Source organism: Heterocephalus glaber, unplaced genomic scaffold (genome assembly GCF_053883595.1).
Source record: "Heterocephalus glaber isolate CG9 unplaced genomic scaffold, H.glaber_assembly_v1.0 deba00001188, whole genome shotgun sequence".
Taxonomy (NCBI): Eukaryota; Metazoa; Chordata; class Mammalia; order Rodentia; family Bathyergidae; genus Heterocephalus; species Heterocephalus glaber.
Window position 1 is genome coordinate 1 of NW_028258210.1, and position 144,179 is coordinate 144,179.

Consider the following 144,179-nt stretch of genomic DNA (forward strand, 5'->3'; position numbering starts at 1 on the left):
AGTCCATAAGCATTTCTGTGCCAAGAAAACTCTGATGAACACTAAGAACCTACCTGTATACTGAGAGATTGCCAAGGAAACATTACTGTCCCCAGAGTTCAAAACTCTCCTAGGTGGACAAACTTCAAACTCACCTATCTTACTCCTGCAACCAACCAGAACAAGGGCCAAAACCTGCACAGAAGTAACATTTTCATGCTCACTGTGTTTTGGTATCCATTGTGACGACCTATCCAAGCCCCGAGTGTACCCTTGTACTCAGTGGACTGGCTGAGGATTCCCTCATGTGACCTGAAATCCTCCAAATCAACACAGTGGACAGGAAGAATGAGGGACACTTTTGTCACATGTGCATGTAGAATTTCAAAGCATCCTTGTTGGTGGCCTGGACATAAGTCCACACTTCCATGGAGGTGTGTAGAGATCACTGTACTTTGTGTGTCTCACTCTGACAACAGGAGCCCTGTGAAAAAAACACAAGAGGGAAAACACAAGAGGGATTTAGTCCACATCGCCTCACACCGGCACAGATGAGAACTGCAAAGGTTACTGTGCTTGTTTTCAGGAACTGCTGGGTTCATGACATGCATCCTTGCAGAAGTCGACAGACAACACCTGGTAAAAATTATCTCTCCTTATACAGGAATCTAAGGGAGTTCCAAGGATCAATACTGGTAAAAAGCAGGATATGAACAAGTATCCATGCATCTTGTTCAAGGATGGAGAACTTGAAAACTGTATGTAGGCCAGCCATCCTACATGAAAACTGAATGCTTACCCATAGCCATTGGGGAAAGCCTCTTATTTTACCTTCAGTAGCACAAATGTCCAAAAAATGTAGAAATGACCAAGATGCTCAGGTCTCCTCTCCAATGTTTAGCAGAAAAGAAAGGTGTTCTACAGACAATGGGAGCAACATCTCACAAAACCTGATCACCAGCTAGGTCCTTGGCAGGACGGCTGGTGATAAAATATGGCAGGACCAGATTAGGCACAGATTCCTTTTGACCTCTCTGATGAATAACAAGCCTTGTGAAACAGGCTATGTCCACATTAGGAGTTACCTGACAATCTGCAATCTTTCCTCAACAAACTTTTCTTAACTGCTGCATTTTACCAGCTACACTGTGATAACACCATGTAATTCAGCATGCAGTTTGCTCTGCAAGAGTATTCGGCCCTCACATTGGACATCACTACTTGAAGAGAAGGCTTTTGTTTCACCCACATACCAGAACCAATCTGAGGAGAACACTATCATCCCATGAAACTAATCATTATCAACTAGTCCTATAAAGATTCTTTTCATTCTGGTCTGCACACTGGCCCACCACAGTGTCACTAGATGAGGGTATGGGCAATCTCAGGACACACAGGCCCTCAACATTCATTTTCCTTCACCATATACGAAGCACAAACTCCTGGTCACTAGACTGGCAAAGTTCCATATTCATTGCTTCCCTGGGTACCTGTACTCAAAATAAGACCAAAACAAACCTCATTGTCCCCATCACTTACCAAGTTTCATGGAGATTCTCTGTCCTGTACCGAGATGCAGGCCCATACCTACCCTTACCTGGATCCTGGCACTACTCAAAGGTTTGGCTTCTCCTGGGTCACCATCTCTTCAGAACTGTTCAGTGGGAAAGATGCCCAAGAACTCCTACTCTTTACCAGTCCCTTCTTCCATATGTACCTGCACAATCTCCACGACTTCCTCTCATTCAGAGTATATCACCTCCACTGTGCTCCTCCTATGGGCCCATGGACGAGCTGTCAACAGTTAATGGACACTCTCCAGAAGATACCTGCCCAACTGCCCCAGTTCCTACCAAAGGACCCCCCCCCCCGTAACAATGATGTGTTGCCCCATTTATTCCCCTGCTGGGACAAGTATAAAGTGGATGAGACTTGCAGGCAGGGAAGCAATAGCACCTAATGCTTCCTTACAAAAACCAGGAAGGCTTGTTCACAGAGATAGTCCCAGGAAACATGAGACCATCTCAGTATATGTTCCCTTCTGACATTCATCTGGATCCAGATGATGTATTCCCTAAAGTGATATGAGGACCCTGATTGCTACCTTCGCATGATTTATGGCCACAGCTTTTAGACTTCAGGATCCTCTCTTCAAGGGGAACTGGAGAAAGTATGAGGGAGAAGGTTTCAACATAGAGCTGAATGAGCATCTCAATGCACAAGAAAACCACTGAGTGACAAAGAAACCAACTTCAATGTTGGGATTCTTGCCAGGAACACAGTCCAATCCCCAGAATTAAACCTCTCCTAAGGGGACACCTGCAAACTCTCCTATGCTGATTGCTACATGGGCAGTGCTCCAGCAAGTACAAACCCTGGATAGAATCACACATTCAGGGCCAGGAATTTAGCTCAGTGGTTTCACTGCCTGCTGCACAAGAGCAAGGACCCAAGTTCGATCCCCGGTACCAAAAAAAAAAAAAAAAGAATCACACATTCAATCCTCACCAGTTGGGCAACCATTTGTCCCTGTTCATGCCAAGGATCCCCTGAAATAGTAGCATGGCTAAAGACTCCATCCCTTCTGATCTAAGTACCTGAATTTCAAGGTAGGGGCCTGGAATGCCCAGGGACACCTCTGTTATCTTCTCACCTGGCAGGTGTGCTGGACCTAAACACACACTTACCATCTATCTTTAAGGATCCTTCTGCATATTTTCTGTGGCTCACTCTGACATGCATAGGTAGCCCTGTCAACACCACATCGAGGAATACTGACTTAGTACACATCTCCTTGCAGCACTAATTGTGAGAATGAATGGCAGAGGTCACTGCATTAGTTTGCAGAACCCACTTGTTGGACTATCTGGGTCCTTGTAGAACAGAAAGGACAAAGCTGTTAAAGTGAAGCCTGAAGATGTTCTGAGGGTCAGTATTCCCAGTGATTGGCATTTGGATACAATCAGCAATCTCTGGCTGTGAACACAAAAAATACATTAAGGCCTAATCATTCTACATGAAATGAGGTTCTTACTTGTAACCACCACAAAGGCTCTCTCCTTCTACCCTGAGTCATACATACACCAAACAGTGGTACAAACAGAAGGTTGCCCATGTGCCCTCCTCCAACACTCCTGAGAAACAAAAGGTGGGCATGGTGGCACATGCCTGTAATCCCAGCATTCAAGAGGCTGAGCCAAGAGGATCGCTTTGAGTTTGATCCCAGCCTGGGCTACATAGTGAGTTCAAGGACAGGCTGAACTACATATTAAGACCTTGTCTCAAACAAACAAAGATAAATGATGACCCATGGCTGAAGTTGGCCACATGCAAGATCTGATCTTGACTCAGGCATTTTTGAGATAACTTGGCATAAAACACCACAATACCAGGTTTGGCAGAAGCTCATTTTTGACCTCCTTAGGGAAGCATGACTCATGCTATGTCCACATTAGTAATTAACTTACCATCAGCAATCTCACCTCAAGAAACTGACTTTCATCCTTATATATACATATATATATACATATTATATATATATACACACACAGACACACAAACACACACACACACACATATATACACCCCTGAAGAGAAGGCCAAACAAACCATTTTAAAGCCATGTAATTCAGCATACCTTGCAAGAGCACATGGCTTTCCCATCATTCATCACCACTTGCACAAATGTTTTCTCCCCACCTGGATGCCACAACCAATCTGAGGGGAAAACTATCATCCCAAGTTACTAATCCTCATCAACCGGTCACCTGCACTGATTCCAGTGCCTCTTTGCTGGGCAGGTTGTTCTGCCGCAATGTCACTGGATCATGAAAAAAACACTCCCAGAAACTCAGCTGGTCCCAGCACCCAGAAGGAAGCTCCCCCACTGCCATCCCAGGCTCCTAGGGTACTGAAGCTCAGCCAGTCCCAGCACTCAGAAGGAAGCTCCCCACCTCCATCCCAGGATTCTAGGGCAGAGAGGGTGAGCCGGTCCCAGCACCTGGAAGGAAGCTCCCCCCCCGCTATCCCAGGCTCCTAGGGCAGTGAAGCTCAACTCAGCTGGTCCCAGCACCGGGAAGAAAGCTCCGAACCTGCATCCCAGGCTTCTAGGGCAGAGAGGGTGAGCCGGTCCCAGCAGCCAGAAAGAAGCTCCCCGCCTCCATCCCAGGCTCCTAGGGCCAAGAAGGTGAGCCAGTCCCAGCACCCAGAAGGAAGCTCCCCCACCACCATCCCAAGCTCCTAGGGCAGAGGAGCTGAGCCGGTCCCAGCACCTGGAAGGAAGCTCCCCTGCTGCCATCCCAAGCTCCTAGGGCAGAGAAAGTGAACCGGACGGGCGCCAGAAGCACCCCCCATGGAAATGAGAAGACACATAAACAAGCCTCAAAAACAGACTTCTGGATCACCTACAGAAACCCCAAAGGGAAACAAGATGGAACCATCTGACACTCAACCACCTGGACTCTGAGCTGGCAACAAAAGAGGATCTGGGAAAAACGAAATCAGAAATAATTACTCAGATAACAGCAAAGATTTTGTTTTTGTTTTTGTTTTTTTGTTTTTTGTTTTTGGTACTGGGGATCGAACTCGGGTCCTTGTGCTTGCACAGCAGGAGGTGAAACCACTGAGCTAAATTCCCCGTCCAACAGCAAAGATTTTGCTCATGGTGCAAGACATGATTAATAAATCTAGAGAGGACACAGATAAAAAAATAGAGGATCTGAGGAATATGATGGAATCCCAACATAGGAAACAAATTTAATCTATAAAATAGATACAAACAGATTTCCAAGAGATTAAAAACTCCATCGAAAGTCTGCGAAGTAGAATGAACCAGTGTGAAGATAGAATTTCACATATAGAAGATAAGATTGCAATTAGTGACCAGGAAAAGAAAAATTGCTTTAAAATTGTAAGGGAACATGAGAAATCAACCCAGCAGCTGCTAGACAATGCAAAGAAGAATAACATAAGACTGATCGGAGTCAATGAAGAAACAGGAGAGAGTGCAGATGACATAAAAAAAAACTCTTTGCAGCAGTAATGGTAGAAAACTTCCCAAGCTGGGGAAAAGAACTTGACATACAGATAAGTGAGGAATATAGGACTCCAAATAGCCTTGATCAAAAAAAATCTACACATAGGCATATAATTGTTAAGATTCCACAAACTCAACAAAGAACAAAGTTCTATAAGCAGTTGGAGAAAAGAAACAAATCACATACAAAGGAAAGCCCATCAGAATCACAGCAGACTTCTCAACACAAACCATCAAGGCAAGAAGAGCTTGGAGTGACATATTCCAAGCCCTAAAAGAAAACAGCCTCCAACCCAGATTGATGTACCCTGCAAAACTATCTTTCAAAATGGATGGAGAAATAAGATACTTTCATGACAAAGAGCACCTTAGCAACTTCATGAATACCAAACCAGCACTCCAAAGAATTTTACACAATATCCTAGGAACAGACATTGAGGATCACAACCCCAGGAAGCAAAGCAGAATGAACCCATCTGGCATGACAAGGAATTAAATGTAAAGGGGGAGAACCCAACAAAAAGAAAAAGTCATGGCAATGACAAGTCAGAATGTTTCAGTTATAACCATCAATGATAATGGTCTCAATTCACCAATCAAAAGAAATAGACTGGCAGAATGGCTCAAGAAGCAAAATCCAACAACATGCTGCATACAAGAAACACACTTCATTCAAAAGGAAACTCATAGACTGAAAGTTAAAGGGTGGAAAACAATACTGCATGTGACAGGAACCCGAAAAAAAGCAGGACTAGATATCCTCTTGGCAGATCAAGTAGATTTCAAACCAACACTGGTTAAGAGAGACAAAGAAGGACACTACATCCTTGTAAAGGGCAGAATCCAAGAGGAAGAGATGACAATCATAAATATCTATGCACCAAACACTAGTGCACCCAACTATATAAAACAAATACTAACGGACATGAAAAGTCATCTATGCACTAATACAATTGTAGTGGGGGACCTCAACACCCCACTGTCACAAATAGATCAACTAGACAAAAAATAAGTAATGAAATACTAGAACTCAAACTCTTGAACAAACAGATGTTTACAGAGTCTTCCACCCCACAAAATCAGAATACACATTCTTCTCAGCTGCACATGGGTCATTCTCCAAAATAGACCACATACTCACACATAGAACATGTTTAAGTAAGTGCAAAGAAATTGAAGTTATCCCCTGCATATTATTGGACCATAGTGTGATGAAATTGGAGATCTATAGTAAAACAAACTTGAAAATTTTCATAAGTATGTGGAAATTGAACAACACACTTCTAAATAACCAATGGGTCATAGACAAAATTAAAGAAGAAATCAGACAGTTTCTTCAATTAAAGGACAGTGACAATACAACATATCAGAATCTATGGGACACAATGAAAGCAGTCTTACAAGGAAAATTCATAGCAGTGAATATACATATTAGGAAAACAGAATAAGCCCAATTAAACAACCTGATGCTGAACCTCAAGCTTCTAAAAAAAGAAGAGCAGGACAAACCCAAAGCTCATACAAGGGAGGAAATTATAAAGATCAGAGGAGACATCAATGCAATGGAGTCTAAAAGAATGATACAAAAAATCAATGAAGCCCAGAGTTGGTTCTTTGAACGAATCAACAAAATTGACAAACCCTTAGACAATTTTATCAGAAAAAGGAAAGAAAAGGCCCAAATCCATGCAATTAGGAATGAAAATTGTGAAATTACAACAGACCCAGCAGAAATCCAGAGGACCATCAATACCTACTTCCAGAACCTATAGACCAATAAGATGGACAACAAAGAAGAAATGGACAGATTCCTACATACATATGAATTACCAAAGTTGAATGAAGAAGACCTAAAAATTCTAAACAACCCATTATTAACCAATGAAATTGAAAACGTAATTAAAAACTTAACAACTAAGAAAAGCCCGGGCCCTGATAGCTTCACTGCTGAATTCTACAAGACATTTGGAGAGGAACTACTGCCACTGCTGTTTAAACTCTTCAATGAAATTGAAAGGGAAGCAATACTCCCAAATTCATTCCTGGAAGCAAGCATCACTTTGATCCCCAAAGAAGAGAAAGACCCAACCAAAAAGGACAACTATAGGCCAATCTCACTAATGAACATAGATGCAAAAATCCTTAATAAGAGACTGGCAAACAGAATGCAGAAGATCATGAAGAAGATCATACACCCTGATCAAGTGGGACTCATCCTAGCGATTCAGGGATGGTTCAACATACGCAAATCAATCAGTGTAATACATTATATCAATAGAGCCAAGGACAAAAACCATATGATTATCTCCATAGATGCAGAAAATGCATTTGACAAAATCCAACACATATTTATGATAAAAACCCTACAAAAAATTGCAATAGATGGTATCTACCTCAAACTTATAAAAGCCATCTATGAAAAACCAACAGCCAACATCATATTAAATGGTCAAAAACTGAAATCCTTCACACGAAAATTAGGAACAGGACAAGGATGTCCATTATCACCACTCTTGTTCAATATAGTTCTGGAAACATTAGCCACGACAATCGGACAAGAGAAAGAAATAAAAGGAATAAACATAGGTAATGAAGAAGTCAAATTGGCATTATTTGCAGATGACATGATACTCTATGTAGAAGACCCCAAGAACTCCACCAAAAGTCTTCTAGACTTAATAACCAAATTCAGTCAAGTAGCTGGTTACAAAGTCAACACACAAAAATCAAAAGCTTTCCTCTACACCAATGACAGACTCACTGAGAGAGAAATAGGGCAAATAATTCCTTTCACAAGAGCATCCAAAAAATTGAAATACCTAGGAATCATCCTAAGGAAAGAAATCAAGGACCTCTTCTCTGAACACTATGGCACTCTGAAAAAAGAGATTGAAGATGATATCAGAAAATGGACAGACATCCCCTGCTCCTGGGTAGGAAGGAGTAATATAGTGAAAATGGCCATACTTCCAAAACTGCGGTATAGATTTAATGCAATTCCAATTGAGATCCCAGGAGCATACTTCATAGACCTTCAGAAAACAATCCACAAATTCATTTGGAGCAAGAAGAGATCCAGAATAGCAAAAGCAATTCTAGGTAACAGAGACATGGCAGGGGGATCACAATCCGCAACCTGCAACTACACTACAAAGCTACTGTGATAAAAACAGCACGGGACTGGCAAAGAAACAGACCTGAGCACCAGTGGAACAGATCAGAAGATGCAGAAACAACACCAGACACACTGAGCCATCTCATCTTCGACAAAGGAGCCAAACACCCTCACTGGAGGAAAGATAGTCTCTTTAATAAATGGTGCTCGAAAAATTGGGCTTCAACTTGCCAAAGATTAAAACTAGATCTATATCTCTCACCATGCACTAAACTAAAATCAAAATGGATTAAAGATCTAAATATTAAAATAGAAACTCTGAACCAGTTGGAACAGAGGTTAGGTAGAACCCTTGAAGACATCAGTGTAGGAAAAGATTTTATGAACAAAACCTCAGTTGCCCGTGAACTAGCACAAACAATCAACAAGTGGGATCTCTCCTTATTAAAAGGCTTCTGCACAGCAAGAGAAACCACCAGCAGTGTGAAGACACAACACACAATGTGGAAAAAAATCTTCACCTGCTCTTCCTCAGACAAAGGTCTACTATCTCGAATCTATAAAGAACTTAAAAAGATCAGATCTCCCAAATTTAAAGACCCAACCAAGAATGGGCATCTGAAATGAGCAGACATTTCTCAGACAAACAAGTAGAAATAGCAAATAAATACATGAAAAAATGTTCAACATCACTGGTCATTCGAGAGATGCAAATGAAAACAGTGCTGAGATTCCACTTCACTCCAGAAAGAATGGCTGCTATCATGACATCAACCAATAACAAATGCTGGCGGGGCTGTGGGGAAAGAGGAACCCTGCTCCACTGCTGGTGGGAGTGTAGACTGGTGGGACCACTGTGCAAATCAGTGTGGAGATACCTCAAAGAACTAGGACTGGAAGTCCCATTTGACTCTGCTATTCCCCTGCTGGGTATCTTCCTCAAAGAATTAAAAGAATCATACCACAGTGATATATGTGCACCCATGTTCATAGCAGCACAGTTTGTAATAGCTAACACATGGAAACAGCCCAAATGCCCATCAACTGGAGACTGGAAAAAGAAAATGTGGTTTTTTACTAAAATGGAGTACTACTCATCCATAAAAAATGAGAAATTAGAGACATGTATAGCTAAGTGGATGCACATTGAGGTGATACTCTTAAGTGAAATAAATAGGACACACGTGTAAATACCGAATAGTTTCTCAGGTGTGAGAAACTGAAAGTGTAAATAAGGACTAAATGTATAATAGGTAATGTGACATAGGAAGAGAAGGGGCAAAGGGGAAGAAAGTGGGAGGGCTAGGGGAAAGGATAGAAGGGAATGGGATTAATATGAGAAAATGGAAAAATAGGAACAAAATCTTCTGGAGGGGTTGAAGGGAGGGCCGGGCAAGGGTGAAAATTAAGAACCAAGAGAGACTATGTAAAGGGGCAAATTTCCAATGATGAATGTCATTATATTGTATACCTAAAATGTACCAATGATTAGAATGAATAATCGATAATGTAAAATAGGAAGAAAAGGTCCAAAGGGGTAGTGGTAGTGGGAGGGGCAGGGGAAAGGAAAGAAGGGAAAGGAAAAAAGATGAGAAATGGAAAAAATGGAAATAAAGTCTTTGTAAATAGGGAAGGGTGGAGGGTGTGAAGGGAGGGCTAGGAATGGGGAAAAAATAAGAACCAAGATGCATTATGTCAAGGTACAACTCCCAATGAGAAATGTAATTGTGTTGTATACCTACAATGTACCAATAAAAGAATTTAATACAAAAAAGAAGAGTATATGAACAGTAAATTTTCAGAAATTTACTTAATCACTCTGGATTCTCTTACTCCACATCTATCACAGAGGGGATAACACCTGGGTGACTGAATGTCAGTTTCAGTATATTTTTCCTTCCTACCACAGGGACAAACAAGATGGGAAATATAGTTACTATATTTTCAAATATGAAGTCTTTTAGATGAACTGTTTTACCTTTTCAGAATATACAATTTGGTGTGTAAAAAACTGTTATGCCCTGAACAGCACAGCATGAAGATGCCATTTAATTTTTTTAAATATTCTTACTATTTTTTTTGGAAAGGCCTGGAGCAAAAGGGAGGAAAGCCATTGGAATAGAAAAGACAATGTTTACAGAAGAAATGCAGCACTGGAGTCTTGAAAGGGGAGATTTTGCAATTAAATGAACTGAAGCCCATCCTGGCTTTGATATTTCAAAGCCTGTCCACAGGTCATGGTCCCCTGGGGTGGACAGAATGATGACAATACCTGCTCCATGCCAGCAACTGCTGCCCTACCACCTCCTGGGTGTTCACAGTGCAAAACCGTGCTCATAAAAGTCAGCATATTGTGTTAACCTACCATATTCTCACACTTGGTCTTCATGTTTTCACAGCTACTGGAGCGGTGGTGTTCCACAGCCTTCCCAGACTTCGCCACACTGACCAGACCCCAGTCACTTCACAACCTGCTTGGAGCTGCACTCTCTCTCCCGCTGGTCCACAGTTGTATAAGACAGGTCCAATGGAATCGGGACCTGTATCTGTTTGACAAAATCATGAGAACACTTGTAAAAATAAACAAAGTAGATTTAAAATTTTTGCTGAAATGAAGAGTTCAGGTATTATTTGGGGGAAATACTGCTTTTAAAAAGAAAGTACTGTAAATTATATTCTAACTACTTTAAAATGGAAAACATTTCTGGGAGACTCAGCTCTGCTAACACATTATGTGATTCCTCTCCCAATCAAGTGCCTTGCTGTCTGTCCCATTCTGTACCCAATGCCACCCACATACAGTTCTGCATTGACTTCTCTCTGCTGACCTTGGCCAAGCCCCACCCCAACTTCCAGACCCAGCTGAAGTGCCACTCACAAGTCCTCCTCAAATGTATTATATGCATCATATTATTTTTGTAAAATAAAATTTTGTCAAATTTATTTTTTCATTTCATTCATTCATTCACACCTTCTTTAGTAAGTATTTAAGCATCAATATGGTGTCATTAAGTGTACCAAAAGGCAAGGCACTTGCCTTCCTAGAGCATAGAGGCAAGTTTACAATCTGCCATACTGTCTGTGTTACAACTGCTAAACCCCACTGTGAGGGCCCCCAAACCAGCCAAACACAGTTAATAACACTGTAATTAACCGAACACACAGTTATTAACCAAACACAGTTAATAAACACAGTATGTCTCTTTCAGTAAAATTCTTATGAAAAACTGAATATGGGACAGTACTGGTCCACAAGCCATAGGTGAGCATTTCCACTTTAAATCAAATGAAAACTTTTTTTTTTCCTTAACTGACATTACATGGCAAATAGATATTCGAAAGGAAAAGTTAACTTCCAGATATGTGAACACAGTTTGGATACAGCTCACATGTATCGCATGGTTTTCCTAGCCTGACACAGGCCATTGCTTATCTTAGTGTAAGAGCTCACAATCTATTCAAAGCTCAAAATGTTTTTCATTGGGTAAAAAATGACCCCTTCATCGACCTACCCATTCTGTGGTGTTCACAATTTCTTTGTCTAAAACTTAAACCCAAATAAATGCTGTTAATAAACTTCTTGCCAAAGCCAAGCAGATTTACTGATTTTGTGGTGATTTTCCAATCCATGGAGTGAAATTTTCACAAAATTATCTCTCTCTATGTATATATCTCTCCAGTTTTTCTCACAAAAGGTTTAAGGAAGTTTATAAAAGATACATAGTCCAAAAGGATAAAGAAAAAGCAATTGGACAACTGCACTGAAGGAAATGTAAAGTACCAATAAAAGAGTGCGGTTAGCACTAAAAACTTGCCATGCTTGGAAGCCAGGTAGACTTGATTAAGACAAGCTGTCAAACTGTTTCTGTCACTCTAGCAAGGCAAGGAAGGGCACCTTATCCATTTCAGAAGTCACTGTGTTTACAAAGTGAAATTGAAAAGGTATTTGGAAACAGTGTGACTCTTCCTGGTGTTTTTGCCCATGGCATCCTATGACACAGAGACTGAACTAGAGTGGTGTCCTCAGTACTATCTTCCAACAGCAGCAGGCATTACTCAGGGTCTCTCAGTACACTGCCTTTCACTGCGGCACGATAACACAGCATCCTACCAAGTTCAACACAAGCAGGTCCATGGGCCTAAAATGCTGCAGTTCTCCTGTGCCACTTTTGTGCAGGACTGCTTAACCCAGAGGGGAGATCGTGCAGCATCAGAAGGAATAAACAGACTGCATCCATTTTAGGTAGGCTGATTTATAGGGGAATCTTTGTTAACTTTGGTCTGCCACCAACGGTTGTCCCTCTGTTAACAGGACTCCTGTTTTCCTCAGAGGGTCACTGCTCCATCCTGGGTAAGAGCACGGGATGTACAGGGACCTAGCACCCACCTGGAGCTGAGCAAAGCACAAACACGGCAATCTCAGCCAGGAAGCCTCCAGGGAGTCCCAGGCAGACAGGGAGAGTTTTGCTGCTCCTGTGGTTTTGGGCTTTTTTTTTTTTTAAATTAAGTTCTTTTATTGGTACATTGTAGGTATACAACACAATTACATTTCTCATTGGGAACTGTACCTTTACATAATGCATCTTGGTTCTTATTGTTTCCCCATTCCTAGCCCTCCCTTCACACCCTCCACCCTTCCCTATTTACAAAGACTTTATTTCCATTTTTTCCATTTCTCATCTTTTTTCCTTTCCCTTCTTTCCTTTCCCCTGCCCCTCCCACTACCCCTACCCCTTTGGACCTTTTCTTCCTATTTTGCATTATCGATTATTCATTCTAATCATTGGTACATTTTAGGTATACAATACAATGACATTCATCATTGGAAATCTGCATCTTTACATAGTCTCTCTTGGTTCTTAATTTTCACCCTTGCCCGGCCCTCCCTTCAACCCCTCCAGTCCTCCCTATTTACAAAGATTTTGTTCCTATTTTTCCATTTTCTCATATTAATCCCATTCCCTTCTATCCTTTCCCCTAGCCCTCCCACTTCCTTCCCCTTTGCCCCTTCTCTTCCTATGTCACATTACCTATTATACATTTAGTCCTTATTTACACTTTCAGTTTCTCACACCTGAGAAACTATTCAGTATTTGTTCATGTGTGTCCTATTTATTTCACTTAAGAGTATCACCTCAATGTGCATCCACTTAGCTATACAAGTCTGTAATTTCTCACTTTTTATGGCTGAGTAGTACTCCATTTTATAAAAAAAACCACGTTTTCTTTATCCAGTCTCCAGTTGATGGGCATTTGGGCTGTTTCCAAGTGTTAGCTATTACAAACTGTGCTGCTATGAACATGAGTGCACATATATCACTGTGGTATGATTCTTTTAATTCTTTGAGGAAGATACCCAGCAGGGGAATAGCAGGGTCAAATGGGACTTCCAGTCCTAGTTCTTTGAGGTATCTCCATACTGATTTGCACAGTGGTCCCACCAGTCTACACTCCCACCAGCAGTGGAGCAGGGTTCCTCTTTCCCCACAGCCCCGCCAGCATTTGTTATTGGTTGATGTCATGATAGCAGCCATTCTTTCTGGAGTGAAGTGGAATCTCAGCACTGTTTTCATTTGCATCTCTCGAATGACCAGTGATGTTGAACATTTTTACATGTATTTATTTGCTATTTCTACTTGTTTGTCTGAGAAATGTCTGCTCATTTCAGATGCCCATTCTTGGATTGGGTCTTTAAATTTGGGAGATCTGATCTTTTTAAGTTCTTTATAGATTCGAGATAATAGACCTTTGTCTGAGGAAGAGCAGGTGAAGATTTTTTCCCACATTGTGTGTTGTGTCTTCACACTGCTGGTGGTTTCTCTTGCTGTGCAGAAGCCTTTTAATAAGGAGAGATCCCACTTGTTGATTGTTTGTGCTAGTTCATGGGCAACTGAGGTTTTGTTCATAAAATCTTTTCCTACACTGATGTCTTCAAGGGTTCTACCTAACCTCTGTTCCAACTGGTTCAGAGTTTCTATTTTAATATTTAGATCTTTAATCCATTTTGATTTTAGTTTAGTGCATGGCGAGAGATATAAGTCTAGTTTTAATCTTTGGCAAGTTGAAGCCCAATTTTTCGAGCACCATTTATTAAAGAGACTATCTTTCCTCCAGTGAGGGTGTTTGGCTCCTTTGTCGAAGATGAGATGGCTCAGTGTGTCTGGTGTTGTTTCTGCATCTTCTGATCTGTTCCACTGGTGCTCAGGTCTGTTTCTTTGCCAGTCCCGTGCTGTTTTTATCACAGTAGCTTTGTAGTGTAGTTGCAGGTTGGGGATTGTGATACTCCCTGCTATGTCTCTGTTACCTAGAATTGCTTCTGCTATTCTGGGTCTCTTCTTGTTCCAAATGAATTTGTGGATTGTTTTCTGAAGGTCTATGAAGTATGCTGCTGGAATCTCAATTGGAATTGCATTAAATCTATATAGCAGTTTTGGAAGTATGGCCATTTGCACTATATTAATCCTTCCTACCCAGGAGCAGGGGATGCCTGTCCATTTTCTGATATCTTCAATCTCTTTTTTCAGAGTGCCTTAGTTTTCAGAGAAGAGGTCTTTGATTTCTTTCCTTAGGATGATACCTAGGTATTTCAATTTTTTGGATGCTATTGTGAAAGGAATTATTTGCCCTATTTCTCTCTCAGTGAGTCTGTCATTGGTGTAGAGGAAAGCTATTGATTTTCTTGTGTTGACCTTGTAACCAGCTACTTGACTGAATTTGGTTATTAAGTCTAGAAGACTTTTGGTGGAGTTCTTGGGGTCTTCTACATAGAGTATCATTGTCATCTGCAAATAATGCCAATTTGACTTCTTCATTACCTATGTTTATTCCTTTTATTTCTTTCTCTTGTCTAATTGTCATGGCTAATGTTTCCAGAACTATATTGAATAAGAATGGGGATAGTGGGCATCCTTGTCTTGATCCTGATTTTAGTGGGAAGGATTTCAGTTTTTGACCATTTAGTATGACATTGGCTGTTGGTTTTTCATAGATGGCTTTTATCAGTTTGAGGTGGAGACCATCTATTCCAATTCTTTGTAGTGCTTTTATCATAAATGCATGTTGGATTTTGTCAAATGCTTTATCTGCATCTATGGAGATAATCATATGGTTTTTGTCCTTGGCTCTATTGATATAGTGTATTACATTGATTGATTTGTGTATGCTGAAGCATCCCTGCATCCCTGGGCTGAATCCCACTTGATCAGGGTGTATGATCTTCTTGATGATCTTCTGCATTCTGTTTGCCAGTCTCTTATTAAGGATTTTTGCATCTATGTTCATTAGTGAGATTGGCCTACAGTTCTCTTTTTCAGTTGGGTCTTTCTCTGCTTTGGGGATCAAAGTGATGCTTGCTTCCAGGAATGAATGTGGGAGTATTCCTTCCCTTTCAATTTCAGTGAAGAGTTTAAACAGTAGTGGCAGCAGTTCCTCTCTAAATGTCTTGTAGAATTCAGCAGTGAAGCCATCAGGCCTGGGGTTTTCTTAGTTGATAAGTTTTTAATTACATTTTCTATTTCATTGGTTGATATTGGGTTGTTCAGAATTTTTAGGTCTTCTTCCTTCAACTTTGGTAATTCACATGTATCTAGGAATCTGTCCATTTCTGCTGTGTTGTCCATCTTATTGGCGTATAGGTTCTGGAAGTAGGTATTGATGATCCTCTGGATTTGTGCTGGGTCTGTTGTAATTTCACAATTTTCATTCCGAATTGCATGGATTTGGGCATTTTCTTTCCTTTTTCTGACAAGGTTGGCTAAAGGTTGGTCAATTTTGTTGATTCTTTCGAAGAACCAACTCTTGGCTTCATTGATTTTTTGTATCGTTGTCTTAGTCTCCGTTGCATCGATTTCTCCTCTGATCTTTAGAATTTACTCCCTTGTATGAGCTCTGGGGTTGTCCTGCTCTTCTTTTTCTAGAAGCTTGAGGTTCAGCATCAGATTGTTTAATTGGGCTCCTTCTGTTTTCCTAATATGCATATTCAGTGCTATGAATTTCCCTCGTAAGACTGCTTTCATTGTGTCCCATAGATTCTGATATGTTGTATTGTCATTGTCATTTAATTGAAAGAACTGTCTGATTTCTTTAATTTCCTCTGTGACCCATTGGTTATTCAGAAGTGTGTTGTTCAATTTCCATGTGTTTATGAAATCTTTTGAGTTTCTTTTGTTATGGATCTCCAATTTCACTGCACTATGATTGGATAATATACAGGGGATAACTTCAATTCCTTTGCACTTAAACATGTTCTATGTGTGAGTATGTGGTCTATTTTGAAGAATGAGTCATGTGCAGCTGAGAAGAATGTGTATTCTGATTTTGTGGGGTGGAAGACTCTGTAAACATCTGTTAAGTTCATTTGTTCAAGAGTTCGAGTTTTAGTATTTCATTACTTATTTTGAGTCTAGTTGATCTATTTATTTGTGACAGTGGGATGCTGAGGTCCCCCACTACAATTGTATTAGTGCATATATGACTTTTCATGTCAGTTAGTATTTGTTTTATATAGTTGGGTCCACTAGTGTTTGGTGCATATTTATAATTGTCATCTCTTCCTCTTGGTTTCTTCCCTTTACAAGGATGTAGTGTCCTTCTTCATCTCTCAATCAGTGTTGGTTTGAAATCTACTTGATTTGCAAAGAGTATAGCTACTCCTGCTTTTTTTGGGTTCCTGTCGCATGGAGTATTGTTTTCCCCCTTTAACTTTCAGTCTATGAGTTTCCTTTTGAATTAAGTGTTTCTTGTATGGAGCATATTGTTGGATTTTGCTTCTTGAGCCATTCTGCCAGTCTATTTCTTTTGCTTGGTGAATTGAGACCATTAACATTGATAGTTATGACTGAAATGTATTGACTTGTCATTGCCATGACTTTTTCTTTTTGTTGGCTTCTCCCCCTTTACATTTAATTTCTTGTCATGCCAGATGGGTTCATTTTGCTTTGCTTCCTGGGGTTGTGAACCTCAATGTCTGTTCCTAGGATATTGTGTAAAATTCTTTGGAGTGCTGGTTTGGTATTTAAGAAGTTCCTAAGGAGCTCTTTTTCATGAAAGTATCTTATTTCTCCATCCATTTTGAAAGATAGTTTTGCCGGGTACATCAATCTGGGTTGGAGGCTGTTTTCTTTTAGGGCTTGGAATATGTCACTCCAAGCTCTTCTTGTCTTGATGGTTTGTGTTGAGAAGTCTGTTGTGATTCTGATGGGCTTTCCTTTGTATGTGATTTGTTTCTTTTCTCTGATTGCTTGGAGAACTTTGTTCTTCTGTTGTGTTTCTGGAATCTTAACAATTATATGCCTATGTGTAGATTTTTTTTGATCAAGGCTATTTGGAGTCCTATATGCCTTACTTATCTGTATGTCTAGCTCTTTCCCCCTGCTTGGGAAGTTTTCTGCCATTATTTCTGTGAAGAGATTTTTTTATGTCATCTGCACTCTCTCCTGTGTCTTCATTGAGCCCAGTCAGTCTTATGTTATTCTTCTTTGCATCATCTAGCAGCTGCTGGATTGATTTCTAATGTTCCCTTATAATTTTGAAGCAATTTTTCTTTTCCTGGTCACTAACTGCAATCTTATCTTCTATATCTGAAATTCTGTCCTCACATTGGCTCATTCTGCTGTGTAGACTTTCAATGGAGTTTTTCATGTCCTGGAAATCTATTTACATCTGTTTTATGGATTCCATTTGTTTCCTATGTTGGGATTCCATCATGTTCCTCAGATCCTCTCTAGATTTATTAATCATGTCTTGCACTAGGGGCACAATTTCTCCTGTTATCTGAGAAATTATTTCTGACTTCATTTTTTCCAGATCCCCTTTTGTTGCCAGTTCAGTGGGTCCAGGTGGTTGAGTATCAGAGTGTTCCATCTCGTTTCCCTTTGGGGTTGCTGTAGGTGATCAGGAAGTCTGGTTTTGAGACTTATTTACGTGTTTTCTCATTTCGACTTGGGCGGGGGGCTGTTAGCACCTGCACGGATTACCTCCTCTGAGCTGGGAGAGGCGGGAGAGTGGCCAGGAGCAGCAGTAGGGATGGTGACCCAAAAGCCCTTTCCTGTGGGCTGGGAGCAGCGGGAGGGATGGCGGCTGGGAAGCCCCTTCCTCTGGACCAGGAGCAGTGGGACGGTGGCTAAGAAGCCCCTACCTCTGGGCCGGGAGCAGCAGGACTCAGTACCTTGGTCTGGTGTTCTGGTGTCCTCTGCATCTTTGTAGTGTGGTACCAGGTGGCTGCCTGTCTGCAGCGGGATGATTCTGCATCTTCCGCGTGACCCGGGACCTCGGTAGGGCATGCACAGACCTGCCTGTCTGCAGTGGGCCGATCCTGTGGTTTTGTGTTTTGTTTTCCTTTCCATTTTTACTGCTGGGAGTTGGGAACTATTGTTCGGGTCCTTTTCCCCAGCTTGTAGAAAGCTCACTTAAGAGGAGAAGCAGCCCAGTGCAAGTAGTCATGATTTTAAAAGTAGAGCATAGTGCCTGTATCCAGGAAAACATGGCTTCCCAATGACAGGACTGGATTACTTTTTGCTGAAATTAGTTTGAATTGGGGTTCCAGCATTTTCACCTAACCTAGTGATGAATACAATGTGTACTCTTTATTCACTTAGTATAGTTATCAGTACCTATTCAATAGCATTTACTACAAATATAACATTTTAGTCACTTTTCTGATACTGCAAAACAATACCTGACACTCACAACGTAAAGGAGGACAGATTTATTTTGGCTCATAGTCTCAGAAGCTTTAGTCCATGGTTCGCTGACACTGAAAAGGCATGGTGGAAGGGGTTGCCAGGAAGGAAAGCTGCTCCAATCATCCACTGTGGCCCAGAAGCCGAGAGGGAAGGGAGGAGCCAGAGAGGAAGATACAGCCCCAGGGAACCACTTCCCTGACCAAGCCCCACCTCCTAACAACACATTGAGCTATGAATTCTTCTGTGAATTGATTCACATGAGGCTTTTTGGAGACACTGCAGATCTAACCATATGGCTATTCTGAGTTCCCTCTGAATAGGAAACCACCTGCTTCAATAGCCAGTCAAGCTGGAGCAATGGGCTCATGAAAAGAAACGACTGAGTAAAAGGTAACCAGCCCCAGCAGGGAGGTAAACTGAAGGCCTCACAAAGACTGTACCTTGCAGTCACCACCTGCTGTCCCCTCACACTAGGTCGCAGCACTGAACACTGCACTTTGTGATTGAGATCACTGTCCGAGGCTGAATAACTATCCATGTGGACCTGAAAGTTACAACCTGCTATGGATCCTCCACTCTGGGCCATCCAGGGGATATAAACTAAAACTGTTTTATTCATTAAGGAAAACTGCTATGGACATTTGTGGAAGAACTCCGTGGTCCCTATTGAAACTGAAATGAAACTGAAGGCAACCCAGGAAAGAAAATCCTCCTCAAAATAAACAGATCTCTCAGTGAGGACCCTGATCACAGCGTCTTGACAGAGAATGAACTCTTGGGATGGAAAATCACACCTCCTACTGTGCCTGCTACATACGAAGCATCTATCTGTTCCTGACATTAAACTTGAAGTTCTTGAAACTGAAACCATAGGCAGATTTCCTAGTTTTTCATTGCTGTTTTTAAAGAGCATACAAACTTCTTCCACTATGAAAAGGATGGGAAGTATCTCCCCAAAATCATTAAAAGCGTTATATCACAGCAATATATACACAACCATGTTATCACAGCACAATATGTAATAGGGAAATCTTGGAAACAAGATGGCCAAATTCCCTTCAATGGATGAATACACAAGATGTGGTGGTTTTTTTATACAATGGAGTACTTACTGCTCAAACTAAAAAAAAGTTAACCAAGGGCTGGGGATTTAGCTCAGTAGTTCAGGCACCTGCCTTGCAAGCACAAGGTCCCGAGTTCGATCCCCAGTACAAAAAAAAAAAAACCTTTCCAGGTAAACGGACGCACCTTGACACTATATGCTTCATCAATGAGACACAGGTTTGAGTATTGCATTGTTTCTCTGGTGTGAGAAACCAAAAGGGTAAATAAGGTCCAAAATGTATAACAGATATTGGAAAATAGGAAGAAAATGTTTAAGTGGGAAGGGGAAAGAGGGAGGTGGGAGGGGGAAACAACAAGATAAAATAGAATAGAAGGAAAAAATGGAAACAAAGCTTTTACACATACAAAGAAAAAAGAGTTGAAGGGAGGGACGGGAATGGGGCAAACACAAATGGAGATATATCTCATACAGGTCACACAACTGAAAAGATTATGGGAAAATTAGTAATCTGATAAAATGGTAGTGGAAATTGAAAGCGACATACTCCCTTGCTGCAGAAGTTTTCCAAAACATCTACCTTTTCGTGGGACAGAAGGACTGCTTTGTGTCTTGCTGTATCCAAGTAGCTACAGGAAAAGAACCTAAGCAGGGGATCCCTGAAAACAGTCCATGAATCTTGCACCACAGTCTGCAGTATCATGGGTACCACCAGTACCATATTTACCAGTTGTACCATATGTAGACACTAGGGGGTGCGCCAGCACCACGACTCTGTATAGCACCAAAGAGGCTGCAGAAGGGAGGCCTGAGTAGAAACCCCCAAACTCAGGAGATAAGGGGAACTCACTACTGGGATGCAAGTTTGTTAACCATATGAAAATCGATTACCTTATAACAAGATAAAGAACAGAAAGCAAGTGATCACCTTGATCCATACAGAAAAATGATTTAATACAACCAAACATGCAGTTCTAATTAAAAAAAATCAATCTGAGAACATAGAAAACGGTAGGAAATGCTATATAATTGAAAACGGTATATACGAAAATCTCACACTGCAGATCATACTGACAGGAAGGAACTAAAAGCTTTTGCTCTGATATCAGGAAAAAGGCAAGGAGATCCAGTCTCAACACCACTATTCACAAGTTGAATTACTCCGACTAGTGAGTAAGCTCTAACTAGAACAATCAGACAAGAAATAGGCATACAAATGGAAAAAACCCATAAAATTAGTTCTGTTCACAGGTAAAACAAGCTTATCTCCAGAAACACCTAAAGATAGTAATAAAAAAGTATTACAACCAAAGTAAAATTGCAGAATAAAAATACAGAATCAGCTGTATTTTATACACTCACAATGACAAACATGAGAAGAAAATTCAGAAATCGATATATAGCATGAACAATACATACCATGAAAAAGAATAGGAATGAAAGTAACCAAAGAAGTGAATGACTTCTACAATAAAAACAACAAAATATCGCTTAACTAAATCAAAGATATGAACAAATGAAGATATATTGTAGATTGGAAGTCGTAATACTGATAAAATGTCCACGCTACACAAAGCAATTTACAGATGCAAGGAAATCTCTCCCAAAACCGTAATGGCGTTCTTTGCAGAAACAGAAAAAAGTGATCCTCAAAGCTGCATGAAACCACAAAGGACTCCAGGTAGCCAACCCAATCCTGAAACAACACAACTGGAGGCCTCACACATCCTGTCTTCAAACATACTACAAAACAACAATAATTAAGACAATGGGGCGCTGGCCATTCAGTGGATCTGAATAGAGAGCCCAGAAATAAACTCTTCAATATCTGGCCAAATTATTTGGCAGTGATGCCAAGACCACACGATGGCAAAAAATAACCTCAACAAATGGTGTGGGGAACACTAGATACCCACCTGCAAAAGAATGAAGTTGGGCCCTTATCTTATACGTCATTCAAAAATTGACTCAATATGGACTCAAGATCGAAACACAAGATCTAAAATTATGAAACTCTCAAAAGAATCAGGAATCCAAACACTGAACTGAACAATGACTTCCTGAATAAAAAATGTCAGAAAGAAAATTAAAAAAAAGATAAATGGAACCATATCAAACTTTAAAACTTCTGTGAGTGTAAGGAAACAATTTACAGAATGGGAGAAAATATGTACAAATAATATTATCTAATACGAGGTTAACATCCAAAATGCAGTGTTGCCTTGGTTTATGAACTTAATTTGTTTTACATTTTGGAGAACATGGATGGCTGAGTTTGTGTTTGTGTTTGTGTGGGGAAGATGGCCGTGGTCATGTTTGTCACTTGATAAGCAGTTTGCAAATGCAAGCAAAATTTTTTGAATGCTTTTGTTTAGAAAACGAATTGTTTGCAAACAGAAGTGTTCATGAATCAAGGCATTATTTTATACAAGGAATTTCAACTTAACAAAACTGATTTTAAAGTAAGCAAATAATTTTAATACTTATTTCTCCAAAGAAAATTAAAGGTGGCAAATAAGTACACAAAAGATGTTTCGTGAAAATGAAAATCAGAACCACACCATCTCAGGGCCAGCAATTTAGCACAGTGGTGCCCCACCTGCCTCACAAGCACAAGGTCTGGAGATTGATCGCTGGTACCAAAATCTAAACAAAACAAAACAAAACAAAAAAACACACTATCACCTTGTACCTCATAAAATCAACTTATATGCCATTTATAAGAAATAAACCTAAATAACATTAGAAAGATTGAAAAGGGAAAAGATTTACACGTTAACATGGAAAATAGTAACAGTCATATCAGAAAAGTATGCAAAGGCATGAAACAGAACAAAATGAAGAGTGAAATGAAGACAATCCAGAATTATGAAAGAAAGGAGGGACAGAGTCTACGTAAATGGAAAACAGAAATACTACAGAAAAGGTGACAGACACACAAGAGCTGGCAATTGCAACATAATTTAGTGAATCTTTGACAGGTAGCTGAGGGCAAGGAAAAATAGGTATGTTATTTAAACAGTATTATGAATGAAGTTGCATATATGCATTCATTACAAAGTCTAAACTCTGAACCTTATAGAAAAATAGTGTACCTATTTTTCCAGTAAAAGTAGAAGACTTAACTGAAAGTCTAAATAATCAGTTTCAACCAATCAAAAAAGCCTCGTAAGGATTTCAAAAAGGAAAAAGATCGTATCGTTTTTAAATCAGTGCGAATTACTAAAACTAGGCAAAATATTAGGTCGTTTAAAAAATAATGCCTGGAAGTAAGGAAATGCAGGAAGGCAAACAAATATGGTAATAGCAGTTCTTCATTTCTGGGAAACAGGATTATGGTGAATTTTATTTTCTTCCTCTTGTCTGACTCTACTTTTAAAGCTTCCATAATTATTACATTATATTTATGATGTGAACTTATTTTAAAATACCAAAACATAAATATTACATTTAAAAATACAAATACAAATGTCGTACTTCAAGAAAAGTTCACCCTTCTAAATGCCTATGTTAAGAATAAAGAAAACTAGCGCGCTCCCCATGCACCGCGCCCCCGCAGGAGCGGCCCCAGCTCCAGGCCGCCCCGCCCCCGCCTTGCCCACCTCTGCCCAATGCTGCTCAGGCGCTGCCTGGCTTCCTCCGCGCCAGTGATGCCACAGCGCAGCCTCGCGGTCCCTGTCCCCAGGCCCTCTGGAGCCGCGGCGACCCAGCCCACTGCCATGTCCAGGAGCCTGAGGAACAAGAGCCACTGGAAGAGCAAAGTCCACAAGGGGGGCGCAGAGAACGGCCAGTTCCCCTACCTTGGTGACGCGCGGCTGGGCAAGGTGGCTTCGGAGAGCGGCAGAAGGCTGGTGTCGGAGGAGCTGCTCCTGGAGGTGCACTAGACTCAGGTGGCCGGGCTCACCAACGGGGACTTGCTGCGGTCATCAGGAACTACCAAGGCCCGCTGAGGCTCAAGTGCTTCTGCCGACGCGGACACGTAACACCTACCCCCGCGTCCCGACCCCGCACGTGTGCGCCGCACACCTACGCCACATGCCTACGCCGCACGCTGACCCCAAAAGCTACCCCGCACGCTGACGCAGCATGCCGAACTCGACGCCGTCGATGCCAGCCAACCCCGCACTCCTACCCCAAATGCCAACGCCACACGCAGACTCCATTCGCTGACTCCGCACGCTGATGCCACACGCCTAACCCCACGCCGACGCCACAGGCAGACGACGCACGCCGCTCACCTCACCGGAAGCACTTGAGCCTCAGCGGGCCTTGGCAGTTCCTGATGACCGCAGCAAGTCCCCGTTGGTGAGCCCGGCCACCTGAGTCTAGTGCACCTCCAGGAGCAGCTCCTCCGACACCAGCCTGCTGCCGCTCTCCGAGGCCACCTTGCCCAGCCGCGCGTCACCAAGGTAGGGGAACTGGCCGTTCTCTGCGCCCCCCTTGTGGACTTTGCTCTTCCAGTGGCTCTTGTTCCTCAGGCTCCTGGACATGGCAGTGGGCTGGGTCGCCGCGGCTCCGGAGGGCCTGGGGACAGGGACCGCGAGGCTGCGCTGTGGCGTCACTGGCGCGGAGGAAGCCAGGCAGCGCCTGAGCAGCATTGGGCAGAGGTGGGCAAGGCGGGGGCGGGGCGGCCTGGCGCTGAGGCCGCTCCTGCGGGGGCGCGGTGCATGGGGAGCGCGCTAGTTTTCTTTATTCTTAACATAGGCATTTAGAAGGGTGAACTTTTCTTGAAGTACAACATTTGTATTTGTATTTTTAAATGTAATATTTATGTTTTGATATTTTAAAATAAGTTCACATCATAAATATAATGTAATAATTAAGGAAAGCTTTAAAAGTAGAGTCAGACAAGAGGAAGAAAATAAAATTCACCGTAATCCTGTTTCCCAGAAATGAAGAACTGCTATTACCATATTTGTTTGCCTTCCTGCATTTCCTTACTTCCAGGCATTATTTTTTTAAACGACCTAATATTCTGCCTAGTTTTAGTAATTAACACCGATTTAAAAACGATACGATCTTTTTCCTTTTTGAAATCCTTACGAGGCTTTTTTGATTGGTTGAAACTGATTATTTAGACTTTCAGTTAAGTCTTCTACTTTTACTGGAAAAATAGGTACACTATTTTTCTATAAGGTTCAGAGTTTAGAACTTGCAATGAATGCATATATGCAACTTCATTCATAATACTGTTTAAATAACATACCTATTTTTCCTTGCCCTCAGCTACCTGTCAAAGAGTCACTAAATTATGTTGCAATTGCCAGCTCTTGTGTGTCTGTCACCTTTTCTGTAGTATTTCTGTTTTCCATTTACGTAGACTCTGTCCCTCCTTTCTCTCATAATTCTGGATTGTCTTACTTTCATTTTATCCTTCATTTTGTTCTGTTTCATGCCTTTGCATACTTTTCTGATATGACTGTTACTATTTTCCATGTTAACGTGTAAATCTTTTGCCTTTTCAATCTTTCTAATGTTATTTAGGTTTATTTCTTATAAATGGCATATAAGTTGATTTTATGAGGTACAAGGTGATAGTGTGTTTTTTTGTTTTGTTTGGTTTCATTTAGTTTTTGGTAGCAGTGATCAAACTCCGGACCAGGTCTTTGTGAGGCAAGTGGCGGCACCACTAAGCTCAATTCCTGGCCAGGAGACGGTGTGGTTTTCATTTTCATTTTCCCAATAATTAGTGGTATTAAAAATCTTTTGTGTGCTTATTTCCAAATTTCTTTGGAGAAATGAATGTTTAACTTATTTGCTTACTTTAAAATCAGTTTTGTTTAGATGAATTTCCTTGGATAAAGTAATGCCTCAATTCAAGAACACTTCTCTTTGCAAACGACTTGGTTCCCAAACAAAAGCATTCACAAATTTTGCTTCCGTTTACAAACTCCGCATCAGGTGACAAACATGACCAGGACCATGTTCCTCAAACAGAAACGCAAATGCAGCTGTCTTCTCCAAAATGGAAAACAAATTAAGTTGAAAAACCAAGGCACCACTGCATTTTGGATATTAACCTCATATTAGATATTATTATTTGCAAATATTTTCTCCCATCCTGTAAATTGTTTCCTTACACTCACAGAAATTAGTTTTTTCCTTAAATTCTTTTATTGGTACATCTTAGGTATACAGTAAGTTTACATTTATCATTGGGTGCTTGTACCTGAAAATGATGTATCTTGGTTCTTATTTTTTCCCCACTACCTGTGCACCCTTCACCCCCTCCAGCCTTCCCTATTTACATAGATTTCATTTCCATTTTTTTTTTCTTTTCTCATAATTTTTCCTTTCCCTTCTTTCTTTTGCCCTGCACCTCCCACTACCCCCTACCCCTTTGGACCTTTTCCTATTTCAAATTAACAGTTATTCATTTTAAACATTTAAATCCTTAATTACACTTTAGTCACACCTACTTGTTTATTTTTGTTAGAGATTGTATTCATACTTGCTGTAGCAGAGTTGAGTCTGTGAAAGAGATCATCTGGCTTATGAAGCCAGGGATATTCACCATCAGGACTTATACAGAAATGTTTGCTGACTATTCCATTCAAACAAGTTTACAAACTGAGAACTGTATTTTGATGGTGCAAGAATGTTTGTGCACATATGAGTAAGGGTTCTGAGGTCAAAGTTGTTTGGCAGCTGATCTGGATGCTAGATATAGTCTCCCACAGGTTCTGATCCTGAATTCGTGCAACTTGTGATTATGTCACCTCCCTTTCATCCAAGGGAAGTTTGTAGATGTGATGAAATTAAGAGTCCTACGAGGGAAGATTGTAAGATATTAACTTGGCGGGCTTGATGTATTTACCAGAATCCTTATTAGCAAGTGTAAAGACATCCTGTAGCAGAGGAGATGCTGTATAACAGATTTTGAAGATAGAGAAAAGCGACCTGTCTCCTAGAAGGTAATCAGACTCAAAAATTCAGAAAAGCCAAGAGAACATGTTCACTCCAGCCTTTACACAGAGATGGGGGGATAACTATTTCACCCTCATTCTTTTATTTAAAGGGTGAGGATAAATGTGAAAGGAGTCATCACATAAGACTTGAAGTGAATTTAGGATTTTGTAACTTGCTCTGGCCAAAACAATATGAGACTGATAATGTCAAAGGATTTCAATGAGCAATTGTCCTGCTCTGTGTTGGAATTCTGCCTCACCACATGACATCACAGGCCACCTAGCTGTAAGAAAAAGGGTCATGTTGATAAGAAGCCAGTTTCGTTATCCAATCTCCAGTTGATGGCAATTGGGCTCTTTCCAAGTATTAGCTATCACAAACTGTGGTGCTATGAACATGGGTACAGACATATTGCTGTGGTATGACTCATTTAATTATTTGGGAAGATAACCAGCACAGGAATAGCTGGGTCAAATGGGTCTTCCAATCCTACATCTTTGATGTATCTCCACAATGATTTCCACAGTGGTTGCACCAGTTTACACTCTCACCAGCAGTGGAGCAGTATTCCAAATTCCCCACAGCCCTGCCAGCATTTGCTATTTGTTGATTTCATGATAGCAGCCATTACTTCTGGGGTGAGATGTAATCTCAGTGTTGTTTTCCTCTGCATCTCTCCAATGATCAGTGATGTTAAATACTTTTTCACATGTTTATTTGCTATTTCTACTTCTTTGTCTGAGAATTATCTGTTCATTTTACTTGCCCAGTTTTGGATTGGGTCTCTAAGTTTAGGAGGTCTGACTTTTTTAAAGTTCTTTTTATATGGTAGATAATAGACCTTTGTCTGAGGAACAGCAGGTAAAATTTTTTCCCACATTGCGAGTTGTCTCTTTCCATTGTTGGTGGTTTCTCTTGCTGTGCAGAAACTTTTAATAAGAAGAGATCCCATTTGTTGATTGTTTTTGCTAGTTAATTTGCAGCTGATATTTCGTTCATAAAATCTTTTCCTGCACCAGTGTCTTCCAGAGTTCTACCTGAGGTCTATTCCAGCCCTTTTAGTTTTTCAGTTTTAATACTTAGATCTTGAATCCATTTTGATTTCAGTTGAGTGCATGGTGAGAAATATAGGTCTACTTGTAATCTTTGGCAAGTTGAAACCCAATTTTTCCAGCACCATTTGTTAAATAGGCTGTCTTTCCTCCACTGAGTGTGTTTGGCTCCTTTGTCGAAGATGAGTTGGCTGAGTGTGTCTGGTTTTGCTCTGCCTCTTCTAATCTGTTGCACTGGTCCTCAGGTCTGTTTCTTTGCCAGTACCATGCTGTTTTAATCACAGTAGCTTTGGGATATAATTTCAAGTTGGGGGCTGTGATGCCTCCTGTCATGTCTCTGTTACCTAGAATTGCTTTTGCTATACTTGGTCTGTTCTTGTTCTCAATAAATTTTTAGATTGTTTTCTCAAGGTCCATGAAGTATGGTGATGGGATTTCAATTGGGATTGCATTTAATCTATATAGCAGTTTTGGAAGTATGGCCATTTTCAATATGTTGATCCTTCCTTTCCAGTAGCAGTGTATGTCTTTCCATTTTCAGTTATAATCTTAAATCTCTCTTTTCAGGGTGCTATAATTTCTACATTAGCAAAGAAACTTGTTTGTTTTAAGTTGCTTTGAATCTATATGTCATCTTGGTAATATGGCCATTTGACAACATTATTTCTGCTTTTTCAGGTCAAGGTCATGTCTGTCAATTTCCTGATGTACTCTTTAGTCTCTTTTTCATAGTATACTTTTCATTATAGAGGTCTTTTATTTCCTTTTTTAGGTTAATTGCAAGGATTGAATACATTTTAGATGTCATTGCAAATGGAATTGTTTTCCTGATTTGTTTCGTTGGGGGTTCATGTTAAGTGGACAGGGCCACTTTTTAATTTTATGTGTTTATTTCTATTCTGCCACATTGAAAATCTTGTGTCTTAGGTCTAAGAGTGATCTAGTGAAATTTCTTCATCTGCTATGTACACAGTATGTCATCTACAACTGAGTGTAGTTTGACTTCTTACTTTCTTATTCCTGTCTTTTTTGTACCTTCCTTTTATCTGATTACTGTGCTCAACATTTCATGTGAACTACTTTTTTCAGATCTTTTTATTTATTAGTGTATTTGTAGTACATAATGTTTACATTCCTTGTGAAGTTTTGGCATACCTATGTAAAACACCTTGATTCCATATTTCATTCACTTTTCTTTCACTCCTTACAGCTCCACTCACCCCTTGACCCCTTCTTGTGTTTTGTTTCACATGTGCTTGAGGTTCATAATGTTCATATTAGTTATGTGGAGTACCTACATGTACATAACCTATCTGAATTCCTTTTTATTCCCTTTCTCTTCTCCTTCTGTCTCCTCCCTCCATCTCTTGATTTTCTTTTCCTTTCAGAAAGATATTCCTTCCCACTTTCTGTTATCTATCTCTTATTTTGCTCTTTGTTTATAATTTGGGTTTGTCATATAAGAGAAACCATGTAATATTTAAGTTTGTGTGTCTAAATTCTTTTAATATTATGGTCTCAAGGTGCATCCCTTTTCTGACATATGTCTCAAGTTTATCCTTCTTTATGGCAGAGCAGTACTCCCTTGTATATAAATACCACATTTTCTTTATACATTCATCTGTTGATGGATGTACTGGCCACTTCCAAGATGTAGCTATGATAAATTTTGCTGCTATAAAATAGGTATGTATATATCATTGAAAGACATTATCTTTAAATCTTTCAGGAACATTCCTAGAAAGCTAATAGCAGGTTCAAGTGAAAATTATAGTTTCATTTTTTGAGGACTCTCTATACTCATATTTGTCATGGTTGTGCTAGTTCGCATTCCAAACCAACATCATAGAATCTATCAATCTGGAGTGGTGAAAGTGGACATTTAGTATGATATTGGCAGTGGGTTGTTAAAAAAATGGCATGTATTGGATTGGGATAAGGTCTTTCTATGCCTGTTCTCATCATGGATATTTTTATTATGAATGAATTTTGCATTTTGTTAAAGGATTTGTCTATATGTATTGAGATTATCATGTTATTTTTTTCATTAAGGTTATTGGTACATTTGAGGTATACAATATGGCATTCAACATGGGGAATTTGTACCTTTACATGATATATATTGGTTCTTATTTTCTCCCATTCTACTGCCCTGCATTTAACTCCTGGACCCCTCCTAATTTAAAATAATTGGTATCTATTTTCTCCTTTTCTCATATATTTTCATTTCCCTTCTTTCTTTTCCCCTACAAACCCTACCCCAATTCCCCTTACCCTTTGTAACTTTTCTTCATATTTCACATTATCTATTATATATTTGGGTCCTTATTTGCACTTTCATTTTCTCACACCAGAGAAACTATTTGTAATTTACAAAAGTGTGTCCTGTTTATTTCACTTAAGACCATGGCCTCAATGTGCATCCATTTGGCTGTAAATAACTCTAGTTTCACATTCTTTATGGCTGTGTAGTATTTGATTTTATTTAAAATTATGCAGTCATCATTTGATCCGTATTTGGTGTTATTTCCATGATTTATGTATTACAAACTGTGTTTTGCTATAAACATTGGTGTCCATATATTACTGTTGTATGATGCTTTTAATTCTTTTGGAAGATACCCAATGAGAGATTAGCTGGGTCAAATGGGACTTCTAATCCTAGTTTTTTGAAGTATCTTCACATTGATTTCAATAGCAGTTGCACCAGTCAGCACTCACAGCAACAGTGCAGTAAGGTTTCTTTTTCCCCACAGCCCTGCTAGCATTTGTTGTTGGTTGACGTCTTGCTAGCAGCCATTCTTTCTGGAATGACGTGGAATCTCAGTGTTGTCTTCATTTACAAATCTTGGATAACCAGTGAAGTTGAACATTTTTTCGTATGTTTATTTGCTGTTTCTACATCTTTTTTCTGAGAAATATCTGTTCATTTCAGATGCCCATTTTTGGATTTGGTCTTTAAATTTGGAAGTCTGGATCTTTAAAGGTCTTTATATATTTTAGATAGTAGACCTTTGTCTGAGAAGAACTAGTAAAAATTTTTTGCAAATTATGAGTTGTCTCTTCACTCTATGGGTAGTTTCTCTTCCCGTGAAGCTTTTTAATAGGATGAGATCCCAGTTGTTGACTTTTTGTGCTACTCCACGTATGACTGAGGTTTTGTTCATGACATCTTTTCCTATTCCAATGTTTTCATGAGTTCTAACTAACCTCTCTTCCAGCCAATTTAGTGTTTCTGTTTTAATATTTAGAGTTTTGATGCATTTTTATTTTAGTTTGCTGCATGCTGGGAGATATAGGCCTAGTTTTAATCTTTGGCAGGTTGAAGCTCAATTTTTCCAGGAGCATTTATCAAACAGGCTATCTTTCCTGCAATGAGGGTATTTGAGTGCATCAAAGTTGAGGTGGCTGAGTGTATCTGGAGTTGTTTCTGCATCTTCTAATGTGTTCCACTGGTCCTCAGGTCTTTTCCAGTACCATGCTATTTTTACCACAATAGCTTGGTAGTATAGTTCCAAGTTGGGAATTGTGGTACCACCTGACTTGTCTGTTGCCTAGAAAGTCTGCTACTCTAGGTCTTTTCTTGTTGCAAATGAATTTTTGGATTGCTTTCTATAGTTTTCTGAAGTTGGGATTTAAATTGAGATTTCATTGTATCATTATAAAAGTTTTGGAAGTATGGACATTTTCACTGTATTGGTTCTTCCTATCCAGGAGCAAGGGATGTCTTTCCATTTTCTGATATCATCTTCAATCTCTTTTTTTCAGAGTGCTGTAGTTTTCAGAGGAGAGGACTTTGATTTATTTCATTAGATTGATTCCTAGGTATTTCACTTTTTTGCATGCTATTTTGAAACAGTTTTTTCTCAGTTTCTCTCTCTGTGAGTCTGTCATGCCTGTACAGTAAGGCTACTGATTTTTGTGTGTTGACCTTGTATCCAGCTAAACTACTGAATTTGGTGATTAAATCTGGAAGACTTTTGGTGGAGTTCTTGCAGTCTTCTATATACAGTATCATGTCATCTGTAATAATTATAATTTAACTTCTTTGTTTTCTATGTTTATTTCTATTATTTCTTCCTGTTGTCTAATTGCTGTAGGTGTTTCCACAACTATACTGAACAGGATTGGTGATAGTGGGCATCCTTGGTTTTTTCCTGATTTTAGCATGAAATATTTCGCTTTTTAACCATTTAGTATGATGTTGGCTATTGGTTTTTTGTGGACCAGTTTTATGAGGTTGAGATAAAGACTATCCCAATTTTCCATAGGCTTTTTTTTTTTTATCACGAATGGTATTGGAGTTTGTCAAAAACTTTTTCTGCATCAACTGAAATGATCATATGTCTTTTGTACTTCACTCTGTCCATATAATGTATTATGTTTATTGATTTACGTATGTTCAACCATTCTTGCATGTCTGGGATCAATCCCACGTTGCCAGGGTTTATGATCTTGATGATCTGCATTCTGTTTGCCAGCATCTTATTGAGGATTTTTGCATCTATGTTCATTAGTGAGATTGGCCTATAGTTCTCTTATTCAGTTGGGTCTTTCTCTGCTTTTGGCATCAAGGTGATGGTTGCTTTCATGAATGAATTTGAGACTGTTGCTTCCCTTTCAATTTCATTGAAGAGTTTAAACAATAGTGGCAATAGTTCTTCTCTAAATGTCTTGTAGAATTCAATAGTGAAGCCATCAGTGCCTGAGGTTTTCTTTGTTGGTAAGTTTTTAATTACATTCTCAGTTTTATTGATTGATATTGTGTTGCTTCGAATTTTTATATCTTCTTGGTTCAACTTTGGTAATTCATATGTATTTAGGACTCTGTCCATTTCTTTTGTGCTTTCCATGTTATTGGAATACAGGTTCTCAAAGTAGGTATTGATGGTCCTCTAGATTTCTGCTAAGTCTGTTGTAATTTCATCCTTTTCATTCATAATTGCATGGACTTGAGCCTTTTATTTCCCCTTCTTTTTATAAAGTCAGCTAAGAATTTGTCAATTTTATGAATTTTTTGATGAACAACCTCTTCAATTTGGTGATTTTTTTTTTGTATTGTTCTCTTATTCTACATTGCCTTGATTTCTATAATTTCCTCCTTTACAAGCTTTGGATTTGTCTTGCCCTTTTGTATCTGAAAGCTTGAGATTCAGCATCCGGTTGTTTAATTGAGCTCTCTCTGTTTTCGTATGAGTATTCACTGCTATGAATTTGTCTCATAAGATTGCTTTCATTTTGTCCTATAAATTCCAGTATATTGTATTGGCATTTCCATTTATTTGTAGAAACCATCTAATTTTTTCTTTAACTTTCTCTGTGACCCATTGGTTGTTCAGGAGGGTGTTATTCAATTGCATGAGAGTTGTATAAAGAAGGCTTCATTCTATACAAATTACATGAAGAACTTACTGGATTTTCAGATATCAAAGTTAAATATGAGAAAAGGAAAAAATGAAAACAAAGTATTTATAAATAGGGAGGGGTGAAGGCATTGGAGGGAGGGTAGGGAAATGGGGAAAATAAGAATCAAGACATATTATGTAAAGTTACAAATCCCCAATGATGAATGTCACCATATTGTATACCTAAAATGTACCAATAAACTTAATAAAACGTTACATATTATTTTCTTTGACTGGGGGTCAAATTTTATAAGATCCCTACAACTTGGATGTGAGAAGAAAGATCTAAGTTGAGGCTCCCTCTGATACAAGATGGGCAAGATCCTTTTAAGTAATTCACTTTTCTTGTTTTCTTTATCTGTCAACATTAGCAAGTCCTTAGGGATTGGGATACTATGGATGGATTAGGCTAATTATAAATTCTGCATTAAATCCCCAGTGTCAGACAATTATAAAGAACCACCTTGGCCTTCCAGCTCTACAGTTGGGCCATTCCAGTCCAGCAGTTCCATCCCCGTCTCTTCTTCCCAGGTTTGCCATCTGCACCAGGAGGCTCATGTCTGACTCTTGTCCTTTTACCACTCCTGAAGATGGAGGCTGAATATCCTCACACATCAAGCAGAGGAGGAGCAGCAGATCAGTCCTCTTTGGGAATGCCCCAGCAGAGACACAGCATGGCCCTGTAAATGCTAAGGGAGATACTGGATGAAAGATTGGCTGGAGAACATTGTTTCTTCATCACCAGGGCCAGCAGGACAGTTGGTAGCCAGGTGGGAGAGTATCAACATGCAGAATTTTAGTTCCCAGGCTAATGAAGTTTATGATCTTAGTTATTGAGAAGGTATGGAAACTTTCATATGCAGCTTATTTTCCTCAACACTGGTTCCAGCTTCTGTAAGCACTGTTTCCACCAGAGCAGGAAATATATCCCTCTGAACTCTCCCTGCAAAATTTTTACCTAGAGCTTCCCAGTGCCAGTCTCTGAGGAAAGCTTTTTCACGGAGCTTGTTATCTTTATTCTGAGTAATTACACATTGTCTTTTCCATAAATCAGGAGAACAACATGCATTATCATTATTTTATATCTGAGGGTATTTGAACAGTTTTTATGTCTTCTCTTCGCATTCATTTTCTTTGTTTCTTTCCTTACTTCTTCCTTTCTTTTCTTTTCCTTTCCTTCCCTTCCCTTCCCTTTCCTTTCCTTTCCTTTATTCTCCCTCCTCCCTCCATTCCTGCCTCCCTCCTCTTCCCTCCTCTGCCTCTCCCTCTCTCTCTCTCTTTCTTCCTTCCTTCCTTCCTTCCTTCCTTCCTTCCTTCCTTCCTTTCTTTCTTTTGTCTTACTCATTTCTGGAGATTGAATCCAAAGCCTTGTTCATGCTAGGCAAAAGCTCTACCACTGAGCTACTTTCCTATCATTGTTTACATAGGCTCTTCCTAATTTCAGGCTGGGCTCAATCTAGAAATCCTTCTGGCTTAGCCTCCTAAGTAGCTGGGATTGGACTTGTACATCACTGCACCAGACATTGTGAAGTCAGCTTTGAATCTAGACAGTGAGATCTCATCTATAGGGCATATTCACGGGCTTCTCTCCTCTTGACCCAATGTGATATTTCTCTCACTTGTCACTCCAAGGCAGAGTCCTTCCAATCACTGTGCTCTCCCCTTTGGGCTTTTGGACTACAGAGAAGAGCAGTGTGTTCACTTTCTGCATCAGTTATAGGAAGGTTGGCTGTGATCACAGGCAGGAATCACAGTACATTTTGACATAAAAATTCAGGCAGCTCTCTTTCTTGGGCTTATTCTTTGATTCTACTTCCACCTTCCCACTGCTTCTTTCAGCCCTGTGATTTATTCTCTCTCCATTAGCAAGGGAGACATAAGTCATAATGTTGTGTTTCATTTTTAGGTTTGAAACAGAAAACTGCTAAAACCATATGTAAGGAGGTTGAGAACAGACCTCTGGACTTGTGCTTAAACCTCCTGAAGTGTAGGAAGCAGTGAACAAGTTCTGTGCCTGGACCTCAGAGACCAATAGCTTAATTTTAATTTTCTGTGTTCTATGTTGCCTATGTGACACTGGGAAACTTCCTAGTATCCCTGAGCCTCACAGTTGTCAGCTGAATTGACTTCAGTTGCTACAAATGCAGTGAGTAAGAATTAGAACTCATATAAATATGACTAAATATGTGAGAGATTTATAGAATGGGGAAAATAAATTTCAGGCATTGTTGTTATCATTATTACATTAACAAGGGTAAATGCCATATCAATCCAATAAAATATGTTTTTATCTGAACTTCAATTTCCTGAATTCCTGAGAGACAATTTTAAATTTACTATGATTGTCACTTTTATTTGTAGTACTGTGGATTTAACTCAGGGCCATATCAATACTAGAAAACCACTCTACAATTAGCTACACCCCAACCCAGACCATTTTATTTTTGTCTTCATAGAAGTAGCTTCTGAGGGCCAGGGATTTAGCTCAGTGGTTCTGCTGCCTGCCTCACAATCACAAGGTCCTGAGCTCAATCCCCAGGAGCAAAAAAATGGGGGTTCTGAATGCCTGGAGGGAACCAATTGGTCTTCATATGTTTTGGATTTCCCAGAACGTCTTCCTTACTTGGTACAGAGGAGGTTACAAGAACAACAATTCCTATCATATATTGGACAGATTCTTCTGGTTCACAGAAACAGAATAGGTGGTATGGATTGGACACATTGGGGCCTTCTGGGGTTTCATTCCTTCTGAGTCTGGACCTAGCACTAGACGAGACAGAAAAGAGTGCTTGTGTGTTTCTGTGGCACAGACTTTCCGTGGAACCATCATTTTCCATGAAATAGAATCTATGACATTTGAGTTTTAAAAGTTGTGGTAAATTTTTAAAAGGGGGAGTGAGGAAGGGAAAGGGAGGTGAATCTTGTTTGCATGGTTACATTTTAGGATATTTCAGTCCTTTCATGAAGTTCCCTGGACTGTGAAGAGTTTCTTCCTCTCTGCCACTTAATAGATTGAAAGACCATTAAACCATTTTTAGGATTAAGATTCATAAATATATCTGCAATTTCAATACCGATTTAGAATAGGCATGGTGACATGCTCATGGAGGCATAGCTAATTGGGAGGCTGTGGCAGGAAGACTGCTTTAGCTTAGGAGTTCAAGACTAGTTTGGGCATCATAGTGAGATCCCATATTAAAAAAAAAACAGTGGTTCAAATGCTTATTTAAAATATGCAACAGATGGGCATTTTGGCACATCCTTGAAATCCCAGCTACTTGACAGGCTGAAGCAGGAGGATCACAAGTTTGAGGCCAGTCTGGGTAACTTAGTGAGACTTTGGCTCAAAATAAATTTAAACAAGTTTGGGAATTTGGCTCAGCATTCCTTATTTCTTTCTCTGTTACCTCTAAGAGAGAGAGAGAGAGAGAGAGAGAGAGAGAGATTTAGTAAGTGTAAAGCCTCTATAATGTGCCAGATATACCCATGAATATAGTGGATCATAGGGTTGTCTATGAGTGATGTATATATTGGTATATTCTCTGTATAAGATGAGAATATGCACATAGATCAATTATGGAAACAGCATTAGTTTACAGACCTCAAGGACATTTTTGATCCTCCGCCTTTCAATAAGATTGTGTCAGATCTTTCTGCTGAAAAGCAAATGTAGAAAATTAAAATAAAAATATAGCCAGGTGTGGTGGTGCATGCCTGTAGTTCCAGCTCACTGGGAGGCTGATGCAAAAGGATCAAAAATTCAAGCCAAGCTGAACAAATTAGCTATTTTTCAAAGTCCTGTTGAAAAATATAAAAGAGCAGAGGATATATCTCAGTGAGAAGGCCCTGCAGTCAATCCCCAGTAATGTAAAAAATGTTAGCATCTATCAGTTTTAACAAATCAAAACATGATCTCTCCTGAAGATATCTTATATGGACTAGCAGAGAGGCACAAAAATTTTCTTAGGAGTGTCATAATAAAGAAGTAAAATGAAGCTCATTCTCTAGATAATAGTACATTTCATTTAGTGTTTGAAATAATCACATGTACTTCACTGAAAAATGTAAAATAATACTGTAGCAAATGAAGCTTTCCAGGACACAATATGCAAAATATGATAGCATTTTGGTAATTTTTCAGTAAAATTATTCATGGCCATAAATTAATTCTATCATTATGAAAGATTGATCTGAAAGTGCATCCAGTAGCTTCATGACACTGTTTGTTTTTCGCCAATAAAAGGGCAGGAGAATGGAATTATGCACAAATCCCAAAAAGACCCTCACATTTTATTTATAGTGAGTTCAGGAGCGAATGTTATTAAATATTTATTATTTTAATACAAGTGTTTGGTTTTAGTTGTAATAATAATTATTATCAATTAAAATATATATTTTAATAATAATAATATTATATGTAATAGGTTACATGAATGGATAATTTACCTAGTCCTTGGGAATGGCTTTCTTCCTGGCTATGTTACTATGTCCAAAGCATGTTTGTTTATGAGATTCTGATTTAATTAGTTCACATCGGTGTCCATCTTATCAGCACATTTAGAACGATCAGCAGGTGATTATAATGACCAACTACTACTGAGAACGACTAAGCACGTTGCATTTATTATTCAATTTACTATCTTACAGCAACACTTTAAGGTTGAATTCTGAAGGGAAAAATCCTTTTCCCCTTGCATATCTCAAGGTATTCAGTTGGTCCCCTCAAAATTAGGCTGACAAATGGCAGATTCACAAGCAAAAAACTAATAGTTTATTGAAATGCACACCAAATCAGAGCAGTGGTGCACACCTGTAACTACAGCTTCTTAAGATGTTGAGATGGGAGGATCACAAGTTTGAGGCAGTCTGGGCAACTCAGTGAGATACTGTCTCAAAAAAAGAAAAATAATAATGCACATCCTTGTAGGAATAACGAGCAATGAGTGAGACAAAGAGGTGGCTGGTTAAAACTTGCAGTTGTATAGCATCTTAAGAAAAAAAGGACAAGTTTTGACGAAAATTTATTAGACCAAGAAAAGCTTCTAGGTATGGCAAATTGAGGGTAGGCAAGTCTGTAGAAAGGCTGATATTCCCTAAGGGCTACTTTGGTTTTTGGTACCAGGGATCAAACTCGGGTCATTGCACTTGTGAGTCAGGTGGTGGAACCACTGAGCTAAATCCCCGGCCCATAAGGGCTACTTTTAACAAAGTTATTTGTAAATCACTGTAGAGCATGAGAAGTGCGTATAATTACCTCCAGTGATTAAAAATCCTTTCGCCCTTCCCAGAAAAAACCCGAAGGGACACATTTACAAATTCATGTGCTGCTTTTAGGTAAATACAGGGAGATGTTTTGTATGTTTTTTCTCAACACCTTCAGCTCAAGTAATTTGTCTCACGATTAGACATATTTTGGGGAGGCATATTCTGCTACAATTCAGTAGATTCAATCAATTATAACCATTTTAAAGATGAGCAAACTACACATGCATTTGTAATACCGTTTTTCTGTTCTAAAAAAAAAAATTTGCTTTTTTCCCTAAAATTTAATGATGATTTGATCTACCAGGAGAAATGAAAGTTTGTGCCAAAATTTAGTTCACTTTAGTAGAAATCCAATCCCCCTATGAGAAAGGACTGACTTGAAAGGATCTTCTTTTTAAAGAAAATGTTTAAAATTAATTTTATTGGTACATTTTCAGTATACAATATGATGACATTCATCACTGGGAATTTACCTTTATATAATATATCTTGGTTCTTATTTTTCCCCATTCCCCTGACCTCCCTTCAACTCTTCCAACCCTCCGTATTTACAAAGACTTTGTTTTCATTTTTTCCCTTTCTCATATTTATTCCCTTCTTTCTTTCGTTCCTTTCCCCTACTCCTCCCAATTCCCCTACTCCTTTAGAAATTTTCTTCCTATTTCACAATATCAATTATACATTTTGATCCTTATTTATACTTTTAGTTTTTCACACCAGAGAAATGATTCAGTATTTACATATATGTGTGCTATTTATTTCATTTAAGAGTATGGCCTCAATGTGCACCCACTTAGGTATAAATGTCTCTAATTTCTCATTCTTTATGGCTGAGTCATACTCCATTTTATGAAAAAAACACATTTTCTATTACAGTCTCCATTTGGTGGGCAAGTGAACTGTTTCCAAGTTTTAGCTATTGCAAACTGTGCTGCTATGAACATGGGTGAACATATATCCCTGTGGTATGATTCTTTTAATTCTTTTGAGAATCTCTGAAGCAGCTGTATGTAGAAACAAGCAAATGACACAGAAACAAAAGAAGTAAGGCTTAAAAGTTTGCCACAACTCTGAAATACTGTTAATGGTGTTTTGTCTTTGTATTAGTTAGTTTTGGATTACTATAATGAAATACCTTGGGCAAAAAACTTTTAAAATTTAAATCATTTTTTATTTTCAAAAATTTGTGTATGTTTGCAATACATAATGATTACATTTGTTTGGGGGGAATAGGTAGATGTATGTATCATGTCTTGATTAGTTTTGATCCCTTTATTCCTGTTCCCTCCCCTTGTTGTTCCCCCAAATCTCTAACCCATCTCTAGAAAGCCTAACTTTTTTACCATCTCTGCTGGTAAAAAAGAAGTTTATTTATCTCACAATTCACAGTTCAAAAATCCACATAGTATATAGCACTAGCTCTAGGGAGAGATTCACTTTGGATCTCAGCAGTGTGAGTGTGTGTGTGTGTGTGTGTGTGTGTGTGTGTGTGTGTGTTTGTAAGAGATTCACATTGGAACAGGAAATCTGAAAGGCTGGGGCACACTATTATGGACTATTCCCTGGACTCCACCTACTTTTCTGTTATTTTTTTTTTTTTGACAGATCCTATTTTGTTCAGGCTGGCCTTGAACTGTGTAACCCAGCCTGGCTTCAAACTTACTGTGATCCTCCTGCTTCAGCCTCCTGAGTGCTGGAATTACAGGCCTGCACCAATATAACTGGCTTATAGTTTACTTGTTGAAGGTTCCACCCCACCTCTACACTGTCAAACTGAGGACCAAGCTCCCAAAACAAGAACTTTTGTAGCATACAGTTAAATCAAACACAAAGAGTAGTAATCCTCCAGTATACACACTTTAATTTGAACTGCTTCCACCCAAAATATAAACACGTGGTTGATTGCCTTTATTCTGCTTTATGTATTCCAATAATCTCTTCTTTTTCAACAGGTATCCTAGATCTATGGAACCACAGAATTTAACTTCTGTGTTGGAATTTCTTCTCCTTTGATTCTCAGAAGATCCAGGCCTACAGCCTGTTCTCTTTGGACTGTTTCTATTCATGTGCCTGGTCACAGTGTTTGGGGACCTCATCATCCTGGTTGTCATTGACAGCTCCCTCCTCCACACGCCCATGTACTTCTTCCTGTCCAACGTGTCCTTTTCTGATACTGGCTTTAGCACCACTACAATCCCCAATATGCTGGTGAACACACACACACACACACACACACACACACACACACACACACATGCACAGCAAATTCATCCCCTTGGGCTGCCTAATTCATGTGTCCTTTTTTGTACTTTTTGGATATTTGGACAGGATATTTGGCTGTGATGGCCCTATAACTGCTTAGTGGCCATCTGTCACCCTCTGCACTACCCATTCTGCATGAGCCCCTGTCTTTGTGGATCTTGATCCTGATGGCATTTTCCATCAATCTTTTGAACTTCCAGATGCACTGCATAATGGTGTCACACCTTACTTTCTGCACAGATGTAGAAATCCCTCATTTCTCTTGTGACTTTCTGCGACCTCTCAAATTTACCTGTTCTGACATCTTCACTAATAACATAGTAATAGTTATTATTAGTATCAACTCAAGTTTTCTTGCTATTACAGGGATCTACTTCACTTAGTATAAAATTGTTCCTCCTTTCTGAGAGTCTCCCTGTTGAGTGGCAGGTGTAAAGCGTTCTCCATCCATGGCTCTCACCTCATGGTGGTTTTCTTGTTTTATGGAACAGGACTTGGGGTGCACTTCAGTTCATCTGTCTCAGTTTCCTCCAGGGTCAGTTTGGTGGCCTCAGTGATGTATATCATGGTCACTCCCATGCTGAATCTCTTCATCTACAGCCTGAGGAACAAGGACATCAAGAGAGTCCTCTGGGAAATTGTCAGAAGGAGAACACTTAATGCCACTGCCTATGCCATCCTTTCATAGAACTGGAGACAGCCACAAAATCAAACTGAACATGCAATCATAGTGTTTATATTCATATTTATCGTATATCCCTCTGGTTTATGTTAGGACAACTATTCCCCTTAGGAGAGCTTTAATGGAGCTGAGGAAATATTTCACATAACAACTTAAATCATAGTCACTAAGATTATGTGTAATTATGTGTAAGAACATCAATATATCCTTCTCAATTTTCTTACCCATTACTCAGGTCTCTTAATCTATGTCTTCTTTCCTCTCATTGAAAAACAATCATACCTTCTTCTTTCTTTTTCTTGATATTTATTGCTTCTTTAATTTTCTAATTGTTAATGGGGATTAAATCCTATGTTTATAATTGTTTGAGTCACTTTTCTCATCACTGGGACACAACACCTGCCATCTGCAACTTAAAGGAGGAGAGGTTGATTTTGGCTCATAGTTTGTAGAAGTTTCAGTTCACGGTCAGCTGGCTCCAGGGCAGAATCAGCATGGTGGAAGAGCCTGGGCAGAGGAAAGCTGCTCACCTCATGGCGACTGGGAAGCAGAGAGTGAAGGGAGGAACCAGAAAGGGAGATAAACCCTTCAGGTCATACCCCCAAGTGACCCACCTCTTTTGAGCGAACCCCCACCTCCTAACAGCAAGTCAAGTATAAGCCCCCATACACCAGTCACCTTCCGAAGCCCCACCTATGACCAAATGAGGCTTGTGAGAGATGAAAGATACAAACTATAACAATAATCAAGTCATTGATTTAGTTCTCACTTCTTAATGGTCTTGAGCACGTTGGGTGATTTAATTTCCTGTCCAAATTGAGATAATTTGCCATTGAAGTGGAACTATTGATTCTAAGTTTGAATGAACAGTTAGCAAATATGACTTTCCTAGTTTGGGAGTGAAAAATCAAGCAATAGAGGTGCAATGAGGTATCTCAAAAATACTAGGTCTAGAAGGTATGAAAAGCCAGGCTTCAGTTATATAGACCTCCAAGTAACTTTTGATCTTGTGTTTGCTGTGTCCTCTAAAATTATATGCTCTGATCCATAATTTTCATTCGAGCAGACCATTCTGATCCCACAAGCTGTTGCCAGTGTCTTCTCACCCTAACACTTTTCCCCAATTATTTCTTTGTTGTCTCATAACATTATTTAATGTGACTGGATCTGCTTCTCTTGAAACAAGGCTTTCTCTAGCTCCACAGCCTGTTTACTGCCATACAGCCAATCCAGCCCCGAGGGATCCCTCTGTTTGCTTCTGTTACTTGGAGACCCTACATGCTGTGGCTACAGGGGCATGGGGCATTACCTCAGAAATTCATTCCTGGGGGAGAATCTCTTTATACCAAAGCTACATAATCCTGAAATCTTCAAGAAGGAGGGGATTTCAAGGGGTAGAGGCAAAGTGTTCCTCCCATTTGCTCTTTAGCGCTGTGAGATGTCCCCCTACATCACAGTGATGATTTATTTAATGAGGCATGATGACTCAGCCTCTTGGGGCCTGATGAACATCAGTATTTCCCCTGTGCCCCGCAGCCGTAGTTCAGTGATGGGTGGCCAAAAGGAGACCACACTGATGCCTTTTACTGACCGGAGATAGGACGACTTCATGACAGACTCCATCTCTCTGACTATTCCCTGGTAGAATTTGCCTTCAGGATTGACTGTCAGAGGAGAAAGAGGTTGTACTTTATTTTTATGGATTCCCAGCTAAGGGAGTCACAACACTGGAGAGTATTATGTGTGAAAAGAAGAATTTAAAAAACAGTGCAGTGGGAGAGGAGACTGAGAGAGTAAGAGAGAGTAGTAGGGAGATTTGGATACAATCAGAGCAATATATATGTATATTAATAATATATATATTAAAATATATATATATATGTGTGTGTGTATGAAAATGCCACAAGGAAGCCCATTAATTTGAACAACTACTATGTGTTAATTTCTATAATACTTTAAAATAAGAAAACACAAGAAGGAGCAGAGATGTGAGCAGCATAATATTACATCCCAAGATAATTTTTATTAAGTGGTGCATTTTAGGTCTATACTATGATGACATTCATTATTGGGAATTTTTACCATTGCAAAACATTTCCTGGTTCTTATTTTTTTCCCATTCCCCTGCCCTTCCTTGAACCCCTCCACTCCTCCCTATTTACAAAGATTTTTTTCCTTATTTCATATTTATTACTTTCCCTTCTTTCCTTCCCCCTCCTGTTCACAGTTCCCCTTCTGTTTTGAACCTTTTCTATTTCACACTATCCATTATACACTTTGATCATTACTTACACTTTTAGTATCTCACACCAGAGGATCTATTCAATATTTACACATTTGTCCTATTTATTTCGTTGAGTATTGCCTCAATATGCATCCATTTAGCTGTAAATATCTCTAGTTTCTCATTTTTTTTATTGCTGAGCAATACCCACTTTCATAACAAAACAAAACAAAGCAAAACCAAACAAAACAAAACCACATCTTTTTCCTGTCTCTGGGTGATGGGCAATTGGGCTGTTTCCAAGCTTTAGCTATTACAAACTGTGCTGCTATGAATATGGGTGCACATATATCACTGTGGTATGATTCTTTTCATTCTTTGGGGAAAATACCTAGCAGAGCAATAGCTGGGTTGAATGGAACCTATAATCTTAGTTTTTTGAGGTATCTCCATACTAATTTCCACAGTGCTTGCAACAGTCTACACTTCCACAAACGGTGGAGCAGGGTTCCTTCATAACCCAGCCACCATTTGTTATTGGTTGATTTCTTGATAGCAGCCATTCTTTCCGCGGTAAGGTGGAATGTCAGTGTTGTTTTCATTTGGATCTGTTCAGTGACCAGTAATGTTGAACAATTTTTCATAGATTTATTTGCCATTTATACCTCTTTGTTTGAGAAATGTCTGTGCATTTCAGATTCCCATTTTATGATTGAGTCTTTATATTTGTGGGGTCTGATTTTTAAAATTTCATTATATAATGTAGATAGTAGACCTTTTTCTGAGGAACAGCTAGTGAAAACTTTTTCCCCCAGTGTAGGTTGTGTCTTCACTCTGTTGGTAGTTTCCCTTGCTGTGCAGAAGCTTTTTAATGAGATGAGATCCTACTTGTTGATTCTTTGTGCCAGTTCATGTGTGACTATGCTTTGTTCATGAAATCTTTCCTACACCAATACAAGACTTTTTTTTGAAATCTCTGGAGTTTATTTCACTTCTTTCTTCTTAGATTTCATTGCAACTGTATTTTTCTGTCAGCTCTGATGGCCTTTTATTCTGGAAACTAGTAACTTTTTCAATGTCAGTTGAAATTGGCACTCTTTCAACCATATTCCTCCTTCAAGTGTGTTCCTTTTGTTAGAATTTCCAATCTGGATATGGCGGGGCACACCTATACTTACAGCGACTTGGGAGGCTGAGGCTGCAGGATCATATATTTGAAGTCAGCCTGGGAAATGTAGCAAGATACTAAGTGATACATGTGTTCAAAATGGGAGGGAATGCTTTCAGGGGGAATAATGGCAATGTGTCTCACCATAGTAAATATTATTTATTTAAACACTTTCAGTATATGTTTACAATACACTAAAAGTATGTTCATTATGAGGCATTGCTACATATGTGCAGAGGACTGTAGTACTGATTATGCCCAAGGTAGGCGGTAGTTAACCCCACAATTGGCTTATTTATAGAAGTGAGTCTGGCTGAAGCCTACGTGGTGAGGTCTGAGTAACTCAACCCGAATTCCATTCCCACAACTAAAACCTTCAGACTAGAAAGACAATGTTTTAATTACAATCACACATTTTGTCTATTCTGTTCCTAACTTGAGAATGCTTTGTCTTGCCTTTTATGAGCCTTGTTTACCTTAGTTTCCATAGAAACCCTACGTCCACTTTACCGCAATTGATTGCCAATAAAAGTCAGTGCCTGGGACAGTCCAGCAACTTTGTGGGTTGCACAGACATTGGTCACCTTGGCAGCCCACTTTCTCTGTCTCGGTTCTGTCTCCTGTTGTATTCTTTTTGCCCGGCCTGCATCCTATACTGACTGGGCCGGTGGGGACTGGAACCTGACTACAGGGTCTCCAGTACATACGCACATTGCATCTTGATTCTTTATACTTTCTTTTTGCCTACTCTCCCTCCCATCGTCCTCCTCCCAAGGTTCCCTTCCCATCTCCACAAACACTAAGCATATTTTTCTTTTCTTTTTTTTTTTAATAATTAAGGTTCACTTTTTTTTTGTCTTTTTTCGGGCAGGGGATCGAACTCAGGACCTTGCGCTTGTGAGGCCGGTGCTGGAACCACTGAGCTAAATCCTCGGGCCCTAAGCATATTTTTCAATCTCCCCTTGTAGTTCTCTAAATGAGGTTCCTAGCTCCACTTGGTTGAGAATTGAAGACTTACCAGGCTCAATCCAAACTGACAAACTCAGGTCCTGGCCCCAAAGGACCTGGTTTAGCACGTCTTCTGGGTGATTCTGATGCAATGGGCAGCTTTCCTTCCTAATAGTTATTTTCTGGTACACAAGAAATCTCATGACATTGGTTCTGATTGTCTGTAACTTGGCATTCTTCAGTGTTTTGAGCAATCAAATGAGCCCCTGATACTGACCAGTTTTGTCTTTTATATTATTTTTACAGTGCTGGAAATTGAACTCAGACCCTCACTCGGTCTAGGCAAGGGCTCTACCACAAAGCTAAATCTTCAGCTTTCATTTTCTAGATTATATCTCATTTATTTTTTCTGTGATGGAACTTCTTCTAAATGATCAGAAATACTACTAAAAATAATGAAATATGCACAGTTCCCTTTTTCTGCCTTTTTGGTTTAAAAAAATTTTTAGGTTTTCATGAAGTATTTGGTGATTCTTGGTTGAACATAGCTCTTTTTAATCATATTTAGGTGACAGCCTCTTGCTGCACATAACTAAAATATTATTCTGCTATATTCTAATCACTGATTATTAAATTTTATGAAATGAAATTTGTTCATGTTAAGACCGATTTTATACATTTATCTATTCCTGAAAATATTTTATTATCTGACTTTCTACTATTAAATACTTTTGCGCTCATCCAATGAACACCAACTAGAGATGGAGTGCGCTATTTTGTCAAACTGAAAACTTTTGTACTTCCCTTTCAGATATTTGCATCTATCATCTCTGAGAGATTAGCTTGTAGATTTTTTAGTGCTTTATATTATCCTTTTTGGATTCAACCTTTATTCAATTTAGGGTGCTCTTTGAATATAAAACATGGGGATATTGGGAGAAAGCGATTAAAAATATGGCCTGAACTTGTATTCTTTAGGGTTCAGTGTTGAGGATCAAAGATACTGATCAAATATAGTGATTTTATAATTTCAAAATGTAACAGTGATTGTCGAGAGGGACAGGGTGCATGAATATGGGGACAGTACTCGGTAGGTAGGGGCACGGGATGGTTTCCTCTGAGGAAGTCAGCTGAAAGTGAGGGACAGGAATCTTCATGGGAAAGAGTGAAGGAGCAGCCCAGAGGGATGCAGAGGCATAGCATTTTTAGGATTCCTGAAGTGAGACATTTTGGCGCTTTTGGAGTAAGAGGCCAGTTAGAAACCAGCCTCTGCAGGTCCTTGTCATCCCCACATCAGAGGGAATGTCCTTTCAAAAGGGGCAAAGGACTTACGTTGGGCAACCTTCCTGGGGTTGGTGGTAATTCATTCAACCTAACTTCTAGTTATGAATAGGGGGCATAGTTCTCCCCCCAAAACATGTATTTCCATGAGGTTGACATCTCAGCATCCACTTGTATGCAATACTATTATTGTATAGCATTTCCTCTGTCTATCAGAAGGGTTCTTTTCTCATTTATTTAATTAATTCATTGGGGTTTTTGTTGTGTTTTTGAGGTAGAATCTTGCTTTGTATCCCAGGCTGGCCTTGAACTCATGATCTTCCTGCCTCTGGCTGCCAGTTGCTGGAATTACAGGTGTGCAATACCATGCCTGGTTCTTTTATTTCTGGCTTCTTTTCTCATTTTCTAGAAGAATATTGGTGCTTTATATCTCTCCATCTCCTTCCCCCCTTCCTTTCTTTCTTCTTCATTTACCTCCCTCTCTTTCATTTCCCTCTTTTTCTTTTTTATTTCCTGCTTTCTTTTTTCCTGTCCTTCTTTCTTTTGCCATGAGCTGAACAGATGTTTGCATGTTTTACTGCCCTTAATTCTAGAAGTATGCTCTTGACTTTATGGCTCAATCTGTTTGCATCTGTATTTACTTCATTTACACTTTAGGATTCTATTTTCTTTAACAGAATATGAGATTGTGTTTCTCCCTCAACATAGCAAGGCAATATTGTTTTCTTTGATGCTAGAGATCAAATGCAGGGCTTTGCACATGCTAGGCAAGATCTCTGACACTGAGCTATAGTCCCAGCTCCTGCAAACTATTAGTATTGAAAAATAGAATTTACATGTGTAGTTTTTGAACATGACACATTCATCTTGATTCAGTTTCAATTTATGTGGCTATTAACAAAAGTGAGCAATTTTGTGGTTATCAGAAAGGGTGTTATTGACTGTTTTTAATCCCTTGAGGCTGTTTTGCTGTTTGATATTGGGTTAGTCCCTGGTTTACTATTGGTTTTATTTATTTATTTTTACCAAATAAATAAGAAGAAAAATATTCATGATTAAAGTTGAGGTTAATTAAATAGAAAACAAAATGAAATAGAAAGGTCCATAAAGACCAATGATGGTTCTTGAAAAAGATGAATAAAACTAGTGAACTTGTGGTGATCACAAAAGCAGATATGTTCATGTTGATTTATTTGAAAATTTATATGACATAAATTGCAAGAACAAGACCCCTTACTATAACCAACCGAAGAGCAAGCAAGCTACCTGGTCATTGATAGTTTATTTTAAAATGATAAATTCATAATTTAAAGGCTTACAAAGAAATTTCAAGTGTATCAGGGTTCACAGTGCATTTTTCCAAATATTTAAGTGAGAGACAATGGGAACCACACACTATATCCTTGAAATGATATGAGAATATGGAACAAGTCCCAACTTAATGTATAAAACTTCCATTACATAAATCTGGAAAGGATGTTTAAAAAGGAAAGAAAAATCACAGAACATGTTTAGGATGAAAGCACCTTCTAAGCATTTGACTTCTTGCTTCAGCTTGAGGATAAGGGTACAAGGCCACTGTGCATAAAATTCTCCTGGATTAAGGCTTCACGGTAAGAAGGAATGTGAGACCCAAATATGTGAGTAGTGGCTACTCATATCCGATCCATTCTGTCAGCATCTTGTAGATGGGGTTTTCCTCCCTTATTTTCCATACCCAGTACTATTTATTATTGTGTAAGAGACTTTTACTTTGACATAATCAGTATTTACAGAAAACTTGCAAGAACAATACACATGCCTATGTTTTTCCTCACCTAGATTCCCAATGTTAATGTTTTAGTACATTTAGTTTTCTTTTATTTTTCCTTTTCAGCTTTCTCTTCCTCTTTCTCATTCTCTTTCTCCTTCTCCCCCTCCTCTCCCCTCCTTCTTCTCTTCGTCTCACAATTTTTGGAACATGTTTAGAGGAAATGCATTGGAAGTATGATACATTTTTATCTGTAATTTTTTGTTGTTTTTGCTTATATATTCAGTTCAAATTTAAATATTCATTACCATATGTTTATGACATGTACTAAATGGCTATACATAGGGCTGCTACATACGCCTCACTCAATTGGATACTTTTTCCATTCCCTTTTCCTCTCTTCCTTCCCCTTCCCCCCTCCCTTGATCCCCTTCCCATCTCCACAGAGTCTCTCCCACTAATTCCTAACATCTGCCTTTTATTTTGCTCTTTAAAATCTTTATCTACTTTTTCAATTTTTATTTGTTTATAATTTTATAAGAACATGTTTGCAGTATATATGAATTACATTTACTGTGGAGAGTTGGCGCATGTACGTAATACCCTGTCATTCTTTTTTATTCCCTTCCTCTCTATCCTCACTCCCTCTCCCTTGGGCCCCTTCTCTTTTGCCAAAGAGCTATCTCCATCTTTCTTAGTATCTTTCCTTTTGCTCTTTACATATATTTTGGATTTCTCATACAAGAGAAATCATGCAATATTTAACCTTCAGTGTCTGCCTTATTTCACTCAACATTATGGACTCCAAGTGTATTCATTAGTAGACAAATGTCTTTCCTAAACACATGGACATTGTTTCATATAATCATAATACAATGATCACAATCAGGAAGTTAATGTTAATGTAATACTCCTATTAAATTTATAGAACTCACTGGTATTTGAATGATTGTCCCATAGTGTCATCCATGGCAAAATAAAATCCCAAGTCATTCACTACATCAGATCACCACACTTTTTAGCCTTGTTTAGTCTTAGCCCCCCACTTCTCTCTCTGTTTTTCTCCATCACTCTCTCCGCAGTGATAGGTACTGAATCCAGTCTTCTGCATGCCAAGCAAGTACTCTACCAATAAGCTACACTCCAGCCTCATTTCCATTTCCTACACTTTGCATTGACAGCTGTGAATTTCTAAGGGTACAAGTCAAAAAATGTGTAGAATGCCCCTCACTTTTAGTTCGTCTGAAATCTTCTCCACTTTATTTCTTTATTTCTATTATTTTTATGAGTCCATGTTTGCAGTATGTCATCATCACATTATTTGTGGGGGGTATATACATGTAAACAACACAGCTTAATTCATTTCTGTCCCTTTACTCTCCCAATTCCTGCCGCTCCCTTCAAATCTTGTTCCCCTTGCAAATGCAACAGAGCATTGCAAAAGTTCCATTTCAATTGTTTTCTTCAAGTCTTTATTTCATGCCTTTTCCCTTTCTTCTTTCGCTCCTCCCTCAATCTCATGCTTTACTTCTCATTTGAAAAAAACCCCACCTCTTTACTTCCTAGTATCTATCTTTTATTTTGCTCTTTATTTATATTTTGGGTTTCTCATATGAGAGAAATCATGCATTATTTAAACTTGTGCATGTGACTCATTTCATTTAACATTATGGTTTCCAGGTATATCCATTTACCTATAAATGCCTCAAGTTCATTGTTCTTTATGGCCGAGTAGTAATCCATTGCGTATACATTTTATTTATATATTATTCTTCACTTTAGAGTGAACTCCTTTATCTTTGACAGGAATCCCAGAGAAATTATACTTTGACCATTTCAGTGAATCCTACCAGAAAGAACAAGATGTTAAATTGTCCTATCACTGAATCTCTATGTCAGCCAAATTTTTTAAAAACTGGATGCTTCAGATAGGAGTTGGAAATAGCCAGTCCATTTTCAAGGATTCCCTCTTGTTTTGACTGTTATAAAATTGGTTAACAAGCTGAGCTGTTGGGATGAGGAGACTGCTTCTTAAGAATTCAATTTATGAGTGAAAGGCAGTCTACCACTTAAGCAAGGTAACTGACTTCATAAGCAACTTGAGCGACAAGTGTGGACACTTCTGTTATATGGAGGACATTCATTTATTGTGATTGATTATCTGGTCTCTTCTTTTATAGATACATCTGTTATATGGAAGCAGGAAACCAAACACGACTTTTGGAATTCATCCTCCTCAGACTTTCAGAGGATCCAGAGCTGCAGCCCATTCTCTTTGCTCTCTTCCTGTCCATGTACCTGGTCACAGTGCTTGGGAACCTGCTCATCATCCTGGCCATCAGCTCTGACTCCCACCTCCACACCCCCATGTACTTCTTCCTCTCCCACCTGTCCTTGGCTGACATCTGCTTCAGCTCCACTACAGTGCCCAAGATGCTGGTGAACATCCATACAAAGAACAAAACCATCTCCTAATTGGACTGTCTCATTCAGGTATATTTTTCCATGAATTTCCTATCCTGCAAACTCTACTCCTAACTGAGATGGCCTATGACCATTTTGTGGCTATCTGTCACCCACTGCATTACATGCTCATAATGAATCCCCGCCTTTGTGGCCTGCTGATTTTAATTACCCGGTTTATTGGCATCATGATATCTCTCCTCCATGTTTCTCTGATGATGGATCTCACTTTCTGTAAAGATCTTGAAATTCCACATTTGTTCTGTGAGCTGAGCCATATTCTCAAGTTGGCCTGCTCTGACATTTTCTTGAATAATACATTGATCTACATCATGACTGGTGTGCTGGGTGTTTACCCATCATTGGGATCCTTTCCTCCTACTCACAAATTCTCTCATCCTTAAGGAAGATGTCTTCATCTACAGGAAAGCAAAAGGCATTTTCCACCTGTGAGTCTCACTTATTGGTCGTGTCTTTATTTTATGGTACTGGTGTTGGGGTCCACTTCACTTCTGCAGTCACCTGCTCCTCCCAGCAAGTCTCAGTGGTCTCTGTGATGTATACCATGGTTACCCCCATGCTGAACCCCTTCATTTACAGCCTGAGGAACAAGGATGTGAAGGAGGCCCTGGGCAGACTCCTGGGCAGAGCATCCTCTTGTCTGTGATGTGTCCATTGGCCTTATAGCAAGAAATCTTATGTTTATTAAAGGCAGGCAGTAAGAGGAAAGAAAGAAAGAAAGAAAGAAAAAGAAAGAAAGAAAGAAGAGTATTCTGAAATTTTTATCTCTGAATCTCTTAAGCCATTTTGTTCTTTCACTTAATGCTGGAGGATGTACAATTTTGCCCTTCTGAATTTTATATACTGTTCAGGAACTCATTTCCTAGTAATGCCTCTGATGGCATCTCAACCCTAGCCCTATTCAAAATTTGCACCTTTTATCATCTGTTTAACTTCCACACTGGTGAAATTTAAACTTTAACTTGAAGCATTTACTATTGCATTGTTACCTCCAGTGTTGGCATGGGGATCTTAGATTTTCTTCCTTCCCTCTTCTTTCCTGCCCCTATCTCTTTTTCTTCCTTTCTTTTTCTTTCCCTCCCTTCCTCTCTTCCTTCATTTTTCCCATCCTTTTACTTGCAATACTTGAACCCAGGGCCTCACAGATTTGTGCCCTATAGCTGAGATATGGTCTTGCCATCGGGTTGGTAAATTATGGATTGTGTTCTCTTATTTCTATGTGTTTCCATGTGATTTTGTATTTTTAATTAAGATTTTTGCTGCATTTTAGTTATACAATATGCTGACATTCATCATTGAGAATTTGTACCTTTACATAATATATCTTGATTCTTATTTTTTCCCTCATGCTGTTGCCATCCCTTCAACCCCTCTACTCCTCCCCATTTAGAAAGACTTTGTTTCTGATTTTTCCTTTTCTCATATGTATTCCTGTTCCTTCTTTCCTTTTGCCTACAGCTCCTCTTTCCCTTTGGGCCTTACCCATAGAACATGTTTAAGTAAGTGGAAAGGAATTGCAGTTATCCTCTGTATATTATCAGACCATAGTGTGATGAAAATGGAGATCAATAACAAAAGAAACCACAAGAATTTCATGAACACATGGAAATTGAACAACACCTTCTGACCAACCAATGAGTCACAGAGAAAATTAAATAATAAATCAAACTGTTTCTACAATTAAATGCCAATGGCAATACAGCATATCGTAAGCTATGGAACACTGTGAAAGCAGTCTTAGGAGGGAAATTCATAGCAGTGAATACTTATGTTAGGAAAACAGAGTGAGCTCAAATAAAAAAGCTAATGCTGAAACTCAAGCTACTAGAAAAAGAAGAGCAGGAAAAACCCAAAGCTTATACAAGGGAGGATATTATAAAGATCAGAGCAGAAATCAATGCAATGGAGACTAGGAGAATGGTGCAAAAGATTAATGATTCAAAGACTTCGTTCTTTGAAAGAAATAAAAATTGAAAATCTTTTAGCCACCCTTATCAAAAAAGGAAAGAAAAGGCTCAAATCCATGCAATTAGGAATGAATGGGTGAAAGTACAATGGACCCAGTGGAAATCCAGAGGATCATCAATACCTATTTTGGGAAATTATACACCAATAAGACGGAAAACACAGAAGAAATGGACAGATTCCTAGATACATATGAATTATCAAAGTTGAATGAAGAAGACCTAAAATTTATAAATGAGCCAATATCAATCAACATATTTAAAAACGTAATTAAAAATATACCAAGTAAGAAAAGCTCAGTTCCTAATGGCTTCACTGCTGAATTCTACAAGACATTTAGAGAAGTATTGACACTACTGTTGAAACTCTTCAATTTTGTGTTGTTTCTATGTATTATCAACAGTGTTTTCTAGAACTGAGTAAAGCATGATTAAAGTATGTGTTAAAGTATAACTGACATTTTAGTGTTTATTATGTATTAGTTGTGCTAAATACAATCTCCTCATTATCTTCGGCAGGTTTCCCAGTGGCAGGCATTACCATCACTCTTATAGGTGAGGATATTGATGTTCTAGTAGAAAACATGTACACACACAAACACACAACACAAAGCAAAATAATAAAAACTTTCTCAAACTCACAGAGGGACCAAGCAGAAAAAGCAGTGTTCAAACTTAAAACTCAAATCTAAGCCCATAGTTTTGCCTAATAGAATGCATGGCGTTTCATGGATTCTGATGTTGCATGTGCCACTGTAGTGGAGTTTACTGGTGATTAATGATATTTCTGGTTATCCTCACTTATGGAACACCCAAGGACATTGCATTTTCTTTTTTACTTTTAAGTTACGCATGAAAAATATTTTGGTCTGTCCAATGAAATACTGGTGAAACTGATGTGTTACTTTTAAACCAATACATTTAAGAGCTGCCACAATATTTTTAATATTAATTCTTCCCCAAATTAAAAAAAAACCTTCTGCATAGCAAAGGAAAGAACAAAGCAAAGAGACAGTTTACAGAATGGCAGAAAACCTCCACCTATTATCCTTTGAATAGGGGACAAATAGCAACAACATATAAAGAACCACAAACAAATAGCTGAATCAATAAATAGACAAATTAACTAACTGACAGTTCTCAAGAGAAGAAGTACAAATGTTCAATAAGTATAATATACATGTTCAATTTCTTTGCCTATATGGAAATGCAAATCAAAACTACAGTGAGATTACATCTCACTCGAGTCAGAATGGCTGTCACTAAAAATAAAAGAAACAAATGCTCATGAGGATGTGAAGATAAATGAAATCTTCCATATGGTTGGCGGGAATGTAAATGTGTATAGGCACATGGAAAATAATATGTAAGTTTCTGAAGGAAAAAAAAATCAAAAATTGAGATAGTAGTTAATCTATCAGTACCAATTCTCAGTATATCTCCGAATAAATTTAGCATACTACAGACCTATCTACATATCCATAGGCCATGGGGCCCTGTTCACAATAACTAGGCTATAGAATCAGCCTAGATGCCCATCCATTGACGAATAAATAAAGAAAAATTGTGTAAATACACACAGTGGAATATTATTCAGCCATAAAGAAGTATAGAATCATGTTATTTGCAAGAAAATGAATGAAACTGGAGATTATCATGTTAAACAAAATGAACCAGGCTAAAAATCTCAAATGTGTTTTCTTTCATATGTAAAAAAAATAATACAAAAAACACTCATAAAGAGATGACATGAAAGTAGACAAGGGCTATTAGAGGACAGGAAAGAAGCAATGCTAGGGGAGAGAAGAGGAAGGGAAGTCATAAGGGTAAAATTATCAAAGTATATTACATATATATATACACACAAATGTGACAAAATCCATTAATCTGCATGACTAATATTCATTAATAAAACCACAGTTTTCCAATTTATATGGCATTGTGGAGGTATAAGTTTATATGGATATATTACAATACCTAAATTGCCTAGAAATCTAACCTTATACATGGAGAACTCTCTTTTTTAGTTGCCCAAGTTGGTAGATAATTTAGAAGGAAAAGAAGTAAACTTGTTTTGTTAAGTCAGTAACATTTTGGAGATGTTAGAGCTACATAGCTGTACTCTGGTTATTACAAATTCCATGCCTTGAAAGTTGAATGCATATCTACCCCCATGATTTTTACCACTATGCTACCAGAAATTTTGAGATTTCCTTTTCATTCATTTGGAATCTTTCCATTCTTTCATGAGAATTGTAATTCAATTTCATGTTAATATGTAAATAAACTGTTGTAGTCAAGGTTTGCAAGTGAACAGATATACTAGATAGATAGATAGATAGATGATAGATAGATGATAGATAGATAGATGATAGATTAAAGTCAAATACAGAAGAGTGCAAGACCTCTGTCCATGAACTAGAGACCTTAAGAATCCAGCCAAGGGCCTGGATCGCATGGCAATGTCCTGCATGAGTCCAGCTGAAGGCTTAGAGGCCACAGTAGCATCTCATGCAAGTTCATATCAAGGGTCTGACATGCAAAGGTCCAAGGGCCAATGGTATAAGCTAGAAAGTCTGCACCAGAATGGTGAAAGATTTGTGCCACCAGGCTGAGGGATCTACACTGGAGCTAGAAAGCAAAAATCAAGAAAATGGTGAAGACTAGATCTCCTCTGAAAAGAACAGCAGGCATCCTGGTGACAGTGAGGACCTGCACTCCAACACCAGGAACAGCCAAGTTTGTACCAGGAAATCCAGTCACATAAAAGCTTATCCTGGGAGATCAGCAGCATGCAATCTTTCCCTCCCATTCTCCTTCTGTGTCACTGGGAACAATCCGCAGGTGCACCTTACATGGCCAGAACCGTGCTGACTCCGTTCAGCTGGGTGTTCCCATTAATTAATCTACTGCATACACATATGCATGTAGATGATGCATGCATACATAAATACATATCATAATCTGGTGTGTGTGTATGTGTGTGTGTTACTGGAAATTGAACTTGGGATCTCATGCATGCTAGGCATGTGGTCTACCATTGAGCTACATCTCCATCCCATGTCTTAATTTGTTTTATCCTGTTCAACAAAATGCATGAGACTGAATATATTATAGGAATAGAAATTCAGTTCTGGAGGCTGAAAATTCCAAAATAATGGCATTGGCAGGTTTATCTGATGAGGGTGGTGTCCTCTGTAGGTACAGAATACAACGTCTCCTCACATGATAGAAGACAGAAGGGCAATGGAGACAAAAGCTATCTTTCATGAAACTCAATATCATTCAAGGAGGAACACTACTTTAGTAGTATTATGTGGTTGAGATACATGACAATTACATTTATTTTGTGGAATACACACACACACACACACACACATATATAGGTTCTTGGTTTTGGAAGTTCAAAGCCGTGGAGCTAATAGCCTGTTGCTCAATTGTGTCATGCTTTTTCAGAGGTATGTGTAGGTAAAGGATTGTGTCACCAAGGAAAGAGAGAGCATCTCAGAGAGAAAGAGAGAGAAGAGGGAGGATGAAGGAGAAAGAGAAAAGCAGACAAACGTATGCACAATCCCCTCTGATGGTATGACCCCAATGATCCAAGCACAAACCCTATCACCCATAATTCCACAGCACTTCTCAATATAACCACCCTTCAGATCAAGCCTTCAATCACAGGAAACTTTGGGAAGCACAAATCCTATTCAAGCCATAACACAACAATTTTTCAAAAGGAAAATAAAGGTTCAAGTAAAATTTACAACATTATTTTGTCTTAGTCTATTTTTGACCCTAAAAATTTGTTGTTTAATGAAGTACTGGAAAATGCCTCATTCCCTGATTTTAGCCTCGGATACTTACGTGATTCTGAGCTCTTCTCTTTCATTGTCTTTGTAAATGGGGAGGATTTGAATGGAGTTTCTGTAGAGAGGATGAAACAAGTGAGTGAATATTTTTAGTATTTTTATTAATACTGCATATGAGTTTTATGCATTATTGAGTTTAATTTTGCCTGATATGTATGTGAATATAACATTCCCTCTCCTCTTTACTTTTTTAAAAAATTAATTTTATTGATACCTATAAGGTATACAGTATAACGACATTCATCATTGGAAATTTGTACTTTTATATAATCCATCTTGGTTCTTATTTTTTCCCAATTCCCCTGCCCTCCCTTCAATCCCCCCACCCCTCCCTATCTACAAAGACTTTGTTTCCATTTTTTATTTTTCTCATTAATTCCATTCCAATTCCCTTTCCCTTTTGCATCTGTTCTTCCTATTTCACATTATCTTTTATACCTTTTAGTCCTTATTTACACCTTCAGCTCTTCACATCAGAGAAACATGTGCATCCTATTTATTTCACTTAAAATTATTGCCTCAATGTGCACCTTTTTAGCTATATATGCATCTAGTTTCTCATTCTTTGTGGCTTATTAATATTTTATTTTATAAAAAGACACATTTTCTTTATCAAGTTTCCAGTTGATGGGCAAATGGGTTGCTTCCAAGTTGGATCTGTCACAAAATGTGTGACTATATGAACATGGGTGCACATATATCACTGTGGTGTTATTTCTTTAATTCTTTGGGGAAGATACGAAGCAGGGGAATACCTGGGACAAATAGAACTTCCAATGCTACTTCTTTGAAGTATCTCCAAAGAGATGTCTACAGTGGTTTCACCAGGCTACACTCCCACCAGCAGTGGAGCAGAGTTCCTCTTTCAGTACAGTGAAAAATTTTTATTCACTGATTTCATGATAGCAGCCATTCTTACTGGAGTGAGGTGGAATCTTAGTGTTGTTTTCTTCTGCATCTCTTGAATGGCCAGTGATGTTGAACATTTTTTCATATGTCTATTTGCTGCTTTTATTTCTTTATCTGAGAAATGTCTGTTCATTTCAGATGCCCAATTTTGGATTCTGTCTTTAAATTTGAGATGTCTGACTTTTTCATGTTGTTTATAAATTCTAGATAGTAGACCTTTGTGTACAGCTGATGAAACTTTTTTCCCAAATTGTGAATTGTCTCTTCACAATGTTGGTGGTTTCTCTTGCTGTGCAGAAGATTTTTAGTAACAAGAGATTGCACTTGTTGATTGTTTGTGCTAGCTCTCGGGCAACTGAAGTTTTGTTTATAAAATCTTTCCTACGCCAATGTCTTCAAGAGTTCTACCTAACCTCTGTTCCAGCCGCTTCAGCATTTCTGTTTTAATATTTAGATCTTCAATCTATTTCAATTTTAGTTTAGTGCATGGTGAGAGATATAGGTCTAGATTTATTGTTTGGCAAGTTGAACCCAATTTATCCAGAACAATTTTTTAAAGAGGCTATTTTTCCTCCAGTGAGGGTGTTTGGGTCCTTTGTCAGAGATGAGGTGGCTGAGTGTCTGGAGTTGTTTCTGCATCTTCTAATCTGCTTCACTGGTCCTCAGGTCTGTTTCCTTTTTTAAAAATTAAATTCTTTTATTGGTACATTGTAGGTATACAACACAATTACATTTCTCATTGGGAGTTGTACCTTGACATAATGCATCTTGGTTCTTACTTTTTCCCTATTCCTAGCCCTCCCTTCACCCCCTCCACCCTTCCCTATTTATAAAGACTTTATTTCCATTTTTTCCATTTCTCAGCACTTTTTCTTTCCCTTCTTTCCTTTCCCCTGCCCCTCCCACTACCCCTACCCCTTTGGACCTTTTCTTCCTATTTTGCATTATCAATTATTCATTTTAATCATTGGTACATTTTAGGTATACAATATAATGACATTCATCATTGGAAATCTGCATCTTTACATAGTCTCTCTTGGTTCTTATTTTTCACCCATGCCCAGCCCTCCCTTCAACCCCTCCATTCCTCCCTATTTACAAAGATTTTGTTCCTGTTTTTCCATTTTCTCATATTAATCCCATTCCCGTCTATCCTTTCCTCTAGCCCTCCCACTTCCTTCCCCTTTGCCCCTTTTCTTCCTATTTCACATTACTCAGGTCTGTTTCTTTGCTAGTCTCATGCTGTGTTTTTTTTTTTTTATCACAGTAGCTTTATAGTATAATTTCAAGTTGGGGATTGTGATACCCAAAACCTTGGCTTTTACCCTAGGATTGTGTTTGCTATTCTAGATCACTTCTTATACCAAATGAATTTCTGGATTGTTGAATCCAAGTTTGAGAAGTATGTTGCTGGGATTTTAAATGGCATTGCATTAAATCTGTATAGCAGTTTTGGAAATATGGCGCTTTTCATTATGTTGATTCTTCCTTCCCAGGAGCAAGGGATGTATTTCCATTTTCTGATATCCTCTTCAGTCAATTTTTTCATAGTGCTATAGTTTTCTCAGTAGAGGCCTTTGATTTTTTTGTTAGGTTGATTCCTAGGTATTTCAAGTTTTTGGATGCTATTGTGAAACAAATTGATTGTCCCATTTCTCTCTCAGTGAGCCCGTTTTACATGAACAGAAAATCTATTGGTTTTTGTGTGTTGACCTTGTAACCAGCTACTTTACTGAATTTGGTTATTAAGTCTAGAAGACTTTTAGTGGAGTTCTTGGGGCCTTCTACACAGAGTATCATGTCATCTGCAAACAATGATAATTTGACTTCTTCATTTCCTATTTTTTTCCCTTGTATTTCTTTATCTTGTCTTATTGCTGTAGGTAATGTTTCCAAAAATATATTGAACAGGAGTGGTGAGAGCAGACATCCTTGTCTTGTTCCTGATTTTAGTCTGAGCAATTTAAATTTTTGACCATTTAAAAGTATGATCTTGGCTGTTGGATTTTCATAGACGGCTTCTATCAGATTGAGGAAGAGACAGTCTATTCCATTTTTTTGGAGTGTTTTTATCATAAATGCATGTTGGATTTTGTCAGATTTTTTTTGCATCTATTCAGATGTTCATATGCTTTTTACCCTTGGCTCTATTGATATAGTGTATTACATTGATTGATTTGCACATGTTGAACCAACCCTGTGCCCATGCGATGAAACTCACTTGGTCAGAGTGTATGATCTTCTTGATGATTTTCTGCATTCTATTTGCCAGTATCTTAATAAGGATTCTTGCATCTATGTTCATTAGTGTAATTGGCCTATAGTTCTCTTTTTCGATTGGGTCTTTCTCTGGTTTGGGGATCAATGTGATGCTTGCTTCCAGAAATGAATTTGGGAGTATCGCTTACCTTTCAATTTCATTGAGTTTAAACAGTAGTGGCAGTAGTTCATCTCTAAACATCTTGCAGAATTCAGCAGTGAAGCCATCAGGACCTGGGCTTTTCTTAGTTGTTAAGTTTTTATTTACATTTTTAATTTCTTTGATTGATATTGGGTTGTTTAGAATTTTTAGGTCATTTTCATTCAAATTTGGTAATTCACAAATATCTAGGAATCTGTCCATTTCTTCTGCATTTTCCATCTTTTTGGCATATAGGTTCTTGAAGTATGTATTGATGTTCCTCTGGGTTCTGCAGTGTCACTTGTAATTTCACTCTTTTCATTCCTAACTGGATGGATTTGGGGCTTTCTTTTCCTTTTTCTGATAACGTTGGCTAAGGGTTTGTCAATTTTGTTGCTTCTTTCGAAGAACCAACTCTTGGCTTCATTGATTTTTTTTGTATCATTCTCTTAGTCTCCATTGCATTGATTTCTCCTCTGATCTTTAGAATTTCCTCCCTTGTATGAGCTTTGGGTTTGTCCTGCTCATTTTTTCTAGAAGCTTGAGGTTCATCATCAGCTTGTATAATTGACCTCACTCTGTTTTGCTTATGCGACTATTCACTGCTATGTATTTCCCTCAAAAGACTGCTTTCATTGTGTCCTTAGCTTCCAATATCTTGTATCATCATTGTCATTTAATTGTAGGAACTGTCTGATTTTATCTTTAATTTCCTCGGTGATCCATTGATTTTTTAGAAGTGTGTTGTTCAGTTTCCATGTGTTTATGAAATTCTTGTGTTTTTTTTCTGCCGTTGATCTCCAATTTCATCACACTGTTGTCTGATAATATACAGGAGATAACTTCAATTACTTTGTACTTACTTAAATATGTTTTAAGAGTGAGTGTATCGTCTATTTTGGCAAACTGTCCATGAGTATCTGAGAAGAATGTTTATTCTGATTTTGTGGGGTGGAACACACTGTAAACATCTGTTAAGTTCATTTCCTGAAGAGTTTGATTGAGTTCTAGTATTTCATTGCTTGTTTTTTGTCTAGTCAATCTATCTATTTGTGACAGTGGGATAATGAGATCACCCGCTACTATTGTATTAGTGCTTATATGATTTTTCATGTCTTTTAGCATTTCTTTTACATAGTTGGGCACACTGTTGTTTGGTGGATAGATATGATTGTCATCTCATTCTCCTGGATTGTTCCTTTACAAGGATGTAGTGTGCTTCATTGTCTCTCTTAATCATTGTTGGTTTGAAATCCACTTGAACTGCAAAGAGCATAGCTGCTACTACTTTTTTTTGGATTCTTGTCACATGGAGGATTGATTCCCACCCTTTAACTTTCAGTGCATGAGATTCTTCTTGAATTGTGTTTCTTGTATGCAGCATATTGTTGGATCTTGCTTCTTGACCCATTCTGCCAGTCTATTTCTTTAGACTGGTGAATTGAGACCATTAATATTGTTGGTTATTATTGGTATGTATTGACTTATTCTTGTAATGACTTTTTCTTTGTGTGGGATACTCTCCAATTGCTTTTAATTTCTTGTCATTATGCAGGGCTTCTTGGGGTTGTGATTCTCATTGACTTTTCCTATTACATTGTTTAAAATTTTTTGTAGTGTTGGTTTGGTATTCATGAAGTTCCTCAAGTGTTCCTTGTCATGAAAGTATGTTATTTCTTCAACAAGTTGGAATAGTTTTGCAGAGTACATCAATCTGGGTTGGATACAGTTTTCCTTTAGGGCTTGAAATACGTCACTCCAAGGTCTTCTTGCTTTGCAAGTTTGTATTGAGAAGTTTCCTGGGACTCTAGTGAGCTCTCCTTTGTATGCTGTTAGTTTCTTTTCTCTAACTGCTTGTAGGATTTTTTTCTGTTGGGTTTCTCAAATCTTAACTATTATATGGCTATGTGTAGTGTTTTTTGATCATGGCTAGTTGGAGTCGTATATGCCTCACTAGTCTGTATTTCAAGTTACTTTCTCATATTTAGGAAGTTTTCTGCCATTATTTATGTGAACAGATTTTTTTATGTTGTCTACACTCTCTCCTGTTTCTTTTTTGACTCTAGTCAGTCTGATGTTATTCTTCTTTGTATTTTCTAGCAGCTGATGGATTTATTTCTCATGATCCCTTACTATTTTTATGAAATTTTTTCCTGCTCGCTAATTGTCATCCTATCATCTATATCTGAAATTCTGTCCTCACATTTCCTCATTCTGCTCTATAAACTTTCATTGGAGTTTTTAATCTTCTTGAAGTCTGTTTGCACCTGTGTTATGGATTCAGTTTGTTTCCTATGTTGGGATTCCATCATGTTCCTCACCTCCTCTATTTTTTTTAGCTGTCTTCTTCAGATTTATTAATCACGTCTTGTACTATGGGCACAATCTCTGCTGTTATCTGAGAAATTATTTCTGATTTGATTTTTCCAGGTCTTCTTTCTTTTCCAGTTCAGTGAATCCAGGTGTTTGAGTATCAGACTGTTCCATCTCTTTGCCCTTTGGAGTTGACTTAGGTGATCTGGAAATCTTGTTTTGAGACTTATTTGTGCGTCTTCTCATTTCAACAGATGCAGCCTGCTGTGCTCACATTTGTTGAGGTGACTTTGGTCACCCAGTGGTTTTGAATTTTCAACAAGCCACCGAGCAGCCTTTACTCTACGGCTCACCAGTACACCAATTCCTGGTTTCAGAGTGCTGGTCTTCGTTATCCCTGATCTGACCTCATGTCTAGGTGGGCTTCTGGCTGGGGCCTCTATGTAGCTGTTGTGCACACTTGGGATGGTATGTAGGTGTGCCTCTCACTGGGCCCTCTATATAGCTGTTGTCTGTGAGGACATTTGGATGGGGGGTGTGCACTCCAGTTCCTGTTGTCTGCACAGGCTTTGGTTAGAGTCTTCGTGCATGTATCAGTGGTATTGGGTTGAGCCTGTAGGTATGGCTTGTGTGCCTGTTTAGCTCTTTTCCGGGTGGGTCAACGGCTGTGGCCAATTTTATGGCAGGTATCTGGCTGAAGCTTGTGCACTTGTGCAGCTCTTTTCTACATTGGAATTTGGCTTGGGTGGGTGTGCATGAGCCTCTGGTTTTGGAGTGGACCCCTGGATGTGATCTGCCTGCAGCTGCTCAGGTCTGGGCCTCACAGCTACTTCCTGGGATATGTGCACAATTACCGCTGGAATGACTAGGCTCTGAGTCACCCCCTTGCTTTTTCTCCCCTCTTGTTCCCTTCCTTTTCCCTAATAGCCCACTCAGCTTTCATGTTTCTCTGTCTCTGTGTGTCTGTCTGTCTCTCTCCTGTCTCTTATTATTACTGCAGTACTGGGGATGAAACTCAGGGATGGATGGATGCTACAAAATTCTGGCAATAATGTACACCTGCAAACCATACTCAATTTCTGTGTTTAACCATCATCTCTGTTATTTTCCTAAAATTTGTCATTGTCAGTTCCTTATGAGGAAATACCTTCCCTGCTCCATGTTTTTACTCAATGAGCTGAAGAAACTTTCTTGAAAAATTGTTCTGTGAATGGATGAATCTGCAGTTTTGCATATACACACACACAGAAAATAAAAAATAACAATTTAATAAATGAAGCATTAGTCTTGATGGAAAAATTAAATCTTATCTTACTGATCACCTATTTTCAGTAAAGTTGATGTTCCATATTATTCCATATGAGGCAGGAAATAATCTTGTAATTAATTATTTATTTCAGTGCTTCAGATGGAATCCAAGGCCTTGTCCATGCTAGGCAAACACTCTACCACTGAGCTATTTTCCAAACCCATAAAATAATCTTTGTAATGGATATTTCTCTAATAGTAAGCATGTCCCTTAAGCCTCTCTATATGGACTTGGAGGATTGGTGAATTTGCTGGTGATAATACATTTCGAGTAGGCAGTATTGAAGTGTAAAGGTGTTTTCTTAACCAGAACCAAGAAGTGCCTCCCAAGGTTAAGGTATAGTTCAGTGGCAGAGCAATTATTGAACATTCATGTGACCCTGTGTTGGATCCTTACCAACACACACACACTCACACACACACACACCTCTAACACTTCCATGTGATTTTATTCTCTTAGAATTGCAATCCTGTCTTCTATAAAACTTTTTAAAAATAGCAATGCATTATTTTCTATATCGTCTTTCTCTTTGAACCACAAGATAATAGATGTTCTTGATGTCTTCTAATTTAGCTTTTCATAAACAGTTTTATTGACATATAATTCTCTCATCATGCAAATCATACATCAGAAGTACATAATTCAATAGTTTTCAGTGTATTCATAGACATGTGCAGTCCTCATGGCAATCTCAGAACATTTCTGTCAACTCACTAAAAAATAACTTTGTACTCTTCAGTTATCCTCCATCCTTTAAAAAATAAAAGCAATAAAATAAAATAAAAAATTTAAAATAAAGAACAAGAGAAAGCAAACTTTTTATCATTTTGCTGGTGTAAGTACATATAATATATAAATACCATATATCTCTATTTTTTAAAAGTGTTACAAGTATAGGGATAAGATTATAATTACTTCACTATCTACCTTGATGTGATTCATTTTCATGTATCTAACATTGTGGACAGCAAGTGATCTACAAACTTTCAAAGATTCTTTAAGGGAGGCTCTACACAGACAATTGTTGTTAAGTTTGGGACCTTGTAGAAATTTCTTTCGTTAGGGGATACTTTGTGACTTTTAAATCAAACAAAAGAAAAAAAAAAGAGTCTTTCTTTCTGGAAGAAATAATTCTATTTTCATTTATTGCTGCCTACATAGATGTGAAATTGGCTTAGACTTTTTCTTTCTGTTATCTTCTCTGCACCACATGGGAGCTGAATTATTTGGAGACCAGGAAGAAAATAGAACAATTTATTTAATGAGGAACTCTGAGAATTCAACAGTTGAGATGCTAGGAACTGTAAACATGCCCTATTGCTCCTTATATATAATTCTTTCTTCCCGACCTCTGTGAAATCCCAGCGGATTTTGAGGGAGAGGTCATGGAGAAAGGATATCAGCAGTGCAGCCACTGGAGAATGTCAGTGTTTCCTAGTGAGCCTGTTCGAGTAAGAAAAAAGAGGAAGTGGGTACTGGCCTTTACTGAAAATAAGAGTTCTAAAACAGCTCAATGTTTATTTAGTCTATGAAGTTTCTCTATTTGAAAGGTACTTTATTTTCCACTGAATCATCTTTTTCAGTTTGCACTCTTTTATTTTTTTCCCACAATTCAGAACCTTTGAACTGGAAATTAATATTCCTTGAATATCAAATTTTCTAGAGAGTCTCTCTATATCTTTCTGAAATCTCTGCCATAAATTGCAGATTCTGATTCAAAACTAATTTATGTTTAAAATTCTCATTGAAGATCTATTATGCATGACACATCGTCTATCTTTTTCTTAATGTAATTGCTTTTTTCTTTTATAATTTATTTTTGCTGGTTAATTTGATTTATTCATGTCACTGAATAGTTCTATATTGTTATTCTTGTCCTTTGTATTGCTTCTTATTTTTGGTGTCTTCAAAATAATGCAATGTTATAATTATTTCTGATGCTTGGTACTCAGCCTGATTTTCCTTCTCATCTTATTGATCTCTTTCAATTTTTCAATAAATATTGAATGACTGAATTTGGGCTACACTGTCTTGGCATGTTCCAGAGTTTAATAGATATTGTAGCACTTGATTTGGGCATATTTTGTTGACTATGGACACAAATATTGTAGCATTTGATCTTGATATATCTTGTTGGATATGATTTTCAACAATTTTTGTACTGGGTTAAAAATTTGTCCTTGATTTCCTTATGTCCCAAGAGACGCTGCCTTAATTGCTAAGAACACTAATGACTGTGAAAGCTTCTCAAAGCCTTTTTCCTGTTGTGATTATGGTTATGGTTTCTCTTCACTGGCCTAGTTTTTGTAGACTATGATTAGCATTTTCATCTCAATATTTGCTGCTCATCAGACATTTGAATTTGTTGAACACCTGCAGTGCGATGGGGATTATGTGAGACCCTGAAAATACAAATGATTTGACAGAACTGTCACAACCTCAGACCTGCAAATCAATATTAATCTGTGAATGTGAGAGGGACACAAGGAAGATTCTAGGAAGCTCTACTGTGGGCCTTACACACTGTGTCCCACATGACCCTGCTCCCTGCTCTACACTGCTATGGCCTTTCAAATCCCCTCCTACCCAGCTCATTGTCTCAAAAAACAGTGGCAGATTCTTTTCTTTTAAGCTGGAATGTTTGTTCCTTCTGTGCTTCCCCTGATTAATAAATATCTATCCTTCCTGTCTCAGCTCCAACTTAAGTATTTCAAGAAAAACTCCTCCTAATTTTGACAGAATGAATTAGTCTTCAATAATGTCTTTCCTATTTTGAATTAACTTCAGGCTTTCATAGTACTGAATTTTTTATGTAATGAAGAATGGAAACATTTATTTTTAATCATAAGTCTGCATTTTAATTTCTCTAGCATGACTGAGTTTATACAATGACAGAATATTTGTGATCCAATCCATTATTTGTACATTTTAGTCATTAACTCTGATTATTTTAATACTATGCCTTGCATAGATGAGCACACACAATACAAGTTGGCTTCTGTTTGATTTAAATGATGATGTATGTTTTCTCCTCCTTTCATTGATGTAGTGCAAATAACTTTTTCTCTATTTGGAGCAATTCATCTGTCTCGAATTCTCTGAAAGAAGGAGACTTTGGGAACTTTATAGATTAAAAATGCTGAATAGTATCTAAAAGAGGTAGCAAACCTGTTATATTTATGTTGATCAGAATTTCATCCTTGATGGCTGCCCCAGTTAAGTGGCATATTGATAACTGATAGTCATGCAGGACAGATTTTTTGTGATGCTCACAACAGAAGCTCATGAGTATGAAATGTTCACAACACTCAGGAGAACAGTCATACACATTATTGTCATTTAATTTATCCTCTAATTTAACCTCATTGTGAATATATGTGACCCCTAGTGTAGAAAAGAATCACATGTTAAAAGTTGAAATTATTGTCTCAGGATCCCACAGAGGGTATATTGATGAAATAAAACTATATTAAAGGAAGTCTGACTTAACAATCCAGTTTGTAAATCAAAGCTCTCTACTGTACCTTGGAAAATTTAGGTATCCAAAGAATTATCATAAAGGGAGAGTTTAATCATCGTAATATTAATAATAACAAAAACACTTATTGAGACTCTACTATGAACAGTACATGTTGAAGCTCAAAAATATAGTAATAATAATAATAATACATTTAAAAAGAAAAATATTAGGAAGTGGTGTTAACTTTCACAAATCTATGAAGTGCCACCTCAAAGAATGAAGGTTATCTGAGTTGAAAATTTATATTTAATCACAATCATAGAGCTTCAGTTATAAGTAAAAAATTAAGATTATAAGGAAAAAAATCATGAAATGTTTTCAAATATTTTGGAAGGTTCATATCAAAAAATTAGTTGATGTCCATAGATTCATATATAAATGATAGTAGAATGCTTTTTTATAATTTTTTAAAATTCTGAGTAATAATATATAAATTTTACATATTTTAAGTTGTACAACTTTTCATTTAGAATATTTTAAAATGAAAATGAGATTATACATGGCTGACTGAATCACAAACATTGGGTGGATCTATTAGACATTGAAGAACATCTATCCCTGAACGATACCATAAAGTGACAAATATGTGCAGTGGCAGGTGGCTGTCCTTAACGATTGCATTATTTTCCTTCCCAGTATAAGCACCAACCACATGGAAGCAGCAAACTATTTGTGTGTCTCAGAACTAGTCCTTGTGGGCCTTTCAGAAGATCCAGAATTTCAGCCTCTTTTTTTTTGGACTGTTTCTGTCCATGTACCTGGTCACAGTGCTTGGGAACCTGCTCCTCATCCTGGCCATCAGCTCTGACTCCCACCTCCACATCCCCATGTACTTCTTCCTCTTCAACCTGTCCTTTGTGGACATCTGTTCCACCTCTACCACAGTCCCACAAATGCTGATGAACATCCAGGCACAGAGCAAAGGTGTCTCCTCTATAGAGTGCCTCACTCAGGTATACTTTTCAAATACGTTTGTTGGGATGGATAATTTCCTTTTGACTGTGATGGCCTATGACCGCTTTGTGGCCATCTGCTACCCACTGAAATACACAGTTATCATGAACCCCTGGTTCTGTGGCCTTTTAGTTCTCTTGTGTTGGATCATAATGTCCTTGGCTTCCCTGATCCACATTCTATTGAGGAAGCATCTTACTTTCTCCACAGTCACTGAAATTCCCCATTTCTTCTGTGAACTGGCTCAGGTTCTCAAGGCTGCCAACTCGGATACCCTTATCAGTACCATCTTCCTATATGTGGCAACGGCACTTCTGGGTGTTCTGCCTGTCACAGGGATCCTCTTCTCTTACTCTCAGATTATCTCCTCCTTACTGAGCATGTCCTCCACTGCAAGCAGGTATAAAGCATTTTCCACCTGTGGGTCTCACCTATGCATGGTCTTCTTGTTCTGTGGAACAGGACTCGGAGTGTACCTCAGTTCTGCTGTGACCCATTCTTCCCATGGAAGTAAGATCGCCTCTGTTCTGTACACTGTGGTAACCCCCATGCTGAACCCCTTCATCTACAGCCTGACGAACAAGGATGTGAAGTGTGCCCTGGGAAGACTCCTCAGCAGAGCAGCCTCTTGTTTGTGATGGACCACTGACCTCAGAACAAAATGGACATGGTGCAAATGCTTTAAATATACCTCATATTTTCCATTCCATATAACTTTGGTTTTATATATATTTCTCCTCAACAACTCCCTCAGTACTTTCTTTGTAACTTTTCTTTCCTATAAATAATCCATAAAGTTCCAAGATTGGCAACTTTTGTTATATGCATTCCAGATATTTTCACCTTGACTTAAAGAAAAATACATCTAATGTTGACATGGTTTCCTCAAAATATATTACTAGGTGTAAATATTAATGTTATTCATTTTAATTTTATTTTGTTCTTGTTTCCCCTGAAAGAAATAGAATGAAGACATCAGAGTGATAGCCATATCAGCACTGTGCATCATTATTTTTATGAGTTTATTAGGGCAAGAAGGAAAGATTGTAAGAAGGGATAGCCTGACACCTGGAACTCGAAATCACACACATTCCTACCTTTTCTCTCCCTCTTGTTGTAGCAACAATGATTGGATTCACAAATTCTGCAGATTTGCACTAAAAAAACCATAAATATTCCCAGCTCCAAATTTCACTCTCTTTTCAGGACCTGAAGTCTGTTTATTTTATTGTGTACTTTTATATTTCTACTGAATAAATCGATTTTTGCCTCTTGAAATGATTGGATTTTGAACACAAATGCTGGAATCTAGCTTAGAAAGCAATTTCTCATATGACTCATAGTGATATAAATGCCTACGATAATTCTTGAAATGTTACTTTATTCTTTGTGATCTTTGTTCTTTTCATTCTTCCTTCCTTCTGTCCCTTGCTCCAATTTTCCTACTTCCTCTTCTCCATTTTATTAGTTGCTGCTAAACAATTTTTCATTCTGTCTGTGGCTGAATAATATTTTACATTAAGTGTACACTACATGTTGTTTATCCATTCATCCACAGATGGACATTATTAACTTCCATCTTTTACATAGAGTTGCTAGCACAGCTGTGGTTATGCATGCACATTTGTTTGCACACAGTCATGTGCTGCAACTATGTTTTGGTAAGTGGCAGACTGTATATATAATAGTGGCCCCATAGCGTTAGATTACCTAGAGATATCAGAACCATGTTAATGTTTACAAATGTACTCTACAAATCAAATCTACTCATTTGTAAGATGATAAAATTGCCTAGTGGTACATGTCTGAAAACCTCTCCTATTGCTAAGAAGCACATGAATATATTGCTTATCAGTTTTGGGGGTCATATATATAGTAGTTAGACAGCTGTTTCATATAGTGATTGCATTTTTAACTTTTTGAGGAAACTCCTAAAGCGCTTTTATTGTAGCTGGATTTTTTTTTTTACATTCTAATGTCTGTAGTCTGTGATATATTCACAACTTTGGTAATCCTTGGCAAATTTTGAATGGAAAGTACAGAATTTGATTGGCTATGGAGTGCTCTCTCACTGTGTTTTTATATGAATTTCTCTATGACCAACTGAGCACATTTTCTCATATTTGTTGGCAGTTTATATATTTTCTGAGAATTATCTTATTAACTCTTTTCTCATTTAGCAATTTGTGTACATTTTGTTTTTGCTTCTGACTTGTAATAGTTCATTATTACATATTTTGGATACTTGACATATTAAATATGTGTTTTGCAATTATTTTCTCGATTCCATTTGATAAATTTCCATTTTTTTAAGTACACAATTTATTTTTATCAACTGTATTCATCATGTTGTACAATAGAACTCTTGTAGTTATTCCTGTCTTATCCGAAATGTGTGCTTTGACCCTAACTTATCAAATCCTATCCCTGTGATTTCTGGTAGCTGTCAATTTTGCTCAGCTTCTATGACTTCTGCTTTTCAGAGATCCATCCTTATATAAGTGAACTTGTGTGGTGTTTGCTGCCTATGTCTGGGTCCATTAATTTCACTTCACATAATGTCATATGGATTCTGCTATGATGTAGCAAATATCAGGATTTACTTCTTTTTATGTCTCAATTATGTATACATGCCACATTTCTTTATTAATGTGATAACAGTTGATGACAATCCTTGACTACTGTGAAGGATGATGTTATGATAAAGGGAATGTGCATGCATGTTGTCCTGTTGATAGCATATCCTTTGGACAGATACAGTAGTGAGATTTCTGAATCTTATGTTAGTTCTACTTTAAGTTTTTTGAAGAACCTGCACACTGTTTTCTGTAATGACTACACCAGTTTACATTGACAACAAAAGAATTCAAAGTTCGTGTTTCTTCATATCCTCACCAATATTCACTACCTTCTGTGTTTTTCACAATGACTTGTTAGGGACCAGCCATAAAATGTATAGATTGTTGGGCACCAGGCCACATGCCCTGCAGTCCTGAGTACTGGTATTAACTTGCCTCAGGAACAGAGAAGTTTGAAATAGTTACAGACTTCCTGGCTGTATGGGAAAGCCATAAGAACAGTGCTCCTGAGGCAATATAAAATACAAGTATCCAGATATGGGGAAGGACCTTAACTTGTTCCCTTTGAGATGATTAACTTGTTACTTATCTTGCTACCCCTAATCTTACTGCAGTCACTGTTCCTGGAAAACTACATTACCCCCTCTCCTGTGCTTCTTGCTGAATAATAAAAGCATGTCCACAGTGAAGTTAATTGAGTCTATCCACTAGAGGCAAGCTTCTCCTGGTCCTAGGGTACCTTGAATATTGTCTCTGTCTCTTTTTTATTCCCCATCATCCTCCCTACAGGTATTCAGGGATCTGATCAGTCCCCCAAAATAGCCCCTCTAACATGTGTGAAATTATATCTAATTGTGGTCTTAATTTTAATAACCCTGATGATTAATGATAGAGAATATTTTCATATATGACTTCGCAATTTTTATGTCTTCTTTTGAGAACTGTCTATTAAAATATTTTGCTTGTTCTTATTCATGTGATTTGTTTTCTTTTATTTTTTTCATTAAGTTTATTGGTAGCTTTTAGGTATACAATACAGTTACATTCATCATTGAGATCTTGTACCTTTACACGATGTATCTTGGTTCTTATTTTTTCCCAATTCCCCTGCCCTCCTTTCACCTCCTCCACCATTTCCTATTTACAAAGAATTTTTTTTCTATTTTTCCTTTTCTCATGTTTTTTCTTTTCCCTTCTTTCTTTTCCCTTACCCTTCCAACTTCCCCTAGTCTTTTAGACCTCTTCTTCCTATTTCACAATATCAATTATACATTTTAATCCTTATTTACACTTTTAGTTTTTCACACAAGAGAAACTATTCAGTATTTACACGTCTATTCTATATATTTCACTTAAGATTATGGCCTCTATGCACATCCACTTAGCTATAAATATGTCTCTAGTTTCTCATTCTTTATGGCAGAGAAGTACACCATTTTACATTTAAAAAAACACACATCTTCTTTATCCAATCTCCAGTTGATGTGAAATTGTGCTGTTTCAAAGTTTTAACTATTACAAACTGTGCCAATATAAACATGGGTGTGCACATATCGCTGTGGTATGATACTTTTAATTCTTTTGGGAAGATACCCAGCAAAAGAACAACCAGGTCAAATGGGTCTTCTAATCCTAGTTGTCTGAGGCATCTCCATATTGATTTCCACAGTGGTTGCATGACTCTGCACTCCCAACAATGAAGAAGAGTTCCTTTCTACCCACAGCACCCCCCCAGCATTTGTTATTGGTTGATTTCTTGATAGCAGCCATTCTTTCTGGGGTGAGGTGGAATCTCAGTGTTATTTTCATCTGCATCTCTCGAATGGCCTGTGATCTTGAACTTTTTTTCGTATGTTTATTTGTTGCTTTTACTTCTTTGTCTGAGAAATATCTGTTTGGTGTTCCCAATATTTTTGATATTGACTTTTTTTCCAATGCATGATTCTCAAATAGATTCTTTTATTTTATAGGTCATCTCTCCACTCTGAATTTTGCTAGTTTTGCTGTTTGAATTGTTTAGTTTGAGAGTGTCTTTTTTCCTAGGTGTTTTTTTGAATGAAGATTGAACTCAGGACCTTGTTCTTGTGAGGCAGGCATTGGAACCATTGAACTAAATCCTTGGCTATTTCCTTGTTTTGCTATTGTTGTCTATTCATTTCAATAATTTAAAGAATTGTTGTCTAAGCATATGTGAGGCCCTGAGTTCAATCCCCAGTACAATATGTTTACTTTTATTCATTGTTTTAGTGTGTACCCTGGCAGCTTACAGTGAAGTAGTATGCTATGTTGCTGCTACTGCAGCAGCAGCCTCGTATATCTTGTGTTCACTGTGTCTCGATCATATTATATTCTTGTGTACTTGAAAAAAAAAGAATTGTTATCTAAATCAGTATCATAGAGATTTCATCTATGTTTCCTTCTAAAAGCTTTACATTTCTTAGTTTAACATTTAAGTCTTAATCCCTTGTTAGTTACTTTTTGTATATGGTGTGAAAAGAAGATGTGAATTCATTCCTCTGAAGTGGATATCTATTTTCCACAGCACGATTTACTGAAGAAAGTGTTTTTTTCCTGCTATGTCATTGACATCTTTGTCAAAAAACAATTGATCATGAACTGATGAATCGGTCCATCAGTTCTTTCACTCTCACTCTCTCGCTCTCCCATATTGTTTTTCATCTCCCTTTTTGTTCCTGTTCCTGCCCTTATTCAAGTTTCTTCTTTCTTTTTCTTTTCTTCTCTCTTTTTCCTTCTCTCAATTGTTATTAGTTTCAAATGAAAGTGAGTACACTTAATAGCTTCCCTATTGCCTTTAGGTTCTTCTGTTCTTGTCTTTGTTCTTTCATTCTGTCATTACCTCTTGTTTTCAACAGTTTCCTAGAGTTGGCATGATCTTTCTATGTCCTCTGACCTCACTTCTAAACTTTCCCTATCCTTCTACCTACCTAACCCTCCCTCTCCAACTCCTTCTACATCCCCATCCCAAAGGCTATATTGAAGAGTTTATTCACTATAAATGTATTTTGGGCTGGTGCTTGATTTTGATTTAATTCACATGGTTAAAAGTGACAGATTAATAACTACCAGAAATTGTCATTTTCTAAGATGTAGTTAATGCTATTGTGTTGCTAATTATATCACTTGGGCTAAGATGTTGTAATTGATCTAATCAGTTATCCTTTGTGGTATAATGAAAACGAGATTGCCCAAAAGTCATTAGAGACTCAAAACCTAAAGATCAGCTGGATCTGGAGGACAGCTCTGAGAAGAAATCATTCCATTAGGATTATAAATATAAGCAACAAAGATAAAATGAGCAATAAATATTAACCCAGGAATTAAACCAAGGATAGTAACAACAACAAAAATAGAAATTTAAGCAAGGCAAAAACCAAGATTTCCAGCACACCAAAGGCAAATTCTAGGGGAAATGAGATGGAAAACTCTAATAATCAACCACATTAACACCCTGAACAGATAGTACAGGAAGTAACAAAACAGGTAAATGAGACTCCAGAAAAATTCAAATCAGAAATAATTTCTCAGATAACCTCAGAGATGGTGAGCATATTGAAAGACATGATTAGAGACTCCAGAACAGAAAGAGCTAAAAAAAAATAGATGACTTCGGGACCATGACAGAAGCTGTGAATGCCCTACATAATAAAGAAATGGAAATCATGCATGCCCAATGTAGGAAAGAAATGGAGTCCATGAAACAGATTCAAACAGATATCCAAGAGATTAAAAACTCTATTATAAATATACACAGCAGACTGAGACAATCTCAAGACAGAATATCAGATATAGAAGACAGGATGCTGGTCAGTGACCATAAAAAGAGAGATCTCTAAAAATTAGTAGGGGACCATGAGAAATGAAACCAAGATCTCCTAGATGAAACAAAGCAGAATAATATAAGTCTCATAGAAGTCCAGAAAAAAGCAGAAGAATGTAAAATGACAAAAAAACCCTGTGCACAGAATTAATGATAGAATACTTTCCAAACAGAGCAAAAGAATTGAAAATAATGATAAGGGAGGCATAAAGGACTCCAATTAGCCATGATCAAAAAAAAATACACCTAGACGTATAATATTCAAGATCCTGGAAATCCAACAGAAGAGCAAAATACTACAAGGACTTAGAGAAAATAAACAAGTCTTATGCAAAGAAAAGCCCATCAGAATCACATCAGAGTTTTCAACAAAAACACTCAAGTCAAGGAGAGCCTGCAGTCAGGTATTCCAAGTCCTAAAAGAAAACAACCTCCAATTTAGAATGATGTATCCTACAAAACTATCTTTCAAAGTTGATGGGGAAATAAGATACTTTCATGAAAAAGACCACCTGACAGACTTCATGAGTACTAGACCAGCTCTCCAAACAATTCTAAATAATATCCCAGAAAAAGATAATTAAGTTCACAATTCCATGAGACACAACAGAGCAGGTCCATCAGGCAAAGCAAGAAATTAAAAGGAGAGGGGGGAAAATAAAAAAGAGCCAACAGGAGGAAATAACATGACAATAATAAGTCAGTACATATCAGTTGTAACCATAAAGATTAATGGCCTCAATTCACCAATTAAAAGAAATAGACTGTCAGAATTTATTAAGAAGCAAAATCCAACAATGTGCTGTATACAAGAAACTCACCTCATTCAAAAAGAAACTCATAGACTAAAAGTATAAGGATGGAAAACAGTTCTCCATGCAACAGGAACTTGGCAAAAAGCACAGGTAGCTCTCCTATATACAGAAAAAATAAATTTCACACCAAAACTAATTAAGAGAAAGAAAGAAGGTCATTACATCCTTGTAAAGAGAAAAATCCAAGAGGAAGAGATGATAAACATAAATATATATGCACCAAATACTAATGCCCCCAAGTATACAAAACCAATATTTAGGGACATGAAAATCCAAGTAAGCACTAATACAGTAGTACTGGGGGACGTAAATACATCACTGTCACAAATAGATCATGTAGACAAAGCATCAACAAAGAAATACTAGAAGTGAACCAAGCTTTTGCACAAATTGACTTAATATAGGTCTACGGAGTGTTCCAACCCACAAAATCAGAATATACATTCTTTTCAGCTGCATGTGATTCATTCTCCAAATCAGACCACATACTAGCTCATAGAAAAAGTTTAAGTCAATGCAAAGGAACTGAAGTTATCCCGTGTATATTATCAGATCATAGTGCAATTAAACTGGAGATCAATAGCATAAGAACCTGCAAGAACTTCACAAACATCTGGAAATTGAGTAACACTCTCCTGAACAACCAATGGATCACAGAGGAAATTAAAGAAGAAATTATACAGTTTTTACAATTAAATGATAATGCCAATTCAACATACAGGAATCTATGGGACAGAATGAAAGCAGTTCTATGAGAGGCATTCATAGCAGTGAATGTCCATACTAGGAAAACAGACTGAGGTCAAATAAACAACCTAAAGCAGAATCTTAACTTCCTAGAAAAAGAAGAGCAAGAAAAACCCAAAGCTCATATAAGGGAGGGAATTAAAAAGATCAGAGCAGAAATCAATGCAATGGAGACTAAGAGCATGAGACAAAGAAATCAATGAATTGAAGAGTTCGTTTTTCAAAAGAACAAATAAAATTGATAAACTCTTAGCCAACCTTATCAAAAAAGGAAAGAAAAGCCTCAAATCTATGCAATTAGGAATGAAAAAGGTAAAGTCAAAACAGATCCAGCAGAAATCCAGAGGATCATAAATACCTACTTTGAGAATCTGTACTCTAATAAATTGAACAACACAGAAAAAATGGACAGATTTCTAGAAACATATGAATTACCAAAGGTGAACCAAGAATTTATAAAAATTCTAAACACCCCAATTACAATTGGTGAAATTGAAAACATAATTACAGCTTTACCAATAAAGAAAATTGCAGGTCTTTATGGCTTCACTGCTGATTTCTACCAGACATTAGGGAAGATCTATTTCCACTACTTTTTAAAATGTTCAATGAAATTGAAAGGGAAGCAAGTGTTACTTTCATTCCAAAACCAAGGAAAGACCCAACCAAAAACGAGAATCACAGGCCAATCCCCCTAATGACCATAGGTGCAAAAATCCTTAATAAGATATTGACAAAGAGAATACAGAGGATCCTCAAGAAAATCGAACACCCTGACCAAGTCTGATTTACCCAGGGATGCAAGGATGGTTCAACATACATAAATCAATAATTTTAATACACTATATTAACAGAATCAAGGACAAATACATATGATCATCTCAATAGATGCAGAAAAATCATTCAACAACTACATTCTGTCTTTTAAAAAAATCCTGTCTCTCCCTTCCATTCCACCACCCTTGTTTCCCTCCTCATTTGAACATGTTCTTCCCACTTTCCAATATCTAGCCTCTAAAAGAATAATTTACTGTTGTCACAAATGTATCTCTAATGTTTTACCTTTTTAAACATGCTTTAGTTGATTATCTCTAGAGAAGATGTAGTGAATGAGATGACTAGCTCAAAAATCAATGATTAAACAAGCCTGATAAGATTAAGTTTCTCACAGGTGAGAATTGTTGAGTTTCTCTGCCTCAAATGTCAGTACTGTTACCAATGAAGTACATTCATCCAAAATATAGACACAAGGCTGGGTATAACCACTGACCAATCAAGTTATTTAAATATCAAATGATCAAAAATTAATTATTTTCCCTTAATGTTTATAAGATAATATAAGAGAAAATATAAAAGTGACAATTTTATCAAATATATTCAATAATTTTTCTGTGTATTGCATATCTTAACGCATTCAATACACAACACAGTGTTACAATCTGGACAGTAGACTCTAGTCTCTGAATTCTTCTTACATTAATATCTTTCTTTGAACAACACGTTTTACACTATTCAGTTGGCCTTTCCTATTTTTTCTGAGTGACAGAATTTCAATTAATTGTTTACCCATGATATGTAATGGTGAAGACATTGACAATGGACATATTGGTTAGCAATTTGCTATCCAGTGTTTTTCAATTATTTGGTGTATTGGACCTAACCTAAAGTGTAAATGATTTTTTAAACCTCCTTGTTTTGAATAAATAAAAAACAATTTTCATATTATTTGGTCCAGAAGTGCACAAATACTTTATAATAATATTTTCCTCTTTCTGAGTAGAGGACAGCTTGTTACATGATGATTAACTCTGTGAACTCCACGCATAAAATTATTATAATCATTGGGCACTATTGAATTTTTAAAGTCTTACTTCTTCTTTCAAGTCTACAATTTCTATATTCTGAATAGTTGATAATAAGGATAATAGTTGATAATTTTGTCTTCCCATTTCACAACACAGACTTTTCCTCTCTGATCCATTAACATTTCTTCCTCTCTAAGTTTTTTCTCTTGCAGACATTTTGGCACTTCCTTCCTATTCAGTTTCAGTGACCCAAATGTATTTTGTATTGTAAAAGACTATCCCTGACTTCTGGGGAAGTATAACACTTACAGCTTATGTACTTACGACAAGCGTTTTCATAAGTTGTAGCACAAGATTTTGTTATTTTTTCACAAATTAAATAAACAAGGATTAGTGAAAGAAAATAACCAGAACTTATAATTACATTTCACTACAAACAAACATCAAAGGCAAACACAACATTCTAAATAAACAAGTATGCTAAAATACTTGATAGAAAAAAAGTCAACAGATATACAAGTATATCTCATGCAAACAGGATTTGACTGATTGAAATGTCATCTGTCAGAGCATCACTCAGGACAGTTGGTAAGTAAACAAATGCACCATCCAGGTGACACTTGGTGTACACTGTTAAGTACATAACTAATTTATTTTTTTGAAAACCTTTGCCTTTTCAAAAGCTGTCCAAGCGATATAAAGGCTCAAAATCTAACACATCTCAGAATATCATTTCATGGGTCTCACAGATGATCCAGACCTGCAGCTGAACCTTCTGGGCTCTTCCTATTCATGTACCTGGTCATGATGCTCGGGAACCTGCTGATCATCCTGGCCATCAGCTCTGACTCCTACCTCCACACCCACATGTACTTCTTCCTCTCCAATATGTCTTTCATTGACAACAGTTTCATCTCTACCACCACCCCAAAGATGATTCTGGATATATTACCTCACAGCAGAGTCATCTCCTATGTGTGCTGACTGACACAGATGTCTTTTTTTAATGCTATTTGGATGTTTGGATAGTCTGCTTCTAAGTGTGATGGCCATGACCACTTTGTTGTCATCTGTCACCCTTTGTGCTACCAGGTCATTATGAATCCCCACCTCTGTGGCCTGTCGGGTTTTATGTCAGTTCTCATCAGACTTTTGGTCTCCCAGATGCATAACTCAATCGTGTTATGATTTACCTACTTTAAGAAGGTGGAAATTTCTCATTTCTTTTGTAACCCTTCACAGCTCCTCAACCTTACCTGTTCTTACACTTTCACCAATAATATAGTCATGTACTTTGTGGGTGCCTTCTCTGTTTTACCCCATATCGGGGATCCTTTTCTCTTACTCTAAAATTGTTTCCTTGGGGCCAGGGATTTAGGTCAATGGTTCGGCCACCTGATTTGCAAGTGCAAGGTCCCGAGTTCAACCCCTGGTACCCCCCCCCAAAATGTTTTCTCCATTCTAAGAGTCCCATCATCAGGTGGGAATTATAAACCTTTCTCCACCTGAGGGTCTCACCTCTCAGTGATTTGCTTATTTTATGGGACAGGGCTTTGGGTGTATCTCAGTTCAGCTAGCTCATCTTCTCCAAGGAAGTGTGCAGTGGCCTTGGTAGTGTACACTGTAGTCACCCCCATAGTTAACCGATTCATCTACAGCCTAAGAAATAAGAGATCAAGAGAGCCATGAAGAGGCTCCTCAGAAAGACAGTCTGATGTCACTTGGAGTGCACGTTGGCAAAACCAGAAAATTCCACCTCATTCTTCATGACATTTTGTAGCCCTTATGAATTACATTTATCTTTATGTTTCATACCTAAATATTGTTTTTTACATGTTTCTAATGAGAATGTTGGAACTTTCTATATTTACTTCATTTGTACATTCCTGAAGTTATTATACCTATGGGGCCTTATGGAGCGTATTGTTAATGACCCAAGCACACTAGAAAGATACACAACTCTTTTAAAAATTCACTTAAAGTAGATACCTTCCTGAAAGAGCTGAAGTAATCATATTACAGTGACATGTGTGTACCCATCTTTACATCAGCACAATCATAATAGCTAAATCTTGTACTCTCTGTACATACATCAACAAATGAATGGATAAAGAAAACGTGGTATTAATATACAATGGAGTACTACTCTGGTAGTAATATAAGTTTGAGTCATTTGTGTGAAAATGGATGCACTTTGAGACCATATGTCAACTGAGATAAATCAGACACACAAGTTTAAATATCACACTTTCACTTATATGAAAAATCCAAAGTTTAAATAAGGAGTGAAATAAAATATAGCTAATACAGAGTAGGGAATTAGATCTTTCTCAAAGTGGAAGAGGATCAAGAAGTGGAAGGAGAGGGGAGGGAAGGGAGGGAGTGGTGATTAAAATAAAGAAACTAAGATGTGTTATGTACTTGTATCAAATTCACATAAGTAATTTAAACGTCATGTACTGCAAATGTGTACAAAAAGGAGATGATCAAGGGATGGGTGGAGGGGACTTGGGGAAGGGAAAGAGGCTGAAAACAGGAAGGAAGATGTATTATGTACATGTACCAACTCTACACAAAGAATGTGAACAGTTTGTACTGAAAACCTGTACTAATAAAGAAATCATCTTAAAAATAAATAAAATTCACATATTTTTGCAGGTATATTCTCAGACTGTTAAATCTTTTATTTTGAGACAGAGATTCACTAATTTGCCCAGGCTGTCCTTAAACTTGTGATCCTTTTTTGTTTTATTAAATTCTTTTATTGGCACATTGTAGGTATACAACCCAATTACATTTCTCATTGGGAATTGTACCTTTACATAATGCATCTTGGTTATTTTTTCCACACTCCTAGCCCTCCCTTCATGCCCTTCACCCTTCCCTATTTATAAAGCCTTTATTTCCATTTTTTCCATTTCTCAGCATTTTTCCTTTCCCTTCTTTCCATTCCCCTGCCCCTCCTACTACCCCTACCCCTTTGGACCTTTTCTCCCTATTTTACATTTTTGATTATTCTAATCATTGGTACATTTTAGGTATACAATATAATGACATTCATCATTGGAAATTTGCACCTTTACATAGTCTCTCTTGGTTCTTATTTTTCACCCTTGCCCAGCCCTCCCTTCAACCCCTCCATTCTTCCCTATTTACAAAGATTTTGTTCCTAGTTTTCCATTTTCTCATATTAATCCCATTCCCTTCTATCCTTTCCCCTATTCCTTCCACTTCCTTCCCCTTTGCCCCTTTTCTTCCTATTTAACATTACCTATTATACATTTAGTCCTTATTTACACTTTCAGTTTCTCACACCAGAGAAACTATTCAGTATTTATATGTGTGTCCTATTTATTTCACTTAAGAGTATCGCCTCAATGTGCATCCACTTAGCTATAAATGTCTCTAATTTCTCATTTTTTATGGCTGAGTAGTACTCCATTTTATTAAAAAACCACATTTTCTTTATCCAGTCTCCAGTTGATGGGCGTTTGGGCTGTTTCCAAGTGTTAGCTATTACAAACTGTGCTGCTATGAACATGGGCGCACATATATCTCTGTGATATGATTCTTTTAATTCTTTGGGGAAGATCCCCAGCAGTTCAATAGCAGGATCAAATGGGACTTCCAGTCCTAGTTCTTTGAGGTATCTCCATACTGATTTCCACAGTGGTTGCACCAGTCTACACTTCCACCAGCAGTGGAGCAGGGTTCCTCTTTCCCCACAGCCCCGCCGGCATTTCTTATTGATTGATTTCATGATAGCAGCCATTCTTTCTGGAGCGAAGTGGAATTTCAGTGTTGTTTTCATTTGCATTTCTCGAATGACCAGTGATGTTGAACATGTTTTCATGTATTGATTTGCTATTTCGACTTCTTTGTCTGAGAAATGTCTGTTCATTTCAGATGCCCATTTTCAGATTGTGTCTTTAAATTTGGGAGGTCTGATCTTTTTAAGTTCTTTATAGATTCGAGCTAGTAGTCTGAGGAAGAGCAGGTGAAGATTTTTTCCCACATTGTGGGTTGTCTCTTCACACTACTGGTGGTTTCTCTTGCTGTGCAGAAGCCTTTCTGGGGCCTGCCTTGCAAGCACAAGGTCCTGATTTCAATCCCCGGTACCAAACAAACAACAACAAAAAAAATGGGGCCGGGGATTTAGCTCAGTGGTTTCAGCACCTGCCTTGTGATCCTTAACATGAGCATTTTTAAGGAACCTGTGATTTCACTGAAAAAACAACTTTGATATACTTTTATATACCTTCCTTGTATATGATGTGTTGCTTTTACTTTGTTTCGTTAAGGCTCCTTTCTGTGGTTTGTGATGTTTTGGCTATAATATGGATAAATGCAATTGTCTTTGAATTTATCATATTTGAAATTTATTCAGATTTTTTAATATGTATATCCATTTCCTTAAACTTGAGAATTTTCATTTTTCATTATTTTTAATTTTGAGTCAATAATTTTAATTACCCTGTCTTTAATTTCACTGATTCTTCCTTCTACTTCATAGAGTTTGGAATGAACAATCTATTAAAATATTTCAATTACTGTTGTATTCTTCAACTTTAAAATTTCTTTCTTTTTAATAATTTATAATTCAGTTAATATTCTTGTTTCATTCATGCATTATTTTCCTGATTTTGTTTCCTGTCTGTGTTCTCTAGCTCATTGCCCATCTTTCACATAGTTATTTTTATTGTCATTTTATAGTACTCAGGATCGAACCAAGGGATTTTGAACTGAGCTCCATCTTGCTAAGTCACTAAGTTGCTCAGGCTGGGTATGAACTTGTGATCCTTCTCCATCAGTGTCCCAGAGTGCTTGGATTCACTTGTGTGCCACTTCACAAAGACCAGGTGGTTACATTGAATTTGTTTTCATATGAGCCATTTTTCTCCATTTCTTTAAGATATATTTGATGGACAGTTTCTGAAGATTTGACTTATTCTTTCAGCCATATTTCCCTGTTTCTTTTCATGACTTGTGTTCTTTGTTGAGATTTGGGAATATAAAAATATCTTCCTATTTCAGTTTTCAATTTAAAATCTTGGCTCTAATCATAGTACTTATGTCCTCTAACTAATATGGAATGACTTTAGTTTAATAATGCCATTTGTATGATCAGGCATTATAAATGTTCAAACACACACCCCCGCCTCTCATATTTATCTCTACAAATAACTACCACTTGTAAATTCTCAGAGTCTTCTCCCTCACTTTTCTGCATATAGTTAAAAAGAAGACTTTCTTCCATATCCACATTGATTAGGAATGAAATAAAATTCTCTGAATCAAGTAAATCAAACCTCAAAATTTTGTTTACTTCAACACAGATCTATACATGTGATCCTAAATGCAATATTTCAAGAGATTGCTACTCACATACAAACCACTCTATCCATGAGAAAGAAACAAATAAACAGGAGAAATTAATATTATTTCTGTTATTATAATTGGTATTAGCAGTACTTGGGATTGAACTCAGGGTTTTCACACTGAAATACAACTCCAGCTTTCTTTATTTTCATTTTGAGACAAGGTTTTGCTAAGTTCCCCAGCCTGGGCTCAAACTTGTGATCAGATTGGCTCGGCTTCTTGAGTCCTGTGATTATAAGCATTGTGGCACCACACCCAACTAGCAGTAGGAACACATTATTAAAATATTTGAAAGCTGAGATTACAAAGAAATCTGAAGAAAATATATTCTGGAGCTAGGTGATTTACTTCTTTGGAGGAAAAACAGAATCAGAGAAGACGTTTGGGTTTGGAATGGTTGTGAGTTGCATGATTTCAATGGATGGGGCTCTTCTGGTACAGCAGACAGCAGAGCATCTCATAGCAATTTACCACTAGGAGCACTTCAGGGAGAAGCTGGGAGATGACTGTAGGCATACCCAGTGCTCAGCAAATTCTGTCTACTTGTTGATTTGTCTTGAGGAAATGTTTGTTGAGATGTTGATGGTGTGCTGAATCGAGGACTAGGCTGGAAATTAGGAAGACATGACTTTAATGTGCTTTAAGTTCAAAGTTCTGTTAGAAGATGAGAGGGGCGGCAGCTAAGCCTCCAACAGTGCAGCATGGTTCTCATGGAGCCTCCCGGTTCCCATCTTCTTGTGTAAGCCCCACCCATTGAGTCCAGTGTATCCAGCAATTCTTCTCCACCATGAGAATGTTGAAGAAGTGATGGGTGGTCTTTTCTAGAAATTGGATGAAAAATCAGGCTGTCTACTGTGGAAATGTATGGATATTTTTCATGAAAAAATAAAAATAGATCTAAAAAGGAAATGACACCATTTGACTGGAGAGACAGCTGCACTCCCGTGTTTATTGTAGAACTATTTACAGCCATCAAGAATTGGAGACAATGAAAGTGCACATCTATGTGGGAATGGATAAAAACTGAGGGACTATACATAAAGGACTAGTATTTAGTCATGAAAGGCCATCATTCTATCATATGGGATAGCAAGGATGGGTCTGGAAGCCATCATGCTAAGTAAAATAAGTCAGACCCAGCAAACAAATACCGCATGCCATCATTCATATAGGAAGGTAAAAAGTTGACCTCATGGAAGTTGAGAACGGCACAGTAGCTCACAGAGACTGTAGAAATTAAGAGGTAGGGAGGTATGGGGAAAGAGTGATTAAAGGTTACCATGGTATAGTTTGATAGGAGCAAGATGGGTGCTTAGATTGTCTACAATTTTGATCCTTGTGAAAAGTCCTGCAGTAAACAAAGTGCAGATGTATTCTATGGCATCATATACTTGCCATAGATAATGAGAATATGCTATGTGTGGGTATTTTTAAAGGAAGAAGAAAACATTTCAAATGTTTTTTCCATAAAGAATTGATAAATATTTGAAAGGATAGATGTGTTTACCCAGATTTAGACATTATATAATGTATACTTGTATCAATACATCATATTGTACCCCATAAATAAGTATAATTTTACATATCAATTAAAAATAAAGAAAATATTTAAAATTATTTTAAAATATGGCCTTTTTGTTGTCCCTGGAGCCTGTAATTAACATATATATATTATATGTAACAAACATCAAATAAATGTGTAAGCATCAAAAATTTTATAATATAGCAATGAAATTCCATTAAAGAAAAAAGAACTGAAAACTTATTCAAGCTAGTAAAAAATCTACCTAAATTTTGAACATGTATGATGCCTGCAACAAAGGGAAAGGAAATTAAAATAAATTCTTAGAAATACCGAGAAATGAAAATAGTATGAGAGTTTTCTAATTATCCCTACAGTTACTAACTAATTCAATGGATTGGCAAATATCAAATCTCACATTGATGTGAAATTGCAAATAAATCAGTTTGAGTTGTTTCCATCTCTCCTTCCCCTATCTCTTACATTTCTAGGTAGCCAAGGCCAGTCTCAAGATTTTCCTGCTGCAGCCTCCCAAGAGATAGGAGTAAATGCAAGTACTACAATACCCAATTGTAGTCTCAGTTTTATGCAATTATCCTACAATTTGGAAGTCAGAAGTCAGAAGTGTTAGATGAATTTCCTCCTCAAAAGTTTCCATGTATGCATAGATTCTGTCAATATCCACAAGTCCTTGGAGATGGAGATAACATAGATCTGTGCTTATTAGTTGCAGTGTACGTTGATCCTCCAAGGTCACACAAGTGAGATAATTACCAGCACCTCAACACCATTACTTTGCCAGTTCAAGTGCAGAGGCTTCATACCAATGTCTTCTGACCTCATGGGCCCCTGCATCAATTTGGATCTATCTTCTTTCAAATCCTGAGGACAGGGCTTGAGCTTTACCACTTAGCATACAGGAGAGGAGCAGCAGGTCCACTCTTCTTGGTAATGACCCAGCAGAGATCCAGCCCAGGCCAGTAAGTTCTAAGACAGATGGTCGAATGGGGAAAGACTGTCAGGAGCAATGTTTCTTCATCATACAGACAAGCTTGGCACTTGAAACAGACTGATGGGGAGACCACAAGATATAGAGTCTCAGTTTAGAAGACTATGCTTTGGTTCAGGGGTAAGGTCTAGTGATTCCCATTCATAGTTCTGCTCTTCTCTCACCCTTTGTGTAGCTCCTGGAGGCACCTCCTTGTGCTACTATTCAACAGAACTTGCTATCACAGGCAGGATTCACATGAAATGCTTCTAATTGGGTTAGGAAGGGATGGTCTGAAACCTGACTTTGTGTAACCCACTTGTAAATAAGAGTGTTCATGATTAAGTAAATTAAATGATGTGGTATTACAAAAGCACTATAGAATATAATGTAAAAAAAAAACCCTAACATTCCAAAAAACCAAAAAACCCAGAAAAGTCATTTCACAGAGAGTTCATTTTCCAATGATTGTATGAGGTCAGTATAATAAAAATATAAAAGCAAATAATTAAAAAGTTTTTCTTAAAATGTTGTTTAATTATTAATAGATTCATTGTACACTAACACTGTATATGTGATTATTGATGCATCATCTTTTTATAAGGGTATCCATTAAAAGTTGAAAACCACCAAAGCCCAAGCTAGAGTGTATGTATTGTCATGGCTTGTGTTTAGATTTATCCCCAAAGTTTCCTGCAGTCATAGGTGGGTTTTTTTCAGCTGTGGCTGTATCTAGAGTATGTGGTGCTGGAACAGATATGGGGCCATGCTAGGATTGAGGACACTAGGATAGAGGGTGTTACCCGCCCTCAGTAGCACTGATAAGCTATAATGCATAAAAGGATCTGTGGTTGTTCCTTGATGCTTTACTATGAACTGTGTCTGTTCTGCAATGCCCCCCTGCCTTGGAGCAAGGTGACTGCAAACTAAAACTTCTACAAACTGTGAGCTAAATAAAACGTTCTCCTTTTAACTTTGGGCATTGGCAATTTTACCTCAGCAATGATCTCTGTGTTTTGAACCCTTAAGGACATAGAACAGTCAATATCTTGTGCCTCCAGAACTTAAGTCCAGTGGGAACCACACCTGTGTCTCTTATTCCATAATATTCTGGATCAGGAGACTCTTATCTGAGCCTGCATTCATGTCTACTATGAGAACAGAACCTGTGCCTTCACTGGGCACCAAAGGATTGGATCTGAAGACTTTTGTTGTCATTTAGCAGTGTAGCAGTGGAAACGAGTAAGTGCTGAGGGAAATGATGGATGCAGGAGGGAGTACCTATAAGGATCATTGCTTTCCCATCATCAGGACCATCATGCAATTTGGGCAGCTGGATGGGAGCATAGAGTTGTACAAAAATTTATTATTAAGCCTGTAATTCCCAGAAGAAATCCCTTTCTCACTATGAACTTCTCATTGGGGGTGGGGTCCTGGCAGATCTCAGTGTGTGGCAGCTGCTGTATCAGCTAGAGGAAGTTTGGCTACATTCATAGCCAATGGTCACAGAAAGACCAAACACTGAAAATCCACCACAGATCACTATTTCCTCTACTCTAGAACATCCTTGTGGCTGTCCATATCCTTTTGAAATTTTCTATCAGCTCACTCCATCTCAAAAAGAGACTTAAAGTCAGATCTTCCTTTCCTTCATGCTCTGGAAATTGGAAAGAATTTAAAAGTGTATCTGCAGTGAAGACCACTGTCACTCTGCTTGTTTAGGGGTATTTTACACACAGTCTGAAAATTTAATTGATTTCTTTTGGGTCCCTGGATTATTGCTTGAGCACAGGAAAGGTTGTTAGGATTTCTAAGCCTATTTTTGCATCTGATGGGAATTCTAGTTCACAAAATTGCGTTGAGTATGAATGAAACAGATAATCAATTATCTCTATGAGATTAACACAGGAATAGTATAAAATCAGAGGAAATAGAAGTTAGTTATTTATAATTATAAGAATAACCTTCATACTATTCAAGTAAAGGATATTGTGCTTGAAATCATTGTTTTCCTATTTCTGGAGCATAGCAGTTTAATTTTTCCTTATATTTAGTACTTTATACATTACATTTAGTATATGCAATATATTGTGAAATAAATTTCCCCCTCCTATAGCTGATTCTGAGAGTCCATATTTGGCAGAGAAGGGAAATATAAAATAATAATGCATATTAAACCACGAATATACTCTTCCTTTATTCACAAATACTGGCTATAACCCATGTGGCTTCAACACAATTGGTGGTTTTCTCTTTACATGTTTATCTGTTTCAGGGATATCTCATAGCATTAAATGAAAGACAAAGTATCACTTGTTTGTGTGTATATCATGGACATACAGAACCTATAATTCTATTTCTTTGCATTTATAACGTTCAATATTTCAAAGACCATGGCAGAGATGTTCATGAGTATGGAGAAAGCAAAAGAGATACAAGCAAAAGAAGGGAGACAAGACTTGGTGCTGGAGCTGAGACATATTAGACACATTTTACTTTTCACATCATTCCAATGCTCCATAGAGTTATTTGGCAGTTGTATGCACCAATACTTGTATTCACCATTACTTTGATTATTGAACTCTTAAAAAAATCTCACAATGCCCAAATATTTATTAGTTCCTAAACCTAGACTTCATGCCAAAAACATGGTGAGGAAGGCTTTTGTTCTCCCTATATTTGTTAAGCACAGAGGCCAGAGAAGTAGAGGTATTTATGCACTTTCAGCATACTGTAGGAAGAAAATCATATGGGACAAAAGCATTCATTTTTTGCCTCCAACCCAGGACATTTTCTCTTCTACTGGAGACAAGTGGAAAAATTATCCCCTATACAACTTGAAATTTATATTCTTTTTCTTTCCTTTTCTTGGTGTTTTGAGACATGGTGTCATTGTATGATAGAGGATGGCATTGCATTTGAGATCTTCCTACCTCCACCTACTAAGTATTGAGATTACTGTTGTACAAGACGATGCCTGGCAAAGATGGAATTTCTTGATGAGTTATATTGAAAGGTTATTATTATAGAGGCTTCATATACATATTTGATGGTACATGCTAAGAATAAGAGGATGTATTTAATAATGACTGAATTTTATTTGGATAATAAATATAAGTGATATTTTTATAGTTGTAAAATTGGATGTCTATCAATTGTTGGGCATTTACTTGTGAGGTATGGAGAAGGCAAATGAATTTTAAAGGGTTTGCAATAAGGAGCTGATGTCCCTCTCTCTGGTAATGCTGTACATCATCTAAATCATTGGAAGAAGATGTATCTACTTCACAGAGAGAATTACAATCCCCATGCTGATGTACCTGGTATATTTCATGGGCGATAGGTGATGCATTGTACACTATTTAGATGGTTTTAGGTATTCTTTAGGTCAATACTTAAGAAAACTCTTTATGGATACATGAATTTAAACTCACAGGGAAAATTTGAGAAGAAAATGAGATTCATGACAGCAATCATCTTTGGAGAATAAATGTGCAGGAGAACAGAATAGTGCAGAAATACCAACTGCCTGAATTATGTAGGTGGTATGTAATTAATCTACTAGATTAAAGTAAGAATTATTTTGCACATAATATTAGATCATATTTTAACTTAGTAAACAGTTTCATTGATTAATAAAATAGTAATAACAAGTCATATTAAAAATAATAAGTCATATTAAAAATTGTAACAATAAGTCATATTAATGATCTATCTTCTAAGTGTTAGGAATTATCAGAAGAAGGGGTACATCAGTCTTAATAGATATGTTGATTAGCCTGGTTTAATTTAATCAGAGTACCTGGATATTTTAAAAGTTTCCAGTTTGGTATATCGATATATGAAACTGAAAAGCACTAGTCTATGCATATAAATATTTTTTTTGTTGTTTCCTTTTTTTTTTCCTTTGTGGTGATGTGAATCGATCCTGTGGTCTTATACATGGCAGACAAGTTCTCTACCATCCTGCTATAATCTTAGCACTGGAAGTTTTCAAAAGTTTCTTTAAAACAGCTGCATAAGTAAACATTTATCATTGCCATATTATAATAGATAAATGTGCTAAATGTTTTTCTTATTTCCTGTACTTTCCTCATTTGCATTGGTTCCAAATTATATCGCAGTGCAAGCTGACAAAATAATTAACTCAGGTTTCCTTCAGGTAGCTGAAGTAAGAGCCTTGTAATCCATGTTTCAGGAAAGATTTATTTAAACATCTATTAACCAAGGATAGGAGGAAGGTCAGGTCTCAAACTTTGGCATTGGAGGTGGCCATGGTGCTAAAACCCTTCACTTGCAGGGAGATGATTTGTGATCAGAAAAACAATGAAAAAGCATGTCTAGATTACTTAAGAATGTAGTTTCAAGGGAAAACAACCACACATTTTTCTTCACCATGCAAATCTTGCCAATATATGGCAAAAATAAACCTGTGGAGAAAAACAACTCAAAAAGGGTTTCTTAACGTTTCCTTACTTTTGAGGGAATGTGATGAGGATTGACCCCAAGATTACACACCCAGCTCTTTTTTAGTTTTAGATTTTGAGACAGGGTTTTGCTAAATCACTGTTTCCCAGATTGGGTTTAAAATTTTCAATTCTCCTACCTTTGCCTCCTAGACTGCTGGGATTACAGTCATGTGACCCCATGCCTAGCTATGTTTCAATACTTTTTCATCATTGACTTGTGCAGAGTTCCCTAATTCCACATTTGTAGTTAGTGGTAAGAATATGTGCATTAAAGGAAATAAAATTTATAAAATTTTCACAAAGTTCAAAAATACAAATTATAGATGAAATATTTCTTTAGAAACAAACTTGATTGAACACTGACTTGCATGAAAGAGAGAAAACAGAAATCCAAGAATGATGAAAAATTTCTGGGTGATAAAAGGCACATAGCTATATTTACCAGTGAACAATAACATTAGTTTATTGTTGAGATGATGCAGTCCTAATTTCTGTGAGCTTGTAATAAATATTCTAAATATATGGATATTTTACTTGGTTTTAGGTAAACATAAGTTTGAATGCTTCTTAATTGCCATTACATTTTTCTGAAAGGAGAAAGGCTATTATTTATTCTTTATTGTTAAGAGGAGGCTATATTTTGCTGTGATCATGTACTTCTTAATTGCTAAATTTTTGGCTATAACGTTGTTGAGTGTCTCTACAGTAGATGGGTATGGAAGAAAGGGAATAACACAAAGACCATTAATGAAAAAATTTTCATCACTTCTCAGCCTTTTAGCTAAGATCAAATGAAAAACTTCCCAAGGGAATTGTTTTTATCACAACTGAGAAATACTGCTAAAGGTGTATGGACTCCAACTGCAAATAATTTATGTTTGAATCCATGAACTCAAAATACATGAAGTACATAGTGTACTTATTTATGTGCATTTTTACTTCCAACCTTTTTTTTCCAAAGGTGTTCAAGGAATACAGAAACAGAAAATCTAACACAGGTTTCTGAATTCCATCTCTTGGGCTTCTCAGAGGATCCAGACCTGCAGCCCATCCTCTTTGTACTATTCCTGTCCATGTACCTGGTCACAGTGCTCGGGAACCTGCTCATCGTCATGGCCACCAGCTCCGACTCCCACCTCTACACCCCCATGTACTTCTTCCTCTCCGACCTTTCCTTGGCTGACATCTGTTTCACCTCCACCACAGTCCCAAAGCTGATTGTGGACATCCAGAGTGACAGCAGAGTCATATCCTATGTGGGCTGCCTGACACAGATGTCTCTGTTTATTATATTTATATGTATGGATGACATGCTTCTGACTGTGATGGCCTATGATGGGTTTGTGGCCATCTGTCATCCCCTGCAGTATCTGATCATTATGAATCCTTGCCACTGTGGCTTAGTTGTGCTGTCTTTTTTTTGTTTAGCATCTTGGACTCTCAGCTACACAATATGATTGTCTTACAATTTACCTACTTCAAGGATGTCGTCATTTCCAATTTCTTCCGTTACCCTGCTCAACTCCTTAATCTTGACTGTTCTGACAACTTGTCCAGTAACATTTTAAAGTATACTGCTGCTGTGTTATTTGGATTTTTTCCCATCTCAGGGATATTTTTATCTTACTACAAAATTATTTCTTCCATTCTGAGAATTCCATCACCAGGAGGGAAGTTTAAAGCCCTGTCCACCTGTGGGTCTCACCTGTCAGTTGTTTGCTTATTTTATGGAACAAGCAGTGGCGTGTACTTCAGTTCAGCTGTATCACAATCTCCCACATATTGTTTGGGGTCCTCAGTCATTTATACCTTGGTCACCCCAATGCTAAATCCCTTCATCTACAGTCTGAGGAACAGGGCTATTAAAAGCAGCTTGAGCAGGCTACTCAGTAGAAAATTCTAATGTTAGGACCTGAGTTATGCATTATAAATATAGAGTGAACAAGATAGCAAAATTAAACATTTATACCTATACACTCTGTTTCTGCAATCATATTGTCTTTGTAATAGCTGATTTGAAATTCTCATCACATATTTAACGTAGTAAAATAGTTGTAGTGTTAGAGCCTGAAAGTATTGGGACTTTTAATTGGTACAATGTTTTAGTTTGTGAAGATGAACAATTTCTGTATGTAGACTTTGGGGCTGGATGTACTATAGTATGAGTATTATTATTGCCACTGAGATCTGCACTTGAAAATGGTGAATGTCATCAATTTTTTAATTAAAATTTGGCATAATAGAAATGGAAACAAGCAATGAAAAATAAAACACATATAAGTCTTGAAAAGAAACAAAAGAAATGAATATACAACTAAGCTTCATTCTGATTCTAGGAAGAACCCGCTAATTTAGTTATTTATTTTCTCTTATTCTCCCATTAATATTAGAATGCCCTTAGAGTTTATAATGGACCAATTTGGTTAATTGTGAGCTCTATCCATTGAGTCTCCAATGTCATATAATATTTAATATTCAGTCCATGCTCCAGAAGTTATTTGATGGATCCATTCCAGCAGGCACCATACCTGTGTCTCCTCCTCCTATGGTTGTCTGTGTCAAAACACCCTGGTAGGAGACTGCATGCAAGTCTATTCTGAGGGCAGAGCTTGAGTTTTCATTAGGAAATGTGTAGAGAAGGGCTATTGAATTTTCTATCTTATCGTGACCCCAAAGAGTACTAGCACAAAGCACTAAATGGTGAAAGACATGAAGGATGACGGAAAGACATTGAGTGTTCATCATCAGGACAACAATTCAGTTCTAGGTAGCCAAATATAATAAAATTTTAACTATGGGGCTGTAGAATTTGCATATGATCGTGGTGGGGTTTCTAGAAGTCATATCCAAGGTTTTGATTTCCTCTCACATTGGTTCTTCTTTTCAAAGACATCCCATACAGGCAAAAGAAAATGGGTTTCTCCAAACTATTGCCTGAGGTACTCAAAAGGGTCATAAAGGACACATTGAGGATGAGGATGTAGATGAGTATGACAATAATCATAACCTCATCAATCATTATTGATACAGTTCTGAGTGCCAAATGTTCTATGTAGATTCCCCAGGCTATAAATGCCACATTAGTCTTTTATGGGAAAGAAATGCACATGACATTTTAATCCAACACATGCTGGTAGATAGCTTGGTGCACTGAAGCCATGTTTGAATTGAGCTGTCTGATTAGACACACAGGTAACCTGGGTAGGAGAATCATGGCAATTTGTTCCATTGACAACTCAGTGACCCACTTCTCTTCCCTGTCATTCTAGGAGAAACCCTTTGCTCACTTTGTATTTCTCTTTGGGGCTTCTGATAGCTCAGAGGATAAAGCTGTGCATGAAACCTGGTGTGTCAACCATAGGAAGAATGGTTGAGGTCAGAAGCATGGAACACAGAAAGAGAAATCCCGTGATAACTTAGCATAGACGTCTATGTTTTCATAATTTACACTATCCTTTCTGCTGACCGTGCATCCCACTCAATTGGAAAAGGAAACTTCAAGTCAGATCTTGATTTTCTTCCACTCAGGGACACTGGAACCAGTTGAAAACTGTACCTGGAGTCAAAACCTCTGTACCTGTGTTTAAAACTTTCTGATGGTTGGAAAACAATGAAAAAGATTAGTGCATCTTACCTAAAGATTGTTGATGTATTTGTCAGTGCTGTTTGCTCCATTTGCACGTTGTTTACCTTAGGGTAGTTTGTTAGCATCTCTGGAGCTCAGCATTGTCATTTAAGGTGGTTTCAAGTTGAAACAACAGCATTGAATATCAATTAAACAGATAATAGTTTTTCTCTATGAGGTTAATGTGTGAGAAAAATATAAAATCTGGGCAAATATAAGTTAGAAATTTATTATTAACAAGAAGATTAATCTTTCTGTGTTCAATTAAAATATCCATGAAATGAAATTACTGTTTTCCTATTTCTATGATGCTGTGCTTTAATTTTACCCTTATGAAATGTGGTGTGTATTTGGAGAAGCAATGGCATTCCTTTGACTCCCCAGAGCTTATAGTGAGTTTGTTCAAGAGAAGGCCTCAAAAATAAAAATCTGTGTTTAATATTGCATAATCCCTTTCTTCGTCCCCAAATCTTGGCCATCAATGCAACTTCAAAATTTGTGTTTTCCTAACTGAAACTTTATCCTCTTCAGGAATGTCTCATAGACTGGAGACAAATAAAATGGGTTTTGTTTCTAGGCTTGGATACTTGGGTAACATAGTACCACCAAAAGCATTGTAGCTTTAAACAACTCAGACCATGGAAAGATTTTCATGAGCGTAAAAGAAGTACAAAGACAGAAGAGCAGCAAAACTGATTGTTTGGAGTGAGAGAATCATAGACCATATCATTACAAGATTTCAGAGCAGTTTCACAATTGTATCAGGAGAATTATTTCCTTAATGACTGAATACTTTATGTTTTAAAAATTTAACAGTGCAACATGTATTAGATTCCAAAATTACTTACCATCACACATTGTCTGGTTCTGATTATTATATGCTGTTCCATCAGGCAGTGTGAACAGAGGGAGGTCGAGAAATTACCATGCCTTTTATATATTGCAGGAGTTCAATATACAGGACTGAAATGTTCATTTCCTGACATCCATACAAAGGCATTGTTTCTTATTTGAATCAAAAGGAAATAATAGTTCCAATGCAATATAAAATGTCTTGATTAGTTATCTTGGAAGTTTTATTAGTACATAGATATCAATGATATTTTGATCATACATGTTAAGAAAAAGGTAACATACATGAGAATAACTGATTTTTATTCAGAAAATAAGTATAGATGTTTTATAGCAATAGTGCACATGCATTTGTTGTGAGAAGTCAAACAACAGCCCTTCATCTAGATATTATTTAACAACTTGGGCTTCTATGAAATAGAGATATTTTGAAAGAATTGTTATAACAATGAATTCTAAGTTAAATAATTTTCTTATTAGGTAATGATGTATATCATTTTAAATATTAGAAATAGATGTATATGCATAACAGAAAGACTTAAAAGCACACGGTCAATGTCAAGTGGTAAATTTCAGGGGCAATAGGTATTGTGTTATACAGTATTTACAGGAGCTGACGGTAATTTTGGGATAAGGTATTTAGAAAGGCTTTACAGATGCATAAATCAATAACATCACGCAGACTGACAGGAAAATCCACCCATCAAATTAAAGAGAGTCATTGCCTATAGGTGTATAGGAGTATAGGTGTGCAGGAGAGAAGAATCATTCATAGAAATCAAGATCTCAAACTTAAAAAGCAATAATTCAAATCATGATAAATATTAGTTATGAAACAAATATTGCTAAATATTTATATTTTGAAATGGGTAGTCAGTTTTCTTAACAGTAAAAACATGGAATACTAACGTACCATTAATAAATAGTAAGGTCCTTCTACACCAATGGTTCTTAACCCTAGTTTAAAAAATTTCTACCAAGATATGCTCATTGGTTTGGATCTGAGGCAAGGTTATCTGAATAGTTTAAACTACACAGATATTTATATTTATTTGTGAGTTCGAGAACCACTAGATAAATTTAATAATTATGAAAATGAATTTCTCTCTATAAATCTATAAGCTAGTTAATTATACCCATTTCCATATGTAGAATCTATTCATGTGTGTTTAAAATAGTTACTGTATTTATTTTTGTCTTACATGACAAAACAGTTCTTTGGGTAGTAGAAATAAGAGAATTATAAGGACTGGGGATTTAGCTCAGTGGTTCCACCATCTGCTTCACAAGAACAAGGTCTCAAGTTTCCTCCCAGATACCAAAACCAAAACAAAACAAAAAGAAATAGAATTATAATCCATGTATCCAGAAGATAAATGTGGAGCTCTATTAAGATATTACATAAAGGTTGACACTGAAGCCTGGGCTTTGGAGCCTCATTGGTCCTAAAGTTCTTAATTCTTAATATGAGGGTATCTCTCACCCCCAAGTTAACAGTAACTTTTATTTAACATTATGTATTTATATATTTAACACTATATTCAATAGTGTTCAGAAAAGGGAGAATGAATCTAACGTAAATTCTTTAAACTTTTCAAATTTTCTTCAAAATTAAAGTTTCATTAAAATGATATTTAGCAATCCTTTTTGATACTTTCTTCCTCCAGAAGTTTTACACATTTAATCTTTTCACAAATCAAACAGTAGATCAGGTATACACTCAAGGTATCTCTGTTGTATGTTGCACTATATTTTTATTAGTATACATTTGCAGTAAGTTATGTACTTACATTCATTTGGGTGAATTATATTCAGAAAATTAGTGAAGGATAGACTGTCATTAGGTCACTATAGAGTAACATTATTCACTCTCCTTCCTAAAATAAGAATAATATTCCTCACCAGATATTTAGGGGTTTAATACAAATGAAATCATAAAAGGCAAAATAAAATTTAAAAGTATTTATTATCATTTCATTGCTTTCTAATCATTAAAAAGTACAGTATAGACTAATGTTACATTATGTCCTAATGTTGATCTTTTTATTTCTTTCTCTTGTTTATGTGCTTTGGCTAATGTTTCCAAAACAATATTGAACAGGAGTGGTGACAGTGGTTATCTTTGTCTTGATCCTGATTTTAGTGTGAAGGATTTTGGGTTTTGGCCATTTAGTACGTTATTGGCTGTTGGTTTTTCATAGATGGCTTTTATCAGACTGAGGTAAAGACTGTCTTTTTCAATGTTTTGTAGGGGTTTTGCATGAATGCGTGTTAGATTTTGTCAAATATTTTTCTGCATCTATTTAGATGATCATATGGTTTTTGTCATTGGCTTTATCAATATAGTGCATTATATTTATTGATTTGCATATGTTCAACCATCCCCACATTAGTGGGCTGAATCCCACTTGGTCAGGGTGTATGATCTTCTTGATGATCTTCTGCATTCTATTTGGCACTAGCTCATTAAGCATTTTTGCCTGCATTCTCATTAGTGAGATTGGCCTATAGTTCTCTTTTTCAGTTGGGTCTTTCTTGACTTCGGGAATCAAGGTGATGCTTGCTTCCAGGAATGAATTTGGGAGTATTGCTTCCCCTTCTGTTTCATTGAAGTGTTTAAACAGTATTGACAATAGTTCCTCCCTAAATATCTTGTAAAATTCAGCAGTGAAAACATGAGGGCCCAGGCTTTCCTTTGTTGGCAAGGTTTTATTTAAGTTTTCAATTTTGTTGATTGCTATTGGATTGTTTAGAATTTTTAGGTCATCTTCGTTCAACATTGGTAATTCATACATATCTAAGAATCTGTCCCTCTATTCTGTGTTTGCCATCTTATTGGCATATAGGTTCTCCAAGTAGGAATTGATAAACTTCTGGATATCTTCCAGGTCCATTGGAATTTCACCCTTTTCATTCCTACTTGCATGGATTTGGGACTTCCTTTTTTTTCTTGATAAGGTTGGCTAAGGGTTTGTTAATTTTGTTTATTCTTTTGAAGAACCAACTCTTTGCTTCATTGATTTTTTGTAACATTTGCTTAGTCTCCATTGCATTCATTTCTGCTCTGATCATTATAATTTCCTCCCTTGCATGAGCTTTGTGTTTGCCCTGTGCTTTTTTTCCATTAATTGTATTGGTACATTTTAGGTATAAAATACAAATAAATTCCTTGTTGGGATCTTGTACATTTACTTGATGTATCTTGGTTCCTATTTTTCCTCATTTTCCTGCCCTTCATTTCCCCATTCCACACTTCCCTACAAGGTTGGGCTTCTGCTTCCATTTTGCTTAATTGAGGTCTCTTCCTAATGTGAGTATTCAGTGCCATGAATTTCCCTCATAGGGCCGCCTTCATTGTGACCCATAGATTCTTATATGTTTTATTGACATTGTCATTTAATTGTAGAGATTGTCTGATTTCTTCTTTAATTTCCTCTGTGATACATTGGTTATTCAGAAAGCTGTTTTTCAATTTTCATGTCTTTATGAAATTCTTGAAATTTCTTGTGCTATTGATATCCAATTTCATCACATTATTTTCTGACAATATACAGTGGATAACTTTAATTCCTTTGCACTTGTGTAAACATTTTCTATGAAGGAGCATGGGGTCCATTTTGGAGAATGACACTTTTGCAGCTCAAAGGAATGTGTATTCTGATTTTGGGGCGTGGAACACTCTGTGAACATCTGTTAAGTTCATTTATTCAAGAGTTTGATTGAGTTCTAGTATTTTGTTTTTTAATTTTGTCTAGTTGATCTATCTATTTGTGACAGTAGGGCATTGAGGTCCCCCACTACTATTGTATTAGTGCTTATTTGATTTTTCATGTCCCTTATTATTTGTTTTACATAGTTGGATGCACTAATATTTGGTGCATATATATTTATGATTATCATCTCTTCCTCTTGGATTGTTCAGTTTACAAGGAAGTAGTGTCCTTCTTTGTCTCCTCACTCAATCAGTGTTGGCATGAACTCCACTTGATCTGCAAAAACTATAGCTACTCCTGCTTTTTTTGGGGGGGGAGATATTGTCACATGGAGTATTTTGTCCACCCTTTAACTTTCAGTCCGTAAGTTGATTTTTGAATTAAATGTGTTTGTTGTATGCAGAATATTGTTGAATTTTGTTTCTTGACCCACTCTGACAGTCTATTTCTTTTGATTGGTGAATTAATACTATTAACATTAATGGTTTTATATATATATATATATATATATAGAGAGAGAGAGAGAGAGAGAGAGAGAGAGAGACTTATCCTCATCATGACTTTTTCTTTTTGTTGAATTCTCCCCCAATGGATTTAATTTCTTGTCATAGCTGATGGATTCATTCTGCTGAGCTTCCTGGAGTTGTGATCCTCATTGTGTTTTCCTAGGATATTGTTTAAAAATTTTTGGAGTGCTAGTTTTGTATTTATGAATTACCTCAGGTGCTCTTTGTCATAAAAGTATCTTATTTCTCCATCAAATTTGAAAGATAGTTTTGCAGGGTACATCAATCTGGGTTGGAGATTGTTTTCCTTTAGGGCTTGAAATACAGCACTCCAAGCTCTTCTTACTTTGAGTGTTTGTGTTAAGAAATCTACTGTGATTCTGGTGTATTTTCCTTTGTATGTGATTTGTTTCTTTTCTCTAGCTTCCTGTAGAATTTTGTTCTTCTGTTGGGTTTCTGGAATCTTAACTATTATATGCCTATGTGTAGATTTCCTTTGATCATTGCTATTTGGAGCCCTATATGCCTCACTAATCTGTTTGTCAAGTTCTTCTCCCCTACTTGGGAAATTTTCTGCCCTTACTTCTGTGAACAGTTTTTTATGTTGTCTGCAATCTCTCCTGTTTTTTCATTGACTTTGATTAGCCTCATGTTAGGCTTCTTTGCATTTTCTAGCAGCTGCTGGATTGATTTCTCATGGTCCCTTAATATTTTAAAGAGTTTTTTCTTTTCCTGGTCACTAATTGCAATCCTATCTTCTATGTCTGAAGTTCTGTTCTCACATTAGCTCATTCTGCTGCGTAAACTTTCAGTGGAACTTTAAATCTCCTCAAAATCTGTTTGCATCTGTTTTATGGATTGCATTTCTTTCCTATGTTGGTATTCCATCATGTTTCTAAGCTCCTCTATTTGTTTTTAATCTGTGACTGCTCTAGATTAATTAACCATGTCTTGCACTATGGGCACCATCTCTGTTGTTATCTGACAATTTATTTTGGATTTCATTTTTTTGGATCATCTTTTCTTGCCAGTTCTGGGAGTCCAGGTGGTTGAGTAACAGATTATTCCATCTTGTTGCCCTTTGGTGTTGCCTTTGATGATCTGGAAGTTTGACTTTGGGAATTTTTTATGTGTCTCTTCATTTCAATAGATGCATCCTGCTGCTCCTTTTTAGAGGGAAATTTTGCTAACCAAGTGGTCTTCAATTCTCAGCCAACCACCAAGCAGCCTTTGCTGTGCTGCACACCAGTGCACCAATTCCTGGTTTCAGAATGGTTTCCTTGACCTGTTGTCTGGATGGGATTCTGAGCGGGAGCTGTGCACACTTGGTATATTATCTAGGCATGGGGCTTTCTATGGCCTTCTCCCCTACCTAGGTGTTTTCTGGGAGTCCCTTTGTCCAGGGACAGTGCACACCAATCTCTAGTGTCTGAGCAGGGTTTAGGTTAGGGTCTCTCTGCACTTATCAATGGTATTGGGGTAAGCCTCTGGCTGGTTCTTATGTTCCTGTGTAGCTCTTTTCCAGGTGGGCCCTTGTATTTGCCCAATTGGCTGGGGCTGAGGCAAAGCCCTGCTTGCCTGAACCTGTGCCACTCTGGTCTCCAATCATGCTCATTGGGATCTTCATGCACTTATCTGTGGTGTCAGGGTGGGCCTCTGGCTGATGATTTTTCATCTGTGCAGCTCTTTTCTGGGAGGGCCTTTGGCTTTGGCCTGTGTGCCCAAGTGGCTAGGGTTGGGCAGCACCCTGACTGGATCTGCCTGCAGCCATGCCTCTCTGGTACACGCCATTTATCCATTCATCTTGTGATTAGACATATATAGCATGGGTTCAGTGTGGGGGTCACCACAGTGTGCATTGCAGAGGTTCATAGGCTTCTCTGAGAAGAAAAGATCACAGCAGAGTTTGGGTTCCCAATTGCTGTCCCACAGAACAAGAAGACCACACAGAGATGAGTTGAGTCCTACAGATGGGAAATGCTTTATGCTTGCTTAGAGTAGAGGTCAGCAGAAAGGGAACAAGAGAAGTGGGCATGTAAATCTTATTGCTTGGTATTAGAGACAGTTTAGATTTTCACATTTTGAAAATTTACTAATAAATTAGGGTGGGGATTTAAGTCAGTGGCACTGCACCTGTGTTGCAAGTGCAAGATCCTGAGTTTGATCCCTGGTACCAAAAAATACTAATAAGTAATTTCACTTTCTTTAGTGATTAAATGGTTTCAAAAAACAATTGTGACAAAAATGTATTAGGTTACAAAATTTTCTTATGCAACACACATTACATGGAAATGTGCATTATTCTTCCTTTTTGCATTCAGTAGGAGTGTTCAGATTTATACCCATTCTGTATATAGTAGCAGGCAATATATGATACTAAAACATGGGTTTCCTGAGTCCCATTCCAGGGCATCATCTACTTTACTGGACTAAGTTGGAAATATTATTTCCAAAGCAATATAAATTCCGTTGATTACTTATCTCTTAAGGATTAATACTAGATGGACCTCAGAGATATTTTTGATGATAAGTATTTATAAAAAGGACAAAATTTCAGTGAATGATATTTCATTGGGATAACATACATAGATGTTTATAGTAAAACTGAATGTGCATACAGTTTGGAATTCAAAGAGTTATTTTATACCTAAATGTCACATAGCATTTCTCACTCACATGATGTGGAGAAAGACAAGAATTTAGAAATGATTTTCATTACAATAAAGTTGCAAATTAAATTATATTCCTCCATCAGGAAATGCAGTGTGTCAGAGCATTCAAAGTAGGTGTATGTATTTCACAGAGATTCAAATCCACATGTTGATGTAAAAGAACACACTTCAAGAGCAAGAGGGGTTGTGATGTATATCACTTGATTGGGCTTTGGGTCCTTTCTTTCTTTTTTTTTTTTTTTTGGTAACGGGGATCGAACTCAGGTCCTTGCACTTGCAAGGCAGGTGGCGGAACCACTGAGCTAAATCCCCAGCCTGTGAGCTTTGGGTCCTTTGGGGGGAAGATCTGAAGAAAACTTTTTGGTACATGAATCAATACTGAAATACAGACATTGAGAGAAACATCTACCCAGTGAAGTACTTAAAGTCACTGTCTTTGGGTAAGAGGTGTGCAGACAAATGGAATCACACAGATGCCAAGAACTTCCATTCCATATGTAGTTATTCAAATAAAGGATTTTTTATGAGGCAAATGCATATTAATAAATGTTTACATTTAAAATTTTTGTTTTTTCCTCAATTATGTTTTTTACTATGTGTCTGCAGCACATGATGATTACAGTCGTCATGGGGAGCAGGTATGTGTGCATAACATATTTTACATCTTTTTTCATCCTCTTCCTCTCCCTCATCCACTGTCGTTCAATCCTCAGTCTCCTTTCCTTTTGCAAAATATCTATCTAGTGGTTTCCTATAATCCATCTTTTATTTTTCTCTATAAATTATTTGTACTTTGGGTTTCTCACATAAGAGAAATGATACAATATTTTTCCTTCTGTGTCTGAGTTATTTCACTTAGCATTATGTTCTCAAGGTACATCCATATTCTTACAAATGACTCATTTATCACTCTTTATGTCAGAGTAGTAGTGCATTCTGCATATATACCACATTTTATTTACCCATTCATCTGCTAATGAACATATATTCAGATTCCAAGATTTCACGCTAATAAATTGTGTTGCTAAAAACATACTACTATCACATGACTTATTTACCTCTTTATGAAAGATATCCAGAAAGATATAGCTGGATCAAATGGAAGTTGTCTTTCCAGCTTTTTGGAACATCTTCATATGATTTCCATTGTAGTTTTATTTGTTTACATTTCCGCAAATAATATAAAAGTTTTCCTTTTCCCCTGAAGGATTGCCAGTATTTACCGTTTTGAGCTCTTACTGCTTACTGGTGTAAGATGGAATCTCAGTGTTGTTTTGATTCTCATGTCTCTAAAGACCAATGATGAAAAACATTTTTTGTGTACTTGTTGGTCATTGCAACTTTTTTGAGAAGTATTTATTCATTTCCATTGCCCATTTTCGATTGTATCCTTTATTTTGAGAGGTTTAGTTTTTCTGAGCAGATGTAATTAGGGCTATTGAAATGTGTAGTAATATGGTTGAAATTTAAGTTTTTTGTTTTTTGTATATTATGACAAAAATGAAAAAAATACAGAAAGAAAAATAGAAAAGATACGTAAATGACAGAAGTGATTAGGACACACCAGTTTAACCTGAGTACAGAAGGTACCCAAAACTTCTTGGGGACAATTATTTTCCTTTTTTCTCTTTCTTCCCTTAGTGATAGTAAGTCATCAGAGGCTTGGGTGGCATGGGCCAACTGACTAAGTATAAACTCTAAGCATTGAAAGTCCAAAGTGATATACTTGCCAATATTTAGCTTGCACACCCATCCCTTCAGTTTAATGACTTCAGTCTGTGACCTTACACATGTGCCCCAGGTTCCATGGTTGTTTGCATCAGTAATCTCCAATCTGACTTTTCATTAATTTCAACACTGTGGACAGGGTCTGGGCTTCAGCAGACAGCAGACCTAAGAGGCCCTTTGGGTCTGCCCTCTTTGACTATGACCCAGCAGAGAAACAGCATCAGCCAGTAAGTGCAGAAGGACCTCACAGATACAGAAAACATCTGTTAAGTGTGGTTTCTTCACTATAAGGGCAAATGTGACAGTTTGGGTAGCCAGACAGGAAGGTGCAATTATGACAATTATTTGTGATGAGGAATGGAAACTGCATTTTTTTGTTTCAGTGGAAAAACAGAATTATTATTTCAAATTTTCATTCTATACACTTTGTTCCTATTTCTCATTAGTGTCTCACTCATAGCAGCAGAAATTCTTTTTCTTCTACAGTGTCTCCTAAGCACTGAAAAAGGATGGTGATGGTTATTTTAAGGATGTAGAGGAGGAAGACCATGAGCATAGAATCAGGAACTGCGTTTGAGGGCTTCCTATACTTCAGGCACTGACCAATGAGTTCTATGTTGCCTGTCTCATTCCAATGATTTTATCTTCCTGTAATGATAAGTGCCTAGATTGTTATTCCTTACAGTAAATGGAAGAGACTGTTATTTTAATGAAATCTGCAGTGGGCTATTAGGTAGGAAAATGTTAAGCTACATTTGAATATGGCTGTCAGATTACAGGCACAGGGTATCAAAGGAGGATTAATGCTGCCAGCTTGAACCCTTAATGACACAAGCAGGCATGTCCTTCCCTGTCACTCCAGGAAGACATCCCTTGTTCACTAGGACCTTCTTTGGGGGGTCCTGATAGGTCACAGAGCAGACCAGTTGGAGGTACCAATTGTATCCAAGACAGGAAAAGTAGAAGTGGATCTCTGATAAAGATCACAGAAAGAGTATGTACTTAATAAATTTAGCACAGATTTCTCACCTGCCACCAGTGCAAGATATTCTTGCAGCTTTTCACATCATTTCCCACACATGTAATTATTTCACCCAGTTTCAAATGGGCTATGTCAAGTCTTGATTTCATTTTTATTTAAGAAATGAGAGACTGAAAATGTACCTCAAATGGAGTTGCAGTTAAGACCTCTGAGCCTCTACTTAAATCTTTCTGTGAGTTGGTAAAAATTGAAAAATTTTAATACATTGGACAGAATCAGTCAGTTTAATATTTATCTTTTTAACCTCATGTATATTTCTCAAGGCAGGTTAGGTTTTTAATATCTTTAAATCAGCATTTTATTTAAAGTTAATTGCTAATTGCAACAACATTACTAAAAAGAATACGCACACATGTGCACACACACACATGCTCCATAGGTGATAAATATATCTAACATTGGAACAAAATAAAGATTAATTTTCATTACTATGAATGATAAGTATAACTTTAATCCCAATCATGTCCTGTGACCTGAAATTACTCTTTTCATATATCTGTGGCATTTCATTTTATTTGTGTCATTATAATTGTATGTGTATATTTAGAGAGGAATGATTTGCTGTCCTTTACATCTGACTCCCCAGAACCCACACCTTGTTCAACACAAAGGGGACATCAAAATAAAAACCACTGCTAAACATTCAGTGGATTCCTTCTTGAGTCACAATACATGTCTTTACTCAGCATGACATAAATGTGCTTGGTGAGCTCCCTTCAGAATATCCATTCCTTTCTGGGATATCACATATATAAAGAGACAAGATAAAGTAGCTTTGGTAAGATATATCATGTAAAGGTACAAATCCACAATGATGAATGTCATCATATTTTATACCTAAAATATACCAGTAAACTTGATGAAAAAAAGATAAAATAGCTTTGATTTGTGTCTGTATCAGAGACACGTGGGCCTTATAAACCATTCGATTGTATAATGGATATATCCATTACTCAAAAGCATGGCAAAGATGTCCATGAGCTAAAAAAAATATTAGTGAGCAAGTGAATGTATGCCTCTGGCTGAGATAAAATCTAGAGCTTCATATCATTCCAGGCTCCAGTGTCATTTGAATACAGTTTACTGTGTTTCTCAGTAATCTTCCTACTTGCACGATAGAATTCTTTATTTTAAAAACAAAAGCTCACAATGACCACATACTAAGTTCCAAACTTCCTCTAGTGGCAACATGTATGGAAATGAGGTTTATCCTTATTTTCACCAAGCAGTACCCAGCTCCCTTCTGAAGAAACAGTCTCCTGCACTGGAGCAAACTGTAAATGTCTTTCCCGGTAAGATGATGAAATTTCTTTGAGTCTTATCAGAAAGACATCATAACTGGACATATGGCAGGATTATTTTGAAGGGATTTCTCAAGAATAAAATGGTGTAAGTGATCATAACTGACTTTTGGTAGGGAGACTGTGTGAAATTTTACACATAATATTTATTAGAAATCAGAGAAGTATCTCACACCAATATATTTTACATAGGTTTGCAATTGTGTGACAGAGGGGCACACGAATTTTGAAGACTGACATAATAATAAACTTAGATGTTAAGTGAAGGTTATAGTTTTAAATGTGTGCATTAGTTAAAGGAAACTTAAAGCCACTTGTGTATGTAGCCCACTCTCAGGGAACATAGGTTTGTGTTGTATACAACTTACTTAAGTTTTAGGTAAATTTTAGCTCAGTTTTTAAGAAAACTTCGGAATCATAAATTAATTCTCACCTGAAAACTGTAAGAGAAAAATTAATGCATGAAATTCATAACAGATTCCTTTGAGGGCAGGTTAGCAAGAAAATGGAATTATGGAGAAACACCAACAATTCAAATTTCATAGGTAATGGTTCAGGTCTCTAAAAATATTAGTTGTGATGTAAACATTATTGAATATTTATAGCTAACATGTGGAGAGCTAATATTATGGGAGCATTTTATGATTTCAAAGAAGTATTCTAAGACAGTAGTTCTCAAATCTGATATAAGGAAGGAATTATAAAACTCAAAATAGTAGGAACGTGATTAAATTTACTGGTCTGACTCTAGAGTGTCTTGATATTTTAAAATATCAATCAATCAATCTATCTATCTATGTGCAATTAATCACCAGTGGTCTAAATTATTTTTAAACATTTTCACACAGCAACCATACAATTTAGGCAATTGTTGCACTCATTTGACAGATGAGGAGAGATTACATTATTTACCTGTGTGTTTAAACCATTTCATGTACTTCTTCTTTTGTACATGAGTTTTCAGGTATCTTAACATTATTTCATGTACTTCTACTTTGCATTTTTTGCAAATAAATTATAGTGTTCCCAAACAAATTGTGCAAATTTCAGTAGCTATAATAAGACAAATGCTAATCATATACCTGAAAATATTGCTGTGGAAAATCTGTCATTTAGAATTGAAAAGCTTTGAAATCAGGCAGGGCCTTGAGACTTTCCTGGTTTCTCAGGTTTTCCAATGGACATAGAGGGTTCAGTATCATAAAAAAAATGATGCATGCTACTTGAGAATACATAGTCAAGAAAAAAAAGAACAAATAGCTGTCTTACATAGTGACATTGTATGGAATTACTTAAATAAACCTGTATAAAATTTAAAATGCAAAATGCCAGTCCTTCTTATCCCTTATCTTTTTAATCATTGACAGTTAGATTAAGCACTAAGGCCGCATTTCTTGTTATTACATCAGCAGATTATATATGTGTATTTGAACCTGCTTTAAATTATTTTTATAAATTTTAGATAAATTTAGGAGTTACATATTAAATAATTTATACATAACAAAATCTATGTAAGTTCTTAGATATTTGAAAAATGGAAACAAGAAAATCCCGCAAATGATGAAAAATTTCTGGGAGATACCTGGCTCTACACTATATATTTCATTATGAACAATTAACTCTAATGTTCATATAATGCAGTCCTAGATATTACACTAATTATAGGCATCATAATTCAAGAGAATTTTTACCATTTTCTGATAATAAAATAAGCTATAGTAAATGCTTGTAAATTTTCTTCCAATAGAGTCACATATTCTTTGTTTTAAAAAGAGTTGGCTGTACATTACTAGAGTCATAGAGTTCTGAACTTAACTGTTCTAACACTGCCACTACAGTGTCTATAAATTAGGAGTGTAAAGAAGGACATAGGAACAAATAACCTGATAATGAAAGCTCATGAAGACTGGATTTATCACCATTGATTGATATTATTGAGGTTGATGGACTTCATGTGGGAATACTTGATTCCTAACATATAGAGAGTCTTCTGCACTATCATTGTTTTCATTTGGTAATTAATTTCCTTTTTGAAAAGATGTTCAAACACTATCAAAACATATAATCTAACATGTGTCTTAGAATTCCATCTCATGGGCTTCTCAGAAGATCCAGACCTGCAGCCCATCCTCTTTTGCATATTCCTGTCCATGTACCTGGTCACAGTGCTTGAGAACCTGCTCATCATCCTGGCCATCAGCTCTGACTCCCACCTCCACACTCCTAAGCACTTCTTCCCTTCCAACCTAGCCATTTTGACATCTGTGTCCATTCTATTGTGGTCCCAAAGATCATTGTGGACATCTCAACTCAGAGCAGAGTCATCTCCTATGTGGGCTGCCTGACACAGATGTCTCTTTTAATCATTTTTGCAACTATGGATGACATGCTTCAGACTGATGCCCTATGACCAGTTTGTGGCCATTTGCCACCCCCTGCACTACACAGCATTATGAAATCTTGCCTCTGTGTCTTATTACTTTTGCTTCCTGTCTTTGTTAGCCTTTTGGACTCCCAGCTGCACAATTTAGTTGCCTTGAAATTTATCTGCTTTGAGGATGTGGAAATTGCTAATTTCTTCTGTCATCCTCTTTAACCCTTCATGTTCTGATACCTTAATCAAAAGCATGGTGACATTTTGTTGGAGTCATATTTGGCTTCATTTCCATGTCACTGGTCATTTTCTCTTACTATAAAATTCTTTGCCCCATTCTCAAAACCCTTTCATCAGGTGGGAGTTAGAAAGCCTTTTCTACCTGTAGTTCTCATGTGCTAGAAGTTTGCTAGTAAGCAAACTTATGGAACTGGTATTGGAGTGTACCTTGGTTCAGGGATGTCATATTCTGCCAGCAAGGGCATGATGGCCCACCGATGTAAACGGTGGTCACCCCTATGCTGAATCCCTTCATCTACACCCTGAGGAACAGGGACATTACCAGCACCTTGAGGAGGCTATACAGTCTGTGAAGTTCATTCCTCCATTTTTGGCATCCATTTGGAATGTAGGTTGAGAAATGCAGCTGAACTGAACACATCAAACTTAATGTAAATATTGCCTGCTTGGATATATTATTTCAGAAGTTTGATGTCTTTGATTTTATATGTTTCATAGAAGAATTGTGGCTGATTGAGGGACTGGTGGAATTTATGTTTTTTATATCAGTACAAAAGTCTTTTGGGAAGATGTGAAATTTTCTGTAGATGGGTAAGAGTGATGGATGCACAAAAGTAGCGTTGTAGGACTATATTTAACAGTAGTAAATTTACTTATATGTACTTTAGCACAGTGAAAAATGGAAATAAAAGGATGAGGTTTTAAAAAAGTTTATAAAGCTTTATTAAACATTCCAAACAGCTGGGCAATGAACACTTCAGTCCTCTACAACAGCAGTGCAAATATTTCAAAAGTGTGGCCTTCCAGTCCCATTCCCCGGATGGATGCCTCCCATTCTGTCCTCTGCCGGTCATGCCTGCCTCCTCCTGAGTCAGGTCAGAGGGATGGTTTCCACTGGAAGAACAATCATGCTTTCTCCCCCTGGGCAGGGGCCAGGAGAAAGTCTTGTTTGCCAACATTTGTTACTGAAGTGCAGAGAAAAAAAAAGTAAATGCCAGTCACAAAGTCTTCCTGTAAATTCTTCACCAGGTACAGTCTTCCTGTGCAGCAATGAAGAAGCTCCTACCAGGAGGATGAAGGCCACTGTGCACTGTGTCTTTTCTGAACCATGTTGGAGTCCAGTGTGCTGGTCACTTGCAATTCCCATGCTAAATAAAAACTGCAGTGGCACCTAGTATAGCTAGCTACTGCTAAATCTCAAAAGCAAAAACCATTCAATAAAGCTTCTTTAAAATGAATATACACATGTGACCAGATGTGGTACCACACACCTGTAATCCCAGCACTTGGGAGGCTGAGGCAGGAGGATCCCTTCAAGTTCAATGCCAGTCCAGGCTCCGTAGTGAGTTCAAGGCCAGCCTGAACTGCACAGCAACTCTCTCTTTCTCTCTCTCTCTCCCTATCTATCTATCTATCCATCTATCTATCTATCATCTATCCATGTCTCCACACACGTGAGGCACATTTTCCATTCACTCTAACACATCATACCTCCATCCTGCAGAGAGTGTATGGGAGACACAAGAGGCCCCACCTCAGGATGGCTGAGAAAAGTAGGAGGAAGAGTACAGGAAATGAGGCTGGCTGGAAAGCACGAGCCCAGACTCCCAGGTGAAAGGGCAACATCTGTCTGATGCTTCTTTTAAAAATGAAGTGGAGAAAATGCTGAAGGCTTGTGGTGAACAGTCTATATAGATGATGATGATAGATGATAGATAGATGATAGATAGATGATAGATGATAGATGATAGATAGATAGACAGATGATAGATGATAGATAGATAGATAGATGATAGATAGATGATAGATACATAGATGACAGATAGATAGATGATAGATAGAAGATAGATAGATGACAGATAGATAGATGATAGAGGATAGATAGACAGATACCTGAAAAGGGAAGAAGGATGAAAAAGCAAGGCTCTCAAGCATGATCAATCTCTTCAACTTTGAGATAAGTGTGAAAGGAGCCCTCTTGTGGACAGGTGCTCCCCACAAAAGGACAGGAACAAAAGGGAATGCAGGAGAGGCTCTGAAGGAGTCAGTGACATTCTGGGAAGGAGGGAGATCCTCACAAGGAGGGGTCACAGAGATGTAGGAGGCATGGTAATTTCAATTCCTGTAGCAGGAAAGATGGATGCACAAATCTGTTAACTAGGGATGAAACTGTTAGACAAAACCTGGACTTTATAACTCTCCCTCATGCTAAAGCCTTCAAGTGTAAATAGAAATATAATGACTAGAAAGAAAATGAATGTATACATTAGGTACCACAAAAGTACTAATAAAATATTTAAAACCATGAAACAGGTTCAACAGATCGCTGTAGAATGCAGGATAAAGAATAAACTTAAAATGCACACATTGTCACCGGGTGATTTACTGAAATTCACTGAGGTTGATGCAAAGAAATCTGTATAAAATTTTAAAAATACAAGGGTGTTTATTAACATTTCATTATTTTTTACCATTAAGTGTATAGGTCCATTGTAGGTATACAATACAGTTACTATCATCATTGGGATTTTGTACCTTTGCATGATGCATCTTGCTTCTTATTTTTCCCCCTTCCTAGCCCTCCCTTCACCACCTCCGTCCTTCCCTATTTACAAAGACTTTGTTTCTCTTTTTCCTTTTTTCACACGGAGAAGTGCGGTGTGTACTGTGCCATATTTTGGATCAGTGCTGTCATATCAGAGTGTGTGTTTTACTAAAAAGTGTTCATTAAAATTTTAAGTGGATGAAAGTATAGGAGAAGAGTTATTGTCTTAGTTACTTTCCCACCACTGGACACAATACTCCACATCCACAATGGAAAGGAGGAAAGATATATTTTGGTTGAATTTCATTTCTCAGCTGGCTGGCCCCAGGCAGAAACAGGATGGCAGAGAGCCTGGCAGAGGAAAAAGTGCTTAAGCCATGGCAGGCAGGAATCAGAGAGAGAGAAGGGAGGAGCCAGGGACAAGAACACACCCTTTCAGGTTTCACTGCAGTGGCAGCCTCTACCCAGGCCCCACCTCCTGACAGAAAGTCACCTAAAAAGCCACAATGATCCTGTCACCTTCCACACACATGAGACATGCAGGGGGACAGTTTATGTTATTATTTTTTTTGCCATACTGGGAATCGAACTCAGGACATTAGACTTATGAGGCAGGTGTGGCGCCACCCAGCTAAATCCACGGCCCATAGGAGGACATATTTTTTTTGTTAAATTCTTTTATTGGTACATTGTAGGTATACAACACAATTACATTTCTCATTGGGAATTGTACCTTTACATAATGCATCTTGGTTCTTATTTTTTTCCCATTCCTAGCCCTCCTTTCATCCCCTCCACCCTTCCCTATTTACAAAGACTTTATTTCCAATTTTTCCATTTCTCGTCATTTTTCCTTTCCCTTTTTCCTTTCCCCTGCCCCTCCCACTACCCCTACCCCTTTGGACCTTTTCCTCCTATTTTGCATTATCGATTATTCTTTCTAATCATTGGTACATTGTAATTATACAATATACTGACATTCTTTGTTGGAAATTTGCACCTTTACATAGTCTCTCTTGGTTCTTATTTTTCACCCTTGCCCAGCCCTCCCTTCAACTTCTCCATTCCTCCCTATTTACAAAGATTTTGTTCCTAGTTTTCCATTTTCTCATATTAATCCCATTCCCTTCTATCCTTTCTTCTAGCCCTCCCACTTCCTTCCCCTTTGCCCCTTTTCTTCCTATTTCACATGACCTATTATACATTTAGTCCTTATTTACACTTTCAGTTTCTCACACCAGAGAAACTATTCAGTATTTATATGTGTGTCCTATTTATTTCACTTAAACAGTATAGCCTTAATGTGCATCCACTTAGCTATAAATGTCTCTAATTTCTCATTTTTTATGGATGAGTAGTACTCCATTTTATTAAAAAAACCACATTTTCTTTATCCACTCTCGAGTTGATGGGCATTTGGGCTGTTTCCAAGTTTTAGCTATTACAAACTGTGCTTCTATGAACATGGGTGCACATATATCACTGTGGTATGATTCTTTTAATTCTTTGGGGAAGATCCCCAGCAGTGAAAGAGTGGGGTCAAATGGGACTTCCAGTGCTAGTTCTTTGAGGTATCTCCATACTGATTTCCACAGTGCTTGCATCAGTCTGCACTCTCACCAGCAGTGGAGGAGGGTTCCTCTTTCCCCACAGCCCCACCAGCATTTGTTATTGGTTGATGTCATGATAGCAGCCATTCTTTCTGGAGTGAAGTGGAATCTCAGCACTGTTTTCATTTGCATCTCTTGAGTGACCAGTGATGTTGAACATTTTTTCATGTATTTATGTGCTATTTCTACTTCTTTGTCTGAGAAATGTCTGTTCATTTCAGATGCCCATTTTTGGATTGGGTCTTTAAATTTGGGAGGTCTGATCTTTTTAAGTTCTTTATAGATTCGAGATAGTAGACCTTTGTCTGAGGAAAAGCAGGTGAAGATTTTTCCCCACATTGTGTGTTGTCTCTTCACACTGCTGGTGGTTTCTCTTGCTATGCAGAAGCTTTTTAATAAGAAGAGATCCCACTTGTTGATTGTTTGTGCTAGTTCACAGGCAACTGAGGTTTTGTTCATAAAATCTTTTCCTACACCGATGTCTTTGAGAGTTCTACGTAAACTCTATTCCAACTGGTTCAGAGTTTCTATTTTAATATTTAGCTCTTTAAACCATTTTGATTTTAGTGTAGTGCATGGTGAGAGATATAGGTCTAGTTTTAATCTTTGGCAAGGTGAAGCCCAATTTTTCCAGCACCATTTATTAAAGAGGCTATCTTTCCTCCAGCGTGGGTATTTGGCTCCTTTATCAAAGATGAGATGGCTGAGTGTGTCTGGTTTTATTTCTGCATCTTCTAATCTGTTCCACTGGTCCTCAGGTCTGTTTCTTTGCCAGTACCATGCTGCTTTTATCACAGAAGCTTTGTAGTATAGTTGCAGGTTGGGGATTGTGATATTCCCTGAAATGTCTCTGTTACCTAGAATTGCTTTTGATATTCTGGGCCTCTTCTTGTACCAAATGAATTTTTGGATTGTTTCCTCAAGATGCATGAAGTATGTTGCTGGGGTCTCAATTGGAATTGCATTAAATCTATATAGCAGTTTTGGAAGTATGGCCATTTTCACTATATTAATCCTTCCTACCCAGGAGCAGGGGATGTCTGTCCATTTTCTGATATCATCTTCAATCTCTCTTTTCAGAGTGCCATAGTTTCCAGAGAAGAGGTCTTTGATTTCTTTCGTTAGGTTGATTCTTAGGTATTTCAGTATTTTGGATGTTATTGTGAAAGGAATCATTTGCCCTATTTCTCTCTCAGTGAGTCTGTCATTGGTGTAGAGGAAAGCTATTGATTTTTGTGTGTTGACCTTGTATCCAGCTACTTGACTGAATTTGGTCATTAAGTCTAGAAGACTTTTGATGGAGTTCTTGGGGTGTTCTATATACAGTATTCTGTCATCTGCAAATAATGACAATTTGACTTCTTCATTTCCTATCTTTATTTCTTTTATTTCTTTCTCTTGTCTAATTGCCGTGGCTAATGTTTCTAGATCTATATTGAACAAGAGTGGTGATAGTGGACAGCCTTGTCTTGATCCTGATTTTAGTGTGAAGGATTTCCATTTTTGACCATTTAGTATGATATTGGCTGTTGGTTTTTCATAGATTGCTTTTATCAGTTTGAGGTAGAGACCATCTATTCCAATTTTTTGGACGGTTTTTATCATAAATACATGTTGGATTTTTTCAAATGCTTTTTCTGCATCTGTTTAGATAATCATATGGTTTTTGTCCTTGGCTCTATTGATATAGTGTATTACATTGATTGATTTTCGTCTATTGAACCATCCCTGCATCCCTGGGTTGAAACCCACTTGATCAGGGTGTATGATCTTTTTGATGATCTTCTGCATTTTGATTGCCATTATCTTATTGAGGATTTTTGCATTTATGTTCATTAGTTAGATTGCCCTATAGTTCTCCTTTTCAGTTGAGTCTTTCTCTGCTTTGGGGATCAAGGTGATGCTTGCTTGCCGGAATGAATTTGGGAGTATTGCTTCCCTTTCAATTTCATTGAAGAGTTTAAACAGTAGTGGTAGTAGTTCATGTCTAAATGTCCTGTAGATTTCAGCAGTGAAGCCATCAGGGCTCGGGCTTTTCTTAGGTGATAAGTTTTTAATTAAGTTTTCAATTTCATTGGTTGGTATTGGGTTCAGAATTTTTAGGTATTCTTCGTTCAACTTTGGTAATTCATTTGTATCTAGCAATCTGTCCATTTCTTCTGTGTTGTCCGTCTTATTGGCATATAGGTTCTGGAAATAGGTATTGACGATCCTCTGGATTTCTGCTGGGTCTGTTGTAATTTCACCTGTTTCATTCCTAAGTGCATGGATTTGGGCCTTTTTCTTACCTTTTTCTGATAAGGTTGGCTAAGGTTTTTCAATTTTGTTGATTCTTTTGAAGAACCAACTCTTGGCTTCATTGATTTTCTTGTATCATTCTCTTAGTCTCCATTGCATTGATTTCTCCTCTGATCTTTATAATTTCCTCCCTTATATGAGCTCTGGGGTTGTCCTGCTCTTCTTTTAATAGAAGCTTGAGGTGCAGCTTCAAATTGTTTAATTGGTCTCATTCTGTTTTCCTAATATGCATATTCACTGTTATGAATTTCCCTCATAAGACTGGTTTCATTGTGTCCCATACATTCCGATATGTTATATTGTCATTGTCATTTAGTTGAAGGCACTGTCTGATTTCTTCTTTAATTTTCTCTGTGACCCATTGGTTATTCAGAAATGTCATTCAATTTTCACGTGTTCATGAAATTTTTCCAGTCTCTTTTGCTATGGATCTCCAATTTCATTGCACTATGGTCTGATAATATACAGGGGATAACTTCAATTCCTTTGCACTTACTTAAACATGTTCTATGTGTGAGTATGTGGTCTATTTTAGAGAATGACCCATGTGCAGCTGAGAAGAATGTGTATTCTGATTTTGTGGTTTGGAAGACCCTGTAAACATCTGTTAAGTTCATTTGTTCAAGAGTTTGATTGTGTTCTAGTATTTCATTACTTATTTTTTGTCTAGTTGATCTATCTATTTGTGACAGTGGGGTGTTGAGGTCCCCCACTACAATTGTATTAGTGCATATATGACTTTTCATGTCTGTTAGTATTTGTTTTATATAGTTGGGCGCACTACTGTTTGGTGCATAGATTTTTTGATTGTCATCTCTTCTTCTGGGATTGTTCCCTTTATGAGGATGTAGTGTCCTTCTTCATCTCTCTTAGTCAGTGTTTGTTTGAAATCTACATGATCTGCAAAGAGGATAGCTACTCCTGCTTTTTTTCAGGTTCCTGTTGCATGGAGTATTGTTTTCCACCCTTTAACTTTCAGTCTATGAGTTTCCTTTTGAATGAAGTGTGTTTCTTGTATGCAGCATATTGTTGGATTTTGCTTCTTGAGCCATTCTGCCAGTCTATTTCTTTTGATTGGTGAATTGAGACCATTAACATTGATGGTTATAATTGAAACGTATTGACTTATCTTTGCCATGACTTTATCTTTTTGTTGGGTTCTCCCCATTTAGATTTAATTTCTTGTCATGCCAGATGGGTTCATTCTGCTTTGCTTCCTGGGGTTGTGATCCTCAATGTCTGTTAGTAGGATATTGTGCAAAATTCTTTGGAGTGCTGGTTTGGTATTCACAAAGTTCCTACGGTGGTCTTTGTCATGAAAGTATCTTATTTCTGGGGGACATTTTATATATAAACCATAGCAATTCTAACATCAATATATTTTGAAAGCTAAAGAAACTTTTGGTTGAGCAATTATACCAACAAAGGAAGGAAATCAGAAAACCCAAACGTGTAAAGCAGCTCCTGGAGAAAATTCTACATAACAAAATTGTTTATAATAAATCATCAAATTTATTGATTGTACACATATAGCAGTCCTGGTTCCTATTGATTCTTCAAAAATATTTGAAGTTAAAGAAATTTGTACCATTTTCCCACAATAACAGATCTTTCACTGCTTCTAAATTTTTGTAATGAAAAGTACTTTCTTCTTAAAGATGGAAGGATATTTCTCATTGTCTTTTGTGTTTCAAGAGTGGGCTATAGTTCACTGTGATCATGGACTTATTATTGCTAATGTTCTTCAGCATTTAATTGTTCAATGAATGGTCTCCACTGTAGGTGTGCAAATAAAGTGTTCAATAACTCAAAAGCCAATATTGGAAGAATTCTATAAAGATTGTGCTTGACAGAACTGAAATATAGTTGAAGGTATATGAGCCTTTTGTGTATAATGTACTTGTGAATATTGGGATTCAAAATACATAGAGTGCTAGATCCCTATTGATTTTTTCCTGTTTTGCTAACATTCTCTTATTTATAAAGGATTTATTTTATTTTATTACTGCATATTTATATCACATAATAGTGTGGTTTGTTTTGGAAAGTTAGTCAAACTTTTTCTTTTTTAAAAGATGTCCAAATAATATCAAAGCACAAAGTAAAACATATGTTTCCAAATTCCATGTGACTCATCTTTAAGAAGACCATCCTCTTAAACTATTCCTGTCGCTGTACCAATTCAGGGTATTGGGAAACCTGCTTATTATCCTAGCCATCAGCTCTGACTCCCACTTCAAAATCCACATGTCCTTTCTCTCAGACCTGTCTTTGTCAGATAACTACTAAATCACTACCACTACTAAATCTCTAAAATCATTGTAACACCCAAACTTACAGTAGTTGCATCTCCTGTGTAGAATCTTTGATAGTGATGTCTTTTTAATTATTTTTGCATGTACAGATGATATGCACCTAATTGTGAAGGCTATGACCAGTTAGAGGTCATCTGACATACTTGGTCTTAGTCATCATGAACCTTCACTATTGAGTCTTCTTAGTTTTGGTATTGTTTTTACTTAGACTTTTGGATGCCCAGGTGCATCCTGAGACCATAATATTAAGTGAAATAGCTCAGAAACACAACTTAAATTTTGCGTGCTTTCTCTTATATGACAAACAAAATATAAATAAAAAGAGAACTAAAATATAGGTAATAGAAAATTGTGAGATAGAACTTTTCCAAAGGGAAATGCTCCCAGAGATGAGATAGAGGGGAGAGGAGTTCAAGGGGATGAAAAAAAGAATTAAAGTGTGCTATTTACATGTACCAACTCCTCGCAAAGAATGTGACAATTATGTACTGCAATTATGTACTATTAATTTTTTAAAAACAAAATTTGGGGGATTTGGTTATATATATTTCACTCCAATGAAAATGAAACTGGAATAACCTTGACAATATGGCTTATAAAAGCCTTGTGCTTGGATTCTCCAAGGTAATAAAATGTTAATCCATCATCACCTGCTCCCTCCTGCCCTTCAGTTTGATTGCTCCAGTCCACTGGGCATCAAAATGGCATCTCCTCCTTCTATGGTCATTGACATCAAGAGAATGCTTTCAGAGACAGTATTTATATCAATATTGATGATGGAGCCTGAGCCATTTTGGGGTAGCATCCAGGGGCATTGTATCCACACTCCCTGGTCCTGTCCCAGTACTGATGTAGCATAAGCCAGTAAGTGCTAATGTAGATGACAGATAGGTGGAGGCCCAAGAGAAACATTTTCTCCTCATCAGGTTAAGCATTCATTTCAGCTAGCTGAATGGGTGGAAGATAATGTGGTAAATTTTAGCACTAAGCACTATGGGGTTTACATACATAGTTGTTTGAGAGTTCATAAAAATGTCATCTAAATTTTTTGTTTTCCTTCCACACTGATTCTACTTCTCATAGATTTCTCATCCATGACACCAGAAAGTGGGTTCACCCACACTATTTCCTAATCACTGCAAAAAGATTACAAAAGACACACTGAGGCAGAGATTGTAGATGACAACAATCACAGCATCATGAACTGATATTGAGACAATCCTGTGTAACAGGTGTTATGATCTGTGTTTTATGTAGATGGTTTTAATTCTTCTACAACTTATAAATACCACTCTAATATATAGAAAAGTGAGGAGCACAGCAATATAACATAAATTGCACTAGGTTTTTAGCTTGAAACACTGAAGCCATGTGTGAACTTGTCTGAGTGATTAGAAACACAGGGCACTTCTGCAAATGAATCCTAACAGAATGTGTCCTTGGCAAGTCAGCTACACACTTCACTTCCTGTCTCTCTAGGGAGAAACCTTTACCACTTTCATCATGTTAATATTGTATTTTCCTAGCTTTAATTTCTCATAATTTGTTCATAATATGCTTTTGGGATGAGGAAGGAATTTTAAAGTTCAGTGAAAATTATCAATTTGGAAAACAAGAACTTCCTGAATTTTATGATGTGGAGTGTTTCATAAGCATGGGAATGTAGAGATTCAACATGGCTGGTAGAGGAAGAGTTGCATTGGGGAAGCTCAGAAAATATCCATTGAAAAAGAAGGTGTTAGGAAAGTGGGAGGGGCCCTCACTCTGAAACAGAAAATTAATAAGAAAGACATTGATCAAGTAAAACAAATGGACAATTGAAAAGGGGAAACAGCACTGCTTGGATGGATCCACCCACCCCCATTCCCCATAACTCTGGGGAGCAGCCATTTTGCTCTGTCTATTTCTTGTTATTGGGGATTGAACTCAGGACATTCAGCTTGTGAGGCAGGTTGCAGAATCCCTGGCCAATGAGCAGCCATTTTGATAGTGCAGAGAAAATCTAGTCCTGCAGAAACCAGATTCCTTGGACAGAGAATGTGTTCAATGCCTCCACCACACTACCCCCCCAAAAGAGAAAACACTCAGGAAAGCACCATTTCTCTCTTCTTTACTCCAGCATGGACCTCAGGCAGCAGCCACCTCCCTCCACCAGATTCAAGCCAGAGAGAGTATACACAGGTGAAAGACATCCTAGCTGAGTTGGCCTGGCTCATGAGCCTACCCACTCAAGTCACTGACATGAGCATGTATATCTGCTGGCACTCCGCTAAAAAGTCTGCTTGCCCAGAGTGGCCACCAAGTCACAAGCAAGTGCACACAGATCAGCTAGCACCAGCTCTGTGGGACCAGAGATGAGGTGAGTCACAGGGAGTGCATCTGAGCCACTCATCATGAGTCCCACAGTCCCACTGGACTTCTGGGTCACAAGTGCCATCCCCTATCATTTGCCAGCATGTAACCCATCACCAGAGTGTACATCTACCTCTGGAGAACACAGACTGCAACTAAGACAAGAAGGAAGTTGTGCAGACTCATAAGTTCTTTAACATAGTGATTCAAAAGGAATTACAGCCATCCCCACCCATTGCAAAAACCCATCGGTTCTCACTGAGGGATGGGGAACCACGCCTACACCCTGGGAGAAAGAACAGGGACTGCAGACTCCACCAGGCAGGCACACATGCCCTGAGGAAACTTCTGAAAGTGTGGATCTGAGTGGTTGCATATCAGTCACTGCCATATCCTGCAAAATCTCAAGCTAGTGTGTGAAAGCAATTGAAGCCCCCAATGACACTCACTGGAGAGTTGCATGTGTGCACCCCTGACTCATTGGACCCTTACTTGGCAGTGAATCCATCTGCCAACTCCACCATCACACCTGGCAGATGAGTGGGAAGAGTTCCTAAACCAAGAACTGGGTCAGTGTCAGACTCTGTCTGAATGCCTGTGAGCTGATAAATGAAGTTCTGAGAGGGAGTTAGCTTCAGTTTTAGAGGAAAGGTCAAAGGGATATTGTTGTGGCTGCATTATAACTCTGCCAGAGTCAATGCAAGAAGGGAAGAGTGAGAACATACAGACTTTCTGGCAGGGAGGTTACCTGGGAATCTTTTTGGAGTATGTAAAATTAGTTCCCATTGGATATCTTCTGCAGTTTCACTTTTTAGTTGGCTGGTTGATTGGCTGGTTGGTTGGTTTCCTGGTTGGTGTGCTGTTTGGTTTGGTTTGGTTAGGTTTTTAAATATGTTTGGATTTTTTTGTTCTTCTCTTTCTCCTCCTCCTCTTCCTCCTCCAACTTCTTAAGTTTGCTTTTATTTAATTGGTGTCTAAGTTCTCTACTTCTCATTTCCCTGTCTACTTTTGTCACCTCAAGCCCCCACAGGAGTACTATGTTCTTATTTCTTAGTTCTCTCCCCCCATATATATATATATGAACTCCTCCTGTCAAGTTTTCCATTTGCGCTCTCTCTCTCTCTCTCTCTCTCTCTCTCTCTCTCTCTCTCTCTCTCTCTCTCTCCTCTGTTAGCCCTCTATCCTCTCCCATCCTATTTCTTTGGCTCTTCTGTATCTTACCTAACTTTCCATCCTCCCATATTTCTTTTACACCTCAGGTACCAAAATTTGTCAACAGGTTGGGACAGAAACTTAGCTCTCTTCAATTGAAAAGTACAACTCCTTCCTCCTATATCTCATCCTCAGTCCAAAGATATCTTCTTAAAACCCTCAACACTAAACCCTTGACCCAAATAGAAGTTTTACAACAGAAACTGATCGCATATCAATTTTATGCACCTGTCATTTTTACCCCTCCTAACCTCACCCATAACTGACTTGCACTTCTCTTTCACCCACTATTCAATCTCTTCCCTCCACTTCTCCTGCCACATTTTAAAACAATGACGTAATAGAGTTGAAAATTGTCTGTTCAGCTATTAATTTTTTACAAGAATCATACCAGAAATGTTCCTAAATATGAAAAAAGAGTTCAACATACAAGGAAGGGACACATCTACAACACCAAACAACTAAAATGAATAAAGCTAATCAATGCATATAATTATTAAGTGGCCAGATGTTAAAAACAGAATTTTTGAAGCAATCAGAGAAAAACAAAAAAAAATCACATGCAAAGGTAAAACCATTAGAATTACAACAGACTTCTCAAAACAAAGTTGAAGGGCCAGAAGAGCTTGGAGTGAAATATTTCAAGCCCCAAGAGCAAAGAGTTTCCATCCCAGATTAACATACCCAGCAAAACTTTCCTTCAAAATAGATGGAAAGATAAGGACATTTTAAGAAAAAGAAGAACTCAAGAGATCTATAAAAACAAAACCTGCATCCCATAAAATATTCAAGAATATCCTAGGCAGAAATTATGAAACTAATAAAGCTGAAAACCCAGATGGAGTGAAAACATCAAGCAAGGACGATGGATAAACAACAACAATAAAAAATATCAGGAAAAGAAAAACAAAGCAATCATCAATAAAGAGCACAGTGAGAGTAATAATTAATCAACACGTTTCAGTAATATGTCTTAATGCTAACGGCCACAACTCTCCAATTAAAAGATACAGACTGGCAGACTGGATCAAAAACCCAATGATCTGTTGCATTGAAGTAATACATGCAATGCAAAAAGATATTCATAGACTAAAATTCATAGAATGAAAAAAAGATTTCATGCACCAGAAGCCCCAAAACAAGAAGGGGGAGCAATTTTAATTTCAGAAAATGTAAACTTCAAGCTAAAACTTATTAGATGTGACAAAGAAGGGCACTACATAAGTGACCAATCGAACATGAAGAGGTAATACATATAAATATTAATGTACCGAATACCAGAGCACCTATCTTCATGAAATTAATCCTGCTGAACATCAAATATCAAATAAACACTAACAATCATACCAGAAACCATAACCTTAATTATATGGACTTAATAGATATCTACAGAGTATTCCACCACACTACAGCAGAGCATACATTCTTTTCTGCAGCACATGCCACTTTCTCCAAAATATATCATATATGAGTCCACAAAGCAACCTTAAATAAATATAAAAGAATCAAAGAAACCCCATGGTTAATATCAGCCCACTGTGTAATGAATACAGAAATCAACCACAGAAGAAATATGAAAAATTTAGAAGCTTCTGAAAACTAAAAACACACTTTTTTTTGGTACCAGGGATCGAACTCAGAATCTTGCGATTTTGAGGCAGGCACCATGCCCCTCAACTAAATCTCTGGCCCTAATAACACACTTATGAATACCCAGGGGGTCACAGAAGAAATTGAACAATTTCTGGAACTTAATGAAATGGTTGGACAATGGATGAAAGCATTCAAGAGTGAAGCTTATTGTAATCAATTTTATATCAGGAAAACAGAGAGAGTCCAAACAAATAATCTTGTGAGGAAGCTTGAGATATTTGAAAAACAACAAAAATACACCCCTCCAAAAAATAATCCAGGCACAGACCAAAATTATGGAGGAAAACTATGCAGACTACAGCAGAAATCAATGAAAATAAATACAAAGAATTAACAAATCAAAGAGGTGGTCCTCTGAAAGAATAAACAAAATAGATAAAACCTTAGCCAAACTTACCAAGAGAAAGAAAAGACTCACATGTATGCAATTAGAAATAAGAAAGATGAAATCATAACAGAAACTGTAAAAATCCAGAAGTTAATTAGGAACTACTATGAATAATTGTATTCCAGCAAATTAGAAAATATTGAAGAAATGAGTAGATACCTATCTGATACTAATTCCCATTTATAACCCAAGAAGATAAAAAATGCTAAATGAGCCAATAAAAGAAATTCAGATAGTAATTTTTAAAAAAAATCTGCCAACTGAAATAAGCACAGATCAGATGGATTCATTGTGGAATCTACAAAGCCTTTAAGGATGTTACAGAACCAATATTCCCCAAGTTCTTCAAAGAAATGGACAGAGATTGAGTGCTTCCAAATTGTTTATGCTAGACAGTATCAGTCTGATTCAAAAACCAGATAAACACCCAGCTAAAAAAAGAAAACTAAAACAAAAAATAAAGAAAGAAAAAGAAAAAAGAAAACTAGAGGTCAATTCCCTTAATGAACAAAGATGCAAAAATCTTCAACAAGATATTACAAAATAGAATATAACAACATAGATCATGCATCATGACCAAATGTATTTCATCCCCTAGGTACAAAGATAATTCAACACATGTAAATCGATAAATGTAACTCATCACATAAACAGAATCAAGGACAAAAATCACATAATCATATGAATAGATGCATAAAAACTTTTCACAATACCAAACACCCCCTTATGATAAGAACCTTGAATAAAATAGGTAGAAAATAGGTATAGAAGGACCATACCTGATGTTGACAAAAGCTATTTCTGACAAACCAATGGCCAACATCAGATTAACTGAACAAAAACTGAAAGTAGTTCTCTAAATTCATTGGTGGCAATGTAAATTAATACAACCATTACAGAAATCAGTATTGAGATTTCTCAAGGTACTAAAATTATAAATTTCAATGACTCAACTATTCCCTTTCTAGCTATCTTCCCCAAAGAGCTAGACACCATACTACAGTGATACATGCATGCCAATGTTTATAGCAGGACAATTCATGACAGCTAAACCTGGAAGCAGCCTGTTTACCTATCAACAGATGAATGGATAAAGAAAATGTGACGTCTATCTAATGGAAAACTACTTGTCTATAAAAAGGATATATCTGAGACATTTGCAAGAAAAAGGACACAATGAAAATGTAATATAGAGTAAAATAAATTAGACACAGAAGCTTAACTACCATATAGTGTCCCGCATTGCAGTAAGGCAGAGTACAAACAAAGAGAACAATAAAGAATGGATAGAAATTAGCCAAGGAGATAGATCTATTGCAAATGGGAAAGTGTTCAGGAGACCAAAGGAGAAGGGAAAGAGGAAGGGGAAGTGGAAGTGAGTAAAATTAAGATATGCTATGTACAGGAACCTAATAAACTCAATGAATGTAAGTCTTGTATGTCATTAACATGAACTGAAAATAATAAGAAGAAGAATAAAAATGACAAAAGGGGATTTAGAGGGAGAGGGAGGCAAGTGGGTGAGAAAGGGCTAGAAAAGAATCTAACTGCATTGTGTACATGTACCCACTCCCCAAGATAAGTGCTAACTTCATGCACTGCAAGCACGTACTAACAAAACAAATTTTTTAAAAAATTAAATGAACAATGAAAAACGAAGGCAAATCGCGTTGAAGTCATTGAAGTGTGTGCTTAACATGGTGAAAATTTCAATTTTTTGTTATTTATATTTTGTACCAAAAATAAAATAAAAGCAGACAGATGTTTAATAATTACATGACAATACTAGCAGTGTTTTGGACACAGCAGCTTTACATGAGTAGAGGAAGAATGTCAAACTTCTTTTGGACACTTATTTTCTTTTTGTCTCTTTTTTCCACTGATGACTGGAGATCCTTAATGCTGGGATGGCATGGACCAATTTGGCTAATTATGAACTCTGTGGACTGAGCCCCCAAGGTCATGAGGCAGTCAATAATCAACCTTGAGCCCTTTAGTGACTCCAGCCCAGTGAGCTCCATACCCATGTCCCAGACTCTGTTATTGCCCGAATCAGGACATTCCTATCTGATTTTGTATTAATTGCAGTCTGAGGACAGAGAACAAGTCTTTATTGGGCAGCTGATATAGGAGGGTCTTTGAATCTGCTCTCCTGGACTATGTCGCAGCAGAGAAACAGGATCACTTAGTACATTCAGAAGGACAAGTGAATATGGAAGAATCCTTGAGTTAATTATTTCACCATCATGAGGAAAAATACAACAGCCTTTAGTAGTAAAATTGAAGGTACAGATATGAAAAAATGTCAGTTATAAGTAATGGAAATTTTGTGTTACAGTTTGTAGTACAGAAAGGAAATTATTATCTCAGATTCACTTCCTACACACTTGTTTCTACTTTCCATTGATGTCTCACACACAACAGCAGAAAATGTGTCCTACGGTGTCTCCTAAGCACTCCAAAAGGATTAAGAGGGTGATGTCAAGGATGAAGATGTGGAAAAGGACAGAGCATAGCATCATGATCTGGCACTGAGGGCTTCCTGTATCCCAGGAACTGAGCAACTTTTTCTGTGTAGCTTGTTTCATGTGAGTTTACTTCCTCTAGCTGTAAGTGCCCACATTGTTACTGCTTATACAATATGACACAGTCTGTCATTTATTGAAACCTGCATTAGGTTGATAGGTAAAGAATAAGAGGATGTAAGTGATAATGACTGATTTTTCTTGGGAAAATGTTGTAAAACTTTACATGATTAGTTGGAAATCAGAAAAGGATCCACCACAACATATTATATGCTAATTTTCATGAGTGCCAGGGAGAGAGGAATAAGAATTTTGAAAATATTGTCATAATAATTAAGTTACACGATAAATTTGTACCATTTTCTGAGAATGAAATAAGGAATATGTGAGTGCTTTTACATTTTCTACCAATAGAATAATGTTTGCTTAAAGATGGGTGGTTTAACTACTGTCTTCTTTTATAAAAGAGTTGCCTGTATTTCAGTGGGATCAAGAACTTCTGAACTCTAATGTCCCTGATCTGCTTGGACTGTGTCATACAGTGTAAAGTAGGAATGGACAAAGCAGGTCTATAAAAATGCAATGATTAGTCATTGCAGTTTGAGTTTGTTACAGTAGAGTAATAATGGTGTCAGCTTGGACCTCAATTGAGAGTAACTTACTTGTAAATACCTGAACTCATGATATACAGAGAGTTTGTGTACCATTTTTGGTTTCATTTTTCCAATGAATTTTCCTTTTGAAAAGGTGGTCAACAGTATGGAAGCACATAATCTAACAACTGTCTCAGAGTGCCATCTCATGGGGTCTCAGAGTTTTCAGACCTACAGCCCATCCTCCTTGGACTGTTCCTGTCCATGTTCCTGATGACAGTGCTTGGGAACTTGCTCATCATCGTGGACATCAGCTCTGACTCCCACCTCCACACCCCCATGTACTTCTTCCTCTGCAACCTGTCCTTCTCTGACATCTGCTTCACCTTATCCACAGTCCCAAAGTTGCTTGTGGACATCTTAAATAACAGTAGAGTCATCTTATGCAGGATGTCTCATGCAGATGTCTCTTTTAATCCTTTTTGCATGTATGGACAGCATGCTTCTGACTGTGATAGCCTATGACTGGTTTGTAGCCATCTGCCACACCTTTCACTGTGCAGCCATTTTGAACCCTTGCCTCTGTGTCTTACTCATTTTCCTGTAACCCATTGTTTGCCTTTTGGACTCCCAGGTGCACACTTTAATTGCCTTATAGCTTACCTGCTTCAACGATGTGAAAATTGCTAATTTCTTCTGTCATCCTTCAGAACACCTTAACCATTCATGTTCTGATACCTTAATCATGGACATAGTCCTATATATGCCTGGTGCAATATTTGCCTTTGTTCCCATGTCAGGAATTGTTTCTTCTAACTATAAGAATGTTTCCTCTCTTCTGAAAATTCCATAATCTGGGGGGGAGGTATAAAGCCTTTTCTACCTGTAGTTCTCACCTGTCAGTTGTTTGCTTATTTTATGGAAGTGGTATTGAAGTGTACCCTGGTTCATCTGTGTCATTTTCTCCCAGCAAGGACGAGGTGGCCTCACTGATGTGCTCTGTGGTCACCACTATGCTGAATCCCTTCATCTACAGCCTGAGGAACAGGGACATTCTTAGCTCTCCAAAGAGGCTCCAGAGTTGGTGAATCTAATCCCTAGACATTCAGTATCTATTTAGAATGTAGTTTGGAAAATGTGGTAAAACTGAAGATCCAAAATGTATCTATAAATACTGAATTAGTTATATTATTTCAGAAGTTTGATGTGTATAAATTTATATCATGTTTTATAATAGAATCATGACTGATATGGGGATGTTAGAATTTAAAGCTCTTCATATGGGTGCAAATTTCATTTGGGAAGGTGACAGTTTTCTGGAGATTGGTGAGAATAATATTTGCACAAAACAAAATTACTATTAATGTGACCTAACTGTGTACCTGAAAAAGATTTAAATGCTACATTTAGTTATGTACATCTTAGCACAATGAACAATGGAAATAAAATCTGAGAATTTCTTGACAAAGGAACATCTTAACGAAAACAGTAGTACCCTTGGGATTCCTCTGTGTAGTGAGAGATCTGAAAACTTTTAATGGGTATTCATTTTTTCCTTCCACTTCTATTACATTTCAAATATTTTAATAAGTGGTATAACATATACCAAGATGCGTAATAATAAACTGTGTCCATTGAGCCTTGAAGGTAATATAATAGGACATAATAAGCCAATTCTTCCAGTTTTTAATTTTTATTGTTCTAACCCAGTTGACAACATTACTGTGTCCCTCTTTCGTGGTCAGCTAAAATATGAAGCCCACATTTAACACTGTCCACATCAAATCTTGGGCTGTCCTTCAGCTTTTTCTGGTCCTAAGGCTAGGGAGGGTTGGGGGTTCTCTTTAGACATAACTCAGTATAGATACAGCCTAACTCAGAAAATAATGGATGGAGGAAGAAATATTGGAAACATTGTTTTCCTATCATGAAACCAAACAGAAAGTTTGAACCATGAGATGGAGAGATACAGTTGTGCACATTTTCAGCTTAGAAGATGGAAATTTATGTACGTGGTTGCCATGGGGAACACAAAACTGAAAGTTTCCTTTTTTCCCCACACTGTTCCTGATTCTCATAGACAGATAATCCATGATAGCAGATTATGACTGTTTGTAAACTGTTTAATCAGTACCTCAAAATGAGTATGGTGGTAATGGGTGATGAGGAGGAGGATGGTGAGGATGAAAAGTAACCATGACATCACGATCCTGTATTGAGGGATTCCGAAGTGGCAGCATCTAAAGCATGTGTTGTGTTTATGTACTTTCTTTCATTTCATCCCCTCAATGTTTCTCTAGTAAAAGTTCCTGTGCTATTATTTTAAAAGAAAACATGTCTACATCAATGTTCAATGTTCTTCATATGTAAGTATGATTTATATGTCACAACTTTTGCTGAAAACTTTCTGATGGGTGAGAAGCAAAAATATTATTGGACCAGACTGACAATTTGGAATCTTGACCCCAACTCTTGTTTTTACATATCATATGGCAGATTGTTTCTATCTCTAAGACTCAGAATTGACATCTGACTTGATTTCTAGATAAAACTGTATCAAATGTGGATTAAACAGATAATGGATGCTCCTCCTATTATTAATAGATGATTGATGTATAACGTAAGACTAAAATGCAATTTAGACATAATTAATAGAATGAATGATAAAATATTACATTTTGTGTGGTTCAAATAAAATATTCTTGGATCTGAAGTTCTCATTTTCTTTATTCTATAATGGATCATTTTGCTTTTGCCATTGTGTAACTATAGTTATGTATTTAGAGAAGATTGACACATTCTTTCATTTAAGATTCCCTAGATTTACCTTTATCCTAGAACATAGGAGGATTTAAAAACAAAAACCTTTGTTAAACACTGAAGAGACCCATATTTGTCTCACTCTAAGTGAGTACAAACACTGTGACTCTAAAGACTGGTACTTCCCAATCTACACTTTCATCTCTATTAAGAATCTCCTAATACAACTGGAGATGAGGTAAAATAGCTCTTGTATGTGTATGTAGTATGCACACATTTGTTTTGTATTTTCATTCAAGAGCTAAATCACTTTGTTTTCCAAACATTATAGCAAAATTTTCATAAGTTTGAAAACTGTATACATAACAAGAAGAGTGCAATATCATGAATGTGGCTTTAGCATTTTACACCATTCCAGGCTTGAGCATCCTCTGACAATTTAATCCACCAGTAAGCCTTCTATTTGTATAAAGATAGAGGCTTTATTTGAAAAGGAAACCACAGTAACTAAATATTTAAGTTCCAAACATCTTTGAGGTGCACATATGTTGTGGTGATGGGTGGTAGTCTCCATATTTCCATCAAGCAGTAAGAACAGAAAGAAGTAGATAGAGCTTACAGTTAGTAGCAGATCACTGGCAAATGTCTTAAGTGTTAACTTCCTGTCTCTCATCCAAATTTACAGTCTTCTCTAATGCAAGATGAAATTTTTTCACCATTAGTGACATAAGGGTTGTTACTAGAATTACTGAACAGATATTACTGCCTATAAATCTTAAGAGTAATATGATATATTTGATAGGGCCAATTTTCAGAACTAGAAGTGGACAAAAATATAAGAGCAATACTGATTATACATCAGTTGTTGGAGTTCAAACAAATGACCTCGAGCCACATCCTATCTGGTAATTTTTACTGCACAACATGAATAAAGGCATAAGGGTTTTGAAGAGATATTACTACCATAATTATATATTAACAAATTATATCATATCCTTTTATCTATCACAGCAGTGCATCAGTGAAAACATTTAAAATATCTGTATTGCCTTTGCAGAGAGAAATAAAACTACATGTGAGGGTAAGCTACTATATTTTTGGACAATACGAGCTTATTGTAAACTAATTAGAATAGTATCAGTTAATTTTAATGTAAGTTTTTAAGAAAACTCCTTATGGACACTAAATCTCATGGCAATCCTCCTCCCTCAAACCCCCAAGTGCTGGGTGTATAGGCACTTGACACCATGCTCAGTGCATAAGTCTACATTGATGTATATTAAGACTTTGAAGGTACAGATTCTCATACAATTATTTTTTCCATTGAAGACCCCCACTCCAGGCTTCCCATGAAGCTGTCCATGACCTGCACTATTTTTTAAACCTTTCTTTTAAATTTCATCAAGAGAGATCAACCTTTTTCTTTTAGACCTATATCTCTCTCCATGCACTAAACTAAAATTGAAATGGATCAAAGATATAAATATTAGAACAGAAACATTAAACTAGTTGGAAGAGAGGTAAGGTAGAACTCCTGAAGACACTGGTGTGCATGGTGACACCATGCAAAAAGCCACAATCACATGGAAACTAATGGAAAGAATAAAAATGGGATCTCATCTTATTAAATAGCTTCTGAGCTACAAGAGAAAAAAACAACAGTGTAAAGAGACAACCAACAATGTGGGGGAAAAAAATTTCACCAGCTGTTTCTCAGACAAAAGTCTACTATCTATATAGAGAGAGAACTTACAAAAATCAGACCTCCCAAATTTAAAGATCCAATCCAAAAATGGGCATATGAAATGACAAGACATTTCTCAGACAAACAAGTAGATATAGCAAATAAACATATGAGAAAATGTTCAACATCACTGGTCATTTGAGAGATACAGATGAACACAATGCTGAGATTCCACCAAACTCCCCAAAGAATGGATGCTATCAAGAAATCAATGATACTGGTGGGCCTGTGGGGAAAAAGGAACACTTCTCCACTGTTCGTGGGAGTGTAAACTGGTGCACCCACTGGAAATCAGTATGTAGATACCCCAACAAATTGAATTAAATGTCCCATTTGACACAGCTATTCCTCCGCTGGGTATCTTCCCCCCAAAATTAAAAGAATCATACCACAGTGATATGTGCACCCATGTTCATAGCACCACAATTTGGAATAGCTAAAACTTGGAAGCAACCCAATTGTCCATCAACTGGAGACTGGATAAAGAAAATGTAGTATTTTTTAATGGAGTACTACTCAGCAATAAAGAATGTTAAACTGGAGACATTTATAGCTAAATAGATGCACAGTGAGGCCACACTCAAGTGAAATAAATAGTACACACATGTATAAATACTGAATAGTTCCTCTGGTGTGAGAAACCAAAAGTGTAAATAGGATCAAAATGTATAACAGATAACGTGAAATAGGTAGAAAATGTCCAAAATGGAAGGTGAACAACAATGGGTAGGGAAAAGGAAAGAAGGGAAAGTAATAAATATGAGATAAGGAAAAAACAGAAACAACATCTGGGGCTGAAGATAGGGCAGGCAAATTGGGAAAAATAAGAACAAAGATACATCATGTAAAGGTACAAATGCCCAATGATGAATGCCATCATATCTAAAATGGACCAATAAACTTAACGGGGAAAAAAAGAGCAATCAACTCATGGTTTCATTTCATTCCTGCTTAGGAAATTAGAAGAATGTAATGTTTCTCAGACAAAACTGTGGTTTAGAACTCTAAAGCTCTGCTGAAAACTTTGTGATGGTTTGCAATAAACATCCCCAGAAAACAAAAAAACAAAAACAAACAAAAATTACTCATGAATCAGACATGGAGAATGACAATTTAATTTTGAATCCTGTATCTATTCCTCATTGTTTCTGTGACCTACTGCAGATTATTTCCATCTCTGCAATTCATTGTTGACACCTGGGTTGATTTCTAGTTGAGATTAGTACATCGAATATAAATTACACAGACAATACAACTCTTATTATTAATAGGAGTTTTTTTAAGTGTCGAGAAATACTCTAAGGTAGCATTTGTCAACTCCAAGTTAAGAAAGGATCATTAATACTATCAAATGAATTTATTCCTATTAGATGGGTTTTAAATTGGGTAGAGGTCCTGAGTATTTAAAGATATTCCCAGATAAATATGTTGAAAATCTAGACCAAAATACCCTATCTGTGCAGTCTTTAAGGGGTTTTTTTGGTACTAGGAGTTGAACTCAGGACCTTGCATTTGCCAAGCAGGCATGGTGCCACTGAGCTAAATCCCTAGGTCTATCTTAAAGATTTTTTGAAGTACCTTTTTGCAAAAGCCGGATGAGGTAAGCATTTCTTTTCTCTAATTGCAAAGGAGGAAGAAGCACAGGTGTGTTACTTTTTTTTTTTTTAGTTTACAATTTTCATTTTCTTCAATTGAATCATCATGTGACCTGAGTTGTAAACATGCTTTTTCCTACATCTCACTGTGGAAAGATTGTAATCCATGTGTCAGATAGGGATGATGTGACTGTTAACTAAGCGTGAGAAAGTTAGGACTGAAACCTGGAATTTTGATCTTATCTCAGTGTTAAAATTTTCAACCATAAATAAGAAGTTTTATGAACAGAAAAATGATGAAGCAGCATTTCCAGTCTAATATAGTATAGAGAAGGAAAGACCAAAGAAAATGTATTCATTCCCCCACCACATATTTTGTTGAGGATAGATGGGTTTGATACAAACTAACTTGTAAAAATACAAAAAATTTCAAAGATGTCATTATGCTTTATTACTTTTTTAATCAGGTAGATGCAATTTACACTAATGCCTCATATGTGGTCAGTTGATGTGATAAGACTATGTGATTGATAGCAAGATATGTATTTAAAGTCCATGGAAGCCAAGGATGAGTGGTGTATATTGCATAACAGAGAAACAAAATTTGAATGAGGACCTACATTCACAAAAGAAGGAAGTCATAAATTCAAGGAATAATAAAATTCCTAGAAGCTAACTGGAGCATAACAATGTCCTCTGATCATGAACCATCCACTTTAGTTTAGTGCTCAGATAGCACAGTCACGTTTGCTGTCTTCAATTTCCCATCCTGCTACATAACAGTATCATAGGGAAGTGGTGGAAATTGGGAAGGTGAGGTAGTATCTCTAAGACTCAGCATTTTCATTAGAGGTGATTTTTAGTGCAGGCAAATATAATGAGGGAGGATTAAAATAGATCATAGACACCCCTCATGATGTTGAGGTAGTAATTTCATAATATAAGGTTAACATTAATGACAAGGTTAAACTGTATACCATTTATCTAAATTATCTTGGGATCTTAAGTTACCATTTTCCTATTTCTGTGAGGAGTAATTTCATTTATGTCCTCACATAAGTATGTACTGTATATTGGAAGAGAACCACCTGATGCTCTTTCCTTTCTATTACCAGGTGAACAATAACTTGCTTGGCACAGAGGAGACATCAAAAATAAAAAGCTCCACTAAAAAGTGAATCAGTTCTTCCTTGGTTCAAAATATTGGCCACATTCTTTGTGGCTTCAATACACTTGGTGCTTTACTGTCTATACATTCATCAGTATTTGGACTATCCTGTACAACTAAAGATAGCATCAAAGGTGATATTTCAAATGTCTTTGACATTTAGATCTGAGACACACAGCCTTACATGTTTCTATTTTAACATTGGCATTACTATCAGCAGTAATAGAAGGTCATGTTAGTGGTGTGTGTTGTACATGCTAGGAAATATTCTCAACAGTGTTTCTCACTGTTTAAGGAAGGATCACCAAGAACTTGGTTGGATGTCCTCTAAATTGTGTGGATATTTCTTCTCTTTAGGAAGATTATTTTGTGTAATATTCAGTATTGTTTTTATTAACACATTAATTGCGGATATTAATAGGATTCAGAGTGATATTTAGCAACATGTATAGAATCTGCGTTTTTCAAGTCCAGGAACCCCTATTCTACCCCAAACACCTTTCCCAGAGCTTCGACCCACCTGACTTCAGGATGAGTTTGTTCACATATGAGGCAGAACATGCAATACTAATCTTTCGGTGTCTGGATTTTACTTTGAAAGAGTCATGGGAATTTTATTTCTATTGATTATTGTGATAAAATATACATTAAAATACCATATTCACCATTTCCAAGTCATAGTTCAATGACATAAATGACATTTCACTTTGTTGTGTGTGGACCCATCAATGTCATCCATCATCCATAAATTTTTCACCCTCAGAGTTTGAATGTTTAAACAATTTAAAAATATTTTCATACTTCCCCCAACACTAGTTACCTCAGTTCTAGTAGGAAATAGTGCAGGGTTAGTCATCACACTACAAAAATAACATTAATGGTGAGGTATCATTTACACATCTAGATGTTTACTGTTCTTGCTTTTCCAACCTGCATTCAAATGATTCCCACAGGCCATGGAATTAAACTGTTCTGCTGTGGACGCTCTGCATGACATTTTTCATGTGCCTGTTCCACAGGCTGTAGATGAAGGGATTCAGCATGGGAGTCATGGCAGTGTACATCACTGAAGCCACCTTACCATTTTGGGGTGAAGATACAAGTGAAGCCATGTACCCTCTAAAGCCTGTGGCATAAAACATGCAAACAACTGACAAATGAGACTCACAGGTGGAGAAGGCTTTATACTTCCCATCTAATGATGGGATTTTTGAAATGATAGAAACACTTTTAAAAGATGAAAGGGGCCGGGGATTTAGCTCAGTGGTTTCACCACCTGCTGCGCAAGCACAAGGACCCGAGTTCGATCCCTGGTATGCCCCCCCCAAAAAAAGATGAAAAAAAATCCACAAGATAGGAAGGAAAACAACAAGGGCAGCAACAAAGTTTCTGACTAGCTTACTGATAAGAGTATCAGAACAGGCAAGAATAAAATGTGCTGTATCACAGAAGCAAATCATAATTTCCACATCCTTGAAATATGTAAATTGTAAAGCAGTAAAGTTGTGCAGGAGTGAGTGGAAGAGACTAACTCAAAACAATCAGCATTAAGAGAAGACATAGGCATGCTCTCATGAAGACTGAATAAGGCAAGGGGTGACAGATGGCCACAAACCTGTCACAGGCCATCACAGCCAGAAGCATGGCATCCAGACATTCAAAAAAAGAAAAAGACAGCTGTGTCAGGCAGGCCACATAGCAGATGACCCTGGAGTGAGTTAGGATGTCCAAAATCACCTTTGGGACCATGGTGGAGATGAAAGAGAGGTCAGTGAGAGAGGTTGGAGAGGAAGATATACATGGGAGTGTGGAGGTGGAAGTCAGAGATGATGGCTACAATGATGAGCAGAATCCCAAGCACTGTGACCAGGTACATGAACAGGAATAACGCAAAGAAGAGGGGCTCCAAATCTGGATCATCTGAGAAGCCCAATGATGGAATTCTGAGACTCTGGTTAGATTATGCACTTGCGTATTGGTTGGACAACTTTTGAAAAAGAAACTGGTTAGAATAAAAAGGAAAGTAATTTGTACTCATTGTGTATTTTGAATTGTAGTATTCCCAAGCACTCCAATGTGATTTCCATATCCCTTTAGTAATATTTCTCTATTGTGACTAATCAAATCTTCTTTGTAGCCTTCCATGATTGTTTCCTGTGTTGACTCCCTCCATACACATCTACCTGAGTGAGACTTGGATGTGAAGTATCAGAAGACAAAAACATTATTCAGAACAAGACAATGATCACAATAAATACAACCCACTCTATGAAGAGAACTAGAGAATAGGAAATATCCCTCCCTTTTAACGAAAAAAAGTCATGTTCATTAAAGAAAATTCAAAAGCTGTCAAATAGACTTCATTTTATTCCAACAATGGAAGATTCCTTTCAGTAAAATCACTATGAATACTGTAAGAGAACTAGGACTACATTACTGAAACATTAAAGTCATTAGTTCATAATCGGAAAACATTGTTAGGAGATAATGTCTCAGGAGTTTTGCATCATTCTTGCACTTTCTGGGTATCGTCCTTTGTGAATGTAAGTGCATATTCAAATTTTGTTTCCCTTTAAAACATTATTTATACTTGTGTGTGCACTTCAAGTTTTGAAAATTAGTTTCCTTATGGACACATAACTATACGATATTACTGACCACAAATGTGACATTAATGGTTGCTAGAGTGATCAGTGGTTAAAGAAGGATAAATTGTTAAGAAATTGCTCTCCACATTTATACCTAAATGGATGGACCTTGAGACCATGTTCTTAAGTGAAATGAATGGGACACACGTGTGTAAATGATGATTTATTTCTCCGATGTGAGAAACTGAAAGTGTAAATGAGGAACAAAATATATAATAGTTATTGTGAAATAGGAAGAAAAAGTTCAAAGGGGCAGGGGAACTATGGAGGGGAGAAAGGGAAAAGGAAAGAAGGGAAAGAAAAAAATTAGAAAATGAAGAAAATGGAAACAAAGCTTTTGTAAATAGGGAGAAGTGGAGAGCTGGAAGGAAGGGCAGGGAAATGGGAGAAATAGGAACCAAGATGTATCATGCACAGGTACCTGTCCCCAAGGATGAATGTGATAATGAGGTATACCTAAAGCATACTTAATGAAAAAACGTAATGAATTAAAAGAAAAGATATTGTTCTTCACCAAAAGATTCTTAGAAGTAATAAACAAATTCAGTAATATAGCAGGTTACAATGGCAAACACAAAAATGATTTCTGTACACAAATAATGAACCCACTGAGAAAAAATCAAGAAAACAAAACCACTCGCAAGAGCATAAAAAATAAATCAGAAATCTAGGAATTAACCTAACTAAGGAAGGGAAATACCTGTAAAATAAAAACTACAGTACTCTGAAAGGACGCTGAAGAGGGCATCATAAAATGGAAAGATATCCCCTGCTCATGGATAGGCCAGAACCAACATTATCAAACTGGTTATATTAGCAAAAATGGTTTGGGGGGCAGGGATGTAGCTCAGTGGTTTTGCCGCCTGCTGCCCAAGCTCAAGGACCCGAGTTCGATCTCCGGTACCCAAAAAAACCAAATGATATGGGGATTTAATGCAATTCCAATAAAGATGCCAGCATTTTTCATAGAACTACTAAAAACAATCCTAAAATTTATATGGAGCCAGAAAAGACTCAGAGTAGCTAAAGCATTATTGAGTTTTACCAGCCTGTTGATGTTGTGCCTGTTTGTTCTGATACTCAATACAATCACTACTATGCTTTTGAGTAATTGAATACTGGGAATGTGATTAAAAGAAGTCTATGGCCCATATATTCATGATATCAACACAAGAAACACTGTTACAAATTTTCTGTACTACTATGGGGCAGGATGGAGAGCCCCAAGGATGCTGAATCTCCACTGATTACAGCCAATTACTATGAACAAATGAAAGGTCTGTTCAATGTCTAGTGGAGATTTCTTTTTTTTTTGTACCAGGGATCAAACTCAGGGCCTTGGGCTTGCACAGCAGGCAGCAAAACCACTGAGCTAAATCCCTGGCCCAAGTGGAGTTTTTTTATATCAACACCTCCTTTGTGCCCAGTGAGGTATGAATTGATACTAATAGAAATGAAAACGAGCTCATTGTTTCTTGCCAATTACATGGCCGCACTGTTTGGTAAGGACAAAAATGAACTTTCTCATGTGAGACAATATGTCACACCTGATTATAAGGTATTGTGGTTGAATGAATGGTAACTTTATTATTAATATTTAAATTTTATTTTTCCTTGTTTTATAATATTCACCACCTTTAATTTCATGAGGCTCTTGTGTTTGTGAGGCTCTCGTGTTCATGAGGCTCTTTGTTTAATCTTTTCTTACTGAACTTGTCTCAAACAGAAATCCCTCACATGCCAATGCTTCTTCCCAAAGAGGGTAACAACCAGCTCTATACTTTACAAACAAACAAAGGCTTGAAAAGGAGGGAAAAATAAATTTTCAGTTCTAGCGTCTTTTACACCATATCACTCATTTTTACCCACTCTCAGAGAGGAAAAGAAGATATAGAAAAGTCTCAATCCTACCTAATTCTCAGGCACATTCTTAAACTATCCAATTTCCTGAGTAAGAATGAATTAAAATCTTAGCCAAAGTCACCTGTTGAGATTAAGAGGAATGATGACAGGAATGTGTGATGGTGTGGACAGTTGTAATATTATCCTGGAATGGAGGGAAGGAAGAGAGACCAATGTTGAACTGTTATGTGCCTATTCTTTCTGTGAAACTTGACTGTGGTCTACAGGTCTCATGTAGGAGTGCAGCTGAGCCACCAAATGCTCTGTCCAGCTCTGCTGTACCAGGAACCACCAAAGAGATGAGCACAGTGAGCAAGGTTGTCTTCCTTGACTGACAGGTCCAGAAAGTGTTATTTGAGTTGTCAAGGCTGCAACATAACAGAATTGTCATAGCAAAATGCCTGAAACAGCAATCAGACAATCTAAGTGAAACTTGGTTTAGCCTTTCTCACCTAAAAATGCAAAGCAAGTTATTTAAAAAGCTACTAATTTAGGTAAAGTAATAATAATGTGGGAAATGTGTAACAAGAGAAAAATCTAGATAAATCCAATAAAATGAGGTACACATTATGTGCAGCTCAGTGATGGGCTCCTAGGAAGCTGTCTGTAATGATTCACATGTAGCTAATGTAGTCTTCATCATCTTTGCATCCATTGCATACTTGATCCATTTGGAGGCTTACAGAACAGTTTTGAGGAGCCCATTTTCTCCTGAAATAGGTGTGCTGCCTATTGGAAGTAGATCTAATGGGGGAAGGCAAGGAAACCTTTGGAAGAGATGTCCATGATCCTCACACTAAGATAGGTGCATGGTCAACATAGATTCATAGAACATAGGTTCACAGTCCACATGATAGAAATTGTGCACCTTATCGTCCTCCATCGTGGCTACAAAAACGCGTGTTATTCCTGAAGACAAGGAAACAGTGCTTCTGCTAGACCCTTCTGCATCCACCATCTCCTCAGCACTTACTGCATACTGCTGTGTCTCTGCCTGGTTCTGACTGAGGGATGAGAGTCAACTCCACATCCCACAATTCTCTAGTTAAGGCTGGATCTCTGTCCTCAGCTTTGATATGAATATAGAGTTACATAGGAGCTGCCTGATGCAGACAACCATGGAGACAACCTGCACAGGCAGGGATCTCACCAAACTGGAATGACCAGCATGAAGGACTGGAGGAACAGGCTGGTGGTTGACTATTAATCACACGACCTTGGTGCTTCCAGACGCAGGATGCATAATTAGTCAAGTTGTCCTACAGCCTCCAAATCTCTAGGGACTTCTTAATGTAAGTGGAAGAAGAAAAAGAAAAGAAAATAAATTTCCTCTGAATGGTATTTGCTCATTCTACACAGCAGAAAGCTGATGAGCAATTTGGACTTCTTTTTTGTCTATTTTATTAACATATATCAATTGTACCTATCAGAGTGATCCACAGTGATGTTTTCCTGCATGCATACGATGGGCATTTGTCATACCCAAGCATCGCTCTTCCACTCTCACTCCCTCCCTGACACCCTTCCTAGTGCTTCTCCCTCTTTCTTCAGGTGCATTTTGTGTAGCTGCTGCATAGGACAAAGAAAGAACAGTGCCAGTATTTTTGTGTCTGGTCCATTTTTTGAAAGATCTAACTGCATTTTATTTCCATTATGTATTTCTATTGTGGTAAAATATAGATAAAATTAACATTTGCAGAATTTTTTTACTCATGATTGTGTAACACTTATTAGTTCACATTCTTATGAATGTACAAATGCCAGTTATCCATGTAAATTTTTCATCCTATTGAACTGGACATGTGTACCCATTTAAAATTTTTCCAATTCCTCCACCCTCCAAACGTGACTGACTTCATTACACTAAGAAACATGATGAAAAGTTAAAGTCCTCATGCTACAAACATACTGTGACCAACAGTGCCTGATTTACATGAGTACTTGTTTAGCTTTGCTCAATTTTCAAACTCATATTCCAAATGCATAGCAAATATCACACCATTACAGTGCTGTGCTGTAGAACTTCTTCAGAGCATTTTTAATGTCCTTGTTCCTCAAGCTGTTGGTGAAGGAATTCGCACTGTGCATCACTGAAGCCACTGCACTATGTTGGAGGGAATATGGTCCAACTGAAGCAATGTACAGTGCAGGCCTGTGCCACAAAATTAGCAAACAATTGACTGGTGAGACCCGCAGGTGGAACAGGCTTCCTGCCATAGGCTACATTCCTCCAATTGGAAGAAATGATTTCATAGTAAGAGTAAAAGATCCCCGAGATAGGAAGGCATCCCAAGATGACAATAATAAAATATATGATGATGTATTTGATAATAGTTTCAGAACAGGCTACATTAAGCAGTTCAGAAGAGTTACAGAACAAAATCGGCAATTTTCACCCCGTGAAATAGCAATTGTGAGACACTCAAGTTGTGTAACAAAAGACTGAAAACAGACACCAAAGCTAAGCTACAAAATTGAGGATTCCTCATGACCTGGTAATGGAAGAAGAAAGAGACAGCCACAAGGTAACCAGAGCCCATCATAGGCAGACGTGTCACCCATACATATAAAAATGATGCAAATTATCAACCTTGGAACATGAAGGGCCATCTATACAGTAAAAGCACTAATAAGGAATTACTTAAACGTGGCTAAGGAGAAGCAAATGCAAACACATACAGCAAAGCTGTAAGAGCTTTGGAACTAGAATAAATGAAGAAAGATATCTTGTAGCAAGTAAAACCTCTTCTTGGACAATGCATACACTTTTTATTTTTTTATTTTTTTCTCTTGCCTGATTGCTCTGGGTGAAGTTTTGAATACTATATTAAGCATGAGTGAGGGTAGTGGACACCATTGTCATTTTTGTGCTTATAAAGAAATACCATTTAGTTTTGACCCATTGATTATTATGTTGGCATGGTTTGTGCTAAGAGGCACTTATCAGTTTGCGGTAAGGACCTTCTATATGTTTCCATTAAGATTATTTTATCTCGAAAGGCTTTTGAGTTCTGTCAAATTCTTTTTTTGTATCTATTGAGATTATTATGTGGTTTTCACCCTTCTATGTAACACCTATCTTAAACAAGAGTGTTACACCATTTTGAGGTAGCTATTCTGAACTTTACCACGGAAAGTGCTACTACATCATAAAATTCTTCTAAATCATTGAATAAAAGAGAAAAAAATAAAAATTTACCTCCAGGGAGTGTCCACTATATGACATCAGAATGCAACATTATTGTCACAATTATCAAAGACTTTGGTTATGAATTAGGTAAAAAAATATTGGCGAACTTTGCCAGATAGTAGCACAGACCTTGGCACTTTTAACTAAAAGGAACAAAACTCAACTTAATAATAATGAGATATTGACAATAATCTTCATTCACCACTACCACCATAGCATAACTAAAGACATGAGACCACCAGTGACTCTTCAGCTGGACATCTGAACACAACCATATATTTAAAACCAGTTTTATTTCTTAAGCATATTTTGAATTATTTCATTTATAGACAATTGACAACATAGCTTTTTCCCATGTTATGATGTATCACTCAGAGTTTTGTCAAGAATATATGTGTGTGTGTGTATATATATATATATATATATATATATATATATATACATAAAGATTTATTTTAGTAAAACATTGAATATGGACAATGGGTTGAATAGTCACTGCAAAATAAACCAAAAGTGAGCTATGTGAACACAGAGATTCTTACTAAAGTTACAATCTAAACACAGAGGTCTTGGGGCACATGAAAGAAATACTGGAATAAAATGAATTTCCAAGGTAGTGAAATTTGGTGAGTGAGTGTTTAGGCACAACACCAAGTGGAAAATAGAGTAGGAATATCAGAAATCCCCACTTAACAGCAAAATGTAAATATCTGAGGGGCAGTATGGAGCAGGAAGATACATTTAACACCAGCTATAGTAATTCCAAGATGCATGCTGTTGAAGGACAATGGATTCCAAGATGACATTTGAAGGAAAAAAGTCACCTACTGACTGCTACAGTAAACTCATTTCTCTTTGTCCAGTGGAGCTTGATCCTTTTAAGCACCACATCTGAGTCTTCTCTGATGTCTCTGAGTCTTTATAAACATCTCATATTCATTCACACGTATAAATCATAAACTTTGGTGAAGGGAACCAAGTATTAGTGTTTTTAACCTCCTCAGGTGATTTTAATGAAAGACAACCCTGAGAATCCCAGATATGGACCCAGGATATAACATGCTTAAATGCATATTTTAGATACAATTTTGAAAGAAAATACACATTAGCTGTGACAAAGAATGTAAATTTTAAACACATTTATAAAAGGAGTTTAGCATTTCACTTGGAGGCCAGTGTCATTGCACAGAAACTACAGAGACTGCCTGGGTTTACTGTCGAAGTCATGAAGTTTATGATAAAAAGAATTCCAGAACACTCAGTAAAATTAAACACAAGGAAAAGGAAAGAATATTCCATTATGGTTCACAGAGTGCATTGAGAATCAAGAAACTGCAAGAATAATTTGAACAAAGTGGGAGGAGTTCTAGGACTGGATGATTGGTCTTCTGATGCAAAGCATACAAATAAAGGAAAGAATGAAATTACTTTGTTTTATTCCATAGCCTCAACTGGGCACTTTTAATGTCTTCGTTTCTCAGGTTGTGGATGAAGTGATTCACCATAGGGATGAAAAAAAACTATACATCAGAGAGGCCACTGCACCATTTCTAGGAGAATTTGATGCAGCAGATGCAAGGTAATCTCCAATTGCTGTTCCATAAAATAAGCAAACGACTGAGAGGTAAGACCCACAGGTGGAGAAGGCTTTATATTTACCCTCTGATGATGGGATTCTCAGAATGGAGGAAACAATTTTGTAGTAAGAGAAAAAAATTCCCGAGAGGTGAAGAAAACCAGAAATTGTACCAACAAAATACACAACTATATTTTTGGTAATGGTATCAGAACAGACAGGATTAAGAAGTTGTGAAGGGTGACAGAAAAGATTAGTAATTTATGTATCCTTAAAGTAGATAAAGTGTAAAATCATCAAATTTTGCAGCTGAGCTATCAAAAGACTAAACAAAAAAGACACAAAAATGAAGAATCCACAGAGATGATGTTTCATGATGCTATGGTATCACAGTGGGTGACAGATGGCCACAAACTTGTCATAAGCTATCACTGTCAGAAGCATATCATCTTAACATATGAAAATGAGAAACAGAGACATCTGCGTGAGGCAGCCCACATAAGAGATGACTCTGCTCTGAGACTGGATGTCCACAATCATCTGTGGGATTGTGGTGGAGATGAAGCAGATGTCAGAGGAGGACAGGTTGGAAAGGAAGAAGTGCATGGGGTTGTGGAGGTGTGACAGGAGTTGATTTTTAATGGAGCTTTCAGGTAAAGGGCATTTCTCTCGGTCACTTCCTCCAGCCAGCACAGTGGTCATAGTAGATTGTGAGATCTCAGCCTAGGTAGCTGGCTCAGGCAAGTGACTCCCTGGATTAATACTGCAATATCTCCATCTATACTGACAACGATTACTTAGAGTATAATGTCATTGTAAAAAATTTCAAAATTATTTTAAATTGCATAAAATGATAGTGGTGTCTCATTTATGAATATATTTATGTATAAGTATTTTAAAATATGAAGATAGCTTAGCGTTGAACCAAACCTAAACTTTACAAAACATCTGGATATTATGTGCTTGGTGATCCTTTCCAATACCAGATTTGAGAAACAAAGTCTTTGACTATTTCCAGACATTTGGAAAATAAACCATTAGTGTTATCTAAAAATATGGCCAGTAATGCTTGTATTTTAAAAATATATGTTTAGTAATATGTGCTTCAGAACTAATTTTTTAGAGAAATTTTAAACACCAACTAAGTAATTTGAGATGTTGGTGCATCTGCATGATTTCATTCTCCTGAACTCATGCTCCCAAAAAGAAACTGCAGTCACAGTGTCAGAGGGTGTGTTTTAATGTCAATATATACATATCCTGACTGATTTATGAATCCATAGCATTGTTTATAGAATTCTTACCTACAAAGGACCTATAGCTCATCTATGTAGTCTACAATACAACAACATCTAGTTCCATAAACTATA

At 37.3% G+C, this 144,179-nt stretch overlaps 1 long non-coding RNA gene and 3 pseudogenes across 4 annotated transcripts; 3 read left to right on the forward strand and 1 right to left on the reverse strand.

Annotated features, from left to right (window-relative positions):
- Window positions 1-284: 284 nt before the first annotated feature.
- Window positions 285-51,005, reverse strand: LOC147828241 (uncharacterized). Of its 3 annotated transcripts, XR_015451110.1 has the most exons (5): window positions 43,041-51,005; window positions 41,674-41,989; window positions 41,228-41,368; window positions 10,495-10,675; window positions 285-463 (listed from the first exon to the last, which is right to left on the reverse strand). It is a non-coding gene; the product is annotated as an uncharacterized LOC147828241 (long non-coding RNA). The 3 variants fall into 3 exon arrangements; XR_015451111.1 differs by lacking the exon at window positions 41,674-41,989; XR_015451112.1 differs by lacking the exons at window positions 41,228-41,368; window positions 41,674-41,989; window positions 43,041-51,005 and adding an exon at window positions 23,675-23,863.
- Window positions 24,363-53,722, forward strand: LOC101700179 (olfactory receptor 7D2-like; annotated as a pseudogene). Its single transcript, XR_015451109.1, has 2 exons — window positions 24,363-24,481; window positions 51,001-53,722. The product of XR_015451109.1 is annotated as an olfactory receptor 7D2-like (transcript).
- A 2,270-nt stretch (window positions 53,723-55,992) lies between these two features.
- Window positions 55,993-69,357, forward strand: LOC101717197 (olfactory receptor 7D4-like; annotated as a pseudogene).
- A 21,976-nt stretch (window positions 69,358-91,333) lies between these two features.
- On the forward strand, window positions 91,334-96,630 carry LOC110346907 (olfactory receptor 7E178-like; annotated as a pseudogene).
- The last annotated feature ends 47,549 nt before the right edge of the window (window positions 96,631-144,179 follow it).